General features: G+C 47.7%; 1 protein-coding gene across 1 annotated transcript; it reads left to right on the top strand.

Annotated features, from left to right (window-relative positions):
* The first annotated feature begins 36,073 nt into the window (after positions 1-36,073).
* Positions 36,074-121,060, top strand: ERAL1 (Era like 12S mitochondrial rRNA chaperone 1). The gene is made up of 11 exons (XM_063955898.1): positions 36,074-36,271; positions 54,221-54,385; positions 61,927-62,054; positions 62,722-62,799; positions 64,041-64,087; positions 102,920-102,981; positions 105,007-105,119; positions 117,489-117,857; positions 118,882-119,031; positions 119,955-120,035; positions 120,668-121,060. Exons 1-11 carry the CDS (start codon positions 36,205-36,207, stop codon positions 120,788-120,790), a joined length of 1,383 nt encoding a protein of 460 aa, XP_063811968.1. The 5' UTR covers positions 36,074-36,204; the 3' UTR covers positions 120,791-121,060.
* The last annotated feature ends 3,356 nt before the right edge of the window (positions 121,061-124,416 follow it).

Genomic DNA, 124,416 nt, shown 5'->3' on the forward strand with positions numbered 1-124,416 from the left:
AAAAAAAAAGAATATTTCATTCATTCAGATCTAGGATGTGTTATTTTAGTGTTCCCTTTATTTTTTTGAGCAGTGTATGTAAAGGGGCACTACAAAGAATTATCAGAGGAATTATTTATTAAAAGAATTCTGATTAGGACACGTGGGCACTCGTTGAGGCTGGAGAAAAAAAATCTGTACACTACGGAGGAAAGAGTTCTTTACTGTTAGGGCAATCAGGATTTGGAATTCTTTGCAGAGAAAGTGGTAATGGCGGACTCTGTAAGTGCATTTAAAAAGGATTGAATGAATTTCTGATTGAAAAGGTTATCCAAGGTTACAACATTTAAAATATTGACGTTGTTAATCTGGGTGTAACATGACTATAGTTGTTAACTAGTCATAAAAACATTCTTCAGCAGGTACAGTAAAATCAACTCAACTTAATACAGAATACAGGTTGAACATGATGGGCATTTTGCCTCTTTTCAACCTCAATTACTATGTTACTATGTTACATTCCAAAATATATACGGCATAGGCGGACTATTGTATCCAAAATTTTCGAGTCTACACTGGAACCATAAAGGCTGATATCAGCATATTTAAAATGATCATTTTAATTTACAACTCCTAAAAAAACAAAGAAAATATATAATTAAAATATTGATGACAACGTACTGCAATCTTGACTCCTCCTCTGCTATAAAATGCCAAGATTACAGAAATGTGAAAATGTTGGATGTGGCTCTGATGATGCGATTGAATACTCCTCTGGGTGACTGGGAGTGCCACCTGAGATTCAGGACCCTCTGAGGAGAATCTGTAGCTGTCCTATCTGAAGGAAAGAGTGTGAGCACAATCAGTGTGTCTGTCTGATCTGCGATCCTATTCCTATACAGTGTCAGTGTGTCTGACTTGTAGGTCTGTATTTCAGCATTGTCTGTTTGTCTTGTGGTATACTTGGCTACTACTCCTGGAATGGCCAGGAGGCTCCCCAAAATCAGATGGCTCTCCTAACCCCCCCCCCCCCTCCAAAAAAAAAAAAAGGTGGCCAAGTCTCCCGCACACTCAATCAGCCGCATGAATTGCTTAATTTCAGCCCCGCCCCCCACATAGGCAAATGCAAGGGGGTTCCATGTGCCCAGGAACTCCCCTCCTCTTGGCCAGTGACTCAGATTATGACAATAATAGTAATAGTATATAATACAAACTAGCGCTGTTGCCACAACATGCAGTTTAAGGGACAGCGTTGAGCCAAGTGGTAGCAGCTTCTTCTACCCAGTTTGCTGTGTGTGGATCTGAGCCCTCGATCACTGCACTGGGCCAGAGAGTAGCTGCCAGGAAGAAAAGACAGATGCCTTACCATGAGGTGGAATAAAGGGGGTAATTCTGAGTTGATCGCAGCAGGATTTTTGTTAGCAGTTGGGCAAATCCTTGTGCACTGCAGGGGAGGCAGATATAACATGTGCAGAGAGAGTTAGATTTGGGTGGGTTATATTGTTTCTGTGCAGGGTAAATACTGGCTGCTTTATTTTACACTACAATTTAGATTGCAGATTGAACACACCACACCCAAATCTAACTCTCTCTGCACATGTTATATCTGCCTCCCCTGCAGTGCACATGGTTTTGCCCAACTGCTAACAAAAATCCTGCTGCGATCAACTCAGAATTACCCCCAATGTGTGCTTGGAAAAAGCTGTTATGTGTCCTACTGGTTCTCTAATGGTTGTGTATTTATTATTTATGGGATGTTTATCCTATTCCTGACCACTTTTTTTTATTTAAATTAGTTAAATATGTTTGATACAGACTATAATATAGACCATCCATAGTGTTAAATATTAATATTGTATTCAATACAGTATCTAGTGTATAAAAAGTACATTAATGTCCAGGGTCGGTACTAGGTTCTTCTACTGCTTCCCCAAACTCCTGCACTTGCAACAATGGGGGTTATTTTGAGTTGATCGCTCACTGCCGATTTTCGCAGTGCAGCGATCAGGTGAAAAAGCGGCAGTTATGCGCATGCGTATGGTCCGCAATGCGCACGCGCGTCATACGGGTACAAAGCACTTTGTGGTTGTGCACAGGTTCTAGCGAAGTTTTTCTTCGCACTGACGGCCGCAAGAAGATTGATAGGATGGGGGCGTTTCTGGTTGTCAACTGACCGTTTTCAGGGAGTGTTTGCAAAATCGCAGGCGTGTCTGAAAAAACGCAGGCGTGGCTGGGCGTTCGCTGGCTGGGTGTATGACATCAAATCCGGACATGAATAGGCTGAAGTGATCGCAAGCGCTGAGTAGGTTCAGAGCTACTCTGAAACTGCACAAACTGTTTTTGCAGAGCTCGGCTGCACAAGCGTTCGCACTTTTGCTAAGCTAAAATACACTCCCCAGTAGGCGGCAGCATAGCGTTTGCACGGCTGCTAAAACTAGCTAGCTAGCGATCAACTCGGAATGACCCCCAATGTTCCAGAGTGGGAAATTGTGGATTGCATTTGGAAACCCCCCTCTAGAAATCCTGTGTTTGCCACTGCCCCACTATACATTGCTTGTGTTCTCGGCCTGTATAGTGGGCTGGAGAGCCATGATGATGACACATTCATACCGCCAGGCCCCCAACATAACCTTCTGCTCCGACAGGTCTGCCCCCTCCTGGAGGAGGGGATGGCAAAGTTGGCAAGTATGTCTTGTGGGCCTGTGTTCCAGTACTGTTCATTTGTCTTTCTGTGCTGTGAGCCTTTATTCCAGCACTGTCAGTGTGCCTGTCTATATTATGTTTCTAACTCCCAGCACTCTTCGTATCTATCTTTGCTTTTAGTCAGTCTGTTCCCAGAACTGTCAGTATGTCAGGCCCTCAATCAGGGGCATAGCCAGAACTTTGTGTGCCCCATAACAACATTTTGAAGGGGCCCCTGTCCCAATGCTTCTAGCGAGACACCTCTCTGCAGTAGTGCCCCCACTTCTTATTGTGCCACATTACTGTGCCCATGTTCATATTATGTCACACTATCGTACCTCAACTTTATATTGTGCCACATTACAGTGCCACAGTTCTTATTATGCCACCCTATAGTACCTCCACTTCATATTGTGCCACATTAAAGTGCCACAGTGCATATTATGTAACATTATAATGCCCTCCAGTGCATTTTATACCACATTACAATGAGCAGGTCCAGGCGCATAACTAGATATATTGTAGTCCCTATGGCAAAAGTTTGTAAGGGCCCCTATGTATCACGCAATGGTGAAAAATGTATATAACACATGTAACTGTGACAGGGAATGTGGCCCCTGTAAGCTCTGGGCCCCAAAGCAGCTGTACTCCCTGCACCTATGGTAGCTACACCCTTACCCTCAATACCAATTATGTTTCTGTCTATCCTTGCCAGTAAGTCTATGTCACTGGCCTGTCTGTGTGCCCTTATGTCCTGTCAGTAGCCAATGCGCAGTCTACATTGCTTTTGTGATACAGAGTGACACTCAACCACAAAGCTTGGGTATGTGTAATATTGACTGTGATTGTTAATTTGTAAGTTTACAGTATTTGTTCTAAAGGCTCGAACACACTAAGTAACCACTAAAACATAAATCAGTAGCATTTTAGTTGCAGTCCAATTAGTGGGATTGACCACACAGTGTTTATTACTCTTGAAAACATACAAACACTGACAATGTTGGTTGGTAGTCCTTTGGCTAGAGTTATGAATATACATTGGTAACACAGGATAGCTCATGGTTATTACAGTTCCAGGAACTCGGGACAGCAGATAGGTAGTGTTTGCACATGGATAACAGTGTTAGGACCTCTGGATGGCTGCAGCAATTACAAAATGGCCACCCACCAGGTGAGGACAGCCCACCAGGTGAGGACAGCAGAACCGACCAAGTCGGGAGCAGGGTCATTGAAGATGCCAGAAGCCCTGGTGTAGCAGTGGCCACTGCAATACAGCTTAAGCAGGCCACTGTTCACCAGGTGAAGATTTGTGCAGTAGACATCCAAAGCCCTGGGGTCACTGAGGTGTCGCACCATATGTGAAGAGTGCCAGAAGCGCTGAGGGTGCTGACCCTAAAGTGAAGCACATAAAGGCCCAGAATCAAGGAAGTTCAATGGCTGAACAAGAAAACCAGTTACAAGAAAGTAACATTAGCATTTATCAGCATGTATTCCTTTTTATTTTGGTAAGGGCTGGACTCAGAGGTGTTCGTTAATGCAGTAGCACCATTGAGAGGACATCTGCCACACCATCGGACATAAGAGCAACCCTGATTGCTCAGAATATCCGATGGTACATGGCTGCTAATGCCAGTCTTTCAATGCAGTCCCTAACACCAGCAAGCCAATGGCTGGCTTCCTCCCCAGTCACCACCTATCTCCATGCAATTCTGATCCCCCTGGTTGCTCCCATTGGGATACATGCGCAGATTTAAAACATCAGGCCCTAGCATCTCTTGTATCTTCATTGGAATCTGGAGTAGAGACTCCATTTGCTAGGCTGTAAGGAACTACAACTATTTGACCCTTTGCTCCCTACATTATGAGGGCCCCTTATACCACTGGTGAGTTTTGGTTATGAGGAGGAGATGATACCAAACCTAAGAGATCTTCATCATGCTATGTTCAGCAGCAGCAGCAGCAGCAGCAGCAGCAGCAGCAGCAATGTATGCGGCTCCAGCTAAGTACAGAAGGATGCATGCTGAGCATCTTCAATAGCACACACAAATACAGCTTTCTTAGCATGCTAAATGATTGCAACAGGGCATTTAGACACTAATTTCTAATTCCTTCTTCCATGTATTTTTCCCTCATTAGATGATTCTTGACTTCTTAGTTTTGACTGTTCCCATCTTGTAATAGCTCTATGTTGCCAATCAAACTAAGCTTTCTATTGAAGAGCTGCAATTCCAAACCTTTTATCTTAAGGACTACGTTGACAATTTTAATCTGCCAAAACCAAAAGATACCTTCTGGGGAAAACTCTAACATTGATTCCCCTATTGTTAGCTTGCTTCAGTCTTCTAAATACTTGCAAGTCTCTGAACTATACTGTTTACACATGTGGGAGGCAGTGTGCATGAAGATTATATTCATGTCTTTAGTTACACAATGTAAAGAAAATGCTGCAGGTATTACCGTAGAATCAAAAAAGATTTTACTCACCGGTAAATCTAGTTCTCGTAGTCCGTAGTGGATGCTGGGTACTCCGTAAGGACCATGGGGAATAGACGGGCTCCGCAGGATACTGGGCATTCTAAAGAAAAGATTAGGTACTACATCTGGTGTGCACTGGCTCCTCTCTCTATGCCCCTCCTCCAGACCTCAGTTAGGGAAACTGTGCCCGGAAGAGCTGACATTACTAGGAAAGGATTTGGAATCCAGGGTAAGACTCATACCAGCCACACCAATCACACCGTACAACTTGTGATAATTATACCCAGTTAACAGTATGAACAACAACTGAGCCTCATTAAACTGATGGCCCAGAACAAAAAACCCTATAGTTAAGCAATAACTATATACAAGTATTGCAGAAGTCCGCACTTGGGACGGGCTCCCAGCATCCACTACGGACTACGAGAAATAGATTTACCGGTGAGTAAAATCTTATTTTCTCTGACGTCCTAGTGGATGCTGGGTACTCCGTAAGGACCATGGGGATTATACCAAATCTCCCAAACGGGCGGGAGAGTGCGGTTGACTCTGCAGCACCGAATGAGCAAACTCAAGGTCCTCCTCAGCCAGGGTATCAAACTTGTAGAATTTTGCAAACGTGTTTGATCCCGACCAGGTAGCAGCTCGGCAAAGTTGTAAAGCCGAGACCCCTCGGGCAGCCGCCCAAGAAGAGCCCACCTTCCTCGTGGAATGGGCTTTGACTGATTTAGGATGCGGCAGTCCAGCCGCAGAATGTGCAAGTTGAATCGTGCAACAGATCCAGCGAGCAATAGTCTGCTTAGAAGCAGGAGCACCCAGCTTGTTGGGTGCATGCAGGATAAACAGCGAGTCAGTTTTTCTGACTCTAGCCGTCCTGGAAAAATAGATTTTCAGGGCCCGGACTACGTCCAGCAACTTGGAAGCCTCCAAGTCCCGAGCAGCCGCAGGCACCACAATAGGTTGGTTCAAATGAAACGCTGATACCACCTTAGGGAGAAATTGGGGACGAGTCCTCAATTCTGCCCTGTCCATATGGAAGATCAGATAGGGGCTTTTACATGACAACGCCACCAATTCTGACACACGCCTAGCCGAAGCCAAGGCCAAAAGCATGACCACTTTCCACGTGAGATATTTCAACTCCACGGTCTGAAGTGGCTCAAACCAATGTGATTTTAGGAAATCCAACACAACGTTGAGATCCCAAGGTGCCACTGGGGGCACAAAAGGGGGCTGAATATGCAGCACTCCCTTAACAAACGTCTGAACTTCAGGCAGTGAAGCCAGTTCTTTTTGAAAGAAAATAGACAGGGCCGAAATCTGGACTTTAATGGATCCCAATTTTAGGCCCATAGTCACTCCTGACTGTAGGAAGTGCAAAAATCGACCCAGCTGAAATTCTTCTGTTGGGGCCTTCATAGTCTCACACCAAGCAACATATTTTCGCCATATGCGGTGATAATGTTTTGCTGTCACATCCTTCCTAGCTTTTATTAGCGTAGGAATGACTTCAACCGGAATGCCCTTTTCCATCAGGATCCGGCGTTCAACCGCCATGCCGTGAAACGCAGCCACGGTAAGTCTTGGAACAGACAGGGCCCCTGCTGTAGCAGGTCCTGTCTGAGAGGCAGAGGCCAAGGGTCCTCTGAGATCATTTCTTGTAGTTCCGGGTACCAAGTCCTTCTTGGCCAGTCCGGAACGATGAGTATAGTTCTTACTCCTCTCTTTCTTATTATCCTCAGTACCTTTGGTATGAGAGGAAGAGGAGGGAACACATAAACCGACGGGTACACCCACGGTGTCACTAGAGCGTCCACAGCTATCGCCTGAGGGTCCCTTGACCTGGCGCAATATTTTTTTAGCTTTTTGTTGAGGCGGGACGCCATCATGTCCACCTGTGGCCTTTCCCAACGATTTACAATCAGCTGGAAGACTTCAGGATGAAGTCCCCACTCTCCCGGGTGGAGGTCGTGCCTGCTGAGGAAGTCTGCTTCCCAGTTGTCCACTCCCGGAATGAACACTGCTGACAGTGCTATCACGTGATTTTCCGCCCAATCGGAGAATCCTTGTGGCTTCTGCCATCGCCATCCTGCTTCTTGTGCCGCCCTGTCGGTTTACATGGGCGACCGCCGTGATGTTGTCTGACTGAATCAGCACCGGCTGGTTTTGAAGCAGGGGTCTTGTCTGACTTAGGGCATTGTAAATGGCCCTTAGTTCCAGAATATTTATGTGTAGGGAAGCTTCCTGACTCGACCATTGTCCTTGGAAGTTTCTTCCCTGAGTGACTGCCCCCCAACCTCGGAGGCTTGCATCCGTGGTCACCAGGATCCAGTCCTGTATGCCGAACCTGCGGCCCTCAAGAAGATGAGCACTCTGCAGGGACAGGGTGATCAGCCGATGCATCTGAAGATGCGATCCGGACCACTTGTCTAACAGATCCCACTGAAAGATCCGTGCATGGAACCTGCCGAATGGAATTGCCTCGTAAGAAGCTACCATCTTTCCCAGGACTCGCGTGCAGTGATGCACCGACACCTGTTTTGGTTTTAGGAGGTCTCTGACCAGAGACGACAACTCCTTGGCCTTCTCCTCCGGGAGAAACACCTTCTTCTGTTCTGTGTCCAGAATCATACCCAGGAACAGCAGACGTGTCGTAGGAACCAGCTGCGACTTCGGGATATTCAGAATCCAGCCGTGCTGTTGTAGCACTTCCTGAGATAGTGCTACTCCGACCAACAACTGCTCCCTGGACCTCGCCTTTATAAGGAGATCGTCCAAGTACGTGATAATTATAACTCCCTTCTTTCGAAGGAGTATCATCATTTCGGCCATTACTTTGGTAAATACCCTCGGTGCCGTGGACAGACCAAATGGCAACATCTGGAATTGGTAATGGCAGTCCTGTACCACAAAACGGAGGTACACCTGGTGAGGTGGGTAAATGGGGACATGTAGGTAAGCATCCTTGATGTCCAGTGATACCATGTAATCCCCCTCTTCCAGGCTTGCAATAACCGCCCTGAGCGATTCCATTTTGAACTTGAACTTCCTTATATAAGTGTTCAAGGATTTCAAATTTAGAATGGGTCTCACCGAACCGTCTGGTTTCGGTACCACAAACATTGTGGAATAGTAACCCCGTCCCTGTTGAAGGAGGGGAACTTTTATTATCACCTGCTGGAGGTACAGCTTGTGAATTGCCGCCAGTACTACCTCCCTGTCCTTGGGAGTAGCTGGCAAGGCTGATTTGAGGTAACGGCGAGGGGGAGACGTCTCGAATTCCAGCTTGTATCCCTGAGATACCACTTGTAGAACCCAGAGATCCACCTGTGAGCGAACCCACTGGTCGCTGAAGTTCCGGAGACGGGCCCCCACCGCACCTGGCTCCACATGTGGAGCCCCAGCGTCATGCGGTGGACTTAGTGGAAGCAGGGGAGGATTTTTGTTCTTGGGAACTGGCTGTATGGTGCAGCTTTTTCACTCTACCCCTGCCTCTGGGCAGAAAGGACACGCCTCTAACCCGCTTGCCTTTCTGAGGCCGAAAGGACTGTACTTGATAATACGGTGCTTTCTTAAGCTGTGAGGGAACCTGAGGTAAAAAAGTCGACTTCCCAGCTGTTGCTGTGGATACGAGGTCCGAAAGACCGTCCCCAAACAATTCCTCACCCTTATAAGGCAAAATTTCCATGTGCCTTTTAGAATCAGCATCACCCGTCCACTGCCGAGTCCATAATACTCTCCTGGCAGAAATGGACATCGCATTAATTCTAGATGCCAGCCGGCAAATGTCCCTCTGTGCATCTCTCATATATAAGACTACGTCTTTAATATGCTCTATGGTTAGCAATATAGTGTCCCTGTCAAGGGAATCAATGTTATCAGACAGGGAATCAGACCACGCTGCTGCAGCACTGCACATCCATGCTGAAGCAATAGCAGGTCTTAGTATAATGTATACACAGACTTCAGGATAGCCTCCTGCTTTCTATCGGCAGGCTCCTTTAAGGCGGCCGTATCCTGAGATGGCAGTGCCACCTTTTTTGATAAGCGTGTGAGTGCTTTGTCCACCTTAGGGTAACCTATCCGTTGGCGGGAAAGGGTACGCCATTAGTAACCGCTTAGAAATTACTAGTTTCTTATCTGGGGAACCCCACGCTTCTTCACACAATTCGTTTAACTCATCAGATGGGGGAAAAGTCACTGGCTGCTTTTTCTCCCCAAACATAATACCCTTTTTTGTGGTAACCAGGTTAATGTCAGAAATGTGCAACACATTTTTCATTGCCGTAATCATACATCGGATGGCCCTAGTGGATTGTATATTTTTCTCATCCTCGTCGACACTGGAGTCAGACTCCGTATCGACATCTGTGTCAGCCATCTGAGGTAGCGGGAGTTTTTGAGCCCCTGACGGCCTCTGAGTTGCCTGGGCAGGCGCGGGCTGAGATGCCGGCTGTCCCAAAGCTGCTTCATCGAACCTTTTATGTAAGGAGTTGACACTGTCGGTTAATACCTTCCACATATCCATCCACTCAGGTGTCGGCCCCGCAGGGGGCGACATCACACTTATCGGCACCTGCTCCGCCTCCACGTAAGCGTCCTCATCAAACATGTCGACACAGCCGTACCGACACACCGCACACACACACAGGGAATGCTCTGACTGAGGACAGGACCCCACAAAGTCCTTTGGGGAGACAGAGAGAGAGTATGCCAGCACACACCACAGCGCTATATAATCAGGGATGTACACTAACACAAAGTGATTTTTCCCTATAGCTGCTTTACATATACAATTTGCGCCTAAATTTAGTGCCCCCCCTCTCTTTTTTACCCTTTGAGCCTGGAAACTGCAGGGGAGAGCCTGGGGAGCTGTCTTCCAGCGGAGCTGTGAAGAGGAAATGGCGCCAGTGTGCTGAGGGAGATAGCCCCGCCCCCTTCTCGGCGGACTTCTCCCGCTTTTATATTTATATTATGGCTGGGGATTTTGCACATATATAGTTTATTGGACTATATTATGTGCTTTTTGCCATAGAAGGTACTCTAATTGCAGCCCAGGGCGCCCCCCCCCCCCCCCCCCCCAGCGCCCTGCACCTATCAGTGACCGGAGTGTGTGGTGTGCATAGGGAGCAATGGCGCACAGCTGCAGTGCTGTGCGCTACCTTAATGAAGACCGAAGTCTTCAGCCGCCGATTTTCAGGATGTTCTTCTTGCTTCTGGCTCTGCAAGGGGGACGGCGGCGCGGCTCCGGGACCGGACGATCGTGGACAGGCCCAGTGTTCGATCCCTCTGGAGCTAATGGTGTCCAGTAGCCTTAGAAGCCCAAGCTAGCTGCAAGCAGGTAGGTTCGCTTCTCTCCCCTCAGTCCCTCGTAGCAGTGAGTCTGTTGCCAGCAGATCTCACTGAAAATAAAAAACCTAACAAATAATTTCTCTACTAGAAGCTCAGGAGAGCCCCTAGTGTGCAACCAGCTCGGGCCGGGCACAGATTCTAACTGGGGTCTGGAAGAGGGGCATAGAGGGAGGAGCCAGTGCACACCAGATGTAGTACCTAATCTTTTCTTTAGAGTGCCCAGTCTCCTGCGGAGCCCGTCTATTCCCCATGGTCCTTACGGAGCACCCAGCATCCACTAGGACGTCAGAGAAATATAGATCCAAACTCCTTTTACTGCAACAAATAAGAAAATCAAAGTAAAACAACACTTTGAGTCCTCTGGACAGTGTGCCAGGTATGCCAGCTATTCGGACTATGCCAAGTACACCCTTATGAATATAAGCAGCTTTTCATTGTTAGCAAGCCTGCTTAATCTGGACTGTTAGCGCAAGAATAAATAATTACTATACTTAACACATTAGCAACAATTTCTCAAGGTAATATAGATGTTCAAGAATAATAATAAAAAATAAATTAAAAAAAAGTGGAACTCCAGCTTCAGCACCCAGGTTTCCTTATGGACATACAACTGTCATGCATAGTTTAGTCAGTATAATTACAAAACTAATTTTAAAAGTGGTTTTGATCAATTCGAAAACTTAAGTTGTTTTCCCCCCAAAAAAATCATACTGGGTGTAAGCAAAGAATGAGTTAATGTAGTATGTGGACCCCGGAACGCTGGCGCCAGAAGATCAGCAAGTGTGAAATGCTAATTAAAGCATTTCATGGGTGCTGGCCGTCATTATTTTTATTATCCTTTATATATATGGCGCCACAAGGGTTTCACTGCGCCTAATAAAGTACATAAACACATGAACAAAACAAGAAAAAAGTGACTTACAGTACGTGACATTGGGGGTAATTCCGAGTTGATCGCACAGTAGCAGTTTTTTGCAGCCGTGCAATCAGATCGCCGCCTATGGGGGAGTGTATTTTTTTTTTTTTTTAAAGAATATTTTATTAGGTAATGCAGAATTAGGTTACATCAAATAAAAGAAAACAGTAGACTTATTATGTAATCTCATCAAGACATGGTTAAACTGTAAAGAGAGTCTGCAGTCTAGTAGACATCATCAGAAATCAGTAGAGGTGTAACCTATCATAGTACTGAAATAGAACATAACATTTTGTTTACGTGAAGAAGAATATACTAGTCAAAAATCTGAGCAATGTGCAACAGAATGTAAGAGAAAAAAAAGAACACAGAACTTTAAAGAATATGTAAAGAGAGAGACAAGAGGGTAGAAAGGGTATAAAGAGGGAGAGCATGAGAAAAGGGGGAAAAAGAAGAAAGGGAGAGGTAGGACAAGGGTTGGGAATCACAAAGTCAGAAATGTAGCCGGAAGATAAAAGTAATAAGGGGGAGGGGTTGCCAGTCGGGGTGTATCACCATGCTAAGGGAATTGAGATGAATTCAGATGGTTGACAAGGGAGGTTCAGCATTGTTATAATCGGTCCAAAGTGACCAAACGCGGATAAATTGAGTCGGGGTGTCATGTATAACTCAGGAGATTCGTTCCAATCTATAAGTTGACCATATGGCATTGATAGTAGCAGGGATGGAAGGGGGGGCGGTAGACTTCCAATGTGCTGCAATTTGACATTTTGCGGTGTTAAGTATATGATTAACCAATTTGTGTGTGGGGCGTGGGAGGTTGGGGATCGGTCTAGCTAAAAGAGAGTAAAATGGTGAGGAGGGCATATCAAAGTCAGTAACATTTTTAATTAATTTGTGTATTTCCTGCCAATATTGATTTATACTAGGGCATGTCCACCAGCAGTGCCGTTTCTTGCGGCGGACGAGCCGTGCAACCGCACGGGGCGCCCGCCGCGGCACTTCTTCATACTTTGAAACCCCCTTCTCCCTCCTCCCGAGTGCCCAGCTCGGGGGGCGGGGTTTCGCAGAATGACGCGATTGCGTCGTGACGTCACGACGCAAACGCGTCATTCCGCGAAACCCCGCCCCCCGAGCTGGGCACTCGGGAGGAGGGAGAAGGGGGAGCCGCGCAGACGAGGAGGGAGAGGCGGCTGAAGAGCGGCGAGAACCGCTACAAATGTAAGTCAGCCCCTCTCCCTCTCTCTCCCTTTCTCCCTCCCCACCACCTGCAGTAATGTGTAAAATGGGGACCTGTCTGCCTTAATGTGTAAAATGGGGACCTGTCTGCCTTAATGTGTAAAATGGGGACCTGTCTGTCTTAATGTGTAAAATGGGGACCTGTCTGCCTTAATGTGTAAAATGGGGACCTGTCTGCCTTAATGTGTAAAATGGGGACACCTGTCTGCCGCAGTGTGTAAAATGGGGACACTTGCCTGCGTACTGTGTAAAATGGGGGCACGTGTCTGCCGCAGTGTGTAAAATGGGGACACTTGCCTGCGTACTGTGTAAAATGGGGGCACGTGTCTGCCGCAGTGTGTAAAATGGGGACACTTGCCTGCGTACTGTGTAAAATGGGGGCACGTGTCTGCCGCAATGTGTAAAATGGGGACACTTGCCTGTCGTACTGTGTAAAATGGCTACACTTTTTCCTGCCGCAATGTGTAAAATGGGGGCACGTGCCTGTCGTACTGTGTAAAATGGGGACACTTGCCTGCCGTGCTGTGTAAAATGGGGTAGCGTGCCTGCTGTAATGTGTAAAATGAGGACTTTTTTTTTTTATATCCTGTGGTGGCCGTGTTGATGAGATCAGATGAGGCCACGCCCATATTAACAAAGCCACGCCCATTTTAATGAGGTCACGCCCCCTTACCGGGAGCGCATGCTTTTCCTTTTTATATCTATGGGGGGGGGGGGGGGGGCGCATTTTTAAATCTCGCACTGGGAGCCAAATTGGCTAGAAACGGCCCTGTCCACCAGACGTGTAATAAAGATCCCCTCTTGCCACATTGTCGCCAGCAGAGATCCGAGGCATCAGGGAAAATGGCACGGAGTCGGGTCGGAACTAAGTACCATCGAGTATATAGTTTATAAGCATTTTCTTTAATGCGCACCAAAATTGAACATTTAGATATGGCCAGTTTAATTTGAGACCAATCGTTGGGAGAGAGAACCTCCCCCGTGTCACTCTCCCATGCCAGTTCGTGGGATTCCTTAACGGGTTGATTGTGAGATAGTAAAATCTGATAAATTGACGATATGAGGCCTTTAGATAAGTGGTGTGAACGACAAAGGGATTCAATAGCTGAAGTGGGTGCGAGGGGAGTGCCTGGAGAGGGACGGTTAAGTGAGTGGTAAAAATGTCGGATTTGTAAAAATTGGTAAAAAACTCTGTGGGGGAGATTAAAGCGCGATTGTACGTTAGCAAAGTCTGGGAAGGTGTGTAAGGGAGCTATGTCCAGAAGGAACAAAATATTATGGGCAGTCCACAGTGGGAAATGACAGTGGTCCATACCGGGAGTGAAAGCAGGATTGTTCCATAAGGGGACCAGAAGGGGGTGAAACTAACAAAGTTTGTAGAAACGTGTACAGAAATCCCATATGGATAGTGTGAACCGTACCGTAGGGAGAAAGGACGAAGTTGGCGGGCGATGTGCGCGTGAGCACCATAAGAGGGTAGAAGAGGAATAGACCGACAATGTGTGGGCTTCTATGTGTGTCCAAACTTTCTGGTTCGGTGGGGCATGCCAATGAATACAAGAAGCTAAGTGGGTGGCTCGATAATATTTAATAAGATCAGGTATGCCTATTCCCCCTGAGGATTGATGTTTGTGCAGTATTCGCATCTTAACCCTCGGTTTTTTGGTTGCCCATATGAAATTTGAGATGTCTCGTTGCAAGTTCTTAAGAATTGAGGTGGGGATATGAATTGGTAGCGTCTGCCACAAGTATAATAAGCGGGGTAGAATGTTCATTTTGATCGCCGCGGTGCGACCGAACCATGATATATATTGTTTATCCCACGTTGATAGGTCCGTTTTAATAGAGGCTAGCAACCTTGGGAAATTGGCAGCGTATAACCGAGGATATGATTTAGTTAAATAAACCCCCAAATATTTGAGCTTTTCAGGTTGCCATCGAAAAGGAAAGTCCGTTTGAAGCAGTGCTAGATCTGAGTATGGGATGTTAATATCTAAAAATTCAGTTTTATCTGTGTTGATGTTATAGTTTGAATGTAAGCCATAAGTGTGAGCCTCAGCAAATAAGGTTGGGAGGGAAATAGTAGGATTGGCCAATGTCAGTATTACATCGTCCGCGTATAGTGCTATCTTATGGTCCGAGTGTCCCACCCTAATACCCGTGATGTTGTCATTAAGCCTAATCCTCGCTGCGAAAGGCTCCATGACGAGGGCAAACAACAGGGGGGAAAGAGGGCAACCCTGTCGGGTACCGTTTTTAATTTGGAAGGGCTCGGAGGTGAGGCCATTTACCAATACGGAGGCGGAAGGGTTATGATAGAGGGAATTAATACCATTGAGAAAAGCGCCTCGAAATCCCATATGACATAGGGTTTTTGAGTCAAAAACGGCCAGGCAACCCTGTCAAAGGCTTTTTCGGCATCGAGCGCCACCACCAGGGTCGACAGCGAGCGGGTTGTCGCTATATGAATGAGATTGATCAGACGCCTCGTGTTATCGGAAGCTTGTCTGTTGGGGATGGACCAAGGACGGAAATATAGGGGTCAGGCGCATGGCAAGAATCTTAGCAAAAAGTTTTAAATCAACGTTTAAAAGAGAGATAGGCCTATAATTGCCCATTTCTAGAGGGTCTCTCTGTGGTTTAGGGATAATTACAATGTTGGCCCTGGTGGTGGCATCATCAAGCGTACCGCCCTCCAGTAGTGAGTTGAAAAGGGGACGAAGCATAGGAAGCAGCGAGTCTGTAAATTTTTTATAATATAGGGCGGTGAAGCAATCAGGGCCTGGCGCTGCAGAGCGGCGTAGCGATTTAATAGCTATCCTAATCTCCTCGTCAGTGATCGCTGCATTAAGGGTTTGAAGCTGAGTCACGGATAGCGTGGGCAAAGAACATGAATCCAGGTAATGGGTGAGAGAGGTGACGTTTGAGGGTGAGGCAGAGGGGCTATGTGAAAGATTGTAGAGCGATTCAAAGAACTGACGGAATTGTCTAGTCATTACCTGAGGATCGTGGGTAGCAGTGCCGTCTAGACATTTCAGCGTAAGGATACGGTTGCGAGTGCGTTTAGCGCGTAGCTTGTGGGCTAAGATGGTGTCAGCTTTGTCAGATTTTTCGTAAAAAGTTTGTTGAACCCATAAGAGAGTCTGCGCCGCCTTTTTAGACAAGATTTGCGACAATTGTCCCTTAACAGCGAGTATCTTTAAATAAGTGCGTCTTTTAGGATGATTGTGGTGTAGATCCGTTAAGGAGACTAGCGTCTGTTCAAGCTCTAATATGCGTGCCATCTCTGACTTTTTAGATGCAGCTGCCAAACTGATAAGGGTACCCCGAAGAGTAGCCTTATGAGCTTCCCACAGGGTGGGTGAGGGGATACCAGGGGTAGCGTTAAGGGTAAAGAAATCCGTGAGGGCTGTGGTAATAGCCTCAATATTTGATTGTTTCAAGAGGAGGGATTCATTAAGTCGCCAGTGGCCCATATGAGAAGAAATTTCCAATTCTATGGCTAGATGATCTGACCATGATACAGGGAGGACCTGAGCGCCGAGAAGGGTTTGAGATGTGGCACGATCCACAAAAAAATAATCAATGCGGGTGTGCAGGTCGTGGGGGGGAGAGTAGTGCGTGAATCCTCTCGCATTGGGGTATTGTACTCTCCAAGCGTCATATAGGTCGTGGAGAGCTAATCGTGATAAGAGCGCCTTGGATGTCTTGGCATGCCTGGGGGGAGTATCAGAGGAGCGAGATCTATCCAGTTTGGGGTCCACGATAGTATTGAAATCCCCTCCTATAATGGTAAGTCCCCGGGGCAGTTGGGCAAGTTGGTTAAAGAAGGTAGCATAGAGGGAACCTTGTTGGCCATTAGGGGCATAGACTGAGGCTAATACAATTGGGGCTTTATTGTACGTACCCTTAAGGATAAGAAAACGTCCCAGTGGATCAGAAATAGAATCATGTATAGTGATAGGTGTGTTATGATGAATAAGAATCGCAGTGCCTCGACGCTTAGCGTTCATTGAGGAGTGAAAGGCCGTGGGATATTGTTTGGACGTGAGGGAAGAATGGGGAGTTTTAAGGTGGGTCTCTTGCAACATAATAATACTAGAATTACGCCTGTGAAAATATTGAATGGCCATAGCTCTTTTGGTTGGGGAGTTGAGACCGTTTACATTAAGAGTTAGAACTGTCAACTTCATGGTGGATCAAAAGAGAATGAGCTTAGTAGCAAATAGGATCCACACCCCGACTGGTGGGAAGGGCAGGGAGGGAGAACATGAAGAGGGTTAAAGATAATGAGAGAGGGGTTAAGAATTAGGGAAGAGAGAAGGCAACCTACTCCTATAGTGGAGTCAGGTCCAATGTGGAAAGAAGGAGTGTCGCTATGACACATCCATCTGGAGACATGGGTGAGTAAGAACAACAAAATTCGCAGCAGATGAAGCTTAGTGAACATACTTAGATAACAACAAGAACAAGATGACCTAAGGGAGAACAAGGGCATATATTGATATATTAACATATTAACGCCTGAAATGAGAATGAGGGAAAAAATAAAATAAAATGTGTGTGTGTGGGGGGGGGGGGGGGGGGATGAAAAGGGCGTCAGGGCTGTCCTGATAGCAATTATCAAACACATTATTAAGGAGCATCAAAAGTGCCTAGAGAATTAACATTAATAAGATGTAAAGCATAGCTTTCTATAATAACAGAACAAGTGCAATTAAGCCGGGGTCCAATCCTTCGACGGCACCACGGGTCTATGAGGCGAAATAGATTGTCGGCATATTTCTGGAACATCTTCTAGAAGACCATACAACTTCAGCAGATCATAACCTTGGGCTGGAGTCTTAACAGCGTGAGTCGTGCCATTTCTGGTGACCAATAATTGAAAGGGGAAGCCCCACTTATATTTGATAGAGTGGGTTCTCAAAGTCTTGGTGACATTCAGTAGATCTCTCCGTTTCTTAAGTGTCGACGGGGCCAAATCCTGAAAAAGTTGGAGTTGAGACCCAGAGTGGGAGACCGTGGAGAGCCCTCTAACAGCGGTCATTATTTGCTCTTTCGCTTTAAAGTAATGAAAGCGGAGGATAACGTCTCGTGGTGGTTGGGCCGAGGGCGGTTTGGGGCGGAGAGCCCTGTGAGCCCGGTCCAGATGAAGAAGATCTACAGAAATGTCAGGGACTAGGTGGAGAAAAAGGCCCTCTAAATAGGCCGGGAGTGAGTTGGCAGTTACCGTTTCCGGGATGTTGCGTATGCGGATATTGTTCCGCCTATTTCGATTTTCAATGTCCTCGAGATGGTCTTTGTATGTTTCCATTTCAGCCCGCAGATCCGTGAATTCTTGGTCCATCACGCTCTGGTATTGACAGATTTCATCTACCTTCTGTTCGAGAGTGCCCGTTCTGGAACCTAGGTCATCCAGTTCCGATTTAAAATCTGCAAGGGCCGATCTCATCTCTGATTGTATCGTTTTAGTAACTATGGAGATCACATCATTAGCCGAGAGAGGGGGGTCAGTATGAGAGACACCGGCCATGGTCAGAGTACCCTCAGCCCCAGGCGGTTGTTTCGGAAGAGAACCGTCTTTTTCCCACGCTCTAATGATACTGGGTTTGGATGGAGCAGGGGCCTTTCGGCGCTTCTGTGGCATTCGTGGGAAAAAATAAAAATGAAAAGTTTTACAATGTAGGATAGATGCTATGGCGCTTCCCTTGATAGAATGGCAGTTATGGTCTCATGAAGATAAATGCAATAGAAGCAGGCGGCATTAATAACAGAAACGTGCAGCTGAGCCCTTGTTCGGGTCAGGTCATCTCGTGAGTTAAAGGTAAATCATCATCAGGCGAGTTGAAGAGAGCACATGAGATGAGGAACTAGGCACTGTAGTATAGGAATGGAAGACACAGATGAGCAGCACCATTCGGGGGGGGGGGGCACACAACAATTGTACCCTTAGGCAGCAGTGTGTCGGCCGGGGTCTTGAGAGCTAGTCGAGCAGATGAGGCGTCTCCTGTGTGCGCTCCCAGTATTATATTGTGGGTTGCCTCCAAGCAATAAGGCAGTGCTCAGGGCGTATAAATATATATTTATTTATGTATTTTTGAATTTTGTTAATTTAATCCCCCTTTTTTCTTTTTCTTTTCTCTCCTTCCCCTCAATCCGTTGTGTGATGGGTCACAGGGGACATGTGCCAGGAGAGCAAGGAGGAGGGTGGGCAATGGAGGGGGGGGGAGAGCGGGGCACAGAGCAGGGAATCTGTTGCAGCTGCACTCACCAGTCCAGTGGAGGCACTCAGGGTCAGGGTGGGCGTTCAGTGGGGTCCCCCAGCGAGGAGTGCGGTAGGCAGTGCGGGCCCGCAGTGTGTAGTGAGAGCCGGGTAGTCGAGCAGCTTGCTGCGGGCGTCCGCCTCCTCCAAGATGGCCGCGGGACAAGCTTTGTGTGTCGAGTGTGCGGGGGTGGCGGCCGGCCGGACAGGTCTGGTGGGTCCGGTGGCGAGTGGAGCTCGTGGCCGCCGGCCACGCTACGTGTGGAGAGCCGCGCCGGGTCCGGCCGTGCAGGCAGCGGTGTGGGGCCTGTTGCGGACGTCTGCCCCCTCCAAGATGGCCGCCGGACGAGCTGTGTGCGGCAGAAGCGGCGCCCAGCACCGATCAAGCGGGTGAGCGGAGGCAGCGGTGGAGGTCAGTCAGACACGGCCGGGGGGTCCGGCGGTAAGTGGGGCTCGTGGTGGGCGGCCAAACCGCGTAATCCACAGCTTGCGGGGCACCAGGGAGCTGCGCCGGGTCCGGCCCAAAATCGAGGTCCCAGGCTGGGGGGAGCGGATGGGCCACAATCCGCAGGAGCTCCTATAAGTTGCTCCCCGACTCCGTGGCCACAGTCCGGACACTCCCCTGGATACTATAGGTGACAGTTCGTCAGCAGAGGCACTGTGTGGGCTGAGATAGTTAGAAATAAGGGATTTAAGCCTCTTAGAATGTGGAGCTCAGGGAAAACGTGTCTGTTCCTCTCAGCAGTTAGGCCACGCCCCCCGGGGGAGTGTATTTTAGCCTAGCAAGTGTGTGATCGCTTGTGCAGAGGAGCTGTGCAAAAAGTTTTTGTGCAGTTTCTGAGTAGCTCTGAACTTACTCAGCCGCTGCGATCACTTCAGCCTGTCAGGTCCCGGAATTGACGTCAGACACCCGCCCTGCAATCGCCTGGACACGCCTGCGTTTTCCACGGCACTCCCAGAAAACGGTCAGTTGCCACCCAGAAATTCCTTCTTGCTGTCAATCACCTTGCGATCGCTTTCTTCGTAAGGTCCCACGCTGCCTGGCGTTTCCCGTCGCCGGGCAGCGAAGCGCCTGCGCATTTCGGTCGCGGCGCATGCACAGTCCAGACCCGATCGCACTGCTGCGAAAAACTGCAGCGTGCGAGCGGATCGGAATGACCCCCATTGTTGGACAAGTACATGATATATAAACATTGCTCCATCAATGGACATGACACTGAAAGAAGCATCAGGGTGGCTGAAACTGAGGGCTAGTTGCCATTGCAAGGAGTATGGTGTAGAAAAAAGTCTAAGTAAGAGATGGAAATTAGAGGAGGGGGCCCTGCTCATGAGAGATTACATTCTAAAGGGGAGGGACCCTAGAAGCTGTGAGAGAATAAGTGTTAGTTGCAGCCAGCCCCAAAGGACAGTCTTAAGGTAAATCACGAATGATTCTGACATGACTCTTTTCATGATAAGAGAGCCTAAAGGCCCGTACACACTGGTCGATGTATCGGCCGTTCTCTTGAACGGCCGATACATCGCGGGACCGTCGGCCAGTGTGTACGGGCGATACGTCTGTGAACTCCGTCGTTCACAGACGTATCGCGTCGGCCGCGCAGCACAGCCGACAGCCAATATATCTAACGATATATTGGCACGTCGCTGTGTGTGTACGGGGCGGTCGTCCGACCGCCCGTACACATGCTGCGGCGGCCGGCGGTGATTGACAGGTGAACTGGGCGGGCGCGAGCGCCCGCCCGCCCAGTTCATGACGTCAGTCCCCCGACGGATCGGGTTGTGTGTATGCACAGCACACTGCCCGATCCGTACATAGATATATCTGCAGATCAATTGATCTGCAGATATATCTAATAGTGTGTACCCACCTTAACTTACATGATGTTAGAACTTTGGATTTGATTTTCTTTTCTTTTTTTCCCTGTTTGTTATTTCCATTTAAATTATTGCAGTATAATCTGTTTGTTATGTTTGTACTATTCTTTTTCTATAACAAAATCTTGGAAACCTTTTTTGGATTACAATACACTTTAATCTAGCGTATTCTCTGTATCTCTTGTGGAACTCACAAACCTGTGAGGCTAAAGTTACATAGCTATGTGTAAGTAAGTGTGAAATATTAATATTTAGCCAGGAAATGTAAAGACCCCATTAAAGTCTTTTATGATGGCAGACGAGATTTTGTATTCTAAGTGACCAAAGTGCACTCACGTCAGTGATTGACAGTCTGATGACATTTGGGGGTGGAAAGGGGACAACAATGGCCTCCATTTGTGAATACAGAGATGTGTCGCTGTCATTTAGGGGGAGGCAGGAGGCCAGGGATCCCCGTTGTTCGACGGAGATTTCCTGGCCTCCACAACGGGCAGCTTTTTTGTTTCCATGGGTGCCACAAGCAGCCTTATGGTGAGTCAGTGATCCGATGCTGCATCCTATGATGCAGGTAGGATCACTACTGCAACAGGAAGCGTCTACATGTAATAGGCGTCTCCTGCTGCATTAACATACAGAGCTATCGCTTCAGCTACCAAGTAAGCAGCAGTGATAGCCACTCCATCCACATCTGAATCAGATCCAATGTATATTGATGTATGCTTTAAAAGCCTTCTCCATTTTGATTGTTTAGTCTGAAATGCCTAATGTCACTCACAGGCAAGCAGTGAACTCTGTTGTTTATTGCCCAAGCCACATATCCTAATGGGTTGGGTACCATTGTCGATTTTCTTACTGCCAGGATCCTGACCGCATCCCATCCTAATAGCATGACATTCATTCACTTAGAAAGGGCCATATTTGGGTCACTTCTTCTCAGTATATAATCTTTATGGAAAATAAGGGAATAAATAAATACTTTCCATAATTTAAATTTGCCAAGACCACTGTATAAATTTGCAACCACTACAACAAGCCAATAATAATAATAATAATAATAATAATAATAATAATGATGATGATGATTATTATTATTAATAAAGTTTTTTTTTTCCCAACAGGACTCAAAATTGCAGATTTAACAATGAGTAATATTCTTGATATCACTTATTATGTATATTAAATGGTGCTCCAATGAATCAGCTCTGAACTATCATTTTTCAAACACATGATCGTTAGGTGCTGATTGGTTGGAGCATCATTTAACATAATGAGTGATAACAAGAATATTGCTCATTGTTAAATCTGCCCCAAAGTGCTTTCATTTGTGGGGGAAAAAATAAGATTTTAATTACCTACCGGTAAATCCTTTTCTCTTGTAGTCCGTAGAGGATGCTGGGGTTCCATTTAGTACCATGGGGTACAGACGGGTCCTTTGGGAGCCACTGGCACTTTAAGAGTTTAATAGTGTGGCCTGGCTCCTCCCTCTATGCCCCTCCTACCAGACTCAGTCTAGAAACTGTGCCCGAGGAGACGGACATACTTTGAGAGATGGAAATACAGATAGTGGTGACATACACACCAGCCCACACCGAATGGAAAAACCATGCTGATCAGCATGCAACATGGAGAAACCATGCTAACCAGCATGCAACATGGAGAAACCATGCAAAACTGCATGAAACCTGAAGAAACCATGTCAACCAGCAGGCAACATGAAGAAATCATGCCAACCAGGATGAAACATGAAGAAATCATGCCTACCATCATGCAACACGAAGAAAACATGTTAACTAGCATGATACAGGAAGCAACCATGCCAATCAGGATGTAACCTGAAGAAACCATGCTAACCATGCATGAAAGAGGAACAGCAACAGCTGAACCAATACTTAACCAAGTAGCAATGCAGGAAAACGAAGCACTGGGCGGGCGCCCAGCATCCTCTATGGACTATGAGAAAAGGATTTACCGGTAGGTAATTAAAATCCTATTTTGTCTTACGTCCTAGAGAATGCTGGGGTTCCACTTAGTACCATGGGGATGTACCAAAGCTCCCAGTACGGGAGGGAGAGTGCTGAGGATCCTGCAGAATGGAGTGACTAAACGTTAGGTCCTCAGAGGCCAAAGTATCGAACTTGTAGAACTTCAGCAAACATGTTTGACCCCGACCAAGCAGCTGGTCGGCAAAGCAGAGACACTCCGGGCAGCTGCCCAGGAACAACCCACTGTACGAGTAGAGTGGGCCTTAACAGATCTTGGACACGGCAGGCCTGCCGTAGAATAAGCATGCTGGATAGTAAACCCGATCCAGCGAGCAAATGCCTGCTTAGAAGCAGGACACCCAACCGTGTTGGGATCATAAAGGACAAACAGAGCATCCGACTACCTGTGACGAGAAGACCACTTTACAGAAACTTTCAAAGCCCTCACAACATCCAAGGACTGTGAGGTAATTGAGGAGTCAGTAGCCACTGGCACCACAATAGGTTGGTGAAGTGAAAAACCGACACAACCTTTGGAAGAAATTGCTGACACGTTCTGAGCTCAGCTCTATCGTCATAGAAAACCAAGTAGGGGCTCTTGCATGATAATGCCCCAAATTTTGACACCCGTCGAGCAGATACCAATGCCAACAGTGTGACCACCTTCCAAGTTAGAAACTTGACGCCCACCTCCTGTAAAGGCTCAAACCAATCCGACCGCAGGAACTGCAGCACCACCTTAAGATCCCAAGGTGTCGTAGGAGGCACAAAGGGTGGCTGGTTGTGCAGAACCCCTATCAAGAAAGTCTGAACCTCAGGGAGAGCAGCCAATTGTTTCTGGAAGAAATAGACAAAGCCTTTATGGAGCCCAAGCGTAGGCCTACCACAACACCTGCTTGCAGCAAGAGGAGAAACCGTCCTAGTTGAAACTCCACCGAAGGAAACTTCTTGGATTCACACCGTACTTTTTCCAAGTGCGATGGTAATGTTTAGACGTTACCCTCTTCCTAGCCTGTATCAGGGCAGGAATGACTTTGTTCGGAAAGCCCTTCCGAGCTAAGATCTGGCGTTCAACCTCCATGCTGTCGAACAAAGCCATGGTAAGTCATGATAAGCGAACAGCCCCTGTTGCAGAAGGTCCTTGTGAAGAGGAAGAGGCCTCTGATCTTCCAGCAGTAACTCTAGAAGATCAGAGTACCAAGCACTTCTTGGCCAGTCCGGAGGAATGAGGATCGCCTGAACTCTTGTTCCTTTTTATTAGGTTGAGAATCCATGGGATGAGTGGAAGTGGAGGGTACACTTACACTGACTGGAACACCCATGGAGGTACCAGGGCGTCCACCGCCACTGCTTGTGGGTCTCGTGACCTGGAACAGTACCTCCGAAGCTTCTCGTTAAGGCAAGAGGCCATCATGTCTATCTGAGGGACACCCCATCGGCTTGTTATCTCTGCGAATACCGCCGGGCGGAGGTCCCATTCTCCTGAAGTCTGCTTCTCAGTTGTCCACTCCCAGAATGAAGATTGCTGACAGCACCCGCGCATGCTTCTCTGCCCAGCGGAGGATTATTGTCACCTCTGACATTGCAGCCCTGCTCTTCGTTCCGCCTTGTCAGTTTATGTAGGACACCGCTGTGATGTTGTCCGACTGAACCTGTACGGCTTGATCTCGCAGAAGATGTGACGCTTGGAGAAGGCCGTTATACACGGCCTTCAGATCCAGAATGTTTATTGGAAGGAGAGATTCTGGAAGTGACCACTTTCCTTGGAAGTTTTCCCCCTGAGCGACTGCCTCCCAACCCCTGAGACTTGCATCTGTGGTTAGATGAATCCAATTCTGAATCCCGAACCTGCGGCCCTCGAGTAGGTGAGAAGTTTGCAGCCACCAGAGGAGTGAAATTCTGGCTTTCGGCGACAGGCGTATCTGCTGGTGCATGTGAAGATGAGATCCTGACCATAAGACCAGGAGATCCAGTGGGAAAGACCGTGCAAGGAATCTTCAGTACTGTCAAGCCTCTTAGGAGGCAACCATCCTCCCCAGAAGGTGAATTCACTGATAAATCGATACCCGGACTGGCATCAGAACATCCCGGACCATTGATTGGATCGCCAACGCTTTCTTCACCGGTAGAAACACCCTCTGCACTTCCGTGTTGAGAATCATCCCCAGGAAGGAACGCCTCCTTATCGGTTTCAAATCTGAAATTTGAAGCTTCAGGATCCACCCAAGATCCCGGGACAGTTTATTTGAGAGAGCAACACTCCGTAACAACATCTCCCTGGAGGATGTTAAGGTCGCCCAGATATGGAATTATGTCCACTCCTGGTTTGTGGAGCGGGAGTATAAAGGCTGCCATGGCCCTGATGAACACCCCCGGTGTTGCGTAGAAGCCAAGTTCCGTGTTTGGAACCGGAAGTGACATAGTTGTAGTGCAACCTTAGATAGGCCTAGAGAGGCGGACAGATTGGAATGTGAAGTACGCACCCCTGATATCCCGGGATACCAGGAATTCCTCTACATCTCGAGCAGAGATCACCACTCCCAGACTCCATCCCGAATTGAACACCCACCAGTAGGGAATAGTAACCCCTGTTACGTAAATGAGGTGGAACTGGAATAATGACATTAGTTTGACAAATGTTATGATAGCTTCCAGCAGTAGTACACATTCTGCCTGAGAAGTTAGTAAGCCTGATTTGAATAATCTGTGAGGCGGGAATACTAGAAATTCTAGTCTGCACCCCTGGGCAACTCAACTGTTTCCAGGGGTCTAGGCAGGATATAGCCCAGATGTGTTACTGAATCTCTTTAGTCTCGCTCCCACCTGCCTGATCCCCAGGCAGTGAGGTCCACCAACAAACTGAAGGGTTTGAAAAAGGCCGACTTTTGAATCCGTCCCTGGGATCTGGCGGCGCAGGTTTTCTGGATTTCCCCAACGTCCTCTAAAAGAAGTGGAGGAATATGTGGAATCACGTTCGAAGGAATTGCAGTGTAGGTGTAGGATATCATTTCCTGGTCTGTGCAGCTGTGGAAGGAAGACATACGACTTACCCGCAGTTGACATGGATAATCACGTATCCCTTGCGTCCCAACAGGGTCTTACCTGTGAAGGGCGGGCCTGTCATATCTTACTCAGATTCCGTATCCGCAGTCCATTGGTGTAGCCACCGTCCCCTGCATGTCGAAACTGCCAGAGCAGTGGTCCCTGCGTTATGCAGGTCAATCTCCTTCATGGCGTCCAGCCGTGAAGCCTGTAGAATCCTGTATGTGACATAGAAACAAGTACAAGTCACTTCTACACATAGAATCTAAATCATCAAGTAAGGAGCCTGACCACGTTACAATAGCCCCAGAGATGTACGCAAAAGTGGGTCTACGAGTCACACCCGCAGCAGTGTTCAGTATTAGAGATTAGTCTCAATAGGTTATCAGCCTTTACGGAGGTTGTACCAGGGACAGGTAAGACAACCATATTTGACAATTTAGACACTCTATAGGGATGTGGATAATAACTCTGGGTGTACTCAGGTTTTCCCAAATAAAGAGTTTAACGCCCTACACAGTGGGAAGGCATTCATTATATACATATAATAATATTCCTCATCCCTAAGGGATCAGTACTAAATGCCGCCGACCGGAATCCCGGCGGTCGAAATCCCGACGCCGGAATCCCGACCACACAATCCCGACAGGGGTGGCGAGCGGAATGCAGCCCCTTGCGGGCTCGCTTCGCTCGTCACGCTGCGGGCACGGTGCCGCGCTACGCTCGGCACACTATTATATTCTCCCTCTATGGGTGTCGTGGACACCCACGGAGGGAGAATATGTTGGGATTGTGGCAGTCGGGATTGTGGCGGTCGGGATTGTGGCGGTCGGGATTCCGGCGTCGGTATTTCGACCGCCGGGATTCCGGCCGGCGGCATCTTGACCGCATCCCATCCCTAATAGCCTCAAACTTATGTTGGACCCCTCATATATATGCATTATATGGAAAAGTGTACACTTTCTAGGGTACGGAGTTGGGGTGAGAGGCACAGCAGTGGGATTTGAAACCCCTCACTTCTCAAAACTGCGGCTTCTACCCAGTATGGGATATATGTGAACCAATATAATTTAAAGTACACCTTATGGAGGCCACCCCAGGGGGAACTTCCACCGAAGCCTGAGATGTGTACAGTTTTGCGCATGGTATAGACGCCCCAGGAGAAGATATACATTCTGCAGTACAGGACAAAGGGGGTAATTCCAAGTTGATTGCAGCAGGAAATTTTTTAGCAGTTGGGAAAAACCATGTGCACTGCAGGGGAGGCAGATTTAACATGTGCAGAGAGAGTTAGATTTGGGTGGGGTGTGTTCAATCTGCAATCTAATTTGCAGTGTAAAAATAAAGCAGCCAGTATTTACCCTGCACAGAAACAATATAACCCACCCAAATCTAACTCTTTCTGCACATGTTATATCTGCCCCCCCTGCAGTGCACATGGTTTTGCCCAACTGCTAACAAAAATCCTGCTGCGATCAACTTGGAATTACCCCCAAAGTCCCTTAAACATGGTAAAGTGGATTACACATACACAGGAAAATGTCAACACAGTTCCCCAACCCAGAATATCTTCAGAGTCATAGAGCACAAGAAGCCATCCAAAGCACGCCCTTATAGGCTTTTATAAAGATAAAAACCCCGCTGACTAGCGTAACCTTAACAGGGTAGCTAGTACATAATATCACTCCCCCCTTGTTTATAACACCTTTTACCTCAGTGTAGTTATGTGGAGGACAGCGTTCCCTGTCAGAAAATGGCGCTGGGTAGTGCTGGATCTGCTCTGAGAAGCTCCGCCCCCTCTCATGGCGCATCTTCCCGCACTTAGAGATTATACTGGCCTGAGGTAATTTTTGCAGCAAACAGTGGGTTAGACCTTGAAAGCTATGTTTGACCAGTGTAGGGTATCGCGCTGGCCCAGGACGCCCCTCATAGCGCCGTATACAGTGTGCCGCTGAGCCTTCCGGAGCGCAGCCTGTCAGAGCTGCGCTCCCACCCTTGTGCCACCATTCTCACCGGGGACCCGCTTACTGGGACTCCGGCGTCAGATTCACCACTCTTCTTTCTTCTGGCTCTGTTAGGGGGTGGCGGCATGCTGCAGGAGTGAGCGGTCGCCTCGGGCGGCTAACGATCATCACCCTCAGGAGCTCAGTGACCTGTCAGCGGAGATAGTGGCCATTAACCTCTCTGGGTTGGACACTACTACCCCCCCCCCCCCCCCCCCTAAGTCCCACGAAGCAGGGAGGCAGTTGTCAGCAGCCTACCTGTAAAATAACAATAACAATAAAACTAAGAAAACTCCTAGGAGCTCCCCTAGCTGTGACCGGCTCCTCCGGGCACATTTTCTAAACTGAGTCTGGTAGGAGGGGCATAGAGGGAGGAGCCAGCCCACACTGTTAAACTCTTAAAGTGCCAGTGGCTCCCAAAGGACCCGTCTATACCCCATGGTACTAAATGGAACCCCAGTATCCTCTAGGACGTAAGAGAAAACAACAAAGGAGACAGCCATCTTGGACACACTACTATGGTTACAGTGGATAATTACAAAATACATTGGGGAAGACAAGAAATACAAGGTAGAAACACAAAGGACCAGACACAGTACAGAAGGTGATAACTCGGGCCTAACTTGTTTTGCGGACCATGCAGAGACTTTGGTAGAAACATGGAAAAGATGACAAGGATGATTTTCATATAAACATTATTAAGTTCAGTTCATTATACTTATCTCTGATTGGGGTATGGCTGCGGCTCTCTGGTAGTACCAAGCCCCTAGACATGCCTTAGCCTTGGTACTTTGTAACCACCCTCTCTATTTCTATAAAACCGTACTGGAACCCATGTCTGGGAACAGTAGCGGATCTTGCCACGGGCAAGCAGGACTTTTGCCCGGGGCGCCGCCTTCCGGAGGGCGCAGGGCGCCATGGGCGGATAGAGTCCGCACTGGGACGGGCACCCAGCATCCTCTACGGATTAAGAGAAAAGGATTTACCGGTAGGTATTAAAATCCTATTTTCTCATACGTCCTAGAGGATGCTGGGGACTCCAAAAGGACCATGGGGTTTATACCAAAGCTCCGCACCGGGCGGGAGAGTGCGGACGACTCTGCAGCACCGATTGAGCAAACATGAGGTCCTCATCAGGACAGGGTATCAAACTTGTAGAACTTAGCAAAAGTGTTTGAACCCGACCAAGATCGTATTACAGATCCAGCGTGCAATAGTCTGCTTAGAAGCAGGAGCCCCAATTTTGTTGGGAGCATACAGGGTAAACAGAGCCTCTGTTTTCCTAATCTGAGCCGTTCTGGCGACATAAATTTTCAAAGCTCTGACCACATCGAGAGACTTTGAATCAGCCAAGGCTTCAGTAGCCACAGGCACCACAATAGGTTGGTTCATGTGAAACGAAGAAACCACCTTTGGCAGAAATTGTTGACGAGTTCTCAAATCTGCTCTATCCACATGGAAGATCAAATAGGGGCTCTTGTGAGACAAAGCCGCTAATTCCGACACCCGCCTTGCGGACGCCAAGGCCAAAAGCATGACCACTTTCCAAGTGAGAAATTTTAACTCAACCTTTCGTAAAGGTTCAAACCAGTGTGACATAAGAAACTGCAACACCACGTTAAGGTCCCATGGTGCCACTGGGGGCACAAATGGAGGTTGGATGTGCAGCACTCCTTTCACCAAAGTCTGAATCTCTGGAAGGGCGGCCAATTCTTTTTGAAAGAAAATTGATAAGGCCGAAATCTGCACTTTAATGGAGCCTAACTTTAGGCCCGCATCCACACCTGCTTGCAAAAAATGGAGAAAACGACCCAGCTGAAATTCTTCCGTAGGAGCCTTCTTGGATTCACACCAAGACACATATTTTCTCCAAATACGGTGATAATGCTTCGCCGTAACCTCCTTTCTAGCTTTAAGCAGAGTGGGGATGACTTCACCGGAATACACTTTCGAGCAAGGATTTGGCGTTCAACCGCCACGCCATCAAACGCAACCGCGGTAAGTCCTGGAACACGCATGGCCCTTGCTGTAACAGGTCCTCTCTTAGAGGAAGAGGCCAGGGATCTCCTATGAGTAATTCCTGAAGATCCGGATACCAGGCCCTCCGTGGCCAATCTGGAACAATGAGTATCGCCTGAACCCTTGTTCTTCTTATGATCCTTATCACCTTTGGAATGAGTGGAAGTGGAGGGAACACATATACCAACTGAAACACCCACAGTGTCACCAGGGCGTCCACTGCACTGGCTTGAGGGTCCCTCGACCTGGAACAATATCTCTGAAGCTTCTTGTTGAGGTGAGACGCCATCATGTCTATTTGAGGGATTCCCCAATGACTTGTCACTTCTGCAAAGACCTCTTGATGAAGACCCCACTCTCCTGGATGGAGATCGTGTCTGCTGAGGAAGTCTGCTTCCCAGTTGTCCACGCCCGGAAATGAAGACCGCTGACAGAGCGTTTGCATGTTTTTCCGCCCAGCGGAGAACTTTTGTGGCCTCCGCCATCGCCGCTCTGCTCTTTGTTCCACCCTGGCAGTTTATGTACGCCACTGCTGTTATGTTGTCTGACTGAATCAGGACGGGCAGACCGCGAAGAAGATGTTCCGCTTGTAAAAGGCCATTGTAGATGGCTCTTAATTCCAGAACATTTCTGTGCAGACAAGCTTCCTGGCTTGACCATTTTCCCTGGAAATTTTTCCCCTGTGTGACTGCCCCCCAGCCTCGGAGACTTGCATCCGTGGTCACCAGGACCCAATCCTGGACCCCGAACCTGCGTCCCTCTAGGAGGTGAGAACTTTGGAGCCACCACAGGAGATATTCTGGTCCTGGAAGATAGGCTTATTTTCCGGTGCATGTGCAGGTGAGACCCGGACCACTCCAACAGGTTCCACTGAAACACCCTGGTATGGAACCTGCCAAACGGAATGGCTTCGTAGGCAGCCACCATCTTCCCCAGCACCCGAGTGCATTGATGAATTGACACTCTTGCCGGTTTCAGAATCTCCTTGACCATGTTCTGGATTTCCAGAGCTTTTTCCCCTGGGAGAAACACTCTCTGCAGTTCCGTGTCCAGGATCATGCCCAAGAATGACAGCCGTGTTGTCGGAAACCAACTGTGACTTTGGCAAATTTAGGAGCCAACCATGTTGTTGCAGGACTGTCAGGGAGAGTGCAACATTTCTTAGTAACTGCTCCTTTGATCTCGCCTTTATCAGGAGATCGTCCAAGTACGGGATGATTGTGACACCCTGCTTGCGCAGGAGCACCATCATTTCCGCCATTACTTTGGTGAAAATCCTCGGAGCCGTGGAAAGACCAAACGGCAACGTCTGAAACTGGTAATGACAATCCTGAACAGCAAACCTCAGGTAAGCTTGATGTGGAGGATATATTGGGACATGTAAGTAGGCATCTTTGATGTCGACTGACACCATAAAATCCCCCCCCTTCCAGACTGGAGATCGCTGCTCGAAGAGATTCAATCTTGAATTTTAAACTTTTCAGAAATGAATTGATGGATTTTAAGTTCAGGATCGGTCTGACCGATCCATCCGGCTTTGGGACGACGAACAGGCTCGAATAAAACCCTTCTCCCAGTTGTGACGTGGGTACCGTGACAATGACTCGCTGTTGACACAGCTTTTGTATCGTAGCGCACACTACTTCCCTTTCTGGAAGAGGAACTGGCAAGGCTGATTTGAAAAATCGATGGGGGGGGAGGGGGGGGCACATCTTGAAACTCCAGTTTGTATCCTTGGGACACTATTTCTAACACCCAAGGATCCAGGCCCGAGTGAAGCCAGACCTGACTGAAGGGTCGGAGACGTGCCCCCACCGGTGCGGACTCCTGTAGAGGAGCCCCAGCGTCATGCGGTGGACTTGGCAGAAGCCGGGGAGGACTTCTGCTCCTGGGAACCTGCCACAGCAGGTGACCTTTTTCCCCTTCCTCTACCTTTAGAGGCAAGGAAGGATGACCCTCTTCCTTTTTTTGTATTTATTGGGCCGAAAGGACTGCATCTGATAGTGAGGCGTCTTTTTCTGTTGTGCAGGGACATAAGGTAGAAATGATGACTTACCCGCGGTAGCCGTAGATATCAGATCAGCGAGGCGTCACCAAATAAGACACCACCTTTATACGGGAGAGCCTCCATAGCTTTCTTAGAGTCGGCATCAGCATTCCGTTGATGAATCCACAGTGCTTTCCTGGCCGAGACTGCCGTGGCATTGGCCCTTGATCCCAACAGGCCAATATCCCTTACCGCATCCTTTAGGTAGGCTGCAGTGTCCCTGATATAACCGAGAGTCAAAAGAATGCTATCCCTATCCAGGGTATCTATGTCAGATGCCAAGTTATCTGCCCACTTTCCAAAAGCGCTACTCACCCATGCTGATGCAACGGCAGGTCTGAGCAGTGTACCCGTAGTGACATAAATGGATTTTAAGGTAGTTTCCTGCTTACGATCCGCAGGGTCCTTTAGGGCAGCCGTGTCAGGAGACGGAAGCGCCACCTTTTTGGACAGCCGTGACAGAGCTTTGTCCACATTGGGGGTTGACTCCCACTTTTCCCTGTCCTCAGAGGGGAATGGAATATGCCATCAGAATTCTTTTGGGAATCTGTAACCTTTTGTCAGGAGATTCCCAAGCTTTTTCAAAAAGAGTGTTCAGCTCATGACAGGGGGGAAACGTTACCTCAGGTTTTTTCCCCTTATATAAACAGACCCTTGTATCAGGAATAGTAGGGACTTCTGTGATATGCAATACGTCTTTAATTGCCACAATCATGTACTGAATACTCTTAACCAGTTTAGGATTCAAACTGGCATCACTATAGTCGACACTGGAGTCAGAGTCCGTGTCGGTATCTGTATCTATTATCTGGGTAAATTAACGCTTTTGTGACCCCGAGGGGGTCTGGACCTGAGACAAGGCGTCCTCCATGGATTTTCTCCATGTTTGGGTCTGAGAATCAGATTTATCCAGCCTTTTAGTCAATAACGCTGACAGGGTCACTCCCAGCGCCTTATCTGCCCCCACTGCAACTTCCTCCGGGGAGGAGCACTCAGCCTCAGACATGTCGACACACACGTACCGACACGCACAATCACACTGGGCTATAGATGACAGACCCACGGGAAAGCCTGTTAGAGAAACACAGAGGGAGTTTACCAGCTCACAACCCAGTGCCTATCCCGGTACTGAGACTTTATACACACTGCCTCAGACCTGTTAGCGCTTTTATATCAAATGATAATAGCGTCAAATTACTGTGCCCCCCCCCGTTTGGCACTTTGTTACTTGTACAGAAGTGTGGAGGTCAGGGCCGGCGTCTCTGCAGCTCCTGTGAAGAGAAAATGGCACTGGTTAGCTGTGAGGGCTAAGCCACGCCTCCTCACCGGCGCGCTTCAGTCCCGCTCAGATTCAAAATTTTTATACTGGCGGGGGCTATATTTAGTGCTTAGGCACTTCTAATATATATTTTTGCCAGTATTTAACTTTAGTATTCATGCTGCCCAGGGCGCCTTGCACCCTGCTAGTGCCGCCATATGTGTGTGTGGGAGCATGGCGCGCAGCGCAACCGCTGCGCGGTACCTCACTACTGAAGTCTTCTACCGTCACTGAAGTCTTCTTTTCTTTGTAATACTCACCCAGCTTCTTTTTTCTGGCTCTGCGAGGGGGGTGACGGTGCGGCTGCGGGAACGAGCAGCTAGGCGCACCAAGTGATCGGACCCTCTGGAGCTAATAGTGTCCAGTAGCCTAAGAAGCAGAGCCTTTGAACTCACAGAAGTAGGTCTGCTTCTCTCCCCTCAGTCCCACGATGCAGAGAACCTGTTGCCAGCAGTGCTCCCTGAACATAAAAAACCTAACAGAAGTCTTTTTTTACAGAGAAACTCAGGAGAGCTCCCCTGTGTGTGTCCAGTCTCTCTGGGCACAGAATCTAACTGAGGTCTGGAGGAGGGGCATAGAGGGAGGAGCCAGTTCACACCCATTTAAAGTCTTAAAGTGCCCGTGTCTCCTGCGGATCCCGTCTATACCCCCATGGTCCTTTTGGAGTCCCCAGCATCCTCTAGGACGTATGAGAAATACATTTACCTCAATTATCCCTATCGCTTCATGCTTTTTCAAATAAGTTTTTTTGTGATCAATTAATATGGAACCACATGTGAGTTGAAGGCAATACACGAACAAGCCCCGAAACACATCACTGTGTTTTCGTTAACAAGTAGATCTCGATGAACCACAACGCAACATTGGTCAGGTGGAACAGTACATGTCCACAAGTATGAACAGAGCATGGGGAGACATTATTACAGTGTCTGCTGCTACTGTGAGCTGTGACTCCGAAACCTGGACATTAGGGCACAGTTGTCGGGACACCGGGACAGATGCCCAAAAATCAATATGATGCCGGGAAAATCGGGACATACAGCATCCTATGTTAGTGTCAATACTTGCAAAATATCCTTACTGTTATACAGAAAATAATTACCATCCTTCCAAAATGATGGAACAGCAGAACAGTAATGTCAGCACCAGCTGCTGTGTGCGCCTCAACGAAGCAAAAAACGATAATTGTTCTACGGCGCCATCTAGTGGCCCGCCGGGGTGCAAAACAATTGAGTTCCCCCTAGAGGCGAGGAGCAGCGATAGCATTTTGTTCTATAGGATATGTAATAATAATAATTTTATTTATATAGCACTTTTCTCCCATAGGACTCAAAGTCGCTTTACAGACATCAAAAAACTTGTTAAATAATACAGAGGATTTAGGGTGTGTACACACAGTGAGATTTTTTCTTCCGATTCTGACTATATAGTCAGAATCGGAAGAAAAGTTAGTGCAGATCGCAAGGTGACAGTCACCTTGCGATCCCGATTCGATGCCGATGCGCGGTCGGCATCGAAAGAAAAGATAGGCTGTGCAGGCAAGTCAATTTTTACTATCTCTATAGAAGAGATAGTGAAAATTGACACTTAGCCAAAATCGCACAGAGCCAGTATCGCAAGCACACTCATTATGTGCTTGCGATACTGACTATGTGCCGACCCGGCCCCTGTCGCATAGTGAGAATCGGGCATAGCCCAAATCTCACCATGTGTACACACCCTTAGAATTACAAATACAAAACTACACAGAAATGATTAAGAACACAAACCTAGAGAGCACAATAAGCATAATAGCAGGGTTTGGTACAGACATTTTGGGCAATAACCTCCACGGGTAGTCAATTCCACCCACACAAGGAACCAGGTGAGGCAGCCATCTCGGGCACACTACGTAGGATTACCCAGGGTGGAAAAGGTTGCACCTAGAAGAGATTATACAAAATGGGTGGTTTCAGCATATGAATGCTAGGAGTAGGGTTCCAACATAACAGTCAGGTCCATGTATTTCCATCCCATCCACGAGCATACCAGGTGAGGCAGCCATGTTGGGCACACTATGAAGGTTACACTGTGGGAGTTAAGCTATACAAGGAACCGAGGCACATATGGGAAAACTGGCATGCGTGTTTTCGTTTGATATACCCAGGAGGAAGAACCTGCACACGGGTCTAGCAATACAGTGGGGTGGAATTACATTGAAGAAAAAAAAAAACACATGGTACATAACAATGAACAGCATAATCAGCAAACAGTATATAGGCAGTGATGGGAAAGTGATAAACAGGGGAATGGGAGGTAGGTCGGCGGTCCAATGGTATCCTGACCGCCGGGATCCCAACAGCCGGCAACAACGTGATTGCCTCCTGTTCTCAAGGATTGGCTAGGCCTCGTTGCTATCCAGGACCAGCAGGCCACTAGGAACAAGTCTTGCAACAAGAATTTAGGGGGACATGTACTAAGCAGTGATAAAAGTGGAGAAGTGAGCCAGTGGAGAAGCTGCCCATGGCAACCAATCAGCTGCACTGTATACTTTTATAGTAAGCAAATTATAAATGTTATGTCGCTGCTGATTGGTTGCCATGGGCAACTTCTCCACTGGCTCACTTCTCCACTTTTATCACCGCTTAGTACATGTCCCCCTTAAGCACAGATTCGCCCATAGGTTGAGCTAAACACGCCCTTTGGGGGGGGCATGACGCCCACCCCTTATTACTGAAACATGAGAGAGTCACTGCTTTAGTACATTTTTTTTTTTTTTTTTTTTAAATAAAACCACGTTTTTAAATAGTCTAATGCGTGGTCAGTATAGCAGATGCAGCACGGACAACTTTACGCGTCTGCTATGTTCTGCCAGAACTTAAGATGGCGGCGTTATTTATTAATTCTTCCCCCCTATGTTGTCGTGTCGCAGACGAAATGAGGTCATCAGCGAGACATCATGCTGCCTAAAATGTGGCTGAGTAACTATAAGGCATAAGCACAGGGTCGGAATAGCTGTAAGCCGGCAGCCAGTATGTGGGGTGCGGCGCTCCGGAGCGTCCGGGTGGAGGCTGCCCGGTCCCTGGCTGGGAGGAGAGCAGGTCAGTCCGCGGCACTAACCCGTGGTAGCTCTGCAGCATCGGCATTGAGCTTCATAGCCACTGGTGCTGTCACTGGGGGCGATGCTGCAATCTGTGCCCTGTGTCTCACTGCGTGTTGTGAAACTGCAAGGTCTTGCATGACCTGCTGCATGGTACTTGTAGTTCCACAACCTATTAAGCCATATATAGTATGTGTTTTTTGAGGTTGTCCTGTATAATCCATATTGCATATCACATTGGTATAATATCTACCAAGACTACAGCAACAAATCACTGGTTCGGTGAATATCAAGTGGCTGGTAGTTTGCAGAACGATGGCCTCCATGCTTGGTATAGTTTCCCGTACGCATCACCACTCTTGTATACTGTATATCACAATGACATGACCTTTATGAGGCAGAGTTGGATTATCTATTAGGCAACCTAGGCTAGTGCCTGGTGAGCGCTGAAAGGCCTGGATTACTCTAACGACAGAGATTTACAACTGCTGTCCACTCAAATACTCCCAACAGGTCATGATTTCAGAATTTTGGTGGTCTGTGGGATAATCGCTAACCAAGCAAAAAAGTTTAACAAAAATACCCCCCCCCCCCCCATACATACATACATACACACACACACACACACACCTCGCTCTGTGTGTGTGTGTGTGTGTGTGTGTGGGGGGGGGGGGGGGGGTTGGGGGGGCGCTCACTTCACCCAGCCAAATCCAGAGTTGGTGATAGTAACGCGTGGGTTTGCGTGTCGCTGTCGCCGGCACCCTACACACAGAGCGATGTGTACTTAATTTCTAAGAAATTAAGTAAAAATCGGTACGTGTGTACCCCCCCCCCCCCCTTAGTGAGAGTGGGGTAGTTGCCCATAGCAACAATCAATCAACATCTAGCTGACAACTTCCCCACTCTGTAGGTGCATACACACGGTGCGATGATGTAACCTTACGATTTTGACTATATAGTCAAAATTGTAAGGAAAGTTTGTGCAAATTGCACTGTGTGTACACAGCTTGCAATACCGATGCGCACTCCTGTGGGGTCGGTATTGCAAGAAAAGATAAAGTGTGCAGGCAAGTCAATTTTGACTATATTGTGTACAATCTAGTATATAGTATAGTCAAAACTGGCACTTAGTCAAAATCGCAGGTAAATGTAGTCATCATTGGTGGTCTGGGCTCTGGGGACTTCAAGGGCAATCGCAAAGTCAAAATCGGCACATAGTATCTCATCTTGTGTATGCACCTTTTGAAAGATTTGATTCATTTCCCTCTTAATCGTTGCCCATATACTTGAGTGCCTTACAGTGGCGTAAGTTCGTCCCAGTTGCCCGTAGGCAAGATAAATATTGCCCCCCCTATATTTAGATAAAAAAAAAATATATATATATATATATATATATATATATATATATATATATATATATATATATATATATATGTGTGTGTGGTGTTATTTTTTATCACACATTAGCAGTCATACCCAGGATTAGAAACCATGACCTGTTACACTGCAGCAGACACTTTACTGATGGAGTTATTTGCTCCTGAACAGTAAGCATGAGAATTGTAACTAAATGAAGTTACGTGTAGTTGTCAGAGAAGTAACTTCATATACCGTAGTTAGAATTCTTATATTTCCTATCCAGTGTAATAGGTTGTGATATCTAATCCTGGGTGTGACACTTGTAAAATGTGTATCTACAATATAGTAAAAAGGGTGTGATTTGTAAGGTGCAGGGACCAGTGAGGAAGTCTGCCACTGGAGAGAGAGCAACAGCCATCAATTAACTTAATTCAGTGGTGTCACAGAATGGGAGGAGAGGTGCCCCCCTTCAGAGCAGGGGCCCGGCGGCAGATGACTCCGTTGCCTCCCAGAGTTACGCCTCTGGTCCCTTACCATCATAAGAAAAGATGATTCTGAGTTGTAGCAAAGCAATCAGCAAGTCCATTTTTACCCGGAATAAACAACGCTGCAGTGCAAGGGGTACAAATCGGGTCAATATTTTTTGCTTGCAGGATAAATACTACCTGCTTTCGCATATAGCCACAAATACTGGATGTTATTCTTGTGTTGCAATTTAGACTTGTGTTTGGGCACGCTGTCAAATTTTTCTGCACATTTTACATTTGTCTCACCTGCAGTAACGATGGTTTGACCAAGATTCAAATTTGCTTTCTTTTTTTTTGGCTTTGCTCTCAACGTAGAATCTGCTACTATGGGACTATGTTTTCATGTGAAATAGTTCCATTCGCTCGCACATACCAGTTGCTGGAAGGAAGGGTATTTATGTCCATCCCAAAATATCTATCTATCTATCTATCTATCTATCTATCTATCTATCTATCTATCTATCTATCTATCTATCTATCTATCTATCTATCTATCTATCGTGCTTATTCATCATATTTGCCAGCCGTGTACTTTATGAATACACTCCACTTGTGATTAGACAACTCATTTGGAAACTGTTCCATAATGTATTGCATAATGGTCGTTGAAATTAAATCTAACCTTGTTACGTTGTTTGTCAAGGAGCTAGGTATTGTTTTCAGTGGCTGGTCTTCAGTATGCCGAATGTCGGGATCCCGGCGCACAGTATACCGGCGCCGGAATCCCGACACCCAGCATACCGACTGATATTCTCCCTCGTGGGGGTCCACGACCCCCCTGGAGGGAGAATAAATAGCGTAGCTCGCCACCGTGCCCGCTGCGTGGCAAGTGCAGCGAGCCCGCAAGGGGCTCCTTTGCGCTCGCCACACTGTCGGTATGCCGGCGGTCATGCTCCCGGCGCTGGTATGCTGGTCGCCGGGAGCCCGGCCGCCGGCATACCATACCACACCCGTTTTCAGTATGCATTGGCTGCACATAAGTTATATATCTAGATTAATAGGAAATCGGATAACTGGAATGGTGATGGCAGTTCTGATTGTGTAATTTTGTGGGACGCAGTGACCTATATCCTAGTGTAAATATATCAGGCCGGGTACACATCTAAGCGACCGGCAATCGTGTCAATGGTTGGGGCGATTTCCCTTAACCCAGGCCATCACAGATTGCTGGTACACGCTGATCTGTCCTTCATTAATATGCACAGCTGCATACACAATATTGTTTGAACGTACAGCATGGTCAATCAGACGATCTCGTATGTCATCTGCAGAGCGCGCAATTCTGCATACATAAAGGACGATCTTCGCGATTTGCCGTTCCAGGAGAAGGGTCATAGGGGGGTGATTCTGATTTTTTTCTTGGACACTTTTTAAGTACCCAAAAGCACGAGTTTAGGGGTTTAAAGCAGATAAGCCCCAATAAAATAGTGCCCGCAATGGAAAAAAGTCCTGTTTGGGCATCCAATAGGACACTTTTAATACATTTCTGCTCGCCACCTCAGGAAGCAACGAGCAGATATGTTGGCGCCGGCAGTGATTGCACTCGAACTGCAGGACAATTGAATTGCTGCAGTCGGGCGCCCCATAATGGCAGGCACCTAAAATAACAATTGAATTGCCCCTATAATGTGATAAAGGTTAAGGAGGCAAGCAGACTGAGCATAATCTTGTTCCTTTCTTTGTTTCATACAAGGAAAGTGGTGTTGCTATTTCCTAAACGGAGGGTAGCTATTATCCCCCAGTGTACTGGTTCCCAAACTCTCTCCTCAAGGCACCTCAACAGTTCATGTTTTAAGGATATCCACGCTTAAGCACAGGTGACTAAGGGGTCTGTTCACAAAGCAGTAAAAAGAGTTGTGATCCTGTGAAGAAGTTGTCCATGGCAACCAATCAGCTGCTCCGTACAATTATATAGTATGCAAATTATTAATGTCACTTCAATGCTGATTGCCATGGGAAACGTCTCCACTGGCTCACTTCTCCACCCTTTTCACTGCTTCATAAATAGACCCCATAATTAGTACCTTCAGTTTGGTTACAATATCTGTTTACAAGCATGGATAACTTTAAAATCTGGACTGTAAAGGGCCCCATACACTAGAACGATAATGCCCGATTTCATCCAATTTCGGGCATTCGGGACAATATATCGGGTGAAATCGGGCATTTTGGATGTGTTTCCGATCCGATCCGAGTCGGCTCCCCTAGATCGTTAGTGCTGCACTCGTGATATGTCCGTTCCCGCAGGTATGGCTGAGATCGCATACGATATAGCGCATGCAAAATGTACCAAATAATATGGAACCACTCCAGGGAAGCTCCCGGTAGAGTTCAAGGGAAATCGCCTCCGACTTCAGACTCCGACATATCGTTGTAGTGTACGGGGCCCTTTAGGGTGCCTGGAGGGCAGAGTTTGGGAAACCCTACTGTAGTGTATACTTTGTGCACTATTGTATGTTATGAGGATTTTTTTTAATGTAATTTACTTTATTTCTCTTACGTCCTAGAGGATGCTGGGGACTCCAAAAGGACCATGGGGTATAGACGGGATCCGCAGGAGCTTGAGCACACTGAAAAGACTTTGACTGGGTGTGAACTGGCTCCTCCCTCTATGCCCCTCCTCCAGACCTCAGTTAGACGTTGTGCCCAGGACAGACTGGACACTCACTAGGTGAGCTTTCCTGAGTTTCTCTAGAAAATACTTTTGTTAGGTTTTTTATTTTCCGGGAGACCTGCTGGCTACAGGCTCCCTGCATCGAGGGACTGAGGGGAGAGAAGTCAGACCTACTTCTACTTAGTTAAGGGCTCTGCTTCTTAGGCTACTGGACACCATTAGCTCCAGAGGGTTTGATCACTTGGTGCGCCTAGCTGCTTGTTCCCGGAGCCGCGCCGTCATCCCCCTCACAGAAGCCAGAAGAGAGAAGCCGGGTGAGTATGCAGAAGACTTCAGTAACGAGGTACAGCGCAGCGGTAGCGCTGCGCTCCATGCTCCCAGACACTTCACCAACGGCACTTGCAGGGCGCTGGGGGGGAGCGCCCTGGGCAGCATGTTACTGGGTCTTGCAGGCTGGCAGAAGGCATTTTTGTACCCCCGCCAGCATTTTTCATTTTAAATTTTAGCGGGCTGAAGCGCATTGGGAAGGGGCGGGGCTTAGCCGCACAGCTCACCAGCGCCATTTTATCTCATCCACAGCCGCTGCATGAGACGCTGGCCCGGGACCTCCATGCTCCATTTCAAGTAACAGGGAGCAAATGGGGGGGGTCTGTCCCCTAGCTGAGGCAGTGTGTGTGTGTGTCGGTACTATGTGTCGGCATGTCTGAAGCTGAGTGTTACTCCCCGGAGGAGGTTGCTGGGGGAACAGATGCGGGTCTGGAGTTGACTGTCGGCACAGCCGACGCCTGATTTGCTTACAATGTTAAGTACACTTAATTCAAATGTGGCCTCATTGTCTAAAAGCTTAGATAAATCGGAGTCTCAGACACAGGTGTGGAGGAAATCCATGGAGGATGCTTTATCTCAGGTGCAGACCCCATCAGGGTCGCAAAAGCGGTCGTTTACTCAGTTGGTAGATACGCATACCGACACGGATTCTGATTCCGATGTCGACTTCACTGAGGCTGCTTTACACCCACGCTTAGTTAAGAGTATCCAGTACATGATTGTGGCTATTAAAGATGTTTTACATATTTCTGACGAACCTGCGGTGCAGGAAACAAGGATTTGTTTGTTTAAAGGGAAAAAACCTGAGGTCAAGTTTCCCCCCTCTCATGAAATGAATACTCTTTGTGAAAAGGCTTGGGAATCGCCGGACAAGAGGTGGCAGATTCCCAAGAGAATTTTCATGGCGTATCCTTTCCCCTCTGATGACGGGGAAAAATGGGAGTCGTCTCCGAATGTCGACAAGGCTCTATCCCGTTTGTCTAAGAAGGTAGCGCTTCCGTCCCTTGATACGGCATCTCTCAAGGATCTGGCGGATCGCAAGCTGGAGACGTCTCTGAAGTCCATTTTTGCTAATACGGGTGCAATGCTCAGACCTGCTGTGGCGTCGGTATGGGTGAGTAGTGCTATTGCTAAATGGGCAGAGAATTTAGCTGCTGATATGGATACCCTTGATAAAGATAATATTCTTTTGACTCTTGGTTATATCAAGGACGCTGCAGATTACCTGAAGGATGCGGCGAGGGAAGTTGGTCTCTTGGGATCAAGAACCAATGCCATGGCGATCTTGGCCAGGAGGGCGCTGTGAATCCATCAATGGAATGCTGATGCAGACTCCAAGAGAGCTATGGAAGCTCTCCCCTTCAAAGGTAGTGTCTTGTTTGGTGACGGCTTGGCTGACCTGGTGTCTACCGCGACGGCGGATAAGTCATCTTTTCTTCCTTATGTTCCCACGCAACAGAAAAAGGCACCACATCAGCAGATGCAGTCCTTTCGTCCAAATAAATATAAGCGTGGAAAGGGTTCATCCTTCCTCGCTTCAAAGGGTAGAGGAAGGGGAAGAAAGTCGCCTGCAGTATCAGGCGCCCAGGACCAAAAGTCCTCCCCTGCCTCTACCAAGTCCACCGCATGACGCTGGGGCTTCCCTGGGGGAGTCCGGACCGGTGGGGGGCCGTCTGCGGATCTTCAGTCAGGCCTGGACCCTTGGGTCCTGGCTATAGTATCTCAGGGATACAAGCTGGAGTTTCAGGAGATGCCCCCTCACCGGTTTTTCATTTCGGCCTTACCAGTGTCTCTTCCGGACAGGGAGGTGGTGAAGGCAGCAATACAAAAGTTGTGTCTACAGAGGGTCATTGTTCCCGTTCCCCCGTCCCAACGGGGGGAGGGGTTCTACTCAAACCTCTTTGTTGTACCGAAACCGGACGGTTCGGTCAGACCGATTCTGAACCTAAAATCCCTCAATCCATACTTGAAAGTTTTCAAGTTCAAGATGGAATCTCTTCGAGCTGTGATTTCCAGCCTTGAAGGGGGGGATTTTATGGCGTCAGTCGACATAAAGGATGACTACTTACACGTCCCGATATATCCTCCGCATCAAGCCTTCCGCAGGTTTGCAATACAGGATCCTCATTACCAATTTCAGCCGTAGCCGTTTGGGCTTTCCACGGCCCCGAGGATTTTCACCAAGGTCATGGCAGAAATGATGGTTCTCCTTCGCAAGCAAGGGGTTACAATTATCCCGTACTTGGACGATCTCCTGATAAAGGCAGGTACAAGGAACGGTTGTTGAGAAATGTGGATTTGTCTCTGTTGGGTGCTAAATTTGCCAAAGTCTCAGTTGATTCCGACCATTCGGCTGCCCTTTCTGGGCATGATTCTAGACACGGAGTTACGGAGAGTGTTTCTTCCGGAAGACAAAGCTCTGGAACTGCAGACGATGGTCAGGGAGCTTCTGAGGCCGACAAGTGTGTCGATTCATCAATGTACTTGGGTTCTGGGGAAAATAGTTGCAGCGTACGAAGCCATTCCGTTTGGCAGGTTTCATGCCCGGATGTTTCAGTGGGATCTGCTGAGCAAATGGTCCGGGTCTCACCTGCACATGCACCGGAAGATAAGTCTATCTTCCAGGGCCAGGATTTCTCTCCTGTGGTGACTACAGAGTTCCTACCTCCTAGGAGGGCGCCGGTTCGGAATCCAGGACTGGGTTCTACTGACAACAGATGCCAGCCTCCGAGGCTGGGGCGCAGTCACCCAAGGAAGAACTTTCCAGGGGAACTGGTCGCTCCAGGAATCTTGTCTTCACATAAATGTTCTCTGTTAAGAGCCATTTACAACGGCCTGCTACAAGCAAAGAGCCTTCTTCAGGGTCGACCTGTCCTGATACAGTCGGACAACTTAACAGTGGTGGCGCATATAAACCGTCAAGGCGGAACAAGGAGCAGGGCGGCTATGGCGGAGGCCACAAGAATCCTTCGCTGGACGGAGCAGCACGTGAGCGATCTGTCAGCAGTCTTCCTTCCGGGAGTGGACAACTGGGAAGCAGACTTCCTCAGAAGACACGATCTCCATCCGGGAGAGTGGGCTCTTCACCAAGAGGTATTTGCAGAAGTGACGAAGCGTTGGGGAATTACGCTGATCGACATGATGGCGTCTCGCCTCAACAAGAAGCTTCCGCGATATTGTTCCAGGTCACGGGACCCCCAAGCCAGTGCAGTAGACGCCCTGGTGACTCCGTGGGTATTTCAGTCGGTGTATGTGTTCCCTTCGCTTCCTCTCATTCCAAAGGTGCTGGGGATCATTCGACGAGCAAGAGTTCAGGCGATCCTTGTCGTTCCAGATTGGCCAAGAAGGGCCTGGTATCCGGATCTTCAGGAATTACTTGTGGAAGATCCTTGGCCGCTTCCTCTAAGAGAGGACCTGTTATTGCAGGGACCATGCGTGTTTCCGGACTTACCGCGGCTGCGTTTGACGGCATGGAAGTTGAGCGCTAAATCTTAGCTCGAAAAGGTATTCCCGGGGAGGTCATTCCCACTCTCCTTAAGGCTAGGGAGGAGGTTACGGCGAAACATTATCACCGTATTTGTAGAAAGTATGTTTCGTGGTGTGAGACCAAAGCTGCTCCTGTGGAGGAATTTCACTTGGGTCGGTTTCTCCATTTTTTGCAGGCAGGCGTCGATGCAGTCCTGAAATTGGGTTCCATCAAAGTGCAGATTTTGGCTTAATCTATTTTCTTTCAAAAGGAATTGGCTGTCCTTCCAGAGGTTCAGACTTTTGTGAAGGGAGTGATGAATATCCATCCTCCGTTTGTGCCCCCTGTGGCGCCATGGGATCTTGAAGTGGTCTTGCAATTTCTTATGTCTTCCTGGTTTGAACCTTTGCGTAAGCTTGAGTTTAAGTTTCTCACTTGGAAGGTAGTCATGCTGTTGGCTCTGGCGTCTGCCAGGCGAGTGTCAGAATTGGCGGCCTTATCTCACAAGAGTCCGTACTTGATCTTCCATTCGGATAGAGCGGAATTGAGGACTCGTCAACAATTTCTTCCGAAGGTGGTTTCTTCGTTTCATATTAACCAACCTATTGTGGTACCTGTGGCTATGGATGCTGTGGCAGTTCCAAAGTCTCTTGATGTTGTGAGAGCCTTGAAGATTTACGTCGCCAGAACGGCTGTTGCCAGGAAAACAGAGGCTTTGTTTGTCCTGTATGCTTCCAACAAGATTGGTCATCCTGCTTCTAAGCAGACTATTGCACGCTGGATTTGTAGTACGATTCAGCAAGCTCATTCTTCGGCTGGGCTACCGGTGCCGAAGTCAGTGAAGGCCCATTCTACCAGGAAAGTGGGCTCCTCTTGGGCGGCTGCCCGAGGGGTCTCGGCACTTCAGCTTTGCCGAGCAGCTACGTGGTCTGGTTCAAACACCTTTGCTAAGTTTTACAAGTTTGATACCCTGGCTGAGGAGGACCTCCATGTTTGCTCAATCGGTGCTGCAGAGTCGTCCACACTCTCCCGCCCGTGCTGGAGCTTTGGTATAGACCCCATGGTCCTTTTGGAGTCCCCAGCATACTCTAGGACAGTGGTTCTCAAACTCGATCCTCAGGACCCCACACAGTGCATGTTTTGCAGGTAACCCAGCAAGTGCACAGGTGTATTAATTACTCACTGACACATTTTAAAAGGTCCACAGGTGGAGCTAATTAATTTCACTTGCGATTCTGTGAGGAGACCTGCAAAACATGTACTGTGTGGGGTCCTGAGGACCGAGTTTGAGAACCTATGCTCTAGAACGGAAGAGAAAATAGGATTTTAGTACCTACCGGTAAATCCTTTTCTCCTAGTCCGTAGAGGATGCTGGGCGCCCATCCCAGTGCGGACTGTTACTTACAGTGTTTTCTTGCTGGTTAAATACGTTTACACACGGGTTGTGTATTTGTTGTTTTCAGCTTGTTGCTGTTGTTAATTCATACTGTTATCTGGTTTACGGTTACTCTGGTTGTACGGTATGTTTGTGGTGTGGGCTGGTATGTTTCTCGCCCTTAGTTTAGACAAAAATCCTTTCCTCGAAATGTCTCTCTCTCCTGGGCACAGTTCCTATAACTGAGGTCTGGAGGAGGGGCATAGAGGGAGGAGCCAGTTCACACCCAGTCAGTCTTTTCAGTGTGCCCAAGCTCCTGCGGATCCCGTCTATACCCCATGGTCCTGTTGGAGTCCCCAGCATCCTCTACGAACTAGGAGAAAAGGATTTACCGGTAGGTACTAAAATCCTATTATTGACCACTCCAGGTAGCACCCACCAGAACGATAGCTCAGCCTCTTTAACCACTTAACTGCCAATTTTTCCCTTCAAAACCATTAGCAACATTGTTTAAAAAAAAGTTTTTATTTAATATAGTTTAAAAAGTATTTTTTTAAATAAATATTTTTAATATTTCGTTTTTGACAAGGAGATCCATTCTGCAGATTTGCATAATATAATATTATATTATGCACATTTGCAGAATGGATCTCCTTGTCAAAAACAGGGGGACACAGTGGGGCGGTGCAGTTGCATGTGATCTGACAATGCCAGATAAGTGGTTAAGTGGACTTGTTGGCATGGAAACAGAACTATTTATGCCATCCCATTATCACACATCCCCATTGTATACCCTGACCTAACTCCAGGGGGGTATTCAATTAGTGCGAAAAAAACACTTTCCGCCCATTTGTAGGTCGAATTCACATTAAACCTATTCAAAGCTCATTCCGATTTTTCGATTTGTCAAAAAATCCGCGTGGGCGAAAACCACGTGGATCGGCAAACTCGCAGCTAATCCACGAGTTTTCTCGAATTCGCTGGCATTTTAAAAAAAATTTTGGTTCGTTTTCACCCATGCCGTTTCATTAAAAAAAAAAAAAAAAAAATCGAAAAGGCTTGACGAAAACAGAGCAAAAACCTGTCTAAAACGCCTGCTATTGAATACCCAACAGTCAAATTAGTGCAGATTTTCCGACTGTCGGAAATCTCGGCACTAATTCAATATCCCCCCAGGTTAGGCATTCCATGCAGCAATTGTTGGGGGTTGTTTTACGGAGTACTGATTTGATGCCTGCGGAGAACTTTGGATTTGGGTGGGTTATTTTGTTTATGTGCAGGGTAAATATGGTCTCTTGCAGCAATTTACCTACAATTAAAATCCCGACGGTCAAAATACTGATAACCATTGACCGACGGTCAAAATCCCGACACGGTCAAAATCTCGACATTTAAAATACAGACAAGGTCAACATATCTACATTTAAAAAGTCGACAGGTCAAAAAGTTGACATGAGTTTTTCATGATTTTTTTTTGTAGAAACCGACTTGTTCATACTTTACCATCTCAGTGAACCTGGAGGGGGAATATAAGTGTGCCAAGCTCATCGGGTCACCGTGCCCGAAGCATGGTGAGTGCTGCGAGGGGACTCTGTACACTTATATGGTGTCCATGTCGACCTACACACCCCAAAAAAATAATGAAAAACTTGTGTCGACTGTTTGACCTGTCGATATTTTAAATGTCTGTATTTTGACTTTGTATTTTAAATATCGGTATTTTGACCTTGCCGAGATTTTGGCCATCGGGATTTTGATTGTAGGTATTTAATACTAAACCCCCTCTGTGTACAGGGAGTGCCCACTATCCATTGAAGGACTGGATGGCACTGTCTGTTGACACTTGAAAGAAAATTACAGACCGTTACAACAGGTTCCAAACAAGAGAGAGATAATGTGATTGTTGACTCAACTTAAGTTATGGACTCAATGACTTAGATTTTCTTCCAACTTCAGTGATTCTCCTTAGCTATCGCTACTGCAAAAAGACGAGGATAAAGCCAAGCTCTATCTATCTGGAAGCCATACTGCACCTTTCTTGTGGTACTACAGTGGTTAGCATTGCTGAATTAATGAGTTTGTTACTGACAAGTCATATATGTGCAGAGTTTGTATGTTCTCCCTGTGTTTGCTTTGCTTTCCTCACCACATGACAAAACAAAACCCAACATACTGTTAGGTCCAAGGGCGTTGCTACCATAGGTGCAGGGAGTGTAGCTGCTACAGTATGTAGCCCAGAGCTAAGAAGGGCTGTTACAGTTATTATTATTATTATTATCCTTTATTTATATGGCGCCACAAGGGTTCCGCAGCGCCCAATTACAGAGTACATATGCACATAATCAAAACAGGAAAACAGTGACTTACGGTTGAAGACAATATAGGACAAGTACAGGGCAACTAAGCATAACTACACCAGTAAACATAGAGATAAGTTCCAGGTGGCCAAAAAACTGCGGGATCTGGGCAGTTGAGGATTATTAAAGTAAGAAACGTATAAGCACATGAGGGAAGAGGGCCCTACTCGTGAGAGCTTACATTCTAAGGGGAGGGGTAGACAGACAGGGGTGACACAGATGGGGTACATAGAGAGCGTGGAACAGAGGGTTAGGATGAGATTTGGCTGGGTTTGGTAAAGAAATGGGTCTTAAGAGCCTGTTTGAAGTTTTGTAGAGAGGTGGAGAGTCTGAGGGGGAGAGGTAAAGAATTCCAGAGAAAGGGAGCAGCACGTGAAAAATCTTGGAGATAGGAGTGGGAGGAAGTAATCAGAAGACAGGAGAGTCGGCGTGCATTAGCAGAGCGAAGAGGACGGGTGGGAGTGTAAAGGGAGATAAGGTCAGAGATGTAGATGGGAGAGGAGTGGGTGAGAGCTTTGTAAGTGAGTGTGAGAAGTTTGAATTGGATTCTGAAAGGGAAGGGAAGCAAAGCCAGTGGAGGGCCTGCAGGAGAGGGGAGGTAGACGTAGTGCGTTTGGTGAGGAAGATGAGCCGGGCAGCAGCATTGAGGATAGATTGGATTGGAGAGAGGTAATTGTCAGGGAGGCCAGTTAGGAGGAGATTACAGTAGTCCAGTCTGGAAATAATCAGTGAGTGAATAATGATCTTAGTGGCATCCTGGGTGAGAAAAGGTCTGATTCTGGAAATGTTTTTGAGATGAAAATGACAGGTTTGTGAGAGGTGCTGAATGTGTGGTTTGAAGGAGAGGGAGGAGTCAAGGATTACACCAAGACAGCGTACTTGGGGGCTAGGGAAGATAGTCGTGCCATCAATGGATAATGAGATTGTGGGAGGTGAGGCTGTGCGGGAGGGTGGGAAGATGATCAGCTCAGTCTTAGACATGTTGAGTTTAAGAAAGCGCTGAGACATCCAGGAAGAGATAGCAGAAAGACAGTTTGAGGTACGAGTGAGGAGAGCCGTGGAGAGATCAGGGGAGGAGAGGTAGATTTGAGTGTCATCAGCATAGAGGTGGTATTGGAAGTTAAAAGAACTAATGAGTTCACCTAAAGAGGACGTATAGAGAGAGAAAAGGAGAGGACCAAGAACAGAGCCTTGGGGGACACCAACAGTTAGTGGAAGTGGGGGGGAGGTAGCATCATGAGGAGACAGAGAAGGAACGATCAGAGAGGTAGGAGGACAGCCAGGAGAGGGCAGTATCACGCAGACCAAGAGAGTGAAGGATTTGCAGAAGGAGAGGGTGGTCCACAGTGTCAAAAGCAGCAGAGAGGTCAAGAAGAATAAGCAGAGAGTAGTGGCTCATAGATTTGGCTGCATGGAGGTCATTGCAGACTTTTGTGAGGGCAGTTTCAGTGGAGTGGAGAGAACGGAAACCAGACTGGAATGGGTCAAGCAGTGAGTGAGAGGAAAGAAAGGCAGTGAGGCGATTATAGACAATACGCTCAAGAAGTTTGGAGGCAAAGGGGAGGAGAGAGATGGGTCGATAGTTGGAGAGAGTGTTAGGATCAAGGGTAGGTTTTTTAAGAATAGGGGAGACGAGCATGCTTGAAGGCAGAGGGGACAGTGCCTGATGAAAGGGAGAGTTGAATGCCTGATGAAAGGGAGAGATTGAGAAGGTGGGCAAGATGGGAACAGGCAGAAGGAGAGAGGTAGCGGAGGAGGTGGGAGGGGATAGGGTCGAGCGGGGAGGTTGTGGGGGGGGGGAGGAACGGATGAGGGCCATGACTTCCTCGCCAGATACATTAGAGAAAGATGTCAGAGTTGGTAAGAGAGAAGGGGATGGGTGGTGGCTGGTCTGGTGGGATGTGATATACTGACGTATGGAGTCAATCTTGGATGTGAAATAAGTGGCAAAGTCAAGAGCAGACAATGAGGAAGGGAGAGGAGGTGGTGGTGGGCAGAGGAGGGAGTTAACAGTGGCAAAGAGGCGCCGGGGGTTGGAAGACTGGGTAGAAATGAGGATTTTGAAGTATGATTGTTTAGCAAGGGAAAGGGCAGTACTGAAGGATGAGAGCATGAATTTGAAATGGTGGAAGTCTGCTTTAGAGCGTGATTTCCTCCACTGTCGCTCGGCAGTACGTGAGCATTTTTGTAGATATCTGGTGCATTTGGTGTGCCAGGGTTGAGGTGTTGATCTGCGAGGGTGAATAGTGGTTGGCGGAGCAACAGAGTCAAGGGCAGAAGTAAGAGATGCATTGTATAGGGATGTGGCTTGTTCAGGGCATGTGAGAGAGAGAAGAGGAGAGAGAAGGGAGTCAAACAGGGAGGATAGGGATGAGGTGTCAATAGCCTCAATGTTACGCTTCGTGATGGTAGCCTTAGGAGGGAGAGATGGAGAAGCAGAGATAGATAAGTTGAAAGAGAGCAAGTGGGTGTCAGAGAGGGGAAAAGGGGAATTGGAGAAATCAGAAATATCACAGCGGTGAGTGAAAACCAGATCCAGTGAGCTCCCGTTCACATGGGAGGGTGAGGTGGTCCACTGGGAGAGACCAAGTGAAGAGGTGAGGTTAAGGAGTTTAGAGGCAGGTGATTTTGTGGGGTTATTGATAGGGATGTTGAAATCACCTAGAATAATGGAGGAAATGTCAGAAGAGAGGAAGTGAGGTAGCCAGGAAGCAAAGTTGTCGAGGAATTTGGAGGAAATGCCAGGTGGACGGTAAATTACAGCAACTCGAAGATTAGTAGGTTGGTAGAGGCGTATTGCATGGACCTCAAATGTAGAGAATGTAAGAGATGGTTCTGGAGGTATAAGTTGGTATGTGTAGCTTGACATACAGTTACATGTGTTGTATACGTTTTCCCTATTGGGTGGTACATAAGAGCCATAACAAACATTTGCCTTGGGGCCTGTAATATGTCTAGTTATGTCCCTGGACCTGTTCATTGTAATGTAGTATAAAATGAACTGGATGGCATTTTAATGTTGCATAATATGAACTCCGGACACTATGTCTTGAATTGGGTATACGGTGTTGCATAATGTGTAATTGCACCCCTACAATGTGACCTCGTATGAACTAGGGCACTACATTAACTAAGGCACTACTATAGTTCATGATGAACTAGGGCACTGTTATGGGCATACAATTAACAATTGCTGCAAAGGCGTGTCTCTGGAAGGATTGGGAGAGAGACCCCTTCCAAATGTTGCTATGGCGCCCACAAAATTCTGGCTATGCCCCTGGGTATATGCAATTGCGGTCGAATTCCCGAAAATGTCGAAAAACGGGACATTTTCGCCAAAAAAATAATAATCGACAATGCAATTCAGTACTTTTCGTCAAAAAAACGGCCATTCCAAATTCGACTTTTTGAAATTCGACATTTGTCAAATTCGACATTTCTGCAATTGTACAAATGCGGCATTTCGACAAAAGTATATTCAATTGAAGATTGTAAATTCGACAACAGTGCTTTTAGACAGTAAATTCGTCATTTTCAATCCGCCACACTTTGCTGGCGGAATCTAATAAATTTTTTTAAAAACATGTTTTTTTTTTTGTTTTGTTTTTTTTGGTAATAGCATATCTATTTATATTAGAAGGGATTAGGTACTTGGTTTGTCTATTTAGGAGGCACAAGTATTATTTATATATTTTTAAAAATATTTTTTTATTTTTTATTTTTTTAATGGAATGGGGTAAAAATCAGAAAAAACAATGCGTGGGGTCCCCCCTCCTAAGCATAACCAGCCTCGGACTCTTTGAGCCGGTCCTGGTTGCCAGAAAAAAAATGACAGGGGATCCCCCGTATTTTAACAACCAGCACCGGGCTCTGCGCCTGGTCCTGGTGCAAAAAATACGGGGGACAAAAAGAGTAGGGGTCCCCCGTATTTTTTGTACCAGCACCGGGCTCCACTAGCTGGACAGATGATGCCACAGCCGGGGGTCACTTTTATACAGCGCCCTGCGGCCGTGGCATTAAATACCCAATTAGTCACCCCTGGCCGGGGTACCCTGGAGGAATGGGGACCCCTTCAATCAAGGGGTCCCCCCCCCCAGCCACCCAAGGGCCAGGGGTGAAGCCCGAGGCTGTCCCCCCGCCCCCCATATCCATTGGCTGCGGATGGGGGGCTGATAGCCTTGTTGAAAATGGAAGAATATTGGTTTTTGCAGAACTACAAGTCCCAGCTAACTTTATTACATACATGCCGACACACATACTTACCTATGTTGACACGCCGACTCTGGCCACGTCTCCAATGTCGACGTCCGGGGTACCTGAAAATAAAATTATACTCGCCTGATCCATTGTCCAGTTCTTTTATTGTAATCCACGTACTTGGCAAAACAAAAAAACGCATTTACCCGAACCAGACGGACTGAAAGGGGTCCCATGTTTACACATGGTATCCCTTTCCCCGAATGCAGAGACCCCCCGTGACTCCTGTCACAGAAGGTCCCTTCAGCCAATCAGGAAGCGCCACTTCGTGGCACTCTCCTGATTGGCTTTGCGCGTCTGAGCTGGCAGACAGCGCATCGCACAGCACCTCCATTAGTTTCAATGGTGGGAACTTTGCGGTCAGCGGTGGGGTTACCCGCGGGTCAGCCGCTGACCGTGTCAACATAGGTAAGTATGTGTGTCGGCATGTATGTAATAAAGTTATACTTTCACGGTGTCTGTGTCCTGTTTTTATTTGGGTATTTTTTTTGCAGTAGAACTACAGGTACAAGCGGGCCCATTTCCCCCCCGCATGCTGGTACTTGTGGTTCTCCAAGTACCAGCTTGCGGTGGAGGCTTGCTGGGACTTGTAGTTCTTCTGCAAAAACAATATTCTTTCATTTTTACACATGGCTATCAGCCCCCCATCCGCAGCCCTTGGATGGTGGGGACAGCCTCGGGCTTCACCCCTGGCCCTTGGGTGGCTGGGGGACGGGACCCCTTGATTGAAGGGGTCCCCACCCCTCCAGGGTACCCCGGCCAGGGGTGACTAGTTGGGTATTTAATGCCACGGCCGCAGGGCGCTGTATAAAAGTGACCCCCGGCTGTGGCATTATCTGTCCAGCTTAGTGGAGCCCGGTGCTGGTACAAAAAATACGGGGGACCCCTACTCTTTTTGTCCCCCGTATTTTGTGGACCAGGCGCAGAGCCCGGTGCTGGTTGTTAAAATACGGGGGATCCCCTGTCATTTTATCCCCCCGTATTTTGGCAACTAGGACCGGCTCAAAGAGCCCGAGGCTGGTTATGCTTAGGTGGGGGGACCCCACGCAAAAAAATTTCGGGTTTTTTACCGTTTTTTTAAACATTTTTCAAAATCTAATCAAAATCCGTAAAATCAGCCTTTTTTGGACAGCGGGACTGTCGAATTAGTTTTTTATTGAATATGATGAATTCCGGCACCCACCTGCCGGAATTCGACGGTCGAATTGTGTCGAATTTAAAAACGGGAGAAAAAGTGGCGCAATTCGCCCGGAATTGCATATACCCCAAAGAGAGAAAAGGTGGGAGTTAGGTAATGTAGACTATAAGCTCCAATTAGACATGCACTATTGTGGTTGACAAACATTCTCTCTGTACAGCGCTGCATAATGGCTGGTGCTTTATAAATATTATATTAATAATGTAGTGGAAATATTGGATCCTTTTGTGACAAAAAACTTTTCCAGCTTGCATACATAACAAGAAACCTTTATCTCTAGACCAGACATTCATTTTAAAAATGGCCATAAATAACTATTCATCTTTCTAAAGGTTGTGTTTTTTTAATCAGGCGATGCCATTTATTTTATGCAGATATTTGTATTTTGTATTATTTTCTGTTATATTGTAATATACTTTTATGTCCATGATGTAATTTGTGCTTGGTTCCTCTTCTACCTTCTCCTGCAGCAAGTGTCATACTCCTAAGGAAGCAGGATCCTCACAGGACTAACACACTCGCAGCATGTCTGTATGCAAAGGACTCTGTTATTGGGAAACTGTTAGGGGCGAGCCAGGACTTACCTGCAAATGACTGTCTTGCCCAGCAGGTCCCAGCAGTCTCCTTTAACAAAGGTATGTTCTGTGTGATGATTGTTGTATACTTCAGTTAACAATGACTTCTTAATCATTTGTTCTTCTCATGTAATGCACATAGGGGATTCCTCAGTATTCCTCCTGGATCAGCTCAATATATTTGCTTGCTTTGCACACACTCACACTCCCATAGAACCCTAAAGAAAGAGCCCTTGTGTGATCCTGCTGGGTAATGCTACTGGTCCCGATCTGGTTCCTTTATTTGATGGTTTGGCATATACCCCTTTCACATCGCCAAAATAACCTGGGTTGTTGCCGAGTCCACCCGGGTCGAGGTGCGGTGTGAAAGCGCCAAACTGAATATTCCGGGCTGTCCAACGTGGTATTTCAACCCGGGTCAAAAGAATGGTTGAACACATGTTGGACCCAGATTATTGGGGGTAATTCCAAGTTGATCGCAGCAGGAAATTTCTCTAACGTCCTAGTGGATGCTGGGAACTCCGTAAGGACCATGGGGAATAGCGGGCTCCGAAGGAGGCTGGGCACTCTAGAAAGATTTAGGACTACCTGGTGTGCACTGGCTCCTCCCACTATGACCCTCCTCCAAGCCTCAGTTAGATTTCGTGCCCGGCCGAGGTTGGATGCACACTAGGGGCTCTCCTGAGCCCTTAGATAGAAAGTATAATTTTAGGTTTTTTATTTTCAGTGAGACCTGCTGGCAACAGGCTCACTGCAGCGAGGGACTAAGGGGAGAAGAAGCGAACTCGCCTGCTTGCAGCCGGATTGGGCTTCTTAGGCTACTGGACACCATTAGCTCCAGAGGGATCGACCGCAGGCCCAGTCCTTGGTGTTCGGTCCCGGAGCCGCGCCGCCGTCCCCCTTACAGAGCCAGAAGCAAGAAGAGGTCCGGAAAATCGGCGGCAGAAGACATCAGTCTTCACCAAGGTAGCGCACAGCACTGCAGCTGTGCGCCATTGCTCCTCATGCACACTTCACACTCCGGTCACTGAGGGTGCAGGGCGCTTGGGGGGGGGCGCCCTGAGCTGCAATAAAAACACCTTGGCTGGCAAAAATACCACAATATATAGCCCTAGAGGCTATATATGTGGTAAATTCCCCTACCAGAATCCAGAAAAAAGCGGGAGAATAGGCCGCGGAAAAGGGGCGGAGCTATCTCCCTCAGACACACTGGCGCCATTTCTCCTTCACAGATCCGCTGGAAGGAAGCTCCCTGGCTCTCCCCTGCAGTCTACACTTCAGAACAGGGTAAAAACAGAGAGGGGGGGCACTAAATTTGGGCGCAATACATATATAATATAAAAAGCAGCTATAGGGGACATAACTCAGTTAGTCCCTGCATTATATAGCGCTCTGGTGTGTGCTGGCATACTCTCACTCTGTCCCCCCAAAGGGCTTTTGTGGGTCCTGTCCTCATTCGGAGCATTCCTTGTGTGTGTGCGGTGTGTCGGTACGGCTGTGTCGACATGTTTGATGAGGATAATGATGTGGAGGCGGAGCAGATGCCTTTAGAAGGGATGTCACCCCCTGCGGGGCAGACACCTGAGTGGATGGGCTTATGGAAAGTAATGAGTGCACGTATAGACTCCTTATATAAGAAAATCGACGACATGCCAAATGTGGGACAGCCGACTTCTCAGCTCGTGCCTGCCCAGGCGTCGCATGGGTCGTCAGGGGCTCTAAAACGCCCGCTACCTCAAGCAGACCCAGATGTCGACACGGATACTGACACCAGTGTCGACGACGATGAGTCAAACCTAATGCCCACTAAGGCCATTCACTGTATGATTGAGGCAATGAAAGAGGTGTTAAACATTTCTGATATAACTACTGGTACCACTAAATAGGGTATTATGTTTGGAGAGAAAAAACTACCCGTAGTTTTTCCCCCATCAGATGAATTAAATGAAGTGTGTGAAGAAGCGTGGGCTTTCCCTGATAAAAAATTGGTAATTCCTAAGAAGGTACTAATGGCGTTCCCTTTCCCGCCAGAGGATAGGTCACGTTGGGAAACACCCCCTAGAGTGGATAAAGCGCTCACACGTTTGTCTAAAAAGGTGGCACTACCGTCTCCGGATACGGCCGCCCTCAAGGAACCTGCTGATAGAAAGCAGGAGGCGATCCTGAAGTCTGTATATACACACACAGGCATTATACTTAGGCCAGCTATTGCGTCAGCTTGGATGTGCAGTGCTGCCGCTGCGTGGTCAGATAAACTGTCAGAAAATATTGACACATTAGACAGAGACACGATCCTGTTAACCATAGACCATATAAAAGACTCAGTCTTATATATGAGAGATGCACAAAGGGAAATCTGCCGATTGGCATCTAAAGTAAGTGCATTGTCCATTTCTGCTAGGAGAGGCTTATGGACTCGCCAGTGGACAGGAGATGCAGATTCAAAAAAGCACATGGAAGTGTTACCATATAAGGGTGAGGAATTATTTGGGGATGGTCTCTCGGACCTAGTTTCCACAGCAACTGCTGGGAAGTCAGCATTTTTACCCCATGTTCCCTCACAGCCTAAAAAGGCGCTGTTTTATCAGGTACAGTCCTTTCGGACTCAGAAAAACAGGCGTGGAAAAGGCGGGTCCTTTCTGTCCAGAGGCAGAGGTAGGGGAAAAAGGCTGCAACAAACAGCAGGTTCCCAGGAGCAAAAGTCCTCCCCCGCTTCTTCTTCCAAGTCCGCCGCATGACGGTGGGGCTCCACAGGCGGAGCCAGGTACGGTGGGGGGCCGCCTCAAGAATTTCAGCGATCAGTGGGCTCGCTCACAGGTGGATCCCTGGATCCTTCAAATAGTATCTCAGGGGTACAAACTGGAATTCGAGGCGTCTCCACCCCACCGGTTCCTAAAATCTGCCTTGCCGATTGCTCCCTCAGACAGGGAGGCGGTGATAGTGGCAATTCACAAGCTGTATTCCCAGCAGGTGATAATCAAGGTACCCCTACTTCAACAAGGCCGGGGTTACTATTCCACACTATTTGTGGTACCGAAACCGGACGGTTCGGTGAGACCCATTTTAAATTTGAAATCCTTGAACACATACATAAAAAAATTCAAGTTCAAGATGGAATCGCTCAGGGCGGTTATTGCGAGCCTGGACGAGGGGGATTACATGGTATCCCTGGACATCAAGGATGCTTACTTGCATGTCCCCATTTACCATCCTCACCAGGAGTACCTCAGATTTGTGGTACAGGATTGCCATTACCAATTCCAGACGCTGCCGTTTGGACTGTCCACGGCACCGAGGGTATTTACCAAGGTGATGGCGGAAATGATGATACTCCTTCGAAAAAAGGGAGTTTTAATTATCCCGTACTTGGACGATCTCCTAATAAAAGCGAGGTCCAAGGAACAGTTGTTGGTGGGAGTAGCACTATCTCAGGAGGTGCTGCACCAGCACGGCTGGATTCTGAATATCCCAAAGTCACAGCTGGTTCCGACGACACGACTACTGTTCCTGGGTATGATTCTGGATACAGTCCAGAAAAAAGTGTTTCTCCCGGAGGAGAAAGCCAGGGAGTTGTCATCTCTAGTCAGAGACCTCCTGAAACCAAAACAGGTATCAGTGCATCACTGCACGCGGGTCCTGGGAAAGATGGTGGCTTCTTACGAAGCAATTCCCTTCGGCAGGTTCCATGCCAGAATCTTTCAGTGGGACCTGTTGGACCAGTGGTCCGGATCGCATCTTCAGATGCATCGCTTGATAACCCTGTCTCCAAGAACCAGGGTGTCGCTACTGTGGTGGCTGCAGAGTGCCCATCTTCTAGAGGGCCGCAGGTTCGGCATACAGGACTGGGTCCTGGTGACCACGGATGCCAGCCTTCGAGGCTGGGGGGCAGTCACACAGGGAAGAAACTTCCAAGGACTATGGTCGAGTCAGGAGACTTCCCTTCACATAAATATTCTGGAACTAAGGGCCATCTACAATGCCCTAAGTCAAGCAAAATCCCTGCTCCTACACCAGCCGGTGCTGATCCAGTCAGACAACATCACGGCAGTCGCCCATGTAAATCGACAGGGCAGCACAAGACGCAGGATGGCGATGGCGGAAGCCACAAGAATTCTCCGATGGGCGGAGAATCATGTACTAGCACTGTCAGCAGTGTTCATTCCGGGAGTGGACAACTGGGAAGCAGACTTCCTCAGCAGACACGACCTCCACCCGGGAGAGTGGGGACTTCATCCAGAAGTCTTCCAGATGCTGGTAAACCGTTGGGAAAAACCACAGGTGGACATGATGGCGTCCCGCCTCAACAAAAAGTTAAAAAGATATTGCGCCAGGTCAAGGGACCCTCAGGCGATAGCTGTGGACGCTCTAGTGACACCGTGGGTGTACCAGTCGGTTTATGTGTTCCCTCCTCTGCCTCTCATACCAAAGGTATTGAGAATAATAAGAAAGCGAGGAGTAAACACCATTCTCGTGGTTCCGGATTGGCCAAGACGAGCGTGGTACCCGGAACTTCAAGAGATGCTCTCAGAGGACCCGTGGCCTCTACCGCTCAGACAGGACCTGCTACAACAGGGGCCCTGTCTGTTCCAAGACTTACCGCGGCTGCGTTTGACGGCATGGCGGTTGAACACCGGATCCTAAAGGAAAAGGGTATTCCGGAAGAAGTCATTCCTACGCTTATTAAGGCCAGGAAAGATGTTACGGCAAAGCATTATCACCGCATATGGCGGAAATATGTTGCATGGTGCGAGGCCAAAAAGGCCCCAACAGAGGAATTTCAACTAGGTCGATTTCTGCATTTCCTGCAAGCAGGAGTGAATATGGGTCTAAAACTAGGCTCCATTAAAGTACAGATCTCGGCTCTGTCGATTTTCTTTCAAAAAGAACTAGCTTCAGTACCTGAAGTTCAGACATTTGTGAAAGGAGTGCTGCATATTCAGCCCCCATTTGTGCCTCCTGTGGCACCTTGGGATCTCAACGTGATGTTGAGTTTCTTAAAATCACATTGGTTTGAGCCACTAAAAACCGTGGATCTGAAATATCTCACGTGGAAAGTGGTCATGTTATTGGCCTTGGCTTCAGCCAGGCGAGTGTCAGAATTGGCGGCTTTATCATGTAAAAGCCCTTATCTGATTTTCCATATGGATAGGGCAGAATTGAGGACTCGTCCCCAGTTTCTCCCTAAGGTGGTGTCAGCGTTTCACCTGAACCAGCCTATTGTGGTGCCTGCGGCTACTAAGGATTTGGAGGACTCCAAGTTGCTAGACGTTGTCAGGGCCCTGAAAATATATGTTTCCAGGACGGCTGGAGTCAGATAATCTGACTCGCTGTTTATCCTGTATGCACCCAACAAGCTGGGTGCTCCTGCTTCTAAGCAGACTATTGCTCGCTGGATTTGTAGTACAATTCAGCTTGCACATTCTGTGGCAGGCATGCCACAGCCAAAATCTGTAAATGCCCATTCCACAAGGAAGGTGGGCTCATCTTGGGCGGCTGCCCGAGGCGTCTCGGCTTTACAACTTTGCCGAGCAGCTACTTGGTCAGGGGCAAACACATTTGCAAAATTCTACAAATTTGATACCTTGGCTGAGGAGGACCTGGAGTTCTCTCATTCAGTGTTGCAGAGTCATCCGCACTCTCCCGCCCGTTTGGGAGCTTTGGTATAATCCCCATGGTCCTTACGGAGTTCCCAGCATCCACTAGGACGTTAGAGAAAATAAGAATTTACTCACCGGTAATTCTATTTCTCGTAGTCCGTAGTGGATGCTGGGCGCCCATCCCAAGTGCGGATTGTCTGCAATACTTGTAAATAGTTATTGTTAACTAAAGGGTTATTGTTGAGCCATCTGTTGAGAGGCTCAGTTTTTCATACTGTCAAACTGGATATAGTATCACGAGTTGTACGGTGTGATTGGTGTGGCTGGTAAGAGTCTTACCCGGGATTCTAAATCCTTCCTTATTATGTCTGCTCGTCCGGGCACGGTGTCCTAACTGAGGCTTGGAGGAGGGTCATAGTGGGAGAAGCCAGTGCACACCAGGTAGTCCTAAATCTTTCTAGAGTGCCCAGCCTCCTTCGGAGCCCGCTATTCCCCATGGTCATTACGGAGTTCCCAGCATCCACTACGGACTACGAGAAATAGAATTACCGGTGAGTAAATTCTTATTTTTTTAGCAGTTGGGCAAAACCATGTGCACTGCAGGGGGGGGGGCAGATATACCATGTGCAGAGAGAGAGTTGGGTGTGGTGAGTTCAATCTGCAATCTAAATTGCAGTGTAAAAATAAAGCAGCCAGTATTTACCCTGCACAGAAACAAAATAACCCACCCAAATCTAACTCTCTCTGCAAATGTTATATCTGCCCCCCCTGCAGTGCACATGGTTTTGCCCAACTGCTAAAAAAATGTCCTGCTGCGATCAACTTGGAATTACCCCCATTGTGCACTAAAAAGCTACAGTCCTGGGATATTCGACCCACCTCTGAAGAAATAGTGCTGATTGGTTCTTTCCAGTCAGCTGAGGTCTGTTTACTGTACTGCACTGTGAGCACACGTGTTGGAAAGCAATCTGCACAGTTCTGCACTCCTTTGCACCTCATTAGCCATGGCAAACTGGAGTGATGAGGAAGTCAGGGAGTTGCTGCGGATCAGGGGTGAAGAAGAAATATGTTGGCAGATAACTGGTACAGTCAGGGACGTGTGCTCTGTCGGCCATGATTGCTGCACTATGAGCATTCCCCAGCCCCCTCCCTTTCTTGTTGAAAACTGGGAACCAATCAAGTCCTTTTAAAATGATATCACACTGGTTTTAACATGGGTGACCCGGGTTGAGCAAAAAGACACCCACACAGCAATTACCCGGGAATAACCTAGGTCAATATTGCGATGTGAACATCTTTTTCCCGGGTTGGAGCCGTGTTCAAATCCCGGATCTGACCCGTGTTTGCTATGTGAAAGGGGTAATAGTATGATGGGGTATCAGTTGATTTACCGACGGTCATAATCCCGACAGTCTGTTTTTAAGGAACCCCCCCCAGAAAAACTCATGTCTGTATTCTGACTGTCAGCATTTTGAACATGTCGGCATATTGAATGTCTGTATTTTGACCGTGTTGATATTTTGACTGAAGGCCAATGGCTGTCGGCATTATGACCGTGTGTATTGTGTCCGTCAGTAAATCATACTGAACCCGTGTGATGTTTGGCTGTTGGATTGAATACATGATGTGTCCAACTTTCAGATTGTTTGCTGTAACTTTCCTGCATTTTTTTTCTGTCGGGAATACATATGTCACACTAGTATTGAATCCAGTCCTGTTGGTGTGCTTGTTCAATACATAACATGTAAGATACATAATGTAACATCAGGGAAAAATAAAATCAGAACAAGATAAATTTTGCCCAACACCAAATTTCATTTACCCTGTCCTCCTCTCAATGTTGTTCCTCACTTTGGGGGACCTCAAATTAAAAAAAGCTGCACTGCCAAAGTACAGAACAGTATGTATACAATGAAGAGTAGGGACTTAAAGTATGTGTTATATGATCTCTGTTCCAGCAGCATATCTTTGTACATAAAACAAAATGTCATTTTATTTCGGCAGATGAACGGGACAGTTTATTAAAGCAGGTTCCAGACCTGCCAGAGAGTCCGAAAATCCTAAAAATTGCCATTATAGGTGCTCCAAATGTGGGAAAATCAACATTATCAAACCAGCTTCTTGGCAGAAAGGTAAACTGTATCCTTCTGTAATGTACCAAGTTTCTGAAAGTTCATCTGTTTAAATCTGTTTATTGATAATGGCACCTAAGCCTGAAATAATGGGACATTTTATATAAAAGCTCTAATATCAATCTAAAATTATACAGGAGCCTCAGTTTCCAACATCTAAAGTTCTGTAAGGGTATAGGAATTATTTGATAAAGTTATTACTCTTTTTTGTAGCAAGCCTTTTAATGTCAGTAAGTATATCTCAAATCATTGTTGTGCCAGCAACTTTATAGCAGTGCTTCCCTTTATATAGTTACAAATCAAATTGCAATGAATGAGTTTTTCTGCTGTAGTGTACACAGATGTTTGCTGTGTGTGTGGTCCATTTTACTGTAAGTAATTGAGAACTTGCATCTGCTATGGATACATATCACCATATATATTTGTGAGACTGTAACTGGAGATCTGAAAAGGACGTACAGTAGATTGAGTCATGTCCTATTCAACCATGTTTCCTGGAAGCTATACCGTAATGGACTGTGACAAAAGCTATTTACCTATGGGCTTGCGTTATAATATATGTTGCCAACTACTATACTGGGTGCAAGCTTGTTTTGTTTGTTTTGTAAATGTTTATTTGAATTGCTTTTCCTCCTGTCTAAAAATATTCACGTGTCTGTGTATACAGGTGTTTCCAGTGTCCAGTAAAGTGCACACCACGCGCTGCAAAGCGCATGGTATTCTCACGGAAGGAGACACACAATTGGTGAGTTTATCAATTCTTCCTATTCCGACAGTTAACTATAAAAAACGATGGAATTTATTTGCTAAGGCTTGGAGAGAGGTAAAGTACAGCCAATCTCCTAACTGCCAAGTTACAGGCTGTGTATGAAAAATGACAGGAGCTTATTTGTTGGTGCTTTGTCTCTCTCCATGGCTTAGTACACAGGTTCTCAAACTGTCCTCAGGACCCCGCACGGTCCATGTTTTGCAGGTCACCTGTAGATTTTTAAAATGTGACAGTTGGTGATACACAGTGCAGCTGCTGGGGGACATGGAAAACGTGAACCGTGTGGGGTCCTGATGAACGAGTTTGAGAACCACTGCACTAGTAAATAGACCCCCTATATTTGGTATTTTTCATAAAATTGGACATAGAAATAGAAAGCCCCAGCCCTTGGGGCTTTATGAAGCAGCATCTTTTATAGGCCGCCACCTCCTGGTGGGTTGGGGATGAAAATGTAAAATTACGCTCACAGCCAATGTAAGCAAGGCACGCGTTACACTGACTGCAAATACTGTTTTAAATGAACCATGATTAAAGCTGGGTACACACTAAGCGATATGTCGTCTGATCCAGTTGATTGGACCGATACGTCTCACAGTTCGGCACTATCGGACAGTATGTATGCCCGATAATGTGCATGCCCGTGGTCGCTAACGCGTCTGGTTTGATATGCTGCATTTCAGCACCACCATGTATGTCAGGATGGAATATTGATAGCTCAATGTGTACCCAGGTTCTGATATGTTACCCTACTGGGGACTAAATTAATACCTCAGTAAATTTGATTTAACCATCTGCTCAGCCATGGATATACTTAAAACCTGGACTGTTAGGGTGCCTTGGGGGCTGAGTTTGGGAAGCACTGGTTTAAAGGCTCTAGTGATCATAATGGAATCCCTGGTTGTATATCAGCACTGGCTGATCTTTATATGTTAAAATGAATTTACTTGTGGCACCCTTGAGCTGTCAATGTCCAGCATTTGAATGATCCCTGAGTTTGCTGTATCGGCAGCATCCCTTCAGTAGTGTGTCTGTTCTGCAGTATTTCTTGATGGGGGAAGCAAGAAATGAACAAGGTGTTTCTTCTAGTTTGGGCATCCATAGGACAGTGGGACAATAAAACTGAAAAATAATGTGTTTTATTTATTTATTTGATTTGTTTTAACTTTAAAAAAAAAATATGTAAACAAACACATGGATTGATGTCTTCCTATGTCTAGATTCTTTTGGACACTCCAGGTATGGTCAGTGCTGAAAGAGCAAAAAGGTGAGTTACCAAATTTTCATGGATTGTAGTTTGTAAATGTGGATTATTTTAAGTGCTAAACTGGCAGCAATTCCCCACTACTAGCCCTCTGCAACTGCAGGGTACCCTTTATCTGAGACTTGCCTGTTCTGTAACCTGTGGATCGGCTACGTGTCTTTTGGTCACACTTTATTTAACAGGTTGGCAAAGATGCACCACGCATCCTCTCTGTATGACCATTAGTCATGAGTGGGTCGTTTTACCATGTACTATATAGGATTAGGATTTAAGGTTAGGGCCAGTATGCTCACGGCAACACAGCGCTGTTAGATTACTCAGACTGAACTAATTGTAACATGACCGTCAGCACCCGTAAGAAGCTGCTGCAGCCATCGGGGGGCAAGTAAGACCCCGCTGGGTCACAAGGGACGATATGTCGACATTTCCAAGATGAATGTCTATATTAGGTAGGACAGTCTCTGCTTCGGGATTGGTGGGATGGGATTCTTGCCCAGAAATGCTGGGATTTGTGCTTCAACTCTAGGGCCTCCAGGATTACAGTGCACATGCACATTTTTTTTAATTTTTTTTCACCCCTGGCAACGCCAAACATTGTGTTCAGACGCTGCCTGGGCATCCTATGCAGCTGTGCGTGACTTCAGAGGTCATGCTGCACAGCCCCAATCCAGCCCGCCCCTTCAACAGCCACACCAATCATCTTAAGCGGAGGTCTGTCTGCAGCCTCCAAGTCAGTGCTGTAGCCATGTGTGGTGACCGTGAGAGACACTGTCACGGTGCCACACTGTCTGAGGGCGTGGGACTATCCGTCAGGTACCTGTGCTGCTCAGGGATGTGCAATCAGGGGATGCAGTGCCCCCCTTTTCCACCCCCATGTGTACCTCCCCAGACGATGATCCCACCGCACGTCACTGGTGCTGCTGTTGCCTGTGGACCCCGGGGATCCTTCTACTCATAGTTATTTTCTCTAACGTCCTAGTGGATGCTGGGGACTCCGAAAGGACCATGGGGAATAGCGGCTCCGCAGGAGACTGGGCACAAAAGTAAAAAGCTTTAGGACTACCTGGTGTGCACTGGCTCCTCCCCCTATGACCCTCCTCCAAGCCTCAGTTAGATTTTTGTGCCCGAACAAGACGGGTGCAGGCTAAGGGGCTCTCCTGAGCTGCTTAGTGTAAAAGTTTAAAGTAGGTTTTTTATTTTCAGTGAGACCTGCTGGCAACAGGCTCACTGCACCGAGGGACTAAGGGGAGAAGAAGCGAACTCACCTGCGTGCAGAGTGGATTGGGCTTCTTAGGCTACTGGACATTAGCTCCAGAGGGACGATCACAAGCCCAGCCATGGATGGGTCCCGGAGCCGCGCCGCCGGCCCCCTTACAGAGCAAGAAGAGTGAAGAGGTCCGGAAAATCGGCGGCAGAAGACGTCCTGTCTTCAATAAGGTAGCGCACAGCACCGCAGCTGTGCGCCATTGCTCTCAGCACACTTCACACTCCGGTCACTGAGGGTGCAGGGCGCTGGGGGGGGGCGCCCTGAGACGCAATAAAAAACCTTTTTTTGGCAAAAAATACATCACATATAGCTCCTGGGCTATATGGATGCATTTAACGCCTGCCAATTTTTCCATTAAAAAGCGGGAGAAAGGCCGCCGAGAAGGGGGCGGAGCCTATCTCCTCAGCACACTGGCGCCATTTTTTCCTCACAGCTCCGTTGGAGGAAGGCTCCCTGACTCTCCCCTGCAGTCCTGCACTACAGAAACAGGGTAAAACAAGAGAGGGGGGGCACTAAATTGGCATATTAATATATACAGCAGCTATATTAGGGAAAAACACTTATATAAGGTTATCCCTGTATATATATAGCGCTCTGGTGTGTGCTGGCAAACTCTCCCTCTGTCTCCCCAAAGGGCTAGTGGGGTCCTGTCCTCTATCAGAGCATTCCCTGTGTGTGTGTGCTGTGTGTCGGTACGCTGTGTCGACATATATGAGGAGGAAAATGGTGTGGAGGCGGAGCAATTGCCTGTGTTAGTGATGTCACCCCCTAGGGAGTCGACACCTGACTGGATGGTCTTATGGAAAGAATTACATGATAGTGTCGGCACTTTACAAAAGACTGTTGACGACATGAGACAGCCGGCAAATCAGTTAATACCTGTACAGGCGTCTCAAACACCGTCAGGGGCTATAAAACGCCCGTTACCTCAGGTCGATACAGACACGGACACTGACTCCAGTGTCGACGGTGAGGAAACAAACGTATTTTCCAGTAGGGCCACACGTTACATGATCACGGCAATGAAGGAGGTTTTGAACATTTCTGATACTACAAGTACCACAAAAAAGGGTATTATGTGGGGTGTGAAAAAACTACCCGTAGTTTTTCCTGAATCAGATGAATTAAATGAGGTGTGTGATGAAGCGTGGGTTTCCCCCGATAAAAAACTGCTAATTTCTAAAAAATTATTGGCATTATACCCTTTCCCGCCAGAGGTTAGGGCGCGTTGGGAAACACCCCCTAGAGTGGATAAGGCGCTCACACGCTTATCAAAACAAGTGGCGTTACCGTCTCCTGATACGGCCGCCCTCAAGGAACCAGCTGATAGGAAGCTGGAAAATATCCTAAAAAGTATATACACACATACTGGTATTATACTGAGACCAGCAATCGCCTCAGCCTGGATGTGCAGTGCTGGGGTGGCTTGGTCGGATTCCCTGACTGAAAATATTGATACCCTGGACAGGGACAATATATTATTGACTATAGAGCATTTAAAGGATGCATTTCTATATATGCGTGATGCACAGAGGGATATTTGCACTCTGGCATCAAGAGTAAGTGCGATGTCCATTTCTGCCAGAAGAGGGTTATGGACGCGACAGTGGTCAGGTGATGCGGATTCCAAACGGCATATGGAAGTATTGCCGTATAAAGGGGAGGAGTTATTTGGAGTCGGTCTATCGGACCTGGTGGCCACGGCAACGGCTGGGAAATCCACCTTTTTACCCCAAGTCACCTCACAGCAGAAAAAGATACCGTCTTTTCAGGCTCAGTCCTTTCGTCCCCATAAGGGCAAGCGGGCAAAAGGCCACTCATATCTGCCCCGGGGCAGAGGAAGGGGAAAAAGACTGCAGCAGACAGCCTCTTCCCACGAACAGAAGCCCTCCCCCGCTTCTGCCAAGTCCTCAGCATGACGCTGGGGCCTTACAAGCGGACTCAGGCAAGACGGTGGGGGCCCGTCTCAAGAATTTCAGCGCGCAGTGGGCTCACTCGCAAGTGGACCCCTGGATCCTGCAGGTAGTATCTCAGGGGTACAAATTGGAATTCGAGACATCTCCCCCTCGCCGGTTCCTGAAGTCTGCTTTACCAACGTCTCCCCCCGAGAGGGAGGCGGTATTGGAAGCCATTCACAAGCTGTATTCCCAGCAAGTGATAATCAAGGTACCCCTCCTACAACAGGGAAAGGGGTATTATTCCACGCTGTTTGTGGTACCGAAGCCGGACGGCTCGGTGAGACCCATTTTAAATCTGAAATCCTTGAACACTTACATAAAAAGGTTCAAGTTCAAGATGGAGTCACTCAGAGCAGTGATAGCGAACCTGGAAGAAGGGGACTATATGGTGTCTCTGGACATCAAGGATGCTTACCTCCATGTCCCAATTTGCCCTTCTCACCAAGGGTACCTCAGGTTTGTGGTACAGAACTGTCACTATCAGTTTCAGACGCTGCCGTTTGGATTGTCCACGGCACCCCGGGTCTTTACCAAGGTAATGGCCGAAATGATGATTCTTCTTCGAAGAAAAGGCGTCTTAATTATCCCTTACTTGGACGATCTCCTGATAAGGGCAAGGTCCAGAGAACAGTTAGAGGTCGGAGTAGCACTATCTCAAGTAGTACTACGACAGCACGGATGGATTCTAAATATTCCAAAATCGCAGCTGATTCCGACGACACGTCTGCTGTTCCTAGGAATGATTCTGGACACAGTACAGAAAAAGGTGTTTCTCCCGGAAGAGAAAGCCAGGGAGTTATCCGACCTAGTCAGGAACCTCCTAAGACCAGGCCAAGTGTCAGTACATCAATGCACAAGGGTCCTGGGAAAGATGGTGGCTTCTTACGAAGCGATTCCATTCGGCAGATTCCACGCAAGAACTTTTCAGTGGGATCTGCTGGACAAATGGTCCGGATCGCATCTTCAAATGCATCAGCGGATAACCCTGTCTCCAAGGACAAGGGTGTCTCTCCTGTGGTGGTTACAGAGTGCTCATCTCCTAGAGGGCCGCAGATTCGGCATTCAGGATTGGGTCCTGGTGACCACGGATGCCAGCCTGAGGGGCTGGGGAGCAATCACACAGGGAAGAAATTTCCAGGGCTTGTGGTCAAGCATGGAAACGTCACTTCACATAAATATCCTGGAACTCAGGGCCATTTACAATGCCCTAAGTCAGGCAAGACCTCTGCTTCAGGGTCAGCCGGTGTTGATCCAGTCGGACAACATCACGGCAGTCGCCCACGTAAACAGACAGGGCGGCACAAGAAGCAGGAGGGCAATGACGGAAGTGGCAAGGATTCTTCGCTGGGCGGAAAATCATGTGATAGCACAGTCAGCAGTGTTCATTCCGGGAGTGGACAACTGGGAAGCAGACTTCCTCAGCAGACACGATCTTCACCCGGGGGAGTGGGGACTTCAACCAGAAGTCTTCCACATGATTGTGAACCGTTGGGAAAAACCAAAGGTGGACATGATGGCGTCCCGCCTCAACAAAAAACTGGACAGATATTGCGCCAGGTCAAGGGACCCTCAGGCAATAGCTGTGGACGCTCTGGTAACACCGTGGGTGTACCAGTCAGTGTATGTGTTCCCTCCTCTTCCTCTCATACCAAAAGTACTGAGAATCATAAGAAGGAGAGGAGTAAAGACTATACTCGTGGCTCCGGATTGGCCAAGAAGGACTTGGTACCCGGAAATTCAAGAGATGCTCACGGAAGACCCGTGGCCTCTACCTCTAAGAAAGGACCTGCTCCAGCAGGGACCATGTCTGTTCCAAGACTTACCGCGGCTGCGTTTGACGGCATGGCGGTTGAACGCCGGATCCTGAAGGAAAAAGGCATTCCGGATGAAGTCATCCCTACCCTGATCAAAGCCAGGAAGGATGTGACCGTACAACAATATCACCGTATTTGGCGAAAATATGTTGCGTGGTGCGAGGCCAGGAAGGCCCCTACAGAGGAATTTCAACTGGGTCGATTCCTGCATTTCCTGCAAACAGGACTGTCTATGGGCCTAAAATTAGGGTCCATTAAGGTTCAAATTTAGGCCCTGTCAATATTCTTCCAAAAAGAACTAGCTTCTGTTCCTGAAGTTCAGACGTTTGTCAAGGGAGTACTGCATATACAGCCTCCTTTTGTGCCTCCAGTGGCACCTTGGGATCTCAATGTAGTTTTGGGGTTCCTAAAATCACATTGGTTTGAACCACTCACCACTGTGGACTTAAAATATCTCACATGGAAAGTGGTAATGCTGTTAGCCCTGGCTTCAGCCAGGCGTGTTTCAGAATTGGCGGCTTTATCCTATAAAAGCCCTTACCTAATTTTTCATACGGACAGGGCAGAATTGAGGACTCGTCCTCAATTTCTCCCTAAGGTGGTTTCAGCATTTCACTTAAACCAGCCTATTGTGGTGCCTGCGGCTACTAGGGACTTGGAGGATTCCAAGTTACTGGACGTAGTCAGGGCCCTGAAAATATATGTTTCCAGGACGGCTGGAGTCAGAAAATCTGACTCGCTGTTTATCCTGTATGCACCCAACAAGCTGGGTGCTCCTGCTTCTACGCAGACTATTGCTCGTTGGATTTGTAGTACAATTCAGCTTGCACATTCTGTGGCAGGCCTGCCACAGCCAAAATCTGTAAAAGCCCATTCCACAAGGAAAGTGGGCTCATCTTGGGCGGCTGCCCGAGGGGTCTCGGCTTTACAACTTTGCCGAGCAGCTACTTGGTCAGGGGCAAACACGTTTGCTAAATTCTACAAATTTGATACCCTGGCTGAGGAGGACCTGGAGTTCTCTCATTCGGTGCTGCAGAGTCATCCGCACTCTCCCGCCCGTTTGGGAGCTTTGGTATAATCCCCATGGTCCTTTCGGAGTCCCCAGCATCCACTAGGACGTTAGAGAAAATAAGAATTTACTTACCGATAATTCTATTTCTCATAGTCCGTAGTGGATGCTGGGCGCCCATCCCAAGTGCGGATTGTCTGCATTACTTGTACATAGTTATTGTTACAAAAATCAGGTTATTGTTGTTGTGAGCCATCTTTTCAGAGGCTCCTTCTGTTATCATGCTGTTAACTGGGTTCAGATCACAAGTTGTACGGTGTGATTGGTGTGGCTGGTAAGAGTCTTACCCGGGATTCAAAATCCTTCCTTATTGTGTACGCTCGTCCGGGCACAGTATCCTAACTGAGGCTTGGAGGAGGGTCATAGGGGGAGGAGCCAGTGCACACCAGGTAGTCCTAAAGCTTTTTACTTTTGTGCCCAGTCTCCTGCGGAGCCGCTATTCCCCATGGTCCTTTCGGAGTCCCCAGCATCCACTACGGACTATGAGAAATAGAATTATCGGTAAGTAAATTCTTATTATTTCTCTGACGTCCTAGTGGATGCTGGGAACTCCGTAAGGACCATGGGGAATAGCGGCTCCGCAGGAGACTGGGCACAAAAGTAAAGCTTTAGGAATACCTGGTGTGCACTGGCTCCTCCCCCTATGACCCTCCTCCAAGCCTCAGTTAGATTTTTGTGCCCGACCGAGCAGGGTGCAATCTAGGGGGCTCTCCTGAGCTTCTTAGAAAAAGTTAGTTTTAGGTTTCTTATTTTCAGTGAGACCTGCTGGCAACAGGCTCACTGCATCGAGGGACTAAGGGGAGAAGAAGCGAACCTGCCTGCTTGCAGCCAGCTTGGGCTTCTTGGCTACTGGACACCATTAGCTCCAGAGGGACCGAACACAGGCCCTGCCTTGGAGTCCGGTCCCAGAGCCGCGCCGCCGGCCCCCTTACAGAGCCAGAAGCAAGAAGAGGTCCGGAAAATCGGCGGCAGAAGACATCTGTCTTCAACAAGGTAGCGCACAGCACTGCAGCTGTGCGCCATTGCTCCTCAGGCACACTTCACACTCCGGTCACTGAGGGTGCAGGGCGCTAGGGGGGGGCGCCCTGAGCAGCAATATAAACATCTTGGCTGGCGAAAATACACCACATATAACCCCCAGGGCTATATGGATGTATTTTAACCCCTTCCAGAATTCAGCAAAAAGCGGGAGAAAAGTCAGCCGAGAAGGGGGCGGAGCCTATCTCCTCAGCACACTGGCGCCATTTTCCATCACAGCTCCGCTGGAAGGACGTCTCCCTGACTCTCCCCTGCAGTCCTGCACTACAGAAAAGGGTAAAAAAAGAGAGGGGGGGCACTAATTTGGCGCAGTTTGATAATATCAGCAGCTATAAAGGGAAAAACACATTATATAGTGGTATCCCTGTGTATATATAGCGCTCTGGTGTGTGCTGGCATACTCTCCCTCTGTCTCCCCAAAGGGCTAGTGGGGTCCTGTCCTCTATCAGAGCATTCCCTGTGTGTGTGTGCGGTGTGTCGGTACGATTGTGTCGACATGTTTGAGGAGGAAAATGATGTGGAGGCGGAGCAATTGCCTGTAATAGAGATGTCACCCCCTAGGGAGTCGACACCGGAGTGTATGGGCTTATGGAAGGAATTACGTGACAGTGTCAGCTCTTTACAAAAGACAGTTGACGACATGAGACAGCCGGCTACTCAGCTTGTGCCTGTCCAGGCGTCTCAAAGGCCATCAGGGGCTCTAAAACGCCCGTTACCTCAGATGGCAGACACAGACGCCGACACGGATACTGACTCCAGTGTCGACGATGAAGAGACGAATGTGACTTCCAGTAGGGCCACACGTTACATGATTGAGGCAATGAAAAATGTTTTACATATTTCTGATAATACAAGTACCACTAAAAAGGGTATTATGTTTGGTGAGAAAAAACTGCCTGTAGTTTTTCCTGCATCGGAGGAATTAAATGAAGTGTGTGATGAAGCGTGGGTTTCCCCCGATAAAAAACTGATAATTCCTAAAAGGTTATTGGCATCATAACCTTTCCCGCCAGAGGATAGGGCACGTTGGGAAACACCCCCTAGGGTGGATAAAGCGCTCACACGCTTGTCTAAACAGGTGGCACTACCCTCTCCTGAGACGGCCGCCCTTAAGGAACCTGCTGACAGAAAGCAGGAAAATATCCTAAAATGTATATACACTCACACGGGAGTTATACTGCGACCAGCAATCGCCTCAGCCTGGATGTGCAGTGCTGGGGTGGCTTGGTCGGATTCCCTGACTGACAATATTGATACCCTAGACAGGGACAGTATATTACTGACTATAGAGCATTTAAAAGATGCATTTCTATATATGCGTGATGCACAGAGGGATATCTGCCGACTGGCATCAAGAGTAAGTGCGCTGTCCATTTCTGCCAGAAGAGGGTTATGGACACGACAGTGGTCAGGGGATGCGGATTCCAAAAGGCATATGGAAGTATTGCCTTATAAAGGGGAGGAGTTATTTGGGGTAGGTCTATCAGACCTGGTAGCCACGGCAACTGCTGGGAAATCCACATTTTTACCCCAGGCAGCCTCTCAACATAAGAAGACGCCGTATTATTAGGCGCAGTCCTTTCGGCCCCATAAGGGCAAGCGGGCAAAAGGTTCCTCTTTTCTGCCCCGTGGCCGAGGGAGAGGGAAAAGGCTGCAGCAAACAGCCAGTTCCCAGGAACAGAAGCCCTCTCCCGCCTCTGCCGAGTCCTCAGCATGACGCTGGGGCTTTACAAGCGGACTCAGGCACGGTGGGGGCCCGTCTCAAGAATTTCAGCGCGCAGTGGGCTCACTCGCAAGTGGACCCCTGGATCCTTCAGGTGGTATCTCAGGGGTACAAATTGGAATTTGAGACGTCTCCCCCTCGCCGTTTCCTAAAGTCTGCTTTACCGACGTCTCCCTCCGACAGGGAGGCGGTATTGGAAGCCATTCACAAGCTGTATTCCCAGCAGGTGATAATCAAGGTACCCCTCCTGCAACAGGGAAAGGGGTATTATTCCACGCTGTTTGTGGTACCGAAGCCGGACGGCTCGGTGAGACCGATTTTAAATCTAAAATCCTTGAACACTTACATACAGAGGTTCAAATTCAAGATGGAGTCACTCAGAGCAGTGATTGCGAACCTGGAAGAAGGGGATTATATGGTGTCTCTGGACATCAAGGATGCTTACCTCCATGTCCCAATTTACCCTTCTCACCAAGGGTACCTCAGGTTTGTGGTACAGAACTGTCACTATCAGTTTCAGACGCTGCCGTTTGGATTGTCCACGGCACCCCGGGTCTTTACCAAGGTAATGGCCGAAATGATGATACTCCTTCGAAGAAAGGGAGTTTTAGTTATCCCTTACTTGGACGATCTCCTGATAAGGGCAAGATCCAGGGAACAGTTGGAAGTCGGGGTAGCACTATCTCAGGTAGTGTTGCGGCAGCACGGTTGGATTCTCAATATTCCAAAATCGCAGCTGATCCCGACAACACGTCTTCTATTCCTAGGGATGATCCTGGACACAGTCCAGGAAAAGGTGTTTCTCCCGGAGGAGAAAGCCAGGGAGTTATCCGAACTAGTCAGAAACCTCCTAAAACCAGGCCAAGTGTCAGTGCATCAATGCACAAAGGTCCTGGGAAAAATGGTGGCTTCCTACGAAGCAATCCCATTCGGCAGATTCCACGCAAGAACTTTCCAGTGGGATCTGCTAGACAAATGGTCCGGGTCGCATCTTCAGATGCATCAGCGGATAACCTTGTCACCAAAGACAAGGGTGTCTCTCCTGTGGTGGTTGCAGAGTGCTCATCTTCTAGAGGGCCGCAGATTCGGCATTCAGGAAGGAATTTCCAGGGCTTGTGGTCAAGCCTGGAGACATCACTTCACATAAATATCCTGGAGCTAAGGGCCATTTACAATGCTCTAAGCCTAGCAAGACCTCTGCTTCAAGGTCAGCCGGTGTTGATCCAGTCGGACAACTTCACGGCAGTCGCCCACGTAAACAGACAGGGCGGCACAAGAAGCAGGAGGGCAATGGCAGAAGCTGCAAGGATTCTTCGCTGGGCGGAAAATCATGTGATAGCACTGTCAGCAGTGTTCATTCCGGGAGTGGACAACTGGGAAGCAGACTTCCTCAGCAGGCACGACCTCCACCCGGGAGAGTGGGGACTTCATCCAGAAGTCTTCCACATGATTGTAAACCGTTGGGAAAAACCAAAGGTGGACATGATGGCGTCCCGCCTCAACAAAAAACTGGACAGGTATTGCGCCAGGTCAAGGGACCCTCAGGCAATAGCTGTGGACGCTCTGGTAACACCGTGGGTGTACCAGTCAGTGTATGTGTTCCCTCCTCTGCCTCTCATACCCAAGGTTCTGAGAATTATAAGACGGAGATGAGTAAGAACTATACTCGTGGCTCCGGATTGGCCAAGAAGGACTTGGTACCCGGAACTTCAAGAGATGCTCACAGAGGACCCGTGGCCTCTGCCTCTAAGAAGGGACCTGCTCCAGCAAGGACCCTGTCTGTTCCAAGACTTACCGCGGCTGCGTTTGACGGCAGGGCGGTTGAACGCCGGATCCTGAAGGAAAAAGGCATTCCGGAGGAAGTCATCCCTACCCTGATCAAAGCCAGGAAGGATGTAACCGCAAAGCATTATCACCGCATTTGGCGAAAATATGTTGCGTGGTGCGAAGCCAGGAAGGCCCCAACGGAGGAATTTCAACTGGGTCGATTCCTGCATTTCCTGCAAACAGGAGTGTCTATGGGCCTCAAATTGGGATCCATTAAGGTTCAGATTTCGGCCCTGTCTATTTTCTTCCAGAAAGAACTGGCTTCAGTTCCTGAAGTTCAGACGTTTGTCAAGGGGGTGCTGCATATACAGCCTCCTTTTGTGCCTCCAGTGGCACCTTGGGATCTCAATGTAGTTTTGGGGTTCCTCAAATCACATTGGTTTGAACCACTTAAATCTGTGGATTTAAAATATCTCACATGGAAAGTGGCCATGCTGTTGGCCCTGGCTTCGGCCAGGCGAGTGTCAGAATTGGCGGCTTTATCCTGCAAAAGCCCCTATCTGATTTTCCATTCGGACAGGGCGGAATTGAGGACTCGTCCTCAGTTTCTCCCTAAGGTGGTGTCAGCGTTTCACCTGAACCAACCTATTGTGGTGCCTGCGGCTACTAGGGACTTGGAGGACTCCAAGTTGCTAGACGTTGTCAGGGCCCTGAAAATATATGTTTCCAGGACGGCTGGAGTCAGAAAATCTGACTTGCTGTGTATCTTGTATGCACCCAACAAGCTGGGTGCTCCTGCTTCGAAGCAGACTATTGCTCGTGGGATTTGTAGTACAATTCAGCTTGCACATTCTGTGACAGGCCTGCCACAGCCAAAATCTATAAATGCCCATTCTACAAGGAAGGTGGGCTCATCTTGGGCGGCTGCCCGAGGGGTCTCGGCTTTATAACTTTGCCGAGCAGCTACTTGGTCAGGGGCAAACACGTTTGCTAAATTCTACAAATTTGATACCCTGGCTGAGGAGGACCTGGAGTTCTCTCATTCGGTGCTGCAGAGTCATCCGCACTCTCCCGCCCGTTTGGGAGCTTTGGTATAATCCCCATGGTCCTTACGGAGTTCCCAGCATCCACTAGGACGTCAGAGAAAATAAGAATTTACTTACCGATTAATTCTATTTCTCGTAGTCCGTAGTGGATGCTGGGCGCCCATCCCAAGTGCGGATTGTCTGCAATACTTGTACATAGTTATTGTTAACTAAATCGGGTTATTGTTGTTGTGAGCCATCTATCCAGAGGCTCCTCTGTTATCATGCTGTTAACTGGGTTCAGATCACAAGTTGTACGGTGTGATTGGTGTGGCTGGTATGAGTCTTACCCGGGATTCAAAAATCCTTCCTTATTGTGTACGCTCGTCCGGGCACAGTATCCTAACTGAGGCTTGGAGGAGGGTCATAGGGGGAGGAGCCAGTGCACACCAGGTAGTCCTAAAGCTTTACTTTTGTGCCCAGTCTCCTGCGGAGCCGCTATTCCCCATGGTCCTTACGGAGTTCCCAGCATCCACTACGGACTACGAGAAATAGAATTATCGGTAAGTAAATTCTTATTTTTTTTATTCTTAAATTTAAATTAAAAGCCCCTCCCTTATATACTGTTGCTAAATTTAAGTGCAATTCAATCCAGGGATTGGGATTTTTTCAATCCTGAATACCAGGACTGAAAAAATGGAGCGATGTACACTTAATTTCTAAGCAATCTGACACATCGTTCCGTGCGTAGGGTGCCGGTGACAGCATCGCTATCGCCGGCTCTAGATCATGCATGCATGCCCATTCTAGTGAGATCATTCATTTCACCGCTGGGTGAAATGAGCGGTCCCTCGTCCCCCTCGCTCAGCACACATCGCGCTGTGCTGAGTGGGGGGAGATGTGTGTGCTGAGCGGTCTCGCTCAGCACACATCTCTGAGAGAAATCTCTCATGTGTACCTCCCTTTAGATTTGGGTGGGGTGTGTTCAAACTGAAATCTAAATTGCAGTGTAAAAAGAAAGCAGCCAGTATTTACCCTGCACAGAAACAAAATAACCCACCCACATCTAACTCTCTCTGCACATGTTATCTCTGCCCCCCCTGCAGTGCACAATGCACATGGTTTTTGCCCATTAGAGAAAGATTTTGATGGTGTAATCAGGTCTGAATTAGGCCCAGTGTTAGGTGACTGGTGATAGTTCACAAGGGTGTATTGAGTTGGTGTTAAGTGGGGACGTACAGTACTTTGTTGATAAAATATAAAAAAGTAATATCATTTTTATTTATGTAGCACTTTTCTTCCAGTAGGATTGAAAGAGCTTTACATTTTGCAACCCCCCCCCCCCCCCCCAAAAAAAAAAACCACACAAAAAAAAAAAAAAAAATCACTGAATAAGTTTAACGGAAAAGATAACAAAACATCTGGGTTGGGTTGTGTGTGTGGGTTTTTTTTTGTGTGTTTCTTTAGGATCTAAAGCATAACTCCCAACTGTCCCGCATTCAGCGGGCCAGTCCCATCTTTCTGGCTATCCCAGTGTCCCACCCATGAGCCGCAGTGTCCTGCGGTCAGGGAGTTGGGGGGTAACACACATTGCAGAGCAGTTTGTAATAGATGGCGTCTGCATCACAGAGGAGGGGAGAGCCTGGCGACAGGCCAGAATCTCTGTAAGTGGAGGGTACACCCCCAAAGTAATGTGACCAGGGGTGCTGCAAGGCTCTGCCCCTTTCAGAGGCTCCGTTCCCTTTTCAGGCACACACAGGGTCCCACTTCTGATGCCTCCAGTGTTGGGAGGTATGCCTAAAGGGACAATAGTGAATGCATGAGTAAACAGGTAAGTTTTGAGTCCGTTTTTAATGGTATCTGGAGTGGAAGCTTCTCAAACTGTGCAAGGATGAGAGTTCCATAGAGAATGGAGCTGAAAAGCTAAAAGGTTGATCCCCAAATGAAAGAAGGTAGATTCTATGTACAGTTAGTAGACCTTCATCAACCGATTTTGATAAGTGAGTGGGGCAGTAAGGAGTCAGAAGCTGCTTTGAGTACTTTGGACCTTGGTTATGTAGGTCTTTGAAAGTCAGGAAGTCCATCTTAAAATCAATTTGCCAGTTTACAGGCAGCCAGTGGAGGGAGTAGAGAATCTGTGTTATGTGGCAAGAATGGGGCAAGTTAGTTAACAGCGTGGCAGCTGCTTTTTGTACCAGTAGAACCAGGAGGGGGAAGGGGGGGGGGGGGAGCCACATGCTCTGTTCCCACATGCTCTGTTCCCACATGCTCTGTTCCCACTCTATGGGTGTCGTGGAATAGTCCCTGCTAGTCGGCATTATAACTTCATCCCCTAAAAATGGACTTGTATAGCTGCTTAATTACTAATTTACGAGTGATTTCAAATAGAGAGGTTTATTTACTAAGCCTTGGAGAGAGAGAAAAAAAAGTAGACAGAGATAAAGTACCAGCCAGCAGCTGGTAACTGCCATTTCTACAGGCTGTGTTTAAAAAATGTCAGGAACTGGTTGGTTGGTAGTAGAGATGAGAGGATTCGGTTCTCAGAGAACCGAACATCCCATTCCGAGCCCAGATCAGAGTCCGGCTCGGGACTTCCCACCAGACTCTGGAACCAGAACGAGGCAAATCGTCATCATCCCGCTGTCGGATTCTCGTGGGTTTTGGATTCCATATAAATAGCTGCACGTCGCCGCCACTTTCACTCCTGACTTGTAGAGTGAGGGTGACAAACCTCTGTCTCTCTGTGGGTGGTGGGGTTAGTGTGTTCTCTGTAGGGGTGATGCTCCAGTCACTCTGGTGTACCTGTGCTCTGTTAGGGGTGCTGTCCTGGCTGTCACTGGTGTTTCATGTGCTGATACGGGTGCTGCAGATGTACATGGGTGTTGCTGACTTGCTGTCCTGGCTGCCACTGTGTTGTACAGGGGTCAGGGGCACTGTCCTCCTGTATGTTGTAAAAATATAGGGGTGCTGCTGTTAAAATAACATTACACTGGCCCTATATACTTTAAAAATTCAGGGGTGTAGTTGTTAAAACTTAAAAGCACACTGGTCTTGTAAGCTGTAAAAATATACCGTATTTGCCGGCGTATAAGACGACTGGGCGTATAAGACGACCCCCAACATTTCCACTCAAAATATAGAGTTTGTTATATACTCGCCGTATAAGACTACCCCCTTCCACACACCAAATAAAACGTAAAAGAACATCAGATTTGTGACATACTGTATATTATGACCTGATAAGAGATTTGGATAGGGAGTATTTATCAAGGTATGCATAAGAAGGGGGGAGGGGGCGAGGAGAAAGTTGTAAAATGTATAAAAGTATACCCCTGTGTGCATTTAGTGTTACCGGTTTCACATGAGTGCCATTAGTATTAGTATTAGTGCCATTACAGTACCTGTCATTGTCACCATTGTACGGCCACAACGCGACTGCAGCGCCTCCGGCCAGTCCCTGCATCTCCCTGTAATTGGCACTAGTGACCCGCCGCAGCCGCACTGGATATCGCGCGATACTGGATGGTGAGTAGAATGAGGTGGGTGGGCATCGGGAGGCCACTATGGGCACCGGGCGAGTATCGGAAGGCCACTATGGCAGCTATGTCTATCCCAACTGAAGTGCACCCGGCGTATAAGACGACCCCCCCCACTTGGAGGCATGTTTTTCAGGGCAAAAAAGTAGTCTTATACGCCAGCAAATACTGTAGGTGTGCTGCTTTTAAAATAATATTACACTGGCCCTGTATGCTGTAAAAATTCAGGAGTGAAGTAAAATAAATGTACACTGGCCCTGTCTTGTATGCTGCAAAAATTCAGGGGTGTTGTAAAAATACAGGTGTGCTGGCACTGTCTGCGGTTGCGATGTCTAGACCTGACCTTCATAACACTGTATGGGAAGAGGAGGCTTCTACCACCATTTGCACACCCTCTGCAAGTGCTGGGAGGAGCACCTCTAGTCCAGTTGCTGATATTGAGATTGAGGATGTCACTGAAGAAGTACACCAGGATTAGGTGGATATGGGTGTTGTTGGCGCTGCAGGGATGTTGACGATGGTGGTGATGTGGTTTGTTTGAAAAAAGCACCAGTGAAGACAGTTGTTGGCCATGGGATGAAAAAGCCAATTGTCATGCCTGGGCAAAATACCAAAAAATCCACCTATTCAGTGTGGAATTATTTCTCCACAAATCCAGACAACAGGTTTCAATCCATAATAAGTAGGGGTAAGGACGATAAGCACCTTGGAACAACCTACTTTCTCTAACGTCCTAGAGGATGCTGGGGACTCCGTTAGGACCATGGGGTATAGACGGGCTCCGCAGGAGACATGGGCACTATAAAGAACTTGAGAATGGGTGTGCACTGGCTCCTCCCTCTATGCCCCTCCTCCAGACCTCAGTTAGATTCTGTACTCAGGAGACGGTGTATTGCAGGGGAGCTCTCCTGAATTTCTCTGTAAAAAGAATTTTGTTAGGTTTTTTATTTTCAGGGAGCACTGCTGGCAACAGGCTCCCTGCATCGTGGGACTGAGGGGAGAGAAACAGACCTACTTAACTGATAGGCTCTGCTTCTTAGGCTACTGGACACCATTAGCTCCAGAGGGTAGGAACGCAGGTCTCACCCTCGCCGTTCGTCCCGAAGCCACGCCGCCGTCCTCCTCACAGAGCCGGAAGATAGAAACCGGGTGAGTAGCAGAAGAAAGAAGACTTCAAAGGCGGCAGAAGACTTCAGTTCTTCAGTGAGGTAACACGCAGCGGTAACGCTGTGTGCCATTGCTCACACACACACACACACACACACACACACGTGGGCACTGTAAGGGCGCAGGGGGGGCGCCCTGGGCAGCAATTAATAGCCTCAAGGGATACTGGCAGATGTACATATACTGCGGAGGCAGTATATTATTTACCCCTGCCAGTTTTTTGATTGTTTGAGCAGGACCGAAGCCCGCCGCTGAGGGGGCGGGGCTTGATCCTCCAGCACTAACAAGCGCCATTTTCTCCACAGCACATGCAGAGAAGCTGGCTCCCCGGACTCTCCCCTGCTGAACACGGTCACAGAGGGCAAAAAAGAGGGGGGAGGGCACTTTTTATTGGCGCAGTGAGTGTATATTATATATTTGTATAAAAGCGCTGTTTGTCTGGGAATTTGGTTTCCAGTGTCAGTTGGCGCTGGGTGTGTGCTGGCATACTCTCTATCTCTCTGTCTCTCCAAAGGGCCTTATTGGGGAACTGTCTCCATATAGATATATCCCTGAGTGTGTGGGGGTGTCGGTACGCGTGTGTCGGCATGTCTGAAGCGGAAGGCTCTGCTAAGGAGGAGGTGGAACAGATGATTGTGGTGTCTCCGTCGGCAACGCCGACACATGATTGGATGGATATGTTGAATGTTTTAAATGCAAATGTGGCTTTGTTACATAAGAGATTGGACAAAGCAGAGTCCAGGGATAATACAGGTAGTCAATCAATGGCTTTGACGGTGTCACAGGGCCCTTCAGGGTCTCAAAAACGTCCCCTGTCCCAAATAACAGACACTGATACCGACACGGATTCTGACTCCAGTGTCGACTACGAGGATGCAAGGTTACACCCAAGGGTGGCCAAGAGTATTCATTATATGATTATTGCAATAAAAGATGTTTTGCATATCACGGATGACCCCTCTGTCCCTGACAAAGAGGGTTCACATGTTTAAAGAAAAGATACCTGACGTAACTTTTCCCCCATCTTATGAGCTGAACGAGTTATTTGAAAAGGCTTGGGAAACTCCAGACAAGAAGCTGCAGATTCCCAAAAGAATTCTTATGGCGTATCCTTTCCCTGTGAAGGACAGGTTGCGGTGGGAATCCTCACCCAGGGTGGACAAGGCGTTGACGCGCTTGTACAAAAAGGTGGCGCTACCGTCTCCAGACACAGCAGCCCTCAAGGATCCTGCTGATCGCAGACCGGAAACTACCTTAAAATCAATTTATACACATACAGGGACCTTGCTCAGACCGGCAATAGCGTCGGCTTGGGTTTGTAGCGCTGTAGCAGCTTGGACTGATACCTTGTCAGCTGACTTCGATACCCTAGATAGGGATACCATTTTATTGACCTTGGGTCACATTAAAGACGCAGTCTTGTATATGAGAGACGCTCAGAGAGACGTTGGTCTGCTAGATTCGAGAGCCAACACCATGGCGATTTCTGCTAGGCGAGCCCTGTGGACCCGCCAATGGTCGGGTGATGCCGACTCGAAGAAACATATGGAAGTTTTACCTTACAAAGGTGAGGATTTATTTGGAGAAGGTCTCGCAGACCTGGTTTCCACAGCTACCACGGGTAAATCTACCTTTTTACCTTATGTTTCTCCACAGCGAAAGAAGAAAACGCCGCAATATCAGATGCAGTCCTTTCGATCGCATAAGTCCAGAAGAGGTCGGGGCTCTTCTTTCCTCGCCAGAGGTAAGGGTAGAGGGAAAAAACTGCCTGCTACGGCTAGTTCCCAGGAGCAAAAGTCCTCCCCGGCTTCTGCTAAATCCACAGCATGACGCTGGGACTCCACTGAGGGAGTCCGCCCCGGTGGGGGCACGTCTTCGACTCTTCAGCCACGTCTGGGTTCAGTCAGACGTGGATCCTTGGGCAATGGAAATTGTATCCCAAGGCTACAAGCTGGAATTCGAAGACGTGCCTCCTCGCCGGTTTTTCAAATCTGCTTTACCAGCTTCTTCCCCAGGCAGGGAGATAGTGTTAGCTGCGATTCAAAAACTGTGTCAACAACAAGTGGTTGTCGAGGTTCCCCTAGTTCAACAGGGAAGGGGTACTACTCAACCCTATTTGTGGTCCCGAAACCGGATGGTTCGGTCAGACCCATTCTAAATTTGAAATCCCTAAACCTGTACTTCAAATTCAAGATGGAATCGCTCAGGGCGGTTATCTCCAGCTTGGAAGGGGGGGATTTTATGGTGTCTCTAGACCAGGGGTGGGCAATTATTTCAGCTGAAGGGCCACTTAACACTTTCCAATGAGTATTCGAGGGCCGCCATAGGCATGTGCCAAAAATATAGGGGTGTGGCTTTATGGGGAAGGGGCGTGGCCACAAAACAATACAGATTCATATTAGGCTGCACAACAGCCTCTATTATTTAAATTACTCTGCACAGTAGGTAGAGCCCCCTTTTACACATTACGGCAGACAGAGCCCCCTTTTACACATTACGGCAGACAGAGCCCCCTTTTACACATTACGGCAGGCAGAGTCCCTCCTTTTACATATTACGGCAGACAGAGCCCCCTTTTACACACAACTTTGAGAGGAGGGGGGTAATCGGGCGTTACAGACATGGCTCTCTGTCAGCTTTGGTGGGGGTGGACTTTAAGTTGTGGCAGGGAGGAGTGGGGGCGGATGTGGGGCATTACAGCCCACAGGTCACTATAAGCTTTTGGGGTGGGTTGGATTTTTAGATGCTGCGCTGGCAGTGAGAGGGGGAGTGGGCTCGGGCATAACGGCTCAACCTCACAGTAAACTCCTGCGGCTGCGGGGGGATCGGGCGTTACAGCCTATGGGTCACATGCTCAAGATCAGGAGGACGGCTTTAAATTGCAGCAGCGACATGGGATGGGAAGGGGGGTCGGGCATTACAGCCCGCGGCTCAGCATTAACTCCGGCGGCAGCAGGGGGATCGGGCAGTATTGCCCGCGGCTCACACTCCATCAGGGGTAGGGGGTGGTCACTGGTCAGGCTGCACTGTAAACTGCGCGCCTGTTGTTGGGACGCTCAGTGTAACCTGAGGGGGTGGTGTCTGGGCTCTGGCGGCAGAGTGGGTGGGATCGGGCATTCTCTATCCCCCCCCCCCCCTCCCCTGAACTTATATGGCAGTCTCTATGCCGCCCACCCCCCTCCCCTGGACCCATATAGCAGCTTTTAAACAACAGACTCCCTCCCTCCCTGGACACAGGTTAATGTTTACTCCCCCTACTCGGGACCCCAGCCCCCCTCAACAGGCAGCGCCAGCTATGAATTTACCAACCTTTGAGTTGTTGTTTTTTTAAGGACAGATCAGCTCCCGCTGCCCAGATGATCCGCTGCCCAGATGATCCGCTGGAGAGCTCAGCTCCCGCTGCCCGCATGAGAGATCCGCTGGCCACTGTACAGATCCACACTCTTCTTGATGTGGATCCGTCCCCCGCACCGCCCAGCGCCTGAGACGTCGGAAAGGAAATCCCGGTCAGCAGCCCCTGTGACGTGACCGGGATTTCCTCAGCGGCGCCGCGTCTCTCGGAGCTGCTGTAGCGCAATGAGAAGCGGCTCAGCCAGTCGGGCCGCTTGTCATTGCGCACTGGTGGGGGACAGCGGGCCAGGCAGGATCGGTTCGCGGGCCGCATGTTGCCCACCCCTACTCTAGACATAAAGGATGCATACCTTCATGTCCCCATATATCTCCCTCATCAGGCGTACCTGAGATTCGCTGTACAGGACTGTCATTACCAGTTTCAGACGTTGCCGTTTGGGCTTTCCACGGCCCCGAGGGTTTTCACCAAGGTAATGGCGGAAATGATAGTGCTCCTGCGCAGGCAGGGAGTCACAATTATCCCGTACTTGGACGATCTCCTGATAAAAGCGAGATCGAGAGATCAGTTGCTGAAAAGCGTGTCACTCTCCCCGAGTGTGCTGCAGCAGCATGGCTGGGTTCTAAATCTTCCAAAGTCGCAGTTGGTTCCAACGACTCTGCTATCTTTCTTGGGCATGGTTCTGGACACAGAACAAAAGAGGGTTTTTCTCCCAGTGGAAAAAGCCCAGGAACTCCAGAACATGGTCAGAGACCTGTTAAAACCGAAAAGAGTGTCAATCCATCAATGCACTCGAGTTCTGGGGAAAAGGGTGGCGTCCTACGAGGCCATCCCCTTCGGCAGGTTTCATGCGCGGACGTTTCAGTGGGACCTTCTGGACAAGTGGTCCGGGTCCCATCTTCAACTTCATCAAACAATAAGCCTGTCCCCCAGGGCCAGGGTGTGTCTCCTGTGGTGGCTGCAGAGTGCTCACCGTCTAGAGGGTCGCAGGTTCGGCATTCAAGACTGGGTTCTGGTGACCACGGACGCGAGCCTCCGAGGATGGGGAGCAGTCACACAAGGAAGAAACTTTCAGGGACTATGGTCAAGCCAGGAGGATTGTCTTCACATCAATGTACTGGAATTGAGGGCCATATACAACGGCCTACGTCAAGCGGAGAATCTTCTTCGCGACCTACCGGTTCTGATTCAATCAGACAACGTCACAGCCGTGGCTCATGTAAACCGCCAAGGCGGGACAAGGAGCAGAGCAGCAATGGCGGAAGCCACCAGGATTCTTTGCTGGGCGGAAAATCACGTAAGCGCGTTGGCAGCAGTCTTCATTCCGGGAGTGGACAACTGGGAAGCAGACTTCCTCAGCAGACACGATCTCCATCCAGGAGAGTGGGGACTTCATCAAGAAGTTTTTGCAGAGATAACAAGTCATTGGGGACTTCCTCAAATAGACATGATGGCGTCACGCCTCAACAAGAAGCTTCGAAGGTATTGTGCCAGGTCAAGGGACCCTCAGGCAGTGGCAGTAGACGCCCTGGTGACACCGTGGGTGTTTCAGTCGGTCTATGTGTTCCCTCCTCTTCCACTCATCTCAAAGATATTGAGAATCATAAGACGAAAAAGCGTGCGGACAAAACTCATTGTTCCAGATTGGCCTCGAAGGGCGTGGTATTCAGATCTTCAGGAAATGCTCACAGAATATCCGTGGCCTCTTCCTCTCAGAGAGGACCTGTTGCAACAGGGGCCCTGCGTGTTCCAAGACTTACTGCGGTTACGTTTGACGGCATGGCGGTTGAACACCGAATCCTAGCTGGGAAAGGCATTCCAGAAGAAGTCATCCCTACTCTAGTAAAGAGAAAGTATGTATCTTGGTGTGAAGCCAAGAATGATCCTACTGAGGAATTCCATCTGGGCCGTTTTCTCCACTTTCTACAGACAGGAATGGATATGGGCCTAAAATTAGGCTCCATTAAGGTACAGATTTCGGCCCTATCAATTTTCTTTCAGAAGGAATTGGCTTCTCTCCCAGAAGTCCATACTTTTGTAAAGGGAGTGCTGCACATACAGCCTCCTTTTGTGCCTCCAGTGGCACCATGGGACCTTAACGTGGTGTTACAGTTCCTAAAATCTCACTGGTTTGAACCTCTTCAAACTGTTGAATTAAAATTTCTCACTTGGAAGGTGGTCATGTTGTTGGCCTTGGCATCTGCAAGGCGGGTGTCCGAATTGGCGGGTTTGTCTCATAAAAGCCCCTATCTGATTTTCCATGTGGATAGAGCGGAATTAAGGACTCGTCCTCAATTTTTGCCTAAAGTGGTTTCATATGAACCAACCTATTGTGGTACCTGTGGCTACGGATGACTTGGAGGATTCCAAGTCCCTTGATGTAGTCAGGGCCTTAAACATTTATGTAGCCAGGACGGCTCGGGTTAGGAAAACAGAGGCACTGTTTATCCTGTATGCAGCCAACAAGGTTGGCGCTCCTGCTTCTAAGCAGACTATTGCTCGCTGGTTCTGTAACACGATTCAGCAGGCTCATTCTACGGCTGGATTGCCGTTACCAAATTCGGTAAAGGCCCATTCCACTAGGAAGGTGGGCTCTTCTTGGGCGGCTGCCCGAGGCGTCTCGGCATTACAGCTTTGCCGAGCGCCGACTTGGTCGGGTTCAAACACTTTTTTGCAAAATTCTACAAGTTTGATACCCTGGCTGATGAGGACCTCATGTTTGCTCAATCGGTGCTGCAGAGTCATCCGCACTATCCCGCCCGGTCTGGAGCTTTGGTATAATCCCCATGGTCCTTACGAAGTCCCCAGCATCCTCTAGGACGTAAGAGATAATAAGATTTTAAACCTACCGGTAAATCTTTTTCTCCTAGTCCGTAGAGGATGCTGGGCGCCCGTCCCAGTGCGGACGTATTTCTGCAAGGCGTGTACATAGTTATTGCTTACATAAGGGTTATGTTACAGTTGAGATCAGTCTTTGGCTGATGCTGTTTTTTGTTCATACTGTTGACTGGTTGCGTATATTCCAGGTTATACGGTGTGGATGGTGTGGGCTGGTATGAATCTTGCCCTTAGATTAACAAAAATCCTTTCCTCGTACTGTCTGTCTCCTCTGGGCACAGTTCTCTAACTGAGGTCTGGAGGAGGGGCATAGAGGGAGGAGCCAGTGCACACCCATCTAAAGTTCTTTATAGTGCCCATGTCACCTGCGGAGCCCGTCTATACCCCCATGGTCCTTACGGAGTCCCCAGCATCCTCTACGGACTAGGAGAAAAAGATTTACCGGTAGGTTTAAAATCTTATTTTTTTTGAGCTGTGTGTATATGTGTATGTATGTGTGTGTGTGTGTGTGTATATATATATATATATATATATATATATATATATATATATATATATATATATTAGGTGATTCATCGCGCTCTACGGGCGCTCTTCACACCGTCGAAAGGGGCTACGCCCCCCTTAACCCTTGCACACCCTTGTGGCGTGCAATATTTTTATTATATGGAGTATTACATCCAATCCTAATTGTGTGAGTGGTTAAATATTGCACGGACAAAGGGCGTGCAATGGTTAAGGGGTGGAAGCCCCTTGCAACGTGGTTGGGGGAGTAGGGGGTGCGGGGAAGAGGCAGAAGGGATCCTGTGGTGCCACTGGAGGGGCGGTTGCGGTGGTGCAGCAGGTGGGGGAGGGTGCGTGGGTGCCGCGGGTGGAGGTCCGGAGCTGCTGCAGGTGGGGGAGGAGCAGTTGCGGGGTTGCCCCGGGTGGGGGAGGGGTGGATGCAGTGGTGCGGCGGGAGGTACGGGGTCGCTTCGGGTGGGGGAGGAGATCCAGAGCTATCGCGGCGCTGGAGGGGGTGTGTGGGGGTGCCGCGGATGGGGCCCGGAGGTACTTTGAGCGGGGGTGGGGCGGGTAATGCTTCTCCTGCTTCCCCTCCTGTCAGCAGCTAAGCTGCTGTCCTCCCTTTGGCAGTGGCTCTCCCAGAGACTCGCACAGCAGGCAGTCACTATTGTTTGCGCCGGTGTCTCAATATGCTGCATTACAGGGAAGAAGATGTACGCAATAAACTACAGCTCCCAGCAGCCCTAAGGGGCGGAATGCTTCGGCGCTAAGGGCTGCTGGGAGCTGTAGTTTATGTAGTGCATCTACTTCCCTGTAATGCGGCACGTTGGGACACTGGTGCTAACAATAGTGACTGGCTCGCAAAACTGACTGACTGGCTGAATCAATGTAAAAGGTGAGAGTGCTGTACAGTGTCAGTGACACTACACACAGGCCCGGCGCTAGCCGCTCAGCAAAGGGATGCAGTGCAGGGGGGCGGCAGGAAGGAGAGGTGTTCTCCCTGCTCTACATCCCTGGGCTGAGCTGCTGCTGCTATCCCTGCTGCTGTTGCCAGCTGCTGTTACACATACAGTGGCACCGGCAGCACAAAACCTCCTCTCCCCCCTCCCCTCCCCTGTGTGACATTCAGTAACCGGGAGGGAGCCAAAGTGGGTGGAGCTAGATGGGAGTAAGGGGCGGAGCTACACGGGACAATGCTGCAGCAGGAGGATGAGCTGCTACGCTTTGGCCAGCCAGACTTAATTAGGTAAGTTTCTGGAAAGAGAGTGAGTGTGTGTATATACAGTGTCTGTGTATACTGTATATATGTGTGACTGTGTATGTGTGTAATGTATGTACAGTATGTGTGTGTGTGTTTGTATATATGTGTCGTGTGTGTATGTGTGACTGTTGCATAATGTGTGTGTTACTGGTACAGGGGGCGTTACGTGTGTAAGCGGCACTGGTACAGAGGGCGTTGTGTGTAAACGGTACTGGGAGAGGGGGCGTTACGTGTGTAAGCGTCACTGGTACAGGGGGCGTTACGTGTGTAAGCGTCACTGGTACAGGGGGCGTTACGTGTGTAAGCGTCACTGGTACAGGGGGGCGTTACGTGAGTAATTGTCACTGGTACAGGGGGTGTTACTTGTGTAAGCGTCACTGGTACAGGGGGGGCGTGACATGTGTAAGCGTCACTGGTACAGGAGGGCATTACATGTGTAAGTGTCTCTGGTACAGGGGGCATTACATGTGTAACTGTCTCTACTACAGGGGTCATTATGTGCGCTGTGCGTTTGTAAAGTATGCGAGGGTGCAAATTTATAGTTTGCATGGGGGCGCCGAACACTCTAGCCAGACTGCACACCCACTGCAGTGCATAGCACTGTCACCTTTTACATTGATTCAGCGTCCATACATTACCCTCCGCGATATCACCCTCTCTATCCGCTACATTAACCATCTCGGGGCTTCCAGGCCGACAGGGCAGGTGCTGTGTTGCGGAGTCAGGGCCTCTGGAGATCTGGGCGCGGCTGTGGCGGGGAGGCACTTCTGTAACATCACACGCAGAGCAGGCTCCAGGGCTCAGAGAGTATGTGGCGCAGGGAGGCCTATGAAAGTCTTCCGCTGCGCCGCTTTCATACACATCTATGCCGGTGGCCGCAGCAGCTTTTGTTCCACCTGCGGTGCGGCTAGGGAGTGGGGATTGTTGATGCCGGAGGGGGCAGGTGGACTGGCAGCAAGACATTGGTGGTCATTCAGAGTTGATCGCTCGCTAGCAGTTTTTAGAAGCCGTGCAAATGCTATGCCGCCGCCCAGTGGGAGTGTATTTTAGCTTAGCAGAAGTGGGAACGAAGGGATAGGAGAGCGGGTACAAAAAAATTTTGTGCAGTTTCAGAGCAGCTTCAGACCTACTCGGCACTTGCGATCACTTCAGACCATTCAGTTCATAAACACGCCCTGCATTCGGGCAGCCACGCTTGCGTTTTTCCGAACACTCCCTGAAAATGGTCAGTTGACACCCAGAGACGCCCTCTTCCTGTCAATCACTGTACGGCTGCCTATGCGACTGAAAAGCATCATCGCTAGACCCTGTGTAAAACTACATCGCTCGTTGTAATAGTACGCCGCATGTGCGCATTGCGCTGCATGCGCAGAAGTGCAACATTTTTGCCTGATCGCTGCACAGCGAACTAATGCAGCTAGCGATCAACTTGGAATGACCCCCGCTGAGTAAAAGGATGTTTTCTCTAACGTCCTAGTGGATGCAGGAGACAGGGCACTTTAAGAAAGAATTTGGATACTGGTGTGCTCTGGCTCCTCCCTCTATGTCCCTCCTCCAGACCTCAGTTTGAATTTGTGCCCGGACGAGCTGGGTGCTACTTAGTGAGCTCTCCTGAGCTTGCTATAAGAAAGTATTTTGTTAGGTTTTTTTTATTTTCAGAGAGATCTGCTGGCAACAGACTCTCTGCAGCGTGGGACTGAGGGGAGAGAAGCAGCCCTACTCACTGAAGATAGGTCCTGCTACTTAGGCTACTGGACACCATTAGCTCCAGAGGGATCGTACACAGGATCTCACCCTTTGTCGTCCGATCCCGGAGCCGCCCGCCGTCCCCCTCGCAGAGCCAGAAGACAGAAGCCGGGTGAAAGAAGCAAGAAGACTTCAAAATCGGCGGCAGAAGACTCCAGTCTTCAAACTGAGGTATTGCACAGCACTGCAGCTGTGCGCCATTGCTCCCACATTAAACCCACACACTCCGGTCACTGTAGAGTGCAGGGCGCAGGGGGGGGGGGGGGCCCTGGGCAGCAATTAGGACCTCTTGGCAAAAGTTGGGCATATATACAGTTGGGCACTGTATATATGCATGAGTTCCCGCCATAATTTTACACAGAAACTCGGGACAGAAGCCCGCCGCTGAGGGGGCGGGGCTTCTTCCTCAGCACTCACCAGCGCCATTTTCTCTCCACAGCTCCGCTGAGAGAAAGCTCCCCAGGCTCTCCCCTGCAGATTCACGGTAGAAGAGGGTTAAAAGAGAGGGGGGGGGGGGGGGGGGAGACACATAAATTAGGCGCAAAAACATTATATACAGCAGCTACTGGGTTAACACTAAGTTACTGTGTGATTCCTGGGACATATAGGGCTGGGGTGTGTGCTGGCATACTCTCTCTCTGTCTCTCCAAAAGGCCTTGTGGGGGAACGGTCTTCAAAAAGAGCATCCCCTGTGTGTGTGTGTGGTGTGTTGGTACGCTTGTGTCGACATGTTTGACGAGGAAGGCAATGTGGAAGCAGAGCGGGAGCAAATGAATGTGGGGTCGCCGCCGACGGCGCCGACACCTGATTGGATGGATATGTGGAAGGTTTTAAATGATCATGTTAATTCCTTACATAAAAGGTTGGATAAAGCTGAAACCTTAGGACAGTCCGGGTCTCAGCCCATGCCTGATCCTATGTCGCAGAGGCCGTCAGGGTCTCAGAAGCGCCCACTATCCCAAATTGTTGACGCATAAATCGACATGGATTCTGACTCTAGTGTCGATGGCGATGATGCAAAGTTACAGCCTAAATTGGCTAAAGCCATCCGTTATATGATTATAGCAATAAAGGATGTGTTGCACATCACAGAGGAAACCCCAGTCCCTGACAAGAGGGTTCATATGTATGGGGAAAAAAGGCAGGTGGTGACCTTTCCCCCTTCACATGAGCTAAATGAGTTATGTGAAAAGGCTTGGGAATCTCCAGATAAAAAACTGCAGATTTCCAAACTGATGCTTATGGCGTATCCTTTTCCGCCAACGGACAGGTTACGCTGGGAATCCTCCCCTAGGGTGGACAAAGCTCTCACACGCTTATCCAAGAGGGTAGCCCTGCCGTCACAGGATACGGCCACACTAAAAGATGCTGCGGATAGAAAGCAAGAGGGTACCCTGAAGTCCATTTATATACATTCAGGTACCTTACTAAGGCCGGCAATTGCGTCGGCCTGGGTGTGTAGTGCTGTAGCAGCATGGACGGATACCTTATCTGAGGAACTTGATACCTTGGACAAGGATACTATATTAATGACCCTGGGGCATATAAAAGACGCTGTCCTATATATGAGAGATGCTCAAAGAGACATTAGCCTTCTGGGCTCTAGAATAAATGCAATGTTGATTTCTGCCAGAAGGGTCCTGTGGACTCTGCAATGGACAGGCGATGCCAACTCAAAAAGGCACATGGAGGTTTTACCTTACAAGGGTGAGGAGTTGTTTGGGGAGGGTCTCTCGGACCTGGTCTCCACAGCTACTGCTGGAAAGTCAAATTTTTTGCCATATGTTCCCTCACAACCTAAGAAAGCACCGTATTACCAAATGTAGTCCTTTCGATCACAAAAAGGCAAGAAAGTCCGAGGTGCGTCCTTTCTTGCCAGAGGCAGGGGCAGAGGAAAGAAGCTGCACAACACAGCTAGTTCCCAGGAACAGAAGTCCTCCCGACTTCCACTAAATCCACCGCATGACGCTGGGGCTCCACAGGCGGAGCTAGGCCCGGTGGGGGCGCGTCTCCGAAATTTCAGCCACAAGTGGGTTCACTCCCAGGTGGATCCCTGGGCACTAGAGATTGTGTCTCAGGTATACAAGCTAGAATTCGAAGAGATGCCCCCTCACCGATACCTCAAATCGGCCCTGCCAGCTTCCCCCTTAGAGAGGGAAATGGTGTTAGCTGCAATTCACAAATTGTATCTTCAGCAGGTGGTGGTCAAGGTTCCCCTCCTTCAACAAGGAAAGGGTTATTATTCGACCATGTTTGTGGTACCGAAACCGGACGGTTCGGTCAGACCCATATTGAATTTAAAGTCCCTGAACATAGTTCAAGTTCAAGATGGAGTCGCTCAGAGCGGTCATCGCAAGCCTGGAAGGGGGGGATTTTATGGTGTCTCTGGACATAAAGGATGCATACCTTCATGTCCCCATTTATCCACCTCATCAGGCGTACATCAGATTTGTGGTACAGGATTGTCATTACCAATTCCAGACGTTGCCGTTTGGTCTCTCCACGGCACCGAGAATATTTACCAAGGTAATGGCGGAAATGATGGTGCTCCTGCGGCAATTATCCCATACTTGGACGATCTCCTCATAAAGGCGAGGTCCAGAGAGCAGTTGCTGATCAGCGTAGCACGCTCTCGGGAAGTGTTACAACAGCACGGCTGGATTCTAAATATTCCAAAGTCACAGTTGATTCCTACGACTAGTCTGCCCTTCCTGGGCATGATTCTGGACACAGACCAGAAGAGGGTTTATCTCCCGATGGAGAAGGCTCAGGAGCTCATGACACTGGTCAGAGACCTATTAAAACCAAAACAGGTGTCGGTGCATCACTGCACGCGAGTCCTGGGAAAGATGGTGGCATCATACGAGGCCATTCCCTTTGGCAGGTTCCATGCGAGGACCTTTCAATGGGATCTGTTGGACAAGTGGTCCGGATCACATCTACAGATGCATCGGCTGATCACCCTATCCCCCAGGGCCAGGGTGTCTCTCCTGTGGTGGCTGCATAGTGCTCACCTTCTCGAGGGCCGCAGATTCGGCATTCAGGACTGGGTCCTGGTGACCACGGATGCAAGCCTCCGAGGGTGGGGGGCAGTCACACAGGGAAGAAATTTCCAAGGTCTGTGGTCAAGTCAGGAGACTTGCCTTCACATCAATATCCTGGAACTAAGGGCCATATAAAACGCCCTAAGTCAAGCGGAGACCCTGCTTCGCGACCAATCGGTGCTGATTCAGTCAGACAACCTCACCGCAGTGGCTCATGTAAACCGCCAAGGCGGCATAAGGAGCAGGGTGGCGATGGCGGAAGCCACCAGAATTCTTCGCTGGGCGGAGAATCACGTAAGAGCACTGTCAGCAGTGTTCATTCCGGGAGTGGACAACTGGGAAGCAGACTTCCTCAGCAGACACGACCTCCACCCGGGAGAGTGGGGACTTCATCAAGAAGTCTTCACGTAGATTGCAAGTCGGTGGGAACTGCCACAGGTGGACATGATGGCATCCCGCCTCAACAAAAAGCTACAGAGGTATTGCGCTAGGTCAAGAGACCCTCAGGCGATAGCTGTAGACGCACTAGTGACACCGTGGGTGTTCCAGTCGGTTTATGTATTTCCTCCTCTTCCTCTCGTACCCAAGGTACTGAGAATCATAAGAAAAAGAGGAGTGAGAACAGTACTCATTGTTCCGGATTGGCCAAGAAGGACTTGGTATCCAGATCTGCAAGAAATGCTCACAGAGGACCCATGGCCTCTGCCTCTAAGACAGGACTTGTTGCAACAGGGGCCCTGTCTGTTCCAAGACTTACCGCGGCTGTGTTTGACGGCATGGTGGTTGAACGCCGGATCCTAGCAGAAAAAGGTATTCCGGATGAGGTTATTCCTACGCTGATAAAGGCTAGGAAGGACGTGACGGCTAAACATTATCACCGTATATGGCGAAAATATGTTGCTTGGTGTGAGGCCAGGAATGCCCCTACGGAGGAATTCCAGCTGGGCCGTTTCCTTCACTTCCTACAGTCGGGAGTGACTTTGGGCCTGAAATTGGGTTCCATTAAGGTCCAGATTTCGGCCCTATCCATTTTCTTTCAAAAAGAACTGGCTTCTCTTCCTGAAGTTCAGACGTTTGTAAAGGGAGTGCTGCATATTCAGCCCTCTTTTGTGCCTCCAGTGGCACCTTGGGATCTTAACGTGGTGTTGAGTTTCCTGAAGTCACACTGGTTTGAGCCACTCAAAACCGTGGAGTTAAAATTTCTCACGTGGAAGGTGGTCATGCTATTAGCCTTGGCTTCAGCTAGGCGTGTGTCAGAATTAGCGGCTTTGTCACATAAAAGCCTCTATCTGGTTTTCCTTATGGACAGGGCAGAATTGCGGACCCATCCACAATTTCTGCCAAAAATGGTGTCATCTTTTCATATGAACCAACCTATTGTGGTGCCTGTGGCTACTCGTGACTTGGAGGATTCCGAGTTACTAGATGTGGTCAGGGCTTTGAAGGTATGTAGCCAGAACGGCTAGAGTCAGGAAAACTGAGTCGCTGTTTATCCTGTATGCATCCAACAAGCTGGGTGCTCCTGCTTCAAAGCAAACTATTGCTCACTGGATCTGTAACACGATTCAGCAGGCTCATTCTGCGGCTGGATTGCCGCTTCCAAAATCAGTAAAAGCCCACTCCACAAGGAAGGTGGGCTCTTCTTGGGCGGCTGCCCGAGGGGTCTCGGCATTACAGCTTTGCCGAGCAGCTACTTGGTCAGGTTTGAACACTTTTGCAAAGTTCTACAAGTTTGATACCCTGGCTGAGGAGGACCTTGCTCATTCGGTGCTGCAGAGTCATCCGCACTCTCCCGCCCGTTTGGGAGCTTTGGTATAATCCCCATGGTCCTTACGGAGTCCCCAGCATCCACTAGGACGTTAGAGAAAATAAGATTTTACTTACCGGTAAATCTATTTCTCGTAGTCCGTAGTGGATGCTGGGCGCCCGTCCCAAGTGCGGACTTCTTCTGCAATACTTGTATATAGTTATTGCTTAAATAAGGGTTATGTTGTGGTTGCATCAGGGTTGATCTGATGCTCCGTTGTTGTTCATACTGTTAACTGGGTAAGTTTATCACAAGTTATACGGTGTGATTGGTGTGACTGGTATGAGTCTTGCCCTGGATTCCAAAATCCTTTCCTTGTACTGTCAGCTCTTCCGGGCACAGTTTCTCTAACTGAGGTCTGGAGGAGGGACATAGAGGGAGGAGCCAGAGCACACCAGTATCCAAATTCTTTCTTAAAGTGCCCTGTCTACTGCGGAGCCCGTCTTCCCCATGGTCCTTACGGAGTCCCCAGCATCCACTACGGACTACGAGAAATAGATTTTCCGGTAAGTAAAATCTTATTTTTTCCCTTATGTACAGCGCAGAGACTTGCTGCAGATGCAGTGGCATACCCTCCAGCTGCACTTTTTTGGCAGGTACAGGACCTTTTTTTTTTAATGGTCTGTACCGTTTTTTGACTCTCCAAGCTTCCATTGAAAGTATAGTAAAAGGGGCGTGGCCACGCCCACTTTTCGAATTTGCATCAATGTTTATGTGTAAGTGTTGGAGGGTATGTTGCTGCAGATGCAGTGGGACTATTTTGGGGTGTGGGTCTGGAGCTGTAGCTCCATCAGTCCCATTGCTAATCCTGCTCTGTAAAAACACAGCAGGCAAAGGGCAGAGCCTCCCATTGGATGTAACCTGTGTGGGAGGGTGTTTCTCGGCCAATCAGCTGTGGGCTGGGTGTGATAGACCTGCCAATAACCCAATGAGAGCTCCTAGCCACGCCCAGCGTTAGAAACCCAGGCACAGAATCACAGGGCTATTATATAGGAGATATATATATAGATATATATATATATATAGATATAGATATAGATATAGATATATAGATATATAGATAGATATAGATAGATATAGATAGATATATATCTATCTATCTATCTATGAGGATTTCGGCGGCACTCAGGTATATAAATGACACAGACGCAGCCACTTAAAGCAATGGCTTGCTTTAAGTGGCTGCGTCTGTGTCATTTATTTACCTGAGTGCCGCCGAAATCCTCCTTATATCCAGCAGCTTGGCTGCATTTTGCGGAAGGCAACGGGGACAGATTTAAACATATTAGCGAGTGCCGGATCCTACAGAATTCTATATAGATATATATTTATTAATTATTAGTCCAGTGCAGTTTTATTGTCTTACTAAAATAATTATCTGCATTGTGACTGTGTGTGCCTGTATCTGCTGTGTGGATTTCTCTTTCAGTGTATCCCAGCTTTGTCTATCACTGTATTCTGTTCCCTTAAGTAATAGCTGCGTCTGGGTCACATATATAGTGCTTCACAGTATTTACCGATATAGTGTATTCTAGTGTGTACTCAGTCACATCATACCGGACTTATTCCGGTGTTGTATACTGTGTACGCGGTCACATACTAGGGAATTTATTCGCAGATATTGTACTCTGGCTGTATCGTACTAATACGCTCTGTTGTTGCATAACTGAAAATGTCGTAACACAAAGGGCGGGAAATCCGAGGACGCTCCTACATCATGCAGCGCATGCACCAAGACTTTGTCCGAGGGGGAGATTTTGTATGATGGTCTGTGTACTATGTGCCATACATCTCCTAGTCAGTCCACAGCTCCTGTAACCAATCAGGAGCCACCTTGGGTGGCGTTCTCAACTATGTTAAATACGCTTGTGACACGCCTTACGCCCCCCTATGGGACCTCCTGTACCATTAGTCACATCTAGTTCCTATGGTAAATCCACCTTGGTTGGATAATTTGTCTACCCAGTTGCAGCAATTGAATCAATCTTGGTTAGACATAACACTGCCCCAAGCCACACTCGTGTCACGGGGTCATCTAAGCGGGCTCCTTCCTCCTCACAATCCACTAATCTCTCAGAAGATTCTTCTGAAGAGGACGGGAAGAACACTGTCCTGTCAGACACTGACACAGCTGCTTCTGACGAGGAATCTACAACTCAGGTTGATGATCCTGACCTAGTGGTTGCTATTAATCAGATCCTGCAAATATCAGATGATGATGAGGATTCCACTACGGTATCTAAAAAAAACCTGATAAGTTTAAACGTCAGCAGATAACTAAAACATTATTACCGCATTCTGACCATTTAGTGGACATACGACAAGAACCCTGTGTTACTGCAGGGAAGAAATTCTCCCTGTCTAAACGGATGGTAACTTGCTATCCTCTCCCTACAGAGTTGTGTAACAAGTGGGAAAATTCGCCGCCGGTGAATTCCCGTGTCACCCGTCTGGTGGTGTCATCTCTGCCTGTCACCACTGTCCCCTCACTGAAGGAACCGACAGATAAGCGTGTGGAGCGAAGCCTGAAGTCTATTTACTCCCTTACAGGTGGTCTACAGCCTCCTGGGCTGCAAAAGGAATTGAAGCATGGGTTCAGGCATTAGAGGACGAGTTGCCCCTGGATATGTCTGACAATGCCAGACCATACCTGTATCATATTACCACCGCCGCCGTTTACATTCAGGAGCCAAGGCGTCGACTACGTCCATCCTGGCTCGCCGTATTCTGTGGTTGAGGTCATGGAAGGTGGACCTGGACTCCAAAAAGACCTTGGAGGTCTCCCGTTTGAGGGAGACATCTTATTTGGGGAAGACCTCAATAAAATTGTGGCTGATTTGGCGGCTGCTAAGACTGCCTTTCTCCTTAATACTACTCCTTCTGCACAGAAGGCAAAAGGTACCAGTTTTCGCTCCTTTCGACCTCAAGGGAAAGCAAAGGGTCAGACTTACCTGAGACAATTTCTTGCTTCCAAACCACAAAGTCCAAGGCAGAACAATCCTGGGCAGCCTGTCAACCTGCTTCTAAACACGACAAGCCAGGGTGGGAGGCCGACTTCTGCGATTCACCAAGATCTGGTTAAAGACCACCTAAGACGCATGGGTGCGAGAAGTTGTCTCTCACGGGTACACACTGTTTTTTTTGAAACCCCCCCCCCCCCCTTGCCAGTTTTGCACCACGGTTATCCTTTTGATCCATTAAAAGCGCAAGCTCTTCACTTGGTTGTGCGCTCCCTCCTGGATACAGGAGTGGTGGTGTCGGTACCTCAGTCCCAGAGAGGCAGAGGATACTACTCGACCCTGTTTCTAGTACCGAAACCCAATGGGTCCTTCCTGCCTATACTCAACCTCAAATCATTGAACAAGTTTGTGAGTGTCCAAGTTCCGTATAGAAACACTGTGCTCAATTGTACTGGCCATGGAATCCAGAGACTATATGGTATCCCTGGATATACAGGATGCTTACCTGCGTATACCTATTGCCATATCGTATCAGCTATATCTGCGGTTTGCTGTTGGCAGTTTCAGACTCTGCAGTTTCAGACTCTGCCGTTTGGACTGGTCACGGCTCCTCGGATCTTCACCAAGATTATGGCCGTGATGACTGCTCATCTCAACTGGGGGTTGGGGCGCAGTGTTGGAGCAACAGGGTCGGTGGACCAGATAGAAATCACTCCTCCCGATAAATATTCTGGAATTACGGGCAGTGTTCAATGCTTTGTCTCTCGCCCTGCCTCTGATACAGAACAGGCCTGTTCAAGGGGTTCACTACGGCTGGCCGGCGGTCGGGCTCCCGGCGCCCAGCATACCGGCGCCGGGAGCCCGACCGCCGGCTGACCGACAGTGTGGCGAGCGCAAATGAGCCCCTTGCGGGCTCGCTGCGCTCGCCACGCTACGGGCACGGTGGCGCGCTACGCGCGCCACACTATTTTATTCTCCCTCTATGGGGGTCGTGGACCCCCACGAGGGAAAATAAGTGTCGGTATGCCGGCGGTCGGGCTCCCGGCGCCGGTATACTGAGCGCCGGGAGCCCGACCGCCGGTATACAGAAGACCACCCCTGTTCAAGTACGGTCAGACAACGCCACCATGGTGGCATACATAAAGGTGGCACTCGAAGCCGCATGGCAATGATAGAAGTGTCAAAAATCCTTCGTTGGGCGGAACACCATCTGCCAGCAATATCGCAAGTGTTCATTCCGGGATTCCTCAGCTGGGAGGCAGATTTCCTCAGTCATCAGGACGTTCACGCCGGAGAGTGGAGTCTTCATCAGGAAGTCTTTCAACTCCTAGTGGATAAGTGGGGCCTACCAGATGTAGACCTGATGGCGTCTCGACACAATCATAAAGTTCCGGTCTTTGGATCAAGTACCAGGGATTTTCAAGCACTGTTCATGGACACACTGCCAACTCCATGGATCTTTCAGCTGCCCTACGTGTTCCCTCCGGTGTCGCTCCTGCCCAGGGTACTGCGGAAGTTCAAACAAGGAGGAATACTACTTCTAGTCGCTCCAGCATGGCCCAGGTGGCATTGGTTCCCAGACCTGCAGGGTCTCTCGATAGAGCGTCCTTTTCTACTTCCTCAACACCCAGACCTCCTCGTTCAGGGCCCTTGTATCTACCCGGACCTGGCCAGACTGGCTTTGACAGCATGGTTCTTGAAGCTTCACTCCTGGGGGACAAAGAATTCTCTGAGGTGGTTATCCAAACCTATGCTGAAGACCCACAAACTGACATCTGTGTGGAATTAATACAGGGTCTGGAATTCTTACTTCACCTGGTGTGCTGCTAAGAATTATCATGCTTACAAATTCAGTTCTTCCAGACTTCTGGCTTTTCTGCAACAAGGCCTGAACTTAGGCCTTCTTCAGGCCTCCCTCAAGGTTCATATTTCTACCTTGTCGGTGTGGTTTCAGAGAACAATTGCGTCTATTCCTGATGATCATACTTTCACTCAGGGAGGATGAATCCATAAAACACCCTATGTCCCTCCTGTGGCTCCATGGGATCTGTCTGTTGTTTTGAATGCCCTGCAAGAGTCTCCATTTGAACCTCTTGAGTCAGTGGACCTTAAATGGCTCACAGTCAAGGTCCTGTTCCTACTGGCTATTGCTTATGCTAGAAGGGTGTTAGACCTAGGCGCTCTGTCCTGTTGTCCACCCTTTCTAATATTTCACCATGACCGGGCAGTTCTGAGAACTCGCCCTGGTTATTTGCCTAAGGTGGTGTCATCTTTTCACCTTAACCAAGAGATTGTGGTTCTGGCATTTATATCTTCTGATTTGTGTTCCAAAGACTGTCTTTGGATGTGGTAAAGGTTCTCCGTATTTATGTGGATAGGACTGCCTCTTTCAGGAGGTCAGATACCCTTTTTGTACTTTTTGGTTTGCACAAATGTGGCTGGCCTGCAAATAAGCAAACATTGGCCAGATGGATTAGAATGGTGATTGTAAAAACATATGCGCAGGCTGGACTCCCAGCTCCTGCTGCTATCAAAGCCCATTATACTCGGTCTGTTGGACCTTCTTGGGCGGCCTGCCATGGCGCGTCCGCTAAACAATTTTGCAAGGTGGCTACGTGGTCCTCAGTGAACACGTTCATTTGGTTCTATGCCTTTCGATACTTCTGCCTCCCAGGATGCTTTCTTTGGATGCAGTGTTCTTATACCCACTACGGTGCGTTCCCTCCCACGAGGAACTGCTTTAGGGCATCCCCGATGTGTTCCTTTGGAAACCAATGTACCCTGCTTCAGAAAATGAGATTTATGGTAGATTTACCATGGTTAATCTTTTTCTGCGAGGTACATTGGTTCCACAGGGCACCCGCCCTGACGCATCTATGGGTTTGTATGGCATTAGCTGCTAGTCCCTTCTCCTATTGTGAGAACGTGGTTCTATGTGACTAACATCTACCTTCTCTTTTACCTGCTTCTGCATTGGACTGGTTTTCGAAACTGTGCTCACATTGCCTAGAGGTGGTGTTATAGAGGAGGCCCCAATGTATTCTGGTACAGTCTAAAGCTTTAACCTGTTGGTGCCTGGATCAAGATCCATCCCTACACCCCAATGTTTTCCTGTGGAACCAATGTACCTAGCAGAAAGGGATTTCAAGTCTACAATAGATCTCTCTCTCTCTCTCTCTCTCTCTCTCTCTCTCTCTCTCTCTCTCTCTCTCTCTCTCTCTCTCTCTCTCTCTCTCTCTCGATACAGACAGACAGACATAATATATAAATAAATAATCTTAGGGGGCCCCAGAGATATCAATGTATCGGGCCCTGGACCCATGGAGAAATGTAGATGCTCAGCTACTGGTAGATTCTCAGACTTTCTTACATATATTTTAATTTAGCAGCCAAAGTCATTTGAGTTGGCCTATAGTCACAGATTAAAACCGAAGTGCATGATATGGCTCACTCTGTTTGGTCCTCAGTCTTTTTCCTTTGTTCCCAGGGTGGCGTCCAAGTCGCACACTACTGCTGCATACAATGTAAGGGTTAGATTCCAGGTTACTCATGCATTGTAATTTTGCTGCATTGGTGATGTGACAAAGATGCATATTTGGCCCAGAATTGTGTTGCGGACATAGGGTATGGCTCAGTTACATAATCTGTAAAGCTGTGTAAACACCTATACAATCGTCAGGCCGTTTGTTCGTTTACAACCTTTTTTATTTGATATTGGAAGTGTGTACGCACTATTGATAGTGTTTTGTTGGAAGAAACCCTGTTGTAGTGGTGGCCGTATCTTATGTACAGTTTAATTTTCATCCAATTCGGCAGGTCCAGGTCGGACCGTTCTTACGCTTCACATATAAAATTAAGGTATTGTATTAGGGCAGAGTAACACTGTTATCCGCGCAGGAACAGCACACTCTACAGTTTTGCTCTGTTCAATTCTGACACTTCCTTCACCATATGTGGCTACGGCACTGACTCAGAGGCTGCCGACAGACTTCCACTTATGCTCGCTGGTACAGCTGTTGAAGTGGCGGGCTGGCTTTGGACTGTGTTCTGTGACCTCTGAAGTCAACTGCGCATGCGCACTGTAATCCCGGACATCCCAGGATTGATGCGCTAATCGTGGCATTTTTGGGCCAGAATCCTGGGATTCCGCCGATCCCGAGATTGGCCTCCCTAATACAGACATTCATCATGTAGATGCTGATGAAATGTCGACATGTCGTCCATGGTGGTCCAGCGGGGTTTTACTTGCTCTCTGATGGCTGCAGCAGCTTCTTACAGGTGCCAACGGTCATGTTACTATTACTTCAGGCTAAGTCATCTGACAGAGCTGTGTTCCCGTGAGCATACTGGCCCTAACCTTAAATACGAATCCTAATCCTCCCCTTAGTGCCTAACCCCTATGTCAATTTTCTGACACTGGGCTCAATCTAATTAGCTGCGATATCATTGGAGCTGCAAATTCACACAAAACTGCTCGCCTCCCCATAGAGGCCCGAGCAGTTTTGTGCGAATTGGGGCTGATTCGAGCCCATGAAGGGTAAAAGATCGGGTGCCATTGACTGCGTTTCCACGCTGTTGCAACAGCACTTCACACCCTTTGTAACTAATTGGATTGTCCCCAATGTCTGCATTGCGCATAATGACATTCTGAGAATGTTGAAATTTTCTTGTTGACCTAATGACTACATCCCGTTAAACCTAGCTGACCACCTGCTAATCCAAGAAATAATTCCCACTTTGTCACTCTATATACTCATTATCAGAAGCCATGCTAGTAAGCTGTAGTGGGAGCGAGTCTGATAGCACAGAGCTCACACAGCCTGATCAGCCCTGGTCCAGCTAGTGTGGGTTTAGTTTGGGGGCTAGATTAAGTAAGAATAAACTCTGTACCAATAAGTGAGGGGGTCTCTTTACTATAGGATAAGTAATGCATATTGTTTAAGTTTGTCATTTAATTTTTAGGCATCACCTGGAGAAATCCCTTCAGGTGGACCCTTGGGAGTCCATGAAGTTGGCTGACGTAGGTAAGAACATTCTCCTATTAACACTTTTCCTCGGAGTTGTGAGACTGAGCCCTCCACGTCCCCTGTGGCAGGAAACATACTCACACTGGTACACACCAAAGGCAGAGCGGCTTTGAAAGTAGAAATCTATCACAATATATGTAAAATGGACCACTTTACACTCCGCCTGAGAATATCCTATGCAAAGATTAATGAAGGCATTATCTTCTGGTACAGATTGTAGCTACAGACTGCAATACCCTTGAGGCATTGTGAAATAGGCCTGGCTTTAAATGTCCACCATTTGTTATAAAAGGAGCTGCCTTTCCAGCAAATGTCGGCTTGTGCTAGATTAGAATTGCAAATTAGACAATAAATTAGTCTCTTTATTCTTCACATATGTTACTGTGGTAATGTCTTGATCATGAGTCAGGGATAGCGAGATTGCTCTTGGTCAGTGAATATTTAGAAATAATTTATTTTTCTTAGTTGTGCATCGTACCCTGAAAAAAGTTTGGTCTGTTTTTTATATATGAAAGATGTTTGACAACAGTGTATTCCTTCACAAGATTGTCAGACTCCTATTATTACTTCTCTGTGCTTTTTTACCTCAATTACCCTCAACACATCGTTACACCGCGGCCATATTAAAGGTGCTCAATTCACATACAAGTTCTTTTATGAGGTCCTTGTTTACTACAATACATGTTCTCCACCACATGCCAACCAAAGCACACCCCCATCCGACACTTTTTTTAAATTTCAGGTACATATACTTTTATATACTCACTGTATTTATTACCAGGGCCAGATTATAGGTGGGTCAGACGGGGCGGTCACACTGCAGTAAGCATTGCCCCGACCTGGCACTCCTCCGCACCCTGATGCTATCAGGGGGTACAGTAGTAAGGGGCCCGTACTGATCCCAGCTGATAGTTACCTTTGATTCACAGACAGCTGTGAATCAGCTGACACTCTGTGACACAGCAGGGTAATGCAGACGCAGGGTGGGTCTGATGACATTTCATATTACAATTGGTCATATAAATCTGCAAATAAAATGTTACATGATTTTCCCAAAGCCGAAAACAGCATCGACCAAAAATATGAACTTGTGATAAAATGTGTAACGAGCGCTATAATTATCATATATTAAGTATATTGTAATGGGTATGTGAAAATTATAAAAATAGCACCTGTAAAGAAAAAATGATCATTCATATGTTTATAACTCCTTTCTGGAGTATATGGGTTGAGCTCAGTCCGTTGAAAAACCAACAATGTAGAAATTTCCCTGACTTTCCCTACCTACTAGTCCCGTCCATCGGCTTGGAAGGTGATGTTAGCGCTCCTTCCTTTCCACTGCGTCCAGCGGTTTGATGTCAGGTCGCGGCTCGATGATTTCACACTGCGGCTTTTATAATTTTCACATACCCATTACAATACACTTAATATATAATAATAATAGCGCTCGTTACACATTTTTTCAGTATAATTAAAAATTGAGCAGCTTATTCATATATACAGTGCAGTTGTCATATACCTCTTCATGAACTTGTGATAATTTCCCAATGCACATCCCACGTAGATATAATCAAAACCCTGATGTGGAGAACAAATTCAGGCTGATTTTTTAGCAAAACAAAATGCGTGAATTGACTGGGAATTTCCCACAAAGTACTTTCCATCTACTCTTCCAAAAAGATCATTACTATGTATAATGTAGTTATTCCATTTCCTCACAACAACCTCAGTTAGTGGTATTGGCCGTACAGTGACTGTGAGGGAAAGATGCAGGTATTGTGCTGGGCTGTGACCGCCACCTGTAGCCAGCCTTGTTTATTCACTATATGTATTGCATGGATGAAGATCTGTGTGAGTCAGGTGTTCCTTTTTAAAGACTATTTGTATACCACATTTAGCCATTATGTCAGTCCTCTACTGATATCTCTGGTTGTTCCTGGTTGACTGGCTACAAACTTAACAAAACAAAAGCCTTACGTTCCGTGTATTCTGGTGATCTCACCTGCTCTCTCCTTTCTTCAGTGGTGGTTCTGGTGGATGTTTCGGATAAATGGATGCGAAAATCTTTGCACTTGGAGGTTCTAGCTTGTTTGTCTCAGTACTCTCATATCCCCAGCATACTTGTGCTAAACAAGGTAAGAACAGGAAAAAATAGCTTTATACTCTTACAGGGCTGCTTAGACTATCTCAGTGATTATGTGCAGATTGTCATTAAGCAGGAATGGAGGACAAAACAAATAGTGGCCACTGGATTATTTATATTTTGTGTGCACCATCAGTGTACATGAGCAAATTGGGAGTCTGATGATCTATCAGGAACTAGCTATATACTTGTTGCTGTGGCATTATTATTATTTTTCTAACGTCCTAGAGGATGCTGGGACTCCGTAAGGACCATGGGGATAGACGGGCTCCGCAGGAGACATGGGCGCTTTAAGAAAGACTTTAGGCTCTGGGTGTGCACTGGCTCCTCCCTCTATGCCCCTCCTCCAGACCTCAGTTTGATACTGTGCCCAGAGGAGATGTGTGCACTGCAGGGAGCTCTCCTGAGTTTCCTGTAAGAAAGTATTTTGGTTAGGTTTTTTATTTTCAGGGAGCCTGCTGGCAACAGACTCCCTGCATCGAGGGACTGAGGAGAGAGAAACAGCCCTACTTCTCTTGAGTTTCAAGGTCCTGTTTCTTAGGCTACTGGACACCATTAGCTCCAGAGGGATTGGTACGCAGGTTTCATCCTCGCCGTCCGTCCCAGAGCCGCGCCGCCGTCCTCCTCGCAGAGCCAGAAGATATAAGCCGGGTGAGTAGGAGAAGAAAGAAGACTTCAGAGGCTGCAGAAGACGTCTGATCCTCATAGAGGTAACGCACAGCGGTGAAGCTGTGCGCCATTGCTCCCGTTCACCTCACACACTCCGGTCACTGTAAGGGTGCAGGGCGCAGGGGGGGCGCCCTGGGCAGCAGTATAAACCTCTCCTATGGCAAAAGCATATATATACATGTACAGCTGGGCACTGTACATGGATATAAAGAGCCCCCGCCATGTTTTGATAGATTTTGAGCGGGACAGAAGCCCGCCGCCGAGGGCGCAGGGCTTCTTCCTCAGCACTCACCAGCGCCAATTTCTCCACAGCACAGCGCTGAGAGGAAGCTCCCCGGACTCTCCCCTGCTTACTGACGGCGACAGTGGGTTTTTCAAGAGGGGGGGGCAAATAAATTGGCGTGTATAAAGTTATAACACCGCTACTGGGTAAAACATTGTGTTTTTTCCTGGGTCATATAGCGCTAGGGTGTGTGCTGGCATACTCTCTCTCTGTCTCTCCAAAGGGCCTGGTGGGGAACCTGTCTTCAGAAAAGAGCTTCCCTGTGTGTGTGGAGTGTGTCGGTACGCGTGTGTCGACATGTATGAGGTTGAAGGCTCACCTAAGGAGGAGGGGGAGTGTATGAATGCAAGGTCTCCGTCGGCAGCGCCGACACCTGACTGGATGGATATGTGGAATGTCTTAAGTGCTAATGTGAATTTATTGCACAAAAGATTAGACAAAGCTGAGGCTAGGGAACAGCCAGGAAGTCAAACCATGCCTGTCCCAATGTCGACGAGTCCTTCGGGGTCTCAGAAGCGCACACTATCCCAAGTAGTTGACACAGATACCGACACGGATTCAGACGCCAGTGTCGACTACGATGATGCAAAATTACAGCCAAAAGTGGCTAAGGGTATTCGATATATGATTATTGCAATAAGAGGTTTTGCATATCACAGAGTAACCCCCTGTCCCTGACACGAGGGTACACATGTATAAAGAGAAAAAGCCTGAGGTTACCTTTCCATCCTCGTATGAGCTGAACGAATTATGCGAAAAGGCTTGGGAAACCCCAGACAAGAGACTGCAGGTTCCCAAAAGGATTCTTATGGCGTATCCTTTCCTGCAAAAGGATAGGATACGATGGGAATCCTCTCCTAAGGTGGACAAGGCATTGACACGTTTATCAAAAAAGATAGCGCTGCCATCCCAAGATACGGCTACCCTCAAGGATGCTGCTGATCGCAAGCAGGAGATTACCATGAAGTCCATTTACACACATTCTGGTACAATACTTAGACCGGCAATGGCGTCGGCCTGGGTTTGTAGTGCTGTGGCTGCATGGACTAATTCCTTATCAGCGGAGATTGAGACCCTAGATAAGGATACCATTTTAATGACCCTAGGGCATATAAAAGATGCTGTATTATATATGAGGGATGCTCAAAGAGATGTTTGTTTACTTAGTTCCAGAATAAACGCTGTGTCTGTTTCCGCTAGGCGAGTCTTATGGACCCGACAGTGGACGGGGGATGCCGACTCGAAGAGGCATATGGAGTTTTTGCCTTACAAAGGTGAGGAGTTATTTGGAGAAGGCCTCTCGGACCTCGTCTCCACAGCTACGGCAGGTAAATGGAATTTCTTGCCTTATGTTCCCTCACAGCCTAAGAAAGCGCCTCATTATCGAATGCAGTCCTTTCGTTCGAATAAAAGCAAAAAAGTACGTGGATCGTCCTTTCTTACCAGAGGTAAGGGCAGAGGAAAAAAGCTGCACACAGCTAGTTCCCAGGAACAGAAGTCCTCCCCGGCCTCTGCAAAATCCACCGCATGACGCCGGGGCTCCCCTGAGGGAGTCTGCTCCAGTGGGGGCACGTCTTCGACTTTTCAGCCACATCTGGGTTCTCTCACAGGTGGATCCCTGGGCAATAGAAATTGTTTCTCAGGGATACAAGCTGGAATTCGAAGAGGTCCCCCCTCGCCGCTTTTTCAAATCGGCTCTGCCAGCTTCTCCCTCAGAGAGGGAGTTAGTGTTAATTGCAATTCAAAAATTGGATCTTCAACAGGTGGTGGTCAAGGTTCCCCTACTGCAACAGGGGAGGGGATATTACTCAACTCTGTTTGTGGTCCCGAAACCGGACGGTTCGGTCAGACCCATTTTGAATTTAAAATCCCTGAACCTATACTTGAAAAAGTTAAAGTTCAAGATGCAGTCGCTCAGAGCGGTCATCGCCAGCCTGGAAGGGGGGGATTTTATGGTTTCCCTAGACATAAAGGATGCGTACCTTCATATTCCAATATTCCACCTCATCAGGCGTTCCTGAGATTTGCTGTACAGGATTGTCATTACCAATTTCAGACGTTGCCGTTTGGGCTTTCCACGGCCCCGAGGATTTTCACCAAGGTACTGGCGGAAATGATGGTGCTCCTGCGCAAGCAAGGTGTCACAATTATCCCATACTAAAAGCGAGATCTCGGGAGAAGTTACTGGACAGCGTGTCACTTTCATTGAAGGTGTTACAGCAACACGGCTGGAGTCTCAATATCCTGAAGTCGCAGCTGGTTCCTACGACGCGTCTGACCTTCTTGGGCTTGATTCTGGACACAGACCAGAAAAGGGTTTTTCTTCCGACGGAAAAAGCTCAGGAACTCATGACTCTGGTCAGGACCCTATTGAAGCCAAAACAGGTGTCAGTGCATCACTGCACTCGAGTCCTGGGGAAAATGGTGGCATCATACGAAGCCATTCCCTTCGGCAGGTTCCATGCGAGAACCTTCCAATGGGACCTGCTGGACAAGTGGTCCAGGTCACATCTACATATGCATCGGCGGATCACCCTGTCCCCCAGAGCCAGGTATCTCTCCTGTGGTGGCCTAGAGGGCCGCAGGTTCGGCATTCAGGACTGGATCCTGGTGACCACGGACGCAAGCCTCCGAGGTTGGGGAGCAGTCACACAGGGAAGAAATTTCCAAGGTCTTTGGTCAAGTTAGAGACTTGTCTCCACATCAACGTCCTGGAGTTGAGGGCCATATACAACGCCCTACGTCAAGCGGAGGCATTACTTCGCGACAAACCAGTTCTGATTCAGTCAGACAATGTCACCGCAGTGGCTCATGTAAACCGTCAAGGCGGCACAAGGAGCAGGGTGGCAATGGCGGAAGCCACGAGGATTCTTCGCTGGGCGGAGAATCATGTCAGCGCACTGTCAGCAGTGTTCATTCCGGGAGTGGACAATTGGGAAGCAGACTTCCTCAGCAGACACGATCTGCATCCGGTAGAGTGGGGGCTTCATCAAGAAGTCTTCGAGCAGATCGCAAGTCGGTGGGGACTGCCCCAAATAGACATGATGGCATCCCGTCTCAACAAAAAGCTTAAAAGGTATTGCGCCAGGTCAAGAGATCCTCAGGCGGTAGCTGTGGATGCCCTGGTGACACCGTGGGTGTACCGGTCGATCTATGTATTTCCTCCTCTTCCTCTCATATCCAAGGTGTTGAGAATAATAAGACAAAGAGGAGTGAGAACGATCCTCATTGTTCCAGATTGGCCACGAAGGACCTGGTATCCGGAGCTGCAGGAGTTGCTCACAGAAGATCCGTGGCCTCTTCCTCTAAGACAGGACCTGCTGCAACAGGGCCCCTGTCTGTTCCAGGACTTACCGCGGCTGCGTTTGACGGCATGGCGGTTGAACGCCGGATCCTAGCAAAAAAAAGGTATTCCGGATGAGGTCATTCCTACACTAATAAAGGCTAGGAAGGACGTGACATCAAAACATTATCACCGAATATGGCGAAAATATGTTTCTTGGTGTGAGGCCAGGAATGCTCCTACGGAAGAATTCCAGCTGGGCCGTCTCCTTCACTTCCTACAAACTGGAGTGAATTTGGGCCTAAAATTAGGCTCCATTAAGGTTCAGATTTCGGCCCTTTCCATTTTCTTTCAGAAGGAATTGGCCTCTCTTCCTGAAGTACAGACGTTTGTAAAGGGAGTACTGCATATTCAGCCTCCTTATGTACCTCCGGTGGCGCCTTGGGACCTTAACGTGGTGTTAAGTTTCCTTAAGTCACATTGGTTTGAACCACTCAAAACGGTGGAGTTAAAATATCTCACTTGGAAGGTGGTCATGTTAGCATTAGCTTCAGCTAGGCGAGTATCTGAATTAGCGGCTTTATCACATAAAAGCCCCTATCTGGTTTTTCATATGGATAGGGCGGAATTGCGGACTCGTTCTCGATTCCTACCTAAAGTGGTCTCATCCTTTCATATGAACCAGCCTATTGTCGTGCCTGTGGCTACACGTGACTTGGAGGATTCCGAGTCCCTTGATGTGGTCAGGGCTTTGAAGATTTACGTAGCCAGAACGGCTAGTATCAGAAAAACAGAGGCACTGCTTGTCCTGTATGCAGCCAACAAGGTTGGCGGCCCTGCTTCAAAGCAGACTGTTGCTCGCGGGATCTGTTACACGATTCAGCAGGCGCATTCTACTGCAGGATTGCCGTTACTAAAATCGGTTAAGGCCCATTCCACTAGGAAGGTGGGCTCTTCTTGGGCGGCTGCCCGAGGGGTCTCGGCACTACAGCTGTGCCGGGCTGCTACTTGGTCGGGGTCAAACACCTTTGCAAAGTTCTATAAGTTTGATACCCTGGCTGAGGAGGACCTTCTGTTTGCTCAATCGGTGCTGCAGAGTCATACGCACTCTCCCGCCCGTTTGGGAGCTTTGGTATAATCCCCATGGTCCCAGCATCCTCTAGGACGTTAGAGAAAATAAGATTTTAAACCTACCGGTAAATCTTTTTCTCGTAGTCCGTAGAGGATGCTGGGCGCCCGTCCCAAGTGTGGACTACTTATGCAAGGCTTGTATATAGTTATTGCGTACATAAGGGTTATGTTATAGTTTCATCAGTGGTGGACCGAGGCTATGTTGGTTTTTCATACTGTTAACTAGATAGTATATCACAAGTTATACGGTGTGGCTGGTATGAATCTTGCCCTTGGATTACCTAAAATCCTTTCCTTGTACCGTCCGTCTCCTCTGGGCACAGTTTCTCTAACTGAGGTCTGGAGGAGGGGCATAGAGGGAGGAGCCAGTGCACACCCAGAGCCTAAAGTCTTAAAGTGCCCATGTCTCCTGCGGAGCCCGTCTATCCCCATGGTCCTTACGGAGTCCCAGCATCCTCTACGGACTACGAGAAAAAGATTTACCGATAGGTTTAAAACCTTATTTCTCTATCGTCCTTGTGGATGCTGGGGTTCCTGAAAGGACCATGGGGAATAGCGGCTCCGCAGGAGACAGGGCACAAAAAGTAAAGCTTTCCGATCAGGTGGTGTGCACTGGCTCCTCCCCCTATGACCCTCCTCCAGACTCCAGTTAGATTTTTGTGCCCGGCCGAGAAGGGTGCAATCTAGGTGGCTCTCCTAAAGAGCTGCTTAGAGAAAGTTTAGCTTAGGTTTTTTATTTTACAGTGAGTCCTGCTGGCAACAGGATCACTGCAACGAGGGACTTAGGGGAGAAGGAGTGAACTCACCTGCGTGCAGGATGGATTGGCTTCTTGGCTACTGGACATCAGCTCCAGAGGGACGATCACAGGTACAGCCTGGATGGTCACCGGAGCCGCGCCGCCGGCCCCCTTGCAGATGCTGAAGTAAGAAGAGGTCCAGAATTGGCGGCTGAAGACTCCTGCAGTCTTCTAAAGGTAGCGCACAGCACTGCAGCTGTGCGCCATTTTCCTCTCAGCACACTTCACACGGCAGTCACTGAGGGTGCAGGGCGCTGGGAGGGGGGCGCCCTGGGAGGCAAATGAAAACCTTTTTTGGCGAAAAATACCTCACATATAGCCCCCAGAGGCTATATGGAGATATTTAACCCCTGCCAAGATTCACTAAATAGCGGGAGACGAGCCCGCCGAAAAAGGGGCGGGGCCTTTCTCCTCAGCACACAGCGCCATTTTCTCTCACAGAAAGCCTGGAGAGAAGGCTCCCAGGCTCTCCCCTGCACTGCACTACAGAAACAGGGTTAAAACAGAGAGGGGGGGCACTGATTTTGGCGATATTGAGATATATATAAAGATGCTATAAGGGAAAACACTTATATAAGGTTGTCCCTATATAATTATAGCGTTTTGGTGTGTGCTGGCAAACTCTCCCTCTGTCTCCCCAAAGGGCTAGTGTGGGTCCTGTCCTCTGTCAGAGCATTCCCGGTGTGTGTGCTGTGTGTCGGTACGTGTGTGTCGACATGTATGAGGACGATGTTGGTGAGGAGGCGGAGAAATTGCCTGTAATGGTGATGTCACTCTCTAGGGAGTCGACACCGGAATGGATGGCTTATTTAGGGAATTACGTGAGAATGTCAACACGCTGCAAGGTCGGTTGACGACGTGAGACGGCCGACAAACTATTAGTACCGGTCCAGGCGTCTCAGAAACACCGTCAGGGGCGTTAAAAACGCCCATTTACCTCAGTCGGTCGACACAGACACAGACACGGACACTGAATCCAGTGTCGACGGTGAATAAACAAACGTATTTCTCATTAGGGCCACACGTTAAGGGCAATGAAGGAGGTGTTGCGTATTTCTGATACTACAAGTACCACAAAAAAGGGTATTATGTGGGAGTGAAAAAACTACCTGTAGTTTTTCCTGAATCAGATAAAATAAAATGAAGTGTGTGATGATGCGTGGGGTTACCCCGATAGCAAATATTGGCGTTATACCCTTTCCCGCCAGAAATTAGGGCGCGTTGGGAAACACCCCTTAGGGTGATAAGGCGCTCACACGCTTATCAAGAGGCGTTACCGTCTCCAGATACGGCCGCCCTCAAGGAGCCAGCTGATAGGAAGCTGGAAAGATATCCTAAAAAGTATATACACACATACGGTGGTTATACTGCGACCAGCGATCGCCATCAGCCTGGAGATGCAGTGCTGGGTTGGCTTGGTCGGATTCCCTGACTGAAAATATTTTATTCATATAGAGCATTTAATAGGATGCATTCTATATATATGTACGTGAGATGCACAGAGGGATATTTGCTCTCTGGCATCAAGATAAGTACGTTGTCCATATCACCCAGAAGATGTCATGGACACGACAGTGGTCAGGTGATACAGATCCCATACGGCACATGGAAGTATTGCCGTATAAAGGGAAGGAGTTAGTTGGGGTCGGTCCATCGGACCTGGGGACCACGGCAACAGCTGGGAAATCCAACCTTTTTACCCCAAGTTACATCTCAGCTGAAAAAGACACCGTCTTTTCAGCCTCAATCCTTCCTTTCCCATGAGGGCATGCAGGCAAAAGGCCAGTCATATCTGCCCAGACATAGAGGTAAGGGAAGTAGACTGCAGCAGGCAGCCCCTTCCCAGGAAAAGAAGCCCTCCACCGCGTCTGCCAAGTCCTCAGCATGACGCTGGGGCCGTGCAAGCGGACTCAAGGTGGGGGGGTAGTCTCAAGAGTCTCAGCGCGCAGTGGGATCACTCGCAGGTTGACCCCTAGATAGTACAAGTATTATCCCAGGGGTACAGATTGGAGAGTCGAGACATCTTCTCCTCGCAGGTTTCTGAAGTCTGCTTTACCAACGGCTCCCTCCGACAGGGAGGCAGCATTGGAAACAATTCACAAGCTGTATATCCAGCAGGTGATAATCAAAGTACCTCTCCTACAACAAGGAAAAGGGTATTATTTTTCCACACTATATTGTGGTACTGAAGCCAGACGGCTTGGTGAGACATAGTCTAAGCTGAAATCTTTGAACACTTACATAAAAGGTTCAAATCGAGATGGAGTCACTCAGAGCAGTGATAGCGAACCGGAAAAAAGGGGACTATATGGTGTCCCTGGACATCAAGGATTACCTCCATGTCCAAATTTGCCCTTCTCAACAAGGGTACCTCTGGTTCGTGGTACAGAACTGTCAATATCAGTTTCAGACGATGCCGTTTGAATTATCCACGGCACCCCGGGCCTTTTACCAAGGTAATGGCCGAAAAGATGTTTCTTCAAAGAAAAAAGGCATCTAAATTATCCCTTACTTGGACGATATCCTGAAAAGGGCAAGTTCCAGAGAACAGTTGGAGGTCGGAAGAGCACTATCTAAAGTAGTTCTACGACAGCACGACTGGATTCTAAATATTCCAAGAATCGCAGCTGTTTTCCGACGATACGTCTGCTGTTCCTAGGAATGATTCTGGGCATAGTCCAGAAAAAGGTGTTCCTCCGGGAGGAAAAAGCCAAGGAGTTATTCGACCTAGTCAGAAACCTCCTAAAACCAGGCCAAGTATCAGTGCATCAATGCACAGGAGTCCTGGGAAAAATGGTGGCTTCTTACGAAGCGATTCCATTCGGCAGATCTCAGGGGATTTGCTGGACGAATGGTCCGGATCGCATTTTCAGATGCATCAGCGGATAATCCTGTCTCCAAGGACAAGGGTGTCTCTTCTGTGGGGGCTGCAGAGTGCTCATCTTTTAGAGGGCAGCACACTCAGCATTCAGGACTGTGTTCTGGGGACCACGGATACCAGCCTGAGAGGCTGGGGAGTAGTCACACAGGGAAAAAATTTCCAAGGAAGTGTGGTCAAGTCTGGAGACTTCTCTCCACATGAATATACTGGAGCTAAGGGCAATTTACAATGCTCTGAGCCTAGGAAGACTCCTGCTTCAAAGTCAACCGGTGCTGATCCAGTAGGACATCATCATGGCGGTCGCCCACGTTATCAGACGGGGCGACACAAGAAGCAGGAGGGCAATGACAGCAAGGATTCTTCGCTGGGCGGAAAATCATGTGATAACACTGTCAGCAGTGTTCATTCCGGGAGTGGGCAACTGGGAAGATTTCCTCAGCATAAATGAATTCCACCCGGAAAAGTGGAAACTTAATCTGGAAGTTTCCACATGATTGTAAACCGTTGGGAAAGACCAAAGGTGGTTATGATGGCGTCCCACCTGAAGCGCCAGGTCAAGAGACACTCAGGCAATAGCTGGGACGCTCTGGTAACACCGTCGGTGTACCAGTCGGTGTATGTGTTCCATCCTCTGCTTTTCATACCCAATGTATTGAAAATGATAGGAAGGAGAGGAGTAAGAACTATACTCGTGGCTCCGGTTTGGCCAAGAAGGACTTGGTTCCCGGAACTTCAAGAGATACTAAGAAGGGTCTTGATTCGGCAAGAACCGTGTCTGTTCCGGGACTTACCGCAGCTGCGTTGACGCCAAGGCGGGTGAACGCCGGATCCTAAGGGAAAGAGGCATTCCGGAAGAGGTCATCCCTACCCTGGTCAGAGCCAGGAAGGAGGTGACCGCACAACATTATCACCACTTAGGTGAAAATATGTGCCAGGGTGTGAGTCCAGGAAGGCTCCACGGAAGAATTTCAACTAGGTTAATTTCTACATTTCCTGCAAACAGGAGTGTCTATGGGTCTCAAATTGGGTCCATTAAGGTTCAAATTTCGGCCTGTTGATTTTCTTCCAGAAAGAAATTGGCTTCAGTTCCTGAAGTCCAGAAGTTGTTAAGGGAATACTGCATATACAGCCCCTTTGATGTCTCCAGTGGCACTGGGCGATCTCAACGTAGTTTTGGGATTCCTAAAAAATCACATTGGTTTAAACAACTCAAATCTGTGGATTTGATATATCTCACATGGAAAATGACCATGCTGTTGGTCCTGGCCTCGGCCAGGCGAGTGTCAGAATTGGCGGCTTTATCTCACAAAGCCATATCTGATTGTCCATTCGGACAGAGCAAAGCTGCGGACTCGTCCCCAGTTTCTCCTTAAGGTGGTGTCAGCGTTTCACCTGAACCAGCTTATTGTGGTACCTGCGGCTACTAGGGACTTGGAGGACTCCAAGTTGCTGGATGTTATCAGGGCCCTGAAAATATAGTTTCCAGGTTGGCTGGAGTCAGGAAATCTGACTTGCTGTTTATCCTGTATGCACCCAACAATGCTGGGTGCTTCTGCTTCTAAGCAGTCGATTGCTCGTGGGATTGGTAGCACAATTCAACTTGCACATTCTGTGGCAGGCCTGCCACAGTCTAAATCTGTTAAGGCCCATTCCACAAGGAAGGTGGGCTCATCTTGGGCGGCTGCCCGAGGGGTCTCGGCATTACAACTTTGCCGAGCAGCTACGTGGTCGGGGGAGAACACGTTTGTAAAATTCTACAAGTTTGATACCCTGGCAAAAGAGGACCTGGAGTTCTCTCATTCGGTGCTGCAGAGTCATCCGCACTCTCCCGCCCGTTTGGGAGCTTTGGTATAATCCCCATGGTCCTTTCAGGAACCCCAGCATCCACAAGGACGATAGAGAAAATAAGAATTTACTTACCGATAATTCTATTTCTCGGAGTCCGTAGTGGATGCTGGGCGCCCATCCCAAGTGCGGATTATCTGCAATACTTGTACATAGTTATTGCTAACTAAATCGGGTTATTGTTGTTGTGAGCCATCTTTTCAGAGGCTCCGCTGTTATCATACTGTTACCTGGGTTCAGATCACAGGTTGTACAGTGTGATTGGTGTGGCTGGTATGAGTCTTACCCGGGATTCAAAATTCCTCCCTTATTGTGTACGCTCGTCCGGGCACAGTACCTAACTGGAGTCTGGAGGAGGGTCATAGGGGGAGGAGCCAGTGCACACCACCTGATCGGAAAGCTTTACTTTTTGTGCCCTGTCTCCTGCGGAGCCGCTATTCCCCATGGTCCTTTCAGGAACCCCAGCATCCACTACGGACTCCGAGAAATAGAATTATCGGTAAGTAAATTCTTATTTTTTATTTTATCGTTTCAAAGATGAACAGAAGAAACAACAAAAAGAAACAGTACATAGTAAGGGAGCAAATTAGCTAAGTGGTGAGAACGGTAACTGAATTTTAGGTCGACAGCACTTAGGTTGACACTCATTAGGTCGGCCACTATTGGCCCACATGCATTAGGCCGACATGGACAAGGTCAACATAGAAAAAGGTCGACATGAGTTTTTCCTCAATTGACAATTTTGTTGACTTTTTTCCATGTCGACCTTGTCTATGTCGACCTAATGACCGTGTCGACCAATAGGATTCCATGTCAACCCTAAGACCCAGACCCGGTGAGAACAGTAAACAAAGCAATTGCAAGATGCAAATCCAAAGCAATAATTATGGAATAATGTTACCTATTTAGTAGGGCAATGTACATAGAAGGAAAAAAGAAGAAGAAGAAAACATGGTGGGTTGGGATGTCCGATAGTATAACACTAGAAACAGTAGGTTTGCGGGCCTGCTGCGCTCAGCACGCTGCGGGCTCGGTGGCAACCTGCAGTCACCACAGGTTCTATTCCTACTCTGTGGGTGTCGTGGGCACCCCCGAGTTGGAATAGTCCCTGTTGGACGGCATGCCGACCGTCGGGATTGTGAGGGTGCGGGACGTAGGGGAGTTATTGTGACCGGCTGTCTCCTGACCGCCGGTCACATAACTGCATCCCGATTTTGTCAAGCACTCACCACAGAGTTTTTAATGTAGTCTTCTAAGGCGGTCTGTTGGCTTGCTAGTCACAAATGCTGTATGAAAAGAAGATTTTGGTATTGCAGTGGAAAAGGATTCTGCAATGTATAACATGAACATTGCTCATGGTTGTAAATTAGACTGAGCAGTTGTTAGTTGGAGAGCTTAATTGTTGTAATGTTTAAGCATTATGTTATGTAGTTATGGTAATATTGCTATACTCTGGTGTTTGTTTTTTTTAGATTGACCTTTTAAAACAAAAAAGCCTTTTGCTGGAGATAACTGGTAAACTGACTGAAGGATTAGTAAATGGGAAGAAAGCCATGGTAAAATCTTTAAACCCATCAGGCAAAAAAGACAAAACGGATCACCTATTTAGAAATGAGGAGAATGACCCATTGTTGAAGATTGAAGAGAACACAACACATCAGAAGAGCAGGGAAAATCTAGAGATGGACATAGAGCGAGATCGGTTGTCAGGGGTGACTACAGTTCCTAGTTCTGGGCAAGGACTGCCACACAAAGACCTGAATAACAGGACTGGGTGGCCTTACTTCCAAGAAGTTTTCATGATGTCGGCCATAAACGGAGAAGAAATTGAGACATTAAAGGTAAAGAACACTTATCCACCTCCCCTTACTTGCAAATGGAGTACATGGAAATATAGGCCAATATGTCAGAGGCTGTCAGACTTTAGGACTCAGTAGATCAGAAAGCTTTTACAGTAGATCACTAAGTAGGCTCAATTGCACAACAGGCGCAAGCCCAAAAGTGATGGGGGTGTGGGGACTGTCTCACCAGAATTAGTCATTGGCCTCCACAGGAAGAAACACATTGAGCCCCACAGAAAAATACACACACACAATTAAATTGCCCCAGACCCCCCATAGAGACTGACCTGCCAGAGAGAGAAGCTCCCAGGTCCTCCCTGTTTTTGGCCATGACAGTCCAGCAGCAGCCTCAATGAAGATTCCAGAGAACTGGGCGTGCAGACGGGATGGTGGTCTGCTGCAGTTGCCACCATACCTGCCAGTCTTGATTGCCCAGGGGCCCGGCGTCAGCCACACTGTGCTCCCAAGCGGGCCTGTTCTCTGATACCCCCTTAAACCGGCTTTCTGGCTGCGGCACCTGTGTAATGGAGGCTGTCACATGTGCCTGCCTCAGCCAATTAGAATCCGTAGCAAGATTGATATAGTGGCTGTCATGACTTTGGGAGGGAACCAGAGGATATTTTGGAACCCAATCCTACGGCTCTGTGAGCAAGCAGTGCTGACCATCATGCCTCCAATTACAAGGGGAGGCAGCTTTTTCAAGGAGCAAGCAAAAAACGCTGATGTGTGCACGGGAAAGTCAGGAGTTTAAAGTATTTTAACTTGAAAAGGCCACAAAAAAAAAAGGCGTACCAGACACATGAATGCACTGCTGCTGTGTGACGTTATTCCCTTGTGTTTGTTCATCACATAATGGGGAGAAAACATACATTTGCAAAAGCTGCTTTATTGAGGGACATAAGACAACAGGCAGTGTTTAGCCTTGCAGCCACGGCAGTAATATGCAATTACAGTTGTACACCAGGCAGATATATGCACTTTATGCCATGCAACTATGTAGGTGCTTGTCCTTTCCCTGTTTCAGAAGTATCTAATGAGTCTCGCCAAACCCGGAGACTGGGAATTTCATAGCGAGGTTGTTACTACCCAGTCACCGCAGGAAATCTGCAACAATGTTATCCGAGAGAAGCTACTAGAGTATTTGCCGAAAGAGATACCTTACAATATCACCCAGGTAAGCCACTACAGCTATTATATGGAAATTGCATTATTCTAAAGGGGATTTTTCAATAAGATAATAAAGTATTTTGTTGGTGAAAAATGTTGACACCGGTCCTGTCCTCCCTTCACTTACCCAGTGGCCAAATGTGTTTTGTCTTCCAAAAACATTTATATAATCCTACTGCTTATAACTGGATACAGTTATCTGGCCAACCGCCGATCACAGTACCGAGCCGGGATCCCGCTCGCTCAATAGCCCGCCGGTCAGCATGCCGACCAACAGGGATTATTCCCACTCGTGGGTGTACACAACACCTATAGTGTGGGAATAGAACCTGTGGCCGAGCCCGCAGCGTAGTGAGCGTATGGTGGCCGGCGGTCTCCTGGCAGCTGGTCACACAAACTCAACCCCCTTATAACAGTGTGATAATCCTATTTGTTGTACTGAAATGTAGTTAGAATTTGTAATACATTTGAAACCTGAAGCTAATGGTTTGTTTTGCTTTTGTCTTCACATATTTTACTCCATGCACCTAAAGCTCGTCTGAGACTACATAGGTATAGAGAACGCTGTCAGCGGCGGTTTTCTCATCATGTAATGTACTATTTCATGGTACAGAGAGCCGCAATGCCATGACATATGCAGAATCCATGCTCTTTATGACATCTGCAGATGTACGCTGTAGATAATACGAGTCTTATCATGGTTTTATTCATACAATATTTCAATACGTAATTGAGCATTATTTTGATGCTTTGAATTACCTATTCTACATAGCTGATAAGTGACCACTACTTCTGGATTTATTTTTTTGAAACCAACAATGTACTTTTACCTTTGTTAGGGTGTTTGGTGTATGCAGATCATTATACTGCTAGATCTTATGATGGAATGTCGGGAACTCTCACCTTGTTTCTATAAACCTTTCATTATAGATCACAGAATTCTGGGAGGAAGGTTCTGGCGGGGAACTGGTTATTAAGCAGACATTACTAGTGCCAAAAGAGAACCATGTGGTGAGTAGTTATTCAAAATGTTAAGATTAGCTGTACAAAAGTAGACAACCTGTCTTTACAGATAATACCATGGGCCGGATGTAATGGTGCCTGAGTTCAGAGGTCGAGCGGGATGCAGCCCGAACGTTGACGTTTTTTAAAAGGGGCAATCGCTTACAAGGCAAAATCATGCCTTGTAAGTGATTGCCCCTTTAAAACAATTTCCGAGTTCGGCCAGCATCCCGCACGGCCGCCGGACTCTGGCGCCATTACATCTGGCCCCATATCGCTCAGGCTGGTGTGGTATTCTGGCCATGTCTGAGGTTACCTGGTTGTGGTTGGTATATGATCATCATACATGAAAAGTGGTAACAGTATGCAGCACTGACATGATAGATGTTATATGGCCGGCCCAAATATCCTTCCCATCCTATACAATTGTAGCTGGTAGTTGGGAAAGTGGCTACTGTAATTGTCAGTAGCCACTTCAAAATGATTGGAATCATTATTAGTGGCTTAATATAGTGGGTTTGGTGTTGGTTCTATGGGTCATTGAGGTTAAATAATTTCACCTAATGCTCTACGTACTGTAAAATATATGGATATTGGCAGTCACCATGGTGTTTTGTGACCATGTATTTGCCTTTTCACAGAAACTTGTCATTGGCGCTGGTGGGGAGCTGATTGGCAGGATTGCAAATGAGGCTGGACGCGATTTAATGGACGTTTTCTTCTGTGATGTCCAGTTACGGCTTTCAGTGAAGTTTAAGAAGTGATGGAGAACACATTATTTATCATTTCACTATTATCAGCCAAGCGCTCTTGGCTTATTAGCCTGGACTGGAAACACTGCCAGTTTGCTGAGCGATTGCAGCAGGCTTTGTGATACATTAAGAAGCTCAAGCTGGAAGCAAGCATTTTATTCTTTTACATGTGGGAAGCCGTATTCACAAAACTTTGTGCTGCGTGACACACAGGGTTATCCTTACAGGACAGTGGGCAGGAGACCAAATAATTCTGTACAAATAAAGTCTTTTTATAATATACTCCTCATCTGTTCATGTAGTATGTCCTCTTTTTTTTTTTTTTTTTTTTCTTGGACTTGGGGTAGTTTAGTTTATTCTTATTGCTGGTCTGTAGAGGGCGCAAGTGGCCTGTGGTCTTCTAATAGGAGGAAGCAGATTGTGAGGTCCAAAGGGAAGCATGAAGTGTACTATTCAGCTCAAAGCTCAGTGCCAGTAGCTTATGGTTAGTCTCCAGGCAGGAAGAATTGAGGAAGGAGTTTGAAGGGATCCTGTAGTTATAGTGCGGATTTTAAAGTTTTAGCAATATTAAATAACACGGTCATTAGAAAAATTAACATTAAATAATTGAAAGCTTCTTGCTCATTTCCCCCACTATATAATATAAATAAATATCTATAAAAATGTTTTCATCAAATACAACACTTTTATTTGGATAGACAGATGTGTCCTCATACACTATTGCCGTAGTCACGCCAAACATCCCTTCTCGGCACATCAGATCCCGTTGACCAGGTCCCAAGTGCCCTGTGTCTTTTTTGTGCATATTTTTGCTTAAATGTACATCTTAATCGCAATGCGCTGCAACAAAACCGCTTCAGGAGACTGCAGTGATTTATTTTCTATGCAACTTTGTACATCTGTGTGCGACGGAGTCTGAATCTATGAAGTGCTATGTACATTGCAGCATCTGTTGTGCTTCGTATATAGATTCATACTCTGTCACACACTGGTATACAAGTGCTCGCTCCCGCCAGGTATCTGGCGCTACATGGCGTATTAAGGCTAGAAGTAGGAGGACACATTTGATTCTAGCACACTTCATTTCCTGCATCTTGGCCTCAATTCACATTTACATTTGCTAATCTGCATCTTGACGCGTCCTAATGATGTGTGTCCTGCTGTAGAATTGGTAAATAGAGTCCAGTTATTTACGTGACTGGGATGCCACCTTTTACATGAAGTTTTAAAATAAGCATTTTTTTGTATTACTTTTTGGAAGTGTGTATTACATTGATAACTAACACACATACCAGCCTTACTATAGGGTGAATCTTCCCCATTTGTTAACGCGTGCAAAACTGCTTTCACCATTTATGTAAATTAAATTTGTGTGTGCTGAAGTTCCTGTACTACGACTACTAGAGCATTAGATGCCCATCTTGGGGTCATAATACTTTGCAGAGCCCAATGGAGAATAGTGAGCGTTGTCCTGCCAGTACATAGGATGGTAACATATAGTTTCCTTTCATGGACACAATATTTATGTATGCCTGACTGAGCAATGCGCAACTTAGTGTATAAGACAGTGACTGTAGTAGGTATGTGTGTGTATATGTGTGTGCGTGTGTGTGTGTATATGTGGGGGTATATATATATATATATATATATATATATATATATATATATATATATATATATATATATATATATATATATATATATAATCTTTTTAACACACATGAAATGTAACTGTTGTGCAATTATCTGTACCGCTCAGATGTGTGGCCGTTACATTTAAGAAAACCGTAGGAGACATAGCAGCAAGCTGTAAGAAAAAAACAAAACGTGTATGTGTTTGCACACTAACTATACAAGTATACAAGACTTATTTTTTATTTTTATCAAAAAGTTCTTGATAAGCCATATGGTGTTGCAGTGAATAGCTTATCAAGGCAATGAGCAATAGGAGTTTGTATTTGCTCCACCCTAACCAGCTACTGATCACGTACATCTTTGTCTGTCGCGTTCTGATTAGAAGTTGCTGCATGTGAGAAACCGGTGTTGGCGATGTATGGAGGAAAAACAACTGGCATCAGTAGTTGCATTTTTCATATGTAGTTCTCTGGGGGTATGGGACTCTGGGTCGACAGAGTGTGTAGGTCGACACCTATTGGCCGACAGTGGCTAGGTCGACATGGCTATTATGTCGACATTAAAAAAGGTTGACATGAGTTTTTCATGTCTTTTTTTGGTGTCGTTTTCTTCGTAAAGTGACTGGGAACTCAATTAGTGCACCGTGTCCCCTCGCATGGCTTGCTTCGCTTGCCATGCTTCGGGCAAGGTGCCTCGCTCCGCTACCGTTCCCAATCGTAATCCACATGGATTGTAAAGTATTAAAAAGTTTTTAAAAAAAGAAATAAAATGTGAAAAACTCATGTTGACCTTTTTGCATGTCGACCTTGTTCATGTTGACCTAATGGTCGTGTCGACCCAGAGTCCGGATACCGTTCTCTGGACTGGGCAATCTTACTACTGAAATCAATGTTAGCCTAAGCGTTACTATACATCCAGAAACTATTTTTGTTGTCCCGCTAAATTATTTCTAGTTAATGGAGTTATGGGTTGTTCTAGGTTTTACTAAATACAATTATTTAAATGGAATCCTAACACTTCATACATTACTAATTTGTTTTTATCCTAGGGGAAGAGTGGTACATAATGTTGATGCCAGTTTTATCATATAAAATAAGATGACTTGTAAGTTATTTTCTACCTTTTTGCTAATTTTTAACACACATTTCTTCATGACATATTTACTTTTGTGCAGGAAAATCCCGCTGGCATATACTATATCAAGTGAGAATTAAAAGAGAGTTGTAAAGTGATAAATCATTTCCAGGTCTCTTACACTGAATATTTTAAGCCCTAGTAATTACATAAATAACAATTTGTCTTAAAAAGCTATACCCCAAGCAGTGTACTAAAGACACAATATATAAGGAATTAGCCCCTTCTTCAAGTATAAGTGGTAGTGACACTATAGTGTCTCACTCAGGTACCAATATATATAAAGACAGCGCTAGTTAAGAACAAGTGTACTTATTTCAGAATATATTGTACGAGTATTCTGATATATACATCCGGTATATACATCCGCGCTTTGTTATATATATATATATATATATATATATATATATATATATATATATATATATATATATATATATATATATATATATATATATATATAAAAAACATAATTCAAATATAAGTATCTTGCATTATTTATTTGCTATATCCAAACTTTGTATATTCTGTGACATCTTATTAATTGCTGTATAATAAGGCACACCTTATGTTTCATTGCTTAGATTATATGAATACATTAATAACCTTAAATTAATGAAAATATATTAATATTTGTGATGAGAATTAAATATAATACAGGTCGAAATCATTAAAAAAAAATAATATATGTGAGATATAGGTAGGCTCTCGGGTTCTTTTGTTACATTTTTTTTAAATAGTTAAATAAAATGTTTATTTTATTAGAAAACAAATGTAATTAAAGTTAACATATGTGATAAATACAATTAAACTATACTCATGTATGAAATATTTCAATCTAAACAATTAAAGTAATGGAGAAAAAAGCA

This window comes from Pseudophryne corroboree, chromosome 2, assembly GCF_028390025.1.
Source record: "Pseudophryne corroboree isolate aPseCor3 chromosome 2, aPseCor3.hap2, whole genome shotgun sequence".
Taxonomy (NCBI): Eukaryota; Metazoa; Chordata; class Amphibia; order Anura; family Myobatrachidae; genus Pseudophryne; species Pseudophryne corroboree.

What these genes read in the sequence shown, in the direction of transcription:
- ERAL1 (XM_063955898.1), top strand. Translation starts at nt 36,205, where the DNA reads ATGTGGGGTGCGGCGCTCCGGAGCGTCCGGGTGGAGGCTGCCCGGTCC. An exon ending in AGCAGTCTCCTTTAACAAAG is followed by an intron (nt 54,386 to 61,926) that starts GTATGTTCTGTG and finishes TTATTTCGGCAG; the next exon opens with ATGAACGGGACAGTTTATTA. An exon ending in TACCTTACAATATCACCCAG is followed by an intron (nt 119,032 to 119,954) that starts GTAAGCCACTAC and finishes CTTTCATTATAG; the next exon opens with ATCACAGAATTCTGGGAGGA.